We start from the raw sequence: 144,179 nt of genomic DNA on the forward strand, positions 1-144,179 counted from the left end.
AGAACTATTTACATATGAGGAATATTAAGTCTTTATATATATATATATATATATATATATATATATATATACACACACACATAAAAGTATGTATATATTAGATTGAATCATATGAAATTGCCAATATTTGATCGTGTTTGACCCACAAAAATGGCAATTTCTTACAGTTCCGCCTAATCATTCCATTAGTCATAATAACTGATATTTATTTAGTCCTTAATATGTACAAGGCACTGTGCTTTATTTACATGTATTAGCTCATTTAATTCTGACAACTACTTTACGAGGTAAATACTCTCATCTCCATTTCACAGACAAGAAAATTGAGGGACAGGGAGGTTAAATAACTTGCTGTAGTTCATGAAGCAGGTTGTCAGGCACGTGCAGGGGCCTTATCTGGACTGAAACTTGGTCTTTTTGACTCAAAAGCCTATTATCTTAACCACTGCCTTATATTGCCTTGCATTCTTATTCTTCCAGATGACTTTTAGAAACAGGTTCCTCAAAAAAATTCCTGGTGAAATTTTAGTTGGGATGACATTCAATGCATGGATTAGCACATGGGGAATTCATATCTTTACACTGTAGAGTCTTCCTATCTGAAAGCAAGCTACCGTTCTCCATTAATTCAAATATATTTTTACCTCCTTTGTAGAGCTTTATAGATTTATTCATGGGATTATTTAAAATGATAATTCCAAGGATTTACTTAAGGTTGTCCTTTGTGTTTTTTAACTTTATGCTGCTAGTATGATAGGATTTTTTCTTCCATTATATGATCTAAATGGTTATTATTTGTATATGGAAAAGCTTTGGTACATTACTTTTATAGTTATCCATTTTACTGAATTTTCTCTAAGAGTTTTTGAATCTGTTCCCTCATATCCATCACAAGATCACCATCCTCTCTCACCTGGATGACTAAATAATAATCTAACTGTCCTCCTTGCCTCCTAGCTTGCCCACCTAAAATCCACCCTGTTGCCATGGTGAGCTTTCAGAAGTACAAATCTCATGTCCCTGGGTTTAAACCTTTAGGTGGATCCATCCCCGCTGCCTTCAGGAGACATTTGTGCCCCCTCACAAGGTATTCAAGTCTCCTTGAGCCTTGCTACTCATTCACGTAGACCCAACATTCCAGCCAGACCCAGCACTCACATTTCTCATAACGCAGGGTGAACACCCATGCCTTAGCGTGTCCCGCGCCCTGCAGGTGCTACCCCTCCTCCCTCCGCTCAGCTCTTCTCCGAACTTTACTGGCTACGCCAGGTGGGTTCTCCGTGTCTTTGTCCCTGTCTTCACCTGGCACCGTTTATACACTCCAGTATGGCAATTACCATGGAGGCTTGTCGTTGATTCTCCGCACGGATTAATGGTTAAGATGGACGTCAGAACCAGACAGACCTAGGTTCACACCTGGTGCAACTGCTTGCTATTTATGTGACCTTGGGAAGGACACACGACCCCGTGTGGATACGAATGAACACTCCACAGAGCAGTTGTGAGGATTACTCAGGACAACGTGTGCAAAGTGCGTAGCCCCACGCCAGGCACGCAGGAGATATTCCGCACCTTTTCAAAGTGACAGTGCGGACGATGAGAAAAGGGTGGACTAACCAGACGGTGTGGGCTTCAGCGACAGGGGAGCTGCGAAGCAGGGTTCAGGGAAGCTCCACTCGGGAGCCGGGAGAGGGATAACTTATCTTTCTGCCCGGATGGATGAGGGCTGTGGGAAAATGAGCAGCCTCCACTAGAGGGTTGTTAGACAATGACATTTTTAGAGGTTGGAGTTTAAGTTAAGGCAAGAAAAGCTACAGAGGGAATGTTTACGGCTTCTACTGGGAGTTGCTTTTGATGCTGATGTTGTACCTGGGAACCGTCATTCCTCCTATGCCAGCACCAAGTTGGCCCAAGAGACTGAAGTAAAAATGGAATCGATGGTGGTGAGTTGCAGGAGGGAGGCCAGATGGCCAGCCACCGCACATGCCAGTCAAGGCTGGAGTGACAAAAGTCTTATTTCACTAGCTTCTCAGAGTTCTTTGAACCATGCAGAGGCCTGAAACTGCCTAAGGACTCCTTCTGAGTCAAGTATAGGAAATGGACCCCAAAGCCTTGCCTAACGGTACAATTTCCCTCCAACCCTCTATCTGATAACCTAGTTTCCAACCCCAGTAACTGAACCCCTCTAATTACTTTGAACCACTTCTCCGGGAAGAATCTGTTTGGCTTTGGTCACTTGGCAGCTGGCATGAGGAGAGGGTGGGGAAAGGGCTCCTCTCTCTTCTGTTACGGTCTGTGGCCCTCCCCGATGTACCCTTTGCCTCCATGTATCTTCTTGGAAGGGCCTTTCTGCGGGTATGGCTGGTATCTTAATTTTTGTGGAATATATACCCTGAAGCTGTGATGTCTAGAACCAGGGCAGGCCTGGATTGGGGTGTTGACCATTTTCTGGCTAATGGTTTCCCTTTTATTTGTGTAGCTTGAATCTCTGCTCTGGTAAGGGAAGACAAGAGGGGGAGAGGGAGAGAGAGAGAGAGAGAGAAAGAGAAAGAGAAAGAGAAAGAGAAGGGGAGGGAGGGAGAGGCGAAAAGAAACAATTTACTGTTTTTTTTAAGAGATCAGCCAGTGAAAATATAGATGATGGAGACAGATCTAGGTATAGGCCCAGCTTCACCACTTTTTAGGTCTGTGATGTGGGCCTGGTTATTTAATCTTTCTGAGCTTCAGTTCCTTCATCTTCATTAATTGGATGCTTATTTTATTCAAACAGATATTTTCTCTTTGTTATCCCTGTTACTTATTTATTTATTTTTCTTAGTGGAGTTACTGGGGATTGAACCCAGGACCTTATGCACGCCAAACACACGCTCTACCGCTGAGCTCTATTCTCCACCCCCCGTTATCCCAGTTATTAATTAAATGTTGAACCGCCTTGAGGAATGGAAACAAAAGCTGTACAGTGGTTTGACTTGTTGTATCTCATCATCAGCTGTCAGGATGATATACTACATATGGAAAATACCTAGAATTCTTTATCATCAAAATATGAATCATCACAGGGAGCAGGTAGTGCCTGCAGGTCCTGAAGCAGTCGCTATCTATTTTTAGTCCCTACATTAAAGGTTTTTCTTTCCCTCTCTTTTGTATGCATATATGTGATGAGTGGGGTTGTTGAAGGAACTGAGCTTGAGGATGGAAATGGGCTAAATCTCTTCCCTCTTTGTCATTTAAGAAAATGATTCAACTTTCCATTTTGGGAGTATTTAAGGGTCACCTTTAGCCAATTATGGCTCATTTTCTGTTTTTGTGTTATATTCTCAGACTTGAAAACCTATACAAAAGGGATCTCTTCTGTATGTTTTCTTCATGGTGGAAGTGACTAAAACTCACTAAACATAGAAGATCTTTGTGAGAGTGTCACTTAAAATTGGAAAAAGAATTCTTTTATAGAAAAACTCTTATAGGTAATAGTAATTCACTCCCTTCTAATAATGCCAGGAGGGTGAAACAATTATTTCAGATATTTAAAAAAATAGATGGGCTTAATTTTTTACATCCTGAATTGTTAACAAAAGAACAAAACTAGATATATTGCAGGAGGCAGACATGCACATGCACCTGGGACCAATTAAATATTTTTCCTTCATCTTAATCAGAACACTGGGGCTTTTCTCTTTCATAGTGGACCTACATTCCCCAAATTTGAGATTTTTAGATGCTATTTTTAACCAACCATTTTCACTGGGTTTATTTGAATCAGATTTAAATTTATTTGAGTCAAGTAAGAGACTCGATCTAATGGTAGTAGTAATGCCTCACATTTGGATTGATTTTACAAATTTCAGATGGCTCTAGTGTGTTATTTTATTGATCCTCACAGCAGATAACAGATAACAGTCTTGTAAGATAAGCCGGCCAGGCAGTATTATCTTCCCATTTTACAGGTGAGGAAACTGAATTTTACACAGTTCGGGATCACACATTAGCAACAGAGTCAGACTCAAACCCAGGTCGTCTGACTGCCTAACCCACTGCTCTTCCAAGTTCACTACCACCTACTACTTGATCATTCTTTGTTTCCTTTCTACTCCTTTGAAATGGCCTGAAGAACTGTACTAGTTTCTCATAGCTGCTGTAACGAAGTGTCACACACTTGATGGTTTACAACAAAAAAATTTTTTTCTCTCTTAGTTCTGGAAGTTAGAAATCCAAAATCAAGGGTGCAGCAGGGCTGTGCTCCCTCTAAAGGCTCTAGCGGTGAATACTTCCTTTCTTTGTCCTAGCTTTGGTGATTCCTGGCAATCCTTGGCCTCCCTTGGCTTCTAACTTCATCATTCCAGTCTCTGCCTCCATTGTCACATGACCTTCTCACTGTGTGTTTCTGTGTCTGTGTCCAGCTCTCTCTCTTCTCATAAGGCCATCAATGATACTGAGTGAGGGCCCACTCTACTCCAGTGTGACTTCCTCTGTATTAATTACATCTGCAACAATGCTATTGCCAAATAGGATCACTTTCTGAGATACTAGGGGTTAGGACTTCAACTCAATCTTTTGGGGAGACAATTTTTTTACATTATTTAAAAAATTTTGTTTTATTGAGTTATAGTCAGTTTACAATGTTGTGTCAATTTCCAGCGTAGAGCACAATTTTCCAGTTATATATGAACATACATATATTCATTGTCACATTGTTTTTCACCGTGAGCTACCACAAGATCTTGTATATATTTCCCTGTGCTATACAGTATAATCTTGTTTTTCTATTCTACATATGCCTGTCAGTATCTACAAATTTTGAACTTCCAGTCTATCCCTTCCCATCCCCCTCCCCCCTGGCAACTACAAGTTTGTATTCTATGTCTATGAGTCTGTTTCTGTTTTGTATTTTATGTTCATTTTTTTTTAGATTCCACATATGAGCAATCTCATATGGTATTTTTCTTTCTCTTTCTGGCTTATTTCACTTAGAATGACATTCTCCGGAATGTCATCCATGTTGCTGCAAATGGCGTTATGTTGTCTTTTTTTATGGCCAAATAGTATTCCATTGTATAAATATACCACCTCTTTCTTTATCCAATCATCTGTCAATGGATATTTAGGCCGTTTCCATGTCTTGGCTATTGTAAGTAGTGCTGCTATGAACATTGGGGTGCAGGTGTCATTTTGAAGTAGGGTTCCTTCTGGATACATGCCCAGGAGTGGGATTCCTGGGTCATACGGTAAGTCTATTCCTAGTATTTTGAGGAATCTTGGGGAGACACAATTTAACCCATAACCGATCCCTCCTCTTTGAGGGATACTGAAACCTTTTAGTTCTCAAGGGGAAAGGAGGTTACTAAGGTTGGATATTGTTGGGAAATGTCCTCAGGTATTTATTTGTGTGTTTTCATAATGTGGATCTGGAGATCACAAGAGCTGGATGGAGTTGGAGCCATGTTTGGATGTGATTCTCAGGAGCAGTTGCTTTTGGAGGGTGCTTGGAGAGATTCTGTAGTTAGAGAGGAGTCATCAGGAGGTACTTCCTTCCAATTTCAGCAGGCGTGTAAATTTAGCTTTGAGGGATGACCTGGATCAATGCTTTGTAGTGCAAATCTCCATTACATTAGTGGCAACAGGCCTCCAAATAAGTAGTGGGATTCCATGTAATGAACATTTATTGAGTAGTTACTCTGTGCAAGGCCCTTTGCTATGGTGGACACAGAAAGGAGAAAACCATGGCCCTTACCATCAGGGAATCTAGTCTAGTTGTTCAGTTAAAAAATACTGGCAACTCCCTGCGTGTCAGGAACTGTAAAGGCACCAGTGATGTAAAGGAGAAGGAGGGGAAGCGAGGGGAAGGGAAAACTTCCCAGGAGGTGCTCAATTTCTAGTGGCTGGAAGAAGGCAAGTAGGAAGCCATCTATCATTCAGTAAGTTCAGGGTGTGCAAGGACAGGAAAGGTGCACCTAACACAAACTGGGGCCTCAGGCAGGGCCATCACATCGATGTCTGAGGGACATCAGTCCAGAACTCGCATTGTGAGAGTTTCTACTCAGTACAGGTGGCAGGAGGAGATACCCATGGTGAGTTCACACTAGTCTGCAAATCAGACATCAGTTCCCCTTTCTCTAGGTGTGTGTGGCCTAGTGAATGGCAGATAGGAAGTCTGAATCTGATTCTGCTGGCAGGAAGGGGGCACAGCACTGATGATACTGTGGAGAGTAGTAAATTCAGAAAAATTGCCCTGGCAGCGATACAAAGGAGAATGGAGGGGGTGAGTGTGGAGGCAGGGGAGCCAGTTAGAGGCTTTTTCAAGGGGCTGGGGAGAGGGGAGTGCCATCATTTCCAGCCAGGCTAGTCGCTTGGTCTTCCCACGCCTGGTCTGGCCCTGCTACAACCCATTTCCCACCCAGCAGCTAAATGTACAGTTAAAAGCATCAGTCAAATCCCACAACTCCCTGCTTACTGCCTGTCAGTGGCTTCGTCTTGTCCCTTCACATGGCTAACCTTGGAGTTCAAGGGTTCGAAACGGCCCGGCCTCCCTCTTCAAATTCTTCCCATTTCACTCTTCCCTTTCACTTTCTCCTCTCCAGCCAAATGGCCTTCTTTTCAGTACTTGAAACACACAAAGCTCTTACCTGCTTTAAAACCTTAGCACTGGCCATTCCCTCTACTTGGAAAGCTTTCCCCCCAGATCTTATTATTCCTAATCTTCCAGATTTCAGATAAAATGTCATCTCCTTTCGGAGAGGTCTTCACTTGACCGCCTTCCCTAAAGCAGCCTCCGTACTGCCCTGTCTCCTCGTCCTTCATGCTGGACATTGTGGGTTTCCTACCTGGCATGAGCCCCCCCTTCCTTCTCAACGGGACGCCGCTTATGTTCATGTGTTCACCTCTGCCGCCTTCAGCCCCGAGTCTTAATTAAGGGAATGGGGCTGCTTCCTCTGCAGCTCATTGTCTTCCATGTGCCAGCGACTGGCCGAGGAGCAGGCATGAGAACCAACTCTGGACAATTCATCCCTTCACTCAACAGATACGTTCTGCACACTATTCTATGTCCTGGGGATACAGCAATGTACAAAACAAAGAAAAATACCTGCCTTCGTCAAGCCTACGTTTTAGTAGGGGGAACAGGCTGTTAGCGCCAAGACCTGGCCCCACACAACAAGCTGTAGGATCCAGTGCTGGGGCACCTCAAGCCAAACACCTAAGTGAGTGGGGACACATCCCCACCCATCAGCAGACAGGCTGCCTAAAGACTTCCTGAGCCCACAGCCACCTCGAGACACACCCATAGACATAGCCCTGCCCACCAGAGGGTCAGGATCCAGCCCTGCCCACCAGTGGGCAGGCACTGGCCCCTCCCACCAGGAAGCCTGCACAAGCCTCTAGAACAGCCTCACCCACTAGAGACCAGACACCAGAGGGAAGAAAACTATAATTCTGCAGCCTGCAGAACAAGTCTGCAAACGCAGGCCAGACCCTACTTCAGGAACAACTGGCCCCTGGCCCTTGGGTGACAAGAGGGGAGTGCACTGCCGGGACACGTAGGACGTCTCCTACAGAGGGTCACCTCTCCAAGGTTGAGAAACATAACTAACCTACCACATACATAAAAATACAAGTAGAAATTTAGACAAAATGAGACGGCAGAGAAATATGTTCCAGACAAAGGAACAAGATAAAATCCCCAAAGAACTAAGTGATATGGAGATAGGCAATCTACCAAAGAAAGAGTTCAGAGTAATGATCATAAAGATGATCAAAGCACTTGGGAGGAAAATGGATGCATAGAGCAAGAAGTTAGAAGTTTTTAACAAAGAGTTAGAAGATATAATGAACAACCAAACAGAGTTGAAGAATACAATAACTGAAATGAGAAATACACTAGAAGGAATCAAGAGTAGAATAAATGAGGCACAAGAACACACGAATAAGCTGGAAGACAGAGTAGTGGAAATCACTTCTGCAAAACAGAAAAAAAAAAAGAATGGAAAGAACTGAGGACAGTTTAAGAGACCTCTGGGATGACGTCAAGCACACAGATATTTGTACTATGGGGGTCCTAGAAGGTGAAGGGCGAAAGGGCCTGAGAAAATATTTGAAGAGCTAATAGCGGAAAACTTCCCTAACCTGGATAAGGCTTGAGTAGGAGTAGAGCCAGATTGTGTGGGAATTGCTGCTTTCATAGTCTGAGGGGGGCACTCTTTGCAAAAATACTGCAAAAATGAAAATACAAAATTGTTCATAAAACTGTATATTTCGAATTAGAAAATAAGTCACAAGTTAATGACTTTTATAAATCAGACCTCACGAATTCAGCAGAACAACTGCCTGGCAGACAACTGTGTTTTATTCCCCTGGATTTGGACTGAATATTCTTTGATCACCTCTTTTAATGACAATGATTATGGAATATTTTCTGTAGAAAGATAAACTAGTCCCTTCCTCAAATGTGATTAACATTTTATTTTTTATCATCAGTAATTTAGAAACAATAGTTTCAGCATCACAGCTTGATGTTAGTAACATCAAATCAATTTTTAGAATTGTCTAATCTGGGGGAAACTTCTAGCAAGTCTCTTCCATGAAAGAAAAGTTTTCAGGATTTTTTTTGTGCAGAGATTACTCTGAATTGATCAGATTCATGAACCAATTTGTGGAATACCTAGTAGTGGCAAATTGAGTTTTATATTTTCCTTGTCAATGTCATCATTTCATGGCAAATCAGAAAGAAATTTTAATTTCAATATTTTCCAATATGTTTATGTGATTCACTCCTCTTTGTGAAGTGGAATATCAAGCAATCCAAGGCTGTTCTTTGGATGTTTGTAGTTAATGATCATGCTGATGTGTGAGAACTTCCATTTCAATAGTTTGAATGAAAACCCAAAATTTTACATGTTTAATGGTTGGAAGAGTTTTCCATAGACTAGCTTGTAGCTCTGAATGTTTGAAACTTTGTTTCTTTTTGAATATCCACATCATTCTGGGGCTGAGGCTGGGCATGGCAGGACATATAATACTATGAAATGATTTCTGTTCAGCACTTTCATTTCATGATACAAGGTAAATCACCAACATGAGCAGTGGGAGTATTCCCAGAAGCCATTCCTACTCTGGAATGGCTAGGGACAAATTAAGTATGTGCTGAGGTAACTGAGAACATGTAAAAATATATTACTAGATCCATATTAAGTGTATCCACAACTCAACTGTCCCTTAGCTGGATCCCTAACATTCCCATGGCCATTCCATTGCCACCTGACATCAGGGGAAGTGTGACAGAAGAGATGCCAAAATAGAAGGAGACAGAGGCCTTAACTGAAAGTGGTTAAAATATCTTATCTTTGCAAATTTTACAATAACTTATGACCATGTGAACACATTGCTAGGCCTTTCCCAGAGCTTTGGAGGGAGTTGGCACCTATGAAAGACCTTCGTTGTCTTTAGCAGCATAATAACAGGGGAAGGGTGTCTCTCGTGCTCTTCCAGACGTGTTCCCATCTTTTGGTGATGCTTAGAACTGGGGCAGCATCTTGCACCCAGTCAGAGGATGAAGCCAATCTTAAGATGATGGATCCTTGATGGTATTGTTGAGCCATTAATGAACCACCCCTGGATCCTGTCTTACCTCTGGACTTGCTGTTCCATGAGATGATAAATTACTTTATTCTTTAAATCATTTTGAGTTGGCGTTTCTACCAGATATAGCTGAAAACATCCTGATTCACTCTGTTTATTTTCCTCTAAGCATTTATTATTCCCTAAAATTATCTTTTGAGTTTACTTGGGGTTTTTTGGGTTTGTTTTGGTATATCTAAATGTAAGTTACACAAGACTTTATCATGAGTGATGTGGTATCTACAAAACTCCAAACAGTGCTCAGCTCATGGTGGATGCTCAATGAATATTCGTGGAATTGGATGAATGGATGGAGTGCGGCATTAACAGTGAGTGAGGCTGGCAATGAATCTTCATTTTCAGTACATTCTACACTCCCAGCTCTGGACCCTCGCAGAAAGGAGCCCATGTTACTGAAGGTGTTCTCCTGGTATTTTGAGATTGCTATGCTGAGGCACTGTCATTGTAGATATTTCTCTGCTCCACTCCAACCAACCCATTGGTTTCATCCTGTCAACAAGGCAAGTCTGGGGACTGGATATGCAAACCTCAAAGTTGCACTGCTTTGTCTTATATGAGTACTAAATTATGGGCTGTCTAACAGTTAAAGAAGCTAGATTTCTTGGTGGCAAAAAGAAACAAATTTTCTTTGGAAAGTAACTTTTGGCTCTTAAGTGTGCTTTGTTCCTCACATCCCATCTGCCCACCACATTCTGACATTTCTCCAAAGAGAACATCATCTGTGTTTGCCCTCCTCTTTATTCCCCGAGGTAGCTCCTTTCCAGAGTTATCTAGTATCCCCAGCACTTTCAGAAATATCCTCCAACAGCCCACTCTCCATCTTTGGCCAGCTTCATCCTTAATTTCCTACATCAATGATTGCTTTCTAAAAAAGCCTTTTAGTGGCTCCCTGGACTTGGGGGTTAAGGCCACATTTGTTTCTGCTCAGCTTTAATAAAAGGTTATTTGATTACCTGGAGACAACGGCTGGGGTCTGTAGTAGTAGTGCTAGTGATGGCAGCCATTCTATTAGAGGATTAACAAGACATAGGACCATTCTGCAAATTAGAGAGTACCACCTAGATCTGGACCCATCTGTCTCTTTCTTCCTTCCTCCCTCCATCTCTACATCCCATGTCCATTTGTCTGTCTTTCTTTTTCTTTCTTTCTTTCTTTCTCTCTCTGTTCCTTCCTTCCTTCCTTCTTTCCTTCCTTCCTTCCTTCCTTCCTTCCTTCCTTCCTTCCTTCCTTCCTTTCTTCCTTCCTTGCTTTCTTTTTTCCTTCCATTCTTCCTTCCTTCTTTCCTCCTTTCCTTCCTTCCTTTCTCATTCACAATGTGTCAGACACTATGGTCAGAGTTGGGAATACAGAAAAGAATGACACAGTCCTTGCCCTCAAGGTGCTCACTGTCTAGTCGAGGAGGCAGACACATAAACTGTTGTTTACAGTGCAGTGTGATGAGAGTATGCATTCAGTTTTATGAAAGCCCTTAGAAGGGGCATCAAGTGCACTCCTAGTGACTCAAAGTGTTCAGAGAAGGTGACTCCTGTGGTCCTCTATCAAGGATGAGTACAAGTTAGCACAGTTTTGGTAGAGAATTGATGGAAGATATTCCAGGAAGAGAAAACAGCATGCACAAAGCAAGAAAGTACATGGCACGTTCAAGGAACTAACAAAATCATTGTGGCCAATTAAAGAGCTGGGGGAATAGGGTTGCTAGAGTGGTATTAGATGAAATCAAAGAGGTAAGAAAGAACCATAGCATTTATGACTCTAAGACAAATGAATAGACATTGATGGGTTTTCAGCAAGGAAGTGACATGGTCAGACTGGCATTTCAGAAATGTCACTATGGCTTCAGTGTAGAAAATGGATTGGAGAAGATTCTCACAATAAGGAGATTAGTTAGGAAGTTGGCACAGCAGCTTGGATCTTAGCAGTGGATGTGGGAAACACTGAACATATTTGGAATATATTTTGGAGGCATGGTTTATAGATATTGGTACTGATTGGTTGTTGACGGGTTGAAGGAGAGGGAGAAGTCAAAATAAGGATGAGCATAGGCAAAGATTTCTTAACAGAACACAAAAAGAACCTATAAAATGAGACATTATATATTGACTTCATTAATATTAAGAATTTCTATTCATTCAAAGATGCCATTCAGAAAGTGAAAAGGCAAGCAGTAGACTAGGAGAAGATATTCACTTACATATGTCTGTTGGATAACTCATGTCTAGGATATAAAAAGAAATTTTACACATCAAGAAGGAAAAGGCAGCCCAATTTAAAGTTTAGTTAAAGATTTGAAGAGTCATTTTACAAGAGGACTTCCAAATGGCTAATAAGCCATGAAAAGGTGATCAACATTATTAATCATTAGGGAAATGCACATTAAAACCATAGTGAGATACAACTACACACCTACCGGAATGACCAAAATTTAAAAGTCTGACAATATTACAGTGTTAGCAAGGATGTGGAACAATTAGCTGTCTCATATACTGCTGGTAGGAGTGTAAATTGGTACTAGCATTTTGGAAAATTGTTTGACAGCATCTGCTAAAGTTCAATAACCTATCTTGTGACTCAAAAGTTCCACTTCTGGGTATATACCTGAGATAAATGAATGGCTACGCTTACCAAAAATATGTTTAGAAATGTTAATGTCATTGTTATTCACAAAAGCCTCAACTGTTCACAGACAACCCAAAGGTCCATCAACAGTGGAATGGATAGTTCAATTTGGGTATAGTCGTACAATGTAACACAACTGAGTAATAAAAAGAACAAACTATTGATACAAGCAATGACGAGGATGATTCTCACAGATGTAATGTTTGTGAAAGACAGAAGAGTACCTGCAGTAGGAACTTACATTCATGTAAGCAGGCAGAACTAGTCAAAGGTGATAGAAGTCAGAGTAGTGGTTATCTTTGGATGCTAGTACTTATGGGAAGGGGCACTGGGGAGCCTTCTAGGTACTAAAAACATTCCGTATCTTGATACAGTTGGTGGTTACATGGGTGTGTACATATGTAAACATTCATCGAACTTTACACTTAACAGTGTTTTCACTTTACTGTATGTATATAATACCTCAGAAATAATGAAATAGGAGTAAAAGATGACTTTCAGACTTCTAATTAGAACAGCTGAATGGACGGTCCTGCCATTGGCTGAAGTGAGGAATATAAGTATAGTAACTGGGGCCAGCATAGGGGTTGCAGAGAGAGGATGAGCTCACATTTGGACATTCTGAGTTGTATGTGCCTGAACACCCCGAGATAGATCAGACTAAAACTTAGGAAAGAGCTCTAGACTGGATTCTTCAAATTAGTGGCTATTTTCTATACACAAGTGTATATTGTAGCCATAAAATAGGACAAAAGCACGGAGCCCAGAAGATTCACAATCATGAATGATCTTTGCTTTTAGAAGCATTTATGCAGAAAATAGGGTGGAATAATGAATAACACTGGTGAAAAATATTGAGGCTAGTTGATGAAGGGTCTTACATCTTAATCTGAAGAATTGGGAATTGATTCAAGGTGTAGTGGGAAACCATTACAGGTTCTTGAGCCTGAGAAGAATCTATTCAAAAGCTCCTTAAGATAGATTATTCCTGTTGCCTTAGATGTAAAAGATGTACAGGAACAGGCCGAGGCTGGAAAGGGAAAGGCCGATGAGGAGGCCAACTGTGGTCATTCAGGCTTGAGGTCAGAAGTGCTTGGCCGGAGGAGGGCCATTGCTAATGAAGAGGGGAGGACACAAGACCAAGAAATGGTGAGGCAATGATCAGCAGCACTGACAGGATGTGAGGGAAAAAGAAAACTAAAGTCTAGCTCCAGCTGAAGTAACGTGAGGCAGCAGCCTTCAGATCAGCACTTGAACCCGTTTCATAGTCATTGAGCGTATTTAATGAACTAACACATGTAAAGTGCTTAGCACAATGCCCGACACATGCCAAGTGTTCAATTAGCTTAGCTGCTATTATTCTGTCCACAGCTGCTCACTGCTGGAAGAATTCTTGTAACAAGGCAGGTCGGTTCTGCTTTAAATTCATCATTACCAACCTCAGGTGGGTCCTTAACACCGCTTACGCCTTCACTCGCCGTACGCACTGTTTCACATCTTTTCTCCCTTCCTCGAGGGCCTTGTCCCACTTCACCCTTTCATTCTTGATACGTGACCCAGCCTCTTGCATCGCAGGGAATATAGATACCAGCAGAAAATACTCCCCCAACAGTTCACTGCTCAGTCCAGTGATTGCATCTGACTCATCCTCTCCTCCACACCTGCTGTCACCATGGAGAGGTGTGCTATACCAAAAAGCTAGTACCCTAGAGAGTACTACTTCCTGCCTACTCTGGACCTTTATGAAATATGGGGGTCAACCCATTACCTTTCTCTTTAACCTCTTTGTCTGTAGAGCAGAGGAAGAAAATGCAAAGTCTCTCACTGCCTGGGTTCACACACTGGTTTTGCTACTTACTAGCTGTGAGATTCTGGGAAAATCTCTTAACCTCTTCGTGCCACCATGTCCTCAACTGTAAACTGTTCTCAGCTAACCACCTCACTGGGTTGCTTGTGAGCCTTCAATAAGACCATGCATGTAAAGTGCTTAGCCAGTGTCCAAGATGTGTGTTATCCATTACTTCTTGAATTTTTCTTCAGAATTTAAATATTCTCAAGTGTCTCCCATTTAAAAAAATATAAAAGCCCTGGACCCCCACATGCTCCTCCATAATACTGCTTCATTTATTTGTTGCAATATAATAAATGAATGAATAGTATGTGCATGTTGTATTTGCTTCCTCCCCTCCAATTCATTCTTCAAATCCTTCCAATCTTGTCAAGGTCACCAATGACTGGAATGTTGCAGGATCCAACAGACACTCTTCTATCCTCATCTTGTTTAACCTTTCAGCAGAAGTGGCTTTTGAGCATACCCTCATGCTTTACTGCCTCACTGCCTTTGGTTTCAGGGTCCCCCATGATCTTGGTTCTTCTCCTACCATTCTGGCAGATGCTGCACTTTTTTGTTGCCCAGTCTTCCTCTACCCAAACTTAGGTTCTCAAGGCTCTGTCCTAGCCCCTCCCATGACTTCAGTTATCATCTGCATTAGTCAGTATAGGCTGTGTTATGCTATGATCACAAATTAGTCCTGAACTCTCAGGGACTGAACACACAAAAATGGTTTATTTCTTACAAGCTTATCACACTCCCCTCTCCAACTTTTATCTCCTCCCTGGAGGAGAAAATCCAGTGAGTCACCAAGTTTCAAGTTATTTCAAATCCAAAATATTCCTTGAACCCCACCAATTCTCACAGAAGTGGTCATGTCATTCCCCTGCTCAAAACTATTGAAGATCTTCTCATTACTCTAAGGTAAATCCAGACCTTCTCCCATGACCCACAAGGCTGTGAGTGACCAACACACTGTGGTATTCTCAAGCTTTATCTCATATCTCACATGATCCTTCCCTGGTGCACTCTGCTCCTGTTGGTCACACGGGCGTTCCTTCAGTTCCTTGAACACACCAGAGACTCTTTCCTCTGGACCTTGTGTGTTGTTCCAAAAATACTCGTTTTTCCACCTCTGTTCGATTTAATTTCCATAGGCAGCATAGTGTCCTGGTGACAGGGGTAGGCTCTGCAGCTGCAGAGTCTAGAACTACCTAAATTTTCTATGCCTCAGTTTGTCCATTTACTCAATGAAGAAATCTGTCCCCTGATGTTGGGTCTTAACACCCAACTATGCTGGGCTGGGAGATTAAAAAGAACTTTTGAGTTTTAATGGGGAAGACATAAATAATTACAAAGCAATGTGATAAGTGTTAATAGATACACAGAGGAAGAGTGTGAACACAAAGAAAAAGCAACTAATTCCGTGGTGAAAGGTGGGGAGACAGGGAATGGAGATTGTTGAAGGTTTGCAGAAGCCAGAGGGACTCAGGCAAGGTGGAGCAAGAGAGAGGAGGCATTTTTAGAGATAAGGACCAGGCAGATGCCAAAGCACAGAGCAGCCTAGCACAGCATATGGGAATTTGTGGGTATTTCTGCATGTGGATGGGGACAGTTGTGAGATGAGATTGGACAGAATTTTGGACTTTATACAATAGATAATATGGAGCCATGGAAAGTTTCCAAATGATCTAATTTGTAATAAGGAAAACCCTTTAAAATATTTTTCCTAGGTAATCCTTGTAAAAAGCAAATCAGGTGAATCAGTTTTCTGTCTAAAATCTATTGGTGACTACTCCGTGCCCACAGAAGATGTCCAGACTCTTTACCAATGACCCATGCAAGGCCCATACTGCTCTGGTTCCTTTACACTTTACAGGCTCATCTCCAACTACCTCTCTACGTGCACTGACCTTGCCATCTTCACTAATTGTGTGTCGCACAACTTTCCTGTTCTCTCATCCCCTCATCTCTATAGAACTCTTTATTCTGCTCAGAGTACCCTACCATCACTTGTCCACGTTGCTCAGTTTAGGTGATACTAGGAGTTATTTGCTTGCTTTTTTTCCCTTCTCCCAAAGCACCCCAGACTAATTAAGAGAATGGGCTTTTGAAATTAGACCGTCATTTAAGCCCTGGGCTCTTCCACTCATGAAGGTGAGATCTTGTGCAAAATTTCAAGCTCTCTGAGACGCAGTTGCTTTATCTGTAAATTGAGTGTAATATGTACCTTACAGTATTGGGGAAGGATTGAATGAAATAATGTTCACAGAGCACCCACCACAGTTCCAGCATTCAGTAAACACTTAGTATGCAGTAGCTGTTACATTACAGAGTTCTGCAAAATTTATTACATTGTTTTTGTGATTTGTTTACCTGACTTCTCCCTTACTAGTTTGAGCTCCTTTAGGGTGGGAATTTTTGTTTTCTTTCTTGGTTTCTTTGTTTTCTTTCTTTCTTTCTCCATTAGTGTATTGTATTTTCAGTACTATATGTTGACTGCTTGGTGGCTGTGTAAAGAGGATGGCTCCATAAAGGGAGAGACCAACAACAGAAAGCAATAGTTATGTATTAGAATCCTTTGGAATCCCCCCCAAAAATGTTCTCAGGTACCTTCATTGAATCAGAATTTCTGGATCTCTGGTTGTCAGTCCAAGGGATGATGAAGACTTGAATTCAGGCAGCAGCTTTGGGGATAGGGAAAGAACAGATTGATTTTCAAGAAATTAAGAGAGAGAATTAATAGGACTTGTTGACTTGTGAATAGTTTTGGTGGAATGGACTAAGGTAAAGAATAGAAGAGGAGGAAGAACAGGTTTGGGGAGGAAAATGAGCGTGAACTAGAGGTGTGGACATCCCTATGGAGTGTTCACCAGGCAGGTGGAAATATAGGTCCAGCACTCAGGAGACAGGTGGAGTCAAGTATTAGATGTGTGTGAATGTTGAAAGGTCAAGTCAAATAAGGACTAAGAAGTCCACTGAATGGAACAGTTTGGGCATGTCTAGTTTGGTTTCAGGAGAGTCATAGGGAAAAATGGTTGGCTGGGAAGTAAGGAAATAGAAACAGGGAGCACACACTATTATTCTTCCAAGATATATGGAGAAGGGAAAACTAAAATATTTAATATATAAATGTAATCTGTCATCCTTGGACAGCATCTAACAAATGCTTTTTATTTTTAAGGATTATAAACTTCATTTAATCAGTTTAAGTTGAAAGGATTTATTGTAAGGTTTCAAAGTGATCTAAGAACAAGAACTGCTGTACAGTTGAGTCTCTGGACAGTAGGACCTAGAATGGTGTCAGGGACAGAGGCGGCACTCTTTGTCTCTACAGTCTCATAGACCACTGGCCTTTTGTCTTTGCATCTCCGTGTCCATCCTCCTCACTGCTGCTTACTCAGTGTGCCCAAGACCCCAAATGGCCATCTGACCACATGATTCTACTTGCTTTTCACCTTAGCTTTGCATAGTCTGCTGGCCCAGTGTCTCAATTCCCAAATCCCAAGAGAAGAATCTGAAATGCCCTCCTCATCTTTTCTTTTTAGATCATGTGTAGGTCTCTGGTTGGCCAATAAAAAGTTGTTTTCTGCTGGTATATGTCCACTGCTGGTTTGATCAACTGAGATTGGGAGTGGAGTGGGGTCATTTGATACTTAGGATTCCTTCTTTTAGGAATTGTGATACATGAAAGACATCTTTTACAGATCATTCTTCTAGAAATAAGCTTTACGGTGGCTCTGAAATAGTGATAATAGCTCTGATTAGGTTCATTTGATTCTAGCTAATTTTCTTACACTGTAGTGTTTTCTTCATACCTTCTGCATGCTCAGAGTCTATAGTCTTTTGAAAGTTTTGCTGGGTTATAATTTTGATTTGCTCAAGCCCCTCCTGTACTCTTACTTTACCTCATGACTGCACTGTGTTTCTATTTAGTACCAGTTTGTGTGGCTAGTTAGTCACTTCTTTTCATAGTTTGCAATTCAGAGGCCTAAGCATGGAGCTCAGCAGTAGTTCATTCTTCACATTGGGGTTTGTTTTGCTACTGAGCCATTTTATTGGTTGCTAGCTAGCTTGTAAATGGCTACTTTTGGGTCCAGGTGATCACATATGGTCAGTTGTCGATAGACATAGGGTCATACAACCTGGCTGTTTTGGATGAGGGGTCTCAACATGGGCTATGGTAGGGTATCATACTTTAGGATGGATCCATGGCCATTGCATGCACTATGATTGATTGACATATTTCATACAATAACATGAATAACTTAGTTACATAGATATCTGGTTAAGTGTTCCATGGGCCATAGCGGTAGCTGAAATTGAATAAAAACCACATTTTCTTCATCTCAATTTTTAATATCATGCTATGGCTAAGTTTTACGTAAGTAAAAAAGTTTTTCCAAAGTCTCAGTGATACTTTATTTGGACTTTATTAGCTAATTATCTAAATAATACTTGGAAAATGTTTTAAGAATTCCTGTCTTTATATAGTTCTATGCCAAAATAGACTGTAGTGAGGAATGGATTAAGAGGTAAATCATATAAGTTAGATCTCTGATAAGGAAGTATGGATTTATTTTGTTTGTCAAGACATTTTTCTGATATAACTTTATTGTATCTGTTTTCAACTTCTAAATATTTTAAGCAATGTTAAATATTTAAAAATAATAAAAGAATATATTTCTGGTTATGAAAATAAATCATGTACATCATGGAAATCTGAAAAGTTCAGAACAGGAAAATTGAGAAGAAACATAGGGCTTGTAGCATAGGGGGTAGTTTAACACTTTGGAATCAAGTAGAATCCCAGCTCTGTGCATTATTATATCTGTAATCTTAGCTAACAGTTTATGTTAATCTTAGCTTAACAACTTTAACCTTAGTTTTCCCCCTTGGCTAAATGGAAACAATCCCTTTCACTTTATTCAAAGAATTGTTTAATTCTTTGATTAAATAATATAATGTATATAAAGATCTTGATGTTGTACCTGTCATAGAGTTTGTATGTTAGCTATTATTATTGTTAAGAGAAAGAAATATTTCATTTAGCAGACTACACATAGACATTTCTTTAGTATAAAACTAAGGTGTTTTTTTTTTAATTCTTTTTTTTTATTGAAGTGTAGTTGATTTACAATGTTAGTTTCAGGTGTATAGCAAAGTGATTCAGTTATACATGTACATACATATATTTTTTTCTAGATTCTTTTCCACTACAGCTCATTATAAGAAATTGAATATAGTTCTCTGTGCTATACAGTAGGTTCTTGTTTATTTTATGTATTGTAATGTATATTTATTAATTCCAAACTCCTCATCTATCCCCGCTCCTTCCCCCACTGGTAACCACAGTTTGTTTTCTAGGTCCGTGAGTCTAAAACTCAGGTTTCTAGTGTGCATGATTTTCAAAGTACAAATGATTTAGGAGAAGATATTCTGAGCTTTACAGTAAGATTCATGCCTTAGGGTTATTCTGGTTTTGTTAAATTTTTGAGTATAAAGGCACCAGAGCAAGTAGAGAAATCACTGAATTTGGAATCAAAAAACTTGAGTTCAAGTTCTGAATTCTGCTATCAATGTCATCTTAGGCAAATCATGAACTTCTTTTGGCTTTACTTTCCTTGTCTGTCCAATGAGGGTACCATCTAGGTGATTTCTAAAGTGCTTTTCAGAGTGGAAAATATTAGTTGAAAATTATAAGTACCAGGATTTTGAGTCTGCAGATCATTTGCAACCCCAGAGTAGCATTTTAGGTGTTACTTAACAAATCCTGATCTCTTTTATCCTGTTTCCTAGCATCTTTGCTGAGAAGAAAGCAAGGATTCAGTGGTAAAATTTGATAGCTCATGCAAAGTGACTGTCACAGCACCTGCTACATAGTAGGCTTTAGAAGATAGTAGATCTCTTTTTCTGCTGAGTTCCTTCCCCCACCCCCTTTCCCCAATATAAAGCACTTTATGGTTATCTCAAATTCAAGTAAGTTACGTTTGTTGTAGTGGATAGATTTCCCCTCTTCAGGATGGAAACATGTTCTCTTAGTTGCTTGGAATCATGGCTCCCTCACCAAAGTTTATGTCACCTTCCTGGAAGCAGCCTATACTTCATTACTGGTTAATGTAGGGCATACAAAGATTCATCCTCTTGCCTCGATTAGAGACTAATATGAAGGGTCATTCTAGCTTCATGACTCTTAGTCGGACTAACTGAGGCTGCCGTTCCAACTGTGTTATTTGATCAATACTGTTCAGTTTCTCCCTTGGCCCAGTCATGCTCCCCATGTGCCTGCACATGTGTTCTTGAGAGCACTCCCCAATAAATGTTCTGCTTGCAGATTTTAGTCTCAGAATCTGTTTCCTTGGGAGCCTGAATTACGAGTCATTGGCTATTTGGATTGTCTTTCTCAGGGATTAATGTATCATAAAAGATGGTAATATTCAGGATGGATTTTAATTTTATGAATTTTGTTTGAAACTGATGTTTTACATATCTTTTATAAGAAGAATCCATAGCCAGTAGATTAGAATTTTTGTTAAAGATACTGGAGTATTACATGGTAGGACTTCAAGCACATTCTGGGATTTTGAACATGGCCCACAGATAGTCTGTTCAGGAAATTTTATCATTAGCACCTTTCCCAGTTCCTTCAAGTGATTTTTAGACTTGAAGAATGAAAAGTGGCAACTTCTTAGAACTAGACTGTGAATTCTTATTTTGATGTATTTCTGCATCTGTCTATCCATATTTATTGAATCAAAACACCCTATACTCTAAACTTGCTTAAAATATGTAGATCAATTCTAACTGTGTTAGATATTTTATTATATGTTTGATATTTAAAAATTGTTAGATATTAACAACTTTTATTCTTTTACTTAATATCAAGTTCATTGTATGATGTCTATAAACCCAATTTAGTTACTAGTAGCTTGTCTATAATTAGTTTTGTGTAGTCTCAGTGACTTGGCTGCCTTTTTTTTTTTCTGATTTAACTGCTTTGAGAGGTAAATTACTTCATGTAACTATTAGTAACCAATAACTAAGTTTGAGTTTTGAAAGTATCCATAAAAAAGCTAAGCATATATAGAGACTGGGAATATATTTGACTTTATATCTGTGTGCATGCTTTTAAGTTAGCCAGGTTAGGGCCCACATGAATCATGGAATATGAATTTTGGAGGCAGAAGGAACCATGATCTTGTTCTGTCCCTGTAATGTGTCATTGAAGAAGCTGAGATTAGAAAGATAAAGTGTCTTGATGGATATCAGAGAGATGGCCAAGAAACATTTGAGATAGCAGAGAGAATATTGAATTAGGACTTGGGAAACCTAAGTTTTAATTGCAACTCTCTCATTAATTAGATAGCATAGTGATGTCAGGTAAGCCAGTTATACCTTCTAGGGCTTCATTTCTTCATCTATGAAGTGTTACATTTAGAACATGATTTCTGAGATGTTTTCCAGGTTTTGAATTTTGAATCTAGGTCTTTTCTGAGAGAGGTGCACTTAATAATAATACATTTATCTACTATTTATAGTATATCGACCAAATGCCAGGTGCTGACTAAAACAGTTTACACATACTGTTTCATTTAATCCTCACAACAATTCTGTGAGGCTGACATTAACAGTTTCATTTTACAAATGGGAATTTGGGTCTTAGGTTAAATAAATTTATAAAGCTTCTAAGTGGGTAAACTGGAAGTTGATTTCAGGTCTGTGTGACTCCAACCACTATATTCTGAATCACTATTCCTAGATTTAGATGTACTTTTGTTTTTGGAACACTTGACAGGCCCTGCTGAAAATGAGAGCCAATTGCATTTAGATAAGTATATGCTTCTCGCCCCGTTCTCTGGCATAGTGTAGTGTGTCAGTAGGTTAAGCAGGAAAGACTTAGGATGCAGAAGTACATTGTGTGGTGGTGCTTGAGAAATTTTGGAGTGGGCTAGAATCAGGTACAACAGGGGGGATATAGCCTTTTAGAAGCCACTTAAAAGACAAATTGAATAGGGATGGTACTTAATTCAGCATTAATACTTTAATAACATAGATGGCTATTTGCATACTCACTGAAGTTGTAGATGGCTCTAAGTTAGGTGGAATTGCTCACATTTCAAAAAAATAGGAATTGTTTTCAGTTGAAAGCTGATATAAGTGAGTTAGGGTTGCATGTGGTATATTTTTAGGGAAGCTTACTATTGTATACGATTTTATGATGGATAGGAAAGCATTTGTAGAGTTATAATGGTAGGTCAAGGTCATCTTATGGAAAAGTCTGAGTAAGCCTTCTACATCAGGATTTGATATAGATTGGGATATATTGAGTTTTAAGAAGAAAGTGGAGAAATGAGAAGGAACTCAGGACAAAAAATAATTAGCAAAAATGAATTATGAGACAAGTTTAAAGGTGTTAGAGTTATAATGGAGATTAGAATGAAGAATATTAGTGGCTATTTTCAAGATTGAAGAGAGAGCAAGCAGGAAAGGACAAGAGACAAATTTTATATGAAGTTTGAAGCTGACAGGAGTTAGGGATTAGGAGTACAGAAGCTATAATATGAAAAGTAGAAGGTCCTTCCCCAGTAATCGTTGCTGATGGTTTCTTGTGTATTTTTCCACAATTTTTATGCATATGTCCATTAACATTATACAGTATAATAATACTCTTCGTATGAGTTGAGTTCTTTTTTCCACTTAATACAATTTGGAGCTCTTTCAGTATTAGCATTTTCAGAATTGTGTCTTATATTATTTGTTTATTTTTAATAACTACATTATACTTCGTTATATGGATTATCAAAATTTAATTATTTCCCTATTGAAGGACATTTCATTTGTTTCTAATCTTGCTATTATAAACAACACTGCAGTGAACATGCCTGTACACATAGATAGGTCTCCCTTTAATGAATTTGTCCGCTGCATAATTTCCTAGCAGTGAGCCAGAGAGTATGTACATTTTTTGTATATAGTTACACTCCCACAAATAATGTATGAGAGTGATGGTTTTCCAATACCCTTTCTACCAATGAGTATTGTCAAAGATTAAAAAAAAAAAACTTGGTTTTTCTCAAATACCCTGAAAACCACATTGACAGTTGTCATTTAGTCTTCTAATCTCTGGTTTAATTTAAAAAGTTAAAAAAGAAACAATGGAAGTAGAATAATGTAAATCTTGGAGTAGTTATATTAATTATTTTTAATGTTTGAAAACCATTGTGTGTAAATTAAACTCAGGTGGACACTTTTATTGTATCCTTACTAGGAATTGTGATGAATACTCACTCTGTATCGGGCTCCTGCCCTCAAAAAGGTTCCTTTTCTCTTTTGAGGAGAAGGTATGACATTATATCTACTGTATCTAATTGTATCTGTTGCTGCATGATAAACCATCCCCAAACTTTGGCTTTGGTTTAAAATCACTACCATTTTGTTTGCTTTAGATTCTGTAGATCAGCATTTTGGGCTAGGCTAAGCTGAGTGATTCTTCTGCTGGTCTCTCTTGGAGTTACTCATACAGCTGGAGATATCTGTGGTTTTGATTGGGATCATAGTCTACTGTGGCTTCACTCAGATTGCTGATTATATTCATTGAGCCACATATGTCCAAGGGTAGTATGGGCTTATATGGTGGCAGAAGAGTTTCCAGCAAGGAGTGAGCAAATCCCATTGTGCAAGCACTTCTCAGATCTTTGCTTTTATCTCATTTGCTACTCTGTCAATAGCCAAGGCAAGTCTGGCCAGCCCAGAGCCCATGTGGGAGAGGATTACACATAAAAATTACAAGGGCATTAAAACATAGGCACAGTTCATTGAGGGTCATTACTATAACAATCTACCAGCACTTTCTTCCTCCTTGTATTATGAGTAAGGGTTACAGGAGAAGTATAAATAAAAGATATAATAGTTTTAAGAACAGAAATATTTCTTATCTAAGGAAAGGTTGTATGATGTTACCAAAGTTGGAAAGACTGATTTCATCGACAGTTGCAAACTGTTGATTTTCTAGATTTTTAACTGACATTTTTCTGTATTAACTGACATTTTTCTGTAAAGAAGTTTTCAGTATCTTTCGGGGCTATTTGGTTGCTGTGAACTTCAGTGTATACTGGATGGGCAGGATAAACGCTTAATTCTTTTCCTTTAATTATGAATTTTCAGAGTAAGAGTTGATACACTACTCTAATAGTGATCAGTGAGGCTTGCTTATTTGTCTTTTGACTTTTTCTTTCTTCGAGAAAAGAGAACTCATGGATTTTTAACATATTTCACGAATTCATGGATTTATATATATTTAGTGGGTTTCAGTCATTTGAAGTCAGTGTGATTTTTTTTGATGTGCAGATTGTCCCAGCTGTGGCTAGTGGAAGTACCTTGAAGGTGACTTGTTATTTTGACTGGACCATAACAGTGTTTGATAGTCTCTTTGCTTTGTGGCATAACAACATGTCCCAGGTTTATCTTATAAAATTTCTCCTCCAGGCTGGAATAATCCATTTCTCCAAAGAGTCCTGGCTCTTTTAAATGGAGAATGCTGTTTAGATAGCGCTGTCTGGACATTTAGAGTGCTCATTGCTTCTCTGTTTTCATTGCTTTTAAGCTTTCAAGATTAGAACTAGGTTATATATACACATATACATATTGATAGATTTGAAAAGCAAAACAAGAGTTCAAATTTAAGATTATAAAATGCTTTTTCCTTATTTGAGTTTATATTTTTAAATTTTATACTGAATATCTTGGTTCTTAACATTAACACAATTTTCATAAATATATACATGAAATAGCTTTAAAATAACAATATTAATATTGTTAATAAGATTACTGAATATGAATTTTACTTTTTTTTTAAAGCAATTCTGTTTATCTTTATACTATTGCTCACTAAGGCTATATAGTCAAAACACTGTTCTTAAAACACTTGAAATAATTATTTTCTTTGTGTGGCTATACCACTAGCTTGAGATTCAGTTAGGTTTAAAATTTTTTAAAAAATTTAAAAATTGTGGCAACATAAAATTCAGCGTTTTTATTTTAAAGCATACAATTTAGTGGCATTATATACATTCATATTGTTATGCAACCATCACAACTATTTCCAGAATTTTTTAAAATCATTACCAAACTGAAATTCTGTATTATTAAACAATAACTCCTTATTCCCCTTACCCCTGGCCTCTGGCAACCACTATTTTATTTTTTGTCTTTATGAATTTGATTATTCTAGGACCTCATATTAGTGGAGTCACATATATTGGTCGTTTTGTGTCTGGCTTATATCATTTAGCTTAATACTTCCTAGGTATGTCCATGTTGTAGCATGATTAGAATTTCCTTCCTTTGAAAGGCTGAATAATAATCTATTGTATGTATATATCACATTTTGTTTATCCACATATCTATCAGTGGACATTTGGGTTGTTTCCACCTTTTTAGCTATTGTCAATAATGCTTCTATGAACAGTGATGTACAGATACCAATTTGTGTTTAGTTAGACTTTAGCTGAGGTTTTCAATAAATGAGGGTTATTAACTCAGCTAGAGAACATAGGAGGAAATGAACTTTTTCCCTAGGATGGTAGAACATTGAGATAAGTGGGTTTGATTTTGGATATGATTCATTTGAGGTGCTTTGGGAAATAAATTAGAAAGTAACTGGAATTGTGGTGTAGAGATAGAGTGCTAAATTAAGTCTTTTTTATAGTCTAGGTGAGAGATGATGACACCTTGAACTGAGTTAACGGCAAAGGAGATGGAGAAGGATAGATTCAAAATTAATGTAGATGATTGTCTATTCTACATTTTGAAATCCCAGTCTATCCCTTCCCACCCCCCACCCCCTTGGCAACCACAAGTTTGTATTCTATGTCTATGAGTCTGTTTCTGTTTTGTATTTATGATTTATTTGTTTGTTTGTTTTTAGGTTCCACATATAAGCGATCTCATACGGTATTTTTCTTTCTCTTTCTGGCTTACTTCACTTAGAATGAAATTCTCCAGGAGCATCCATGTTGCTGCAAATGGCATTATGTTGTCGGTTTTTATGGCTGAATAGTATTCCATTGTGTAAATATACCACATCTTCTTTATCCAGTCATCTGTTGATGGACATTTAGGCTCTTTCCATGTCTTGGCTATTGTAAATAGTGCTACTATGAACATTGGGGTGCAGGTGTCATTTTGAAATAGGGTTCCTTCTGGATATATGCCCAGGAGCAGGATTCTTGGGTCATATGGTAAGTCTATTCCTAGTCTTTTGAGGAATCTCCATACTGTTTTCCACAGTGGCTGTACCAAACTGCATTCCCACCAGCCTCTCCAGCATTTGTCATTTGTGGATTTTTGAATGATGGCCATTCTGACTGGTGTGAGGTGATACCTCATTGTAGTTTTGATTTGCATTTCTCTGATAATTAGTTATATTGAGCATTTTTTCATGTACCTATTGATCATTTGTATTTATTCCTTGGAGAATTGCTTGTTTAGGTCTTCTGCCCATTTTTGGATTGGGTTGTTTGTTTTTTTCTTATTAACTCGTATGAGCTGCTTATATGTTCTGGAGATCAAGCCTTTGTCGGTTTCATTTGCAAAAATTTTCTCCCATTCCATAGGTTGTCTTTTTGTTTTACTTATGATTTCCTTTGCTGTGCAGAAGCTTGTAAGTTTAATTAGGTCCCATTTGTTTATTCTTCTATTTCTATTGCTTGGGTAGACTGTTCTAGGAGAACGTTTTTGAGATGTATGTCAGATAATGTAGATGATTGAATTAACTTGGGATTGGATGTGACATTTAAGGAAGAGAATAGTTAAGGGTAATGCTTTGGATTTAGGCAAGATGAATATGTGATGTTTTTGTAATTTGAGATAGAGAATGCAGACAGGTAAAAGGTTTGTGGAAAAAGATAATGGATTTGGTTTTGAACAAAATGACTTAGGGGTGCTTCCAAGGCACTCTGGTAGAAATATTTAGCAGGACAGGAAAATATGAATTTGAAGTTCAGCAGAGATCTGGATTAGATTTAGCATTTTGTTTTTGTCTGCATTGGGGGTTATTAAAATTAAAGGAGTAAATGAGATCACTGAATAGTGTACAGTAAGCTAAGAGATTGAGCATGAAAACTCCCTGGGAAGCCATGGAATGCTTTCCATGACATAAAAACAGTATCATTTGCAAATATACTTCTCAGTTCATCTGAATGTGGTAAGGTCTTAGCTCTTAATAGTAGTAAAGAGGTAGTGAGGGCCCTAAGAAATCTTCGATTATTGTTTTTAGTGCAAGGATCAGGTAATGTATTTAAAGCACCCTTCTTAGGGTCTGCATATAGTAGGTGGCTTTTCACATTTTTTGAATTTGTGAAAATTTTCCTAATTGGTTTCTATGGTGGGCTGAGGGTGAAATAGTGTGACAAAATCAGTGCTGAAAGTTACATTTTATAAGAAATCCTAATAGATGTCTTTTAAGTCCCCAAGGTTTTGAGGTTATATGTCATTTAATTTCTAATACTTGTATCCTTTCCATTTTCAGAAATAATTTTGCTAAGCATAAGGTGTGTTTAGTAGCCTATAACAATTTTTTTCAAATATTTTTTTAAAAGTAATAATTCATTTTTTAGTCAAGTCACCTTTGTGTGTGTGTGTGTGGCAATTAATCTATTATTAACTCAGCTTTTGCCTGTTTGTCTTATTTCCAGTCTAGTTTCAGAGTGTTATGGGTTGTTTATTTGCTTAGTAAGCATTTACTATGTCTCTTTTGTGTACAAAGATTAGTTATCCTTTTAGTTAGTTTTAGTGCTTTGAAGCTAGGTAGAATTTAAAGATGAGGTTCTTTATTTCAGTAGCAATTAGGTTGTGAAACTGAGTTATTTTTCCAGTGAAATTCTTGTTCTCTTCCTGCTTGATCTTCTCTGGAGTAGAGTCATAAATAGTGGTAGGGGTGGGGAGATTATGTTGAGTTTGAAAGCTCTGACTCAGTATATCACCAGATATTAGAAAAACTTCTGTTCTTCATCTATAAAATAGTTGTTTTTTTATATGCTACTAGGCGTTTGTTTTGATTCTGGTCTTCTTTGCTATCAGATTTTCAGTCACAATTAGAAGACTTAGTTATTGGTTGCTTTGGATTAGAGCAGTGCAGTTATCATTTTCACAAGTTGATTGTTTAGATCAACTGAAATAGATCAAATATGCATTTCAAAGAAATTTCATGTTGTTAAAACTTGTATGATAGTGATACTTCCTTTCAAGGTATTGCATACAGTAAACAATGATAACATCCCCCCCGTGAAGTACTGTTTTTTCTTCAAAAACTTGCATGTGATTCTTTGAAAGCAGTTTTTGCAGATATTAATACTACTTTATGTTGATCTTATAGTTGTTGGTAGTAGGAATGTATTTTTATATTATCAACAACCTAGGGTAGCCAAATATATAGCAGGCACCTGTTCTTATTTGGTTGAAGTAAATACTTTGAATACCATATACATTTTTTTCCTCATACGGTATAAACTTTTTTCCTTATATTTTCAAATTTTGATCTGTTTGGTGGAGGCCACTAAGGAATAATGATGGGTGTTGGATAAATATAATCATCTAGATCTTTTTGCAAGCCCCAATTTTTTTACATTTAAAAAAGTCTGAAAATTAGAATAATATGACCATGCTAATAAAAAATTTTTGGGAGGAGGTAGGTGGGTGATTAACAAAATCATTAACACAAATCTCATCCTTTCAATAACATAGGGAAAAAATAGTAACAACAACAAAAATAACCCTAGCGTAAAATGCATCAATCTCCTATGACCTTTCGAACTCTGTTTATGTCTTTACATAATTGAAGTCATAATATTTGCAAATTTTGTACTTTTTACCTCTTGTACAAATTCAACATCATATCACATGTGTTGTAAATTTTCTCCACAACCTTCACTCTTGGCACTTTTAATTGTCAGGTTTGTTGAGTGTGTTTGTTAAAATTTTGTTAACCTATTCTTTGTTTTGAAGATAGTCCACTTAAGATTTTATTATGTAAGCTTGGGTGTGCAGCTTTATAATTTGACATATGTGTTTATTACAAAGTGGTCACCACCCCAGGTCTAGTTGCTGTCAATCACCATACAGTTGACCCTCTTTACCTATTTTCCCAACCTTCTTTACCTCTTGTAACTACTCATCTGTTCTCTGTATCTGAGTTTGTTTGTTTTTTTTAGGTTTCACATATGAGTGAAATCATGTAGTGTTTGTCTTTCTCCATCTGACTTATTTCATTTAGCATAGTCCATCATGCGCCAAGGTCCATCCATGTTATTGCAAATACTGCAGAATTTCATTTTTTATGGCTGACTAGTAGTCTAGTGTGTGTGTTTGTGTGTGTGTGTGTGTGTGTGTGTGTGTTTATCGCATCTTCTGTATCCATTCATCCATTGTTGGACACTTAGGTTGTTTTCATATCATGGCCATTGTAAGTAATGCTGTAATGAACATAGGGGTGCATATATCTTTATGAATTAGTGTTTCTGTATTTTTCAGATAAATACCCAGAAATGGAATAGCTGGGTCATATGGTAGTTCCATTCTTAATTTTTTGAGGACTCTCCATACTTTTTTTTCATAGTGGCTACACCAGTTTATAGTCAAATCACCAGTTTTCAGGGTTCCTTTGTCTCCACACCCTTTCCAACATTTGTTGTTTCTTGTCTTTTCTGACAGGTGTGAGGTGATATCTCATTATGGTTTTGATTTCCATTCATCTAATAATTAGTGATATTGAACATCTTTTCTTGTGCCTGTTGGCACATGTCTTTGGAAACATGTCTGTTCAGATCCTCTGCTCATTTTTTTAATTGAGTTGTTTTTTGGTTGTTGAGTTGTGAGTTCTTTGTATATTTGGATAATAACCCCTTATTGAGTATATAATTTGTAGATACATTCTTCCATTCAGTAGATTGCCTTTTTGTTTTGATGATAGTTTCCTTTGCTGTACAGAAGATTTTTAGTTTGATACAGTCCCATTTGTGTATTTTTGCTTTTATTTCCCTTACCTTTGGAGTCAGATCCACAGAAACTGATGTCAGTGAAGTTACTGCCCATGTTTTCTTCTAAAAATTTCATGGTTTCAGGTTTTACATTCAAATCTTTAATCCATTTTGAGTTGTTTCATTCTTTTGCACGTGGCTGTCCACATATGTGTGGGTTTACATTGCTGGGCTCTCAATTCTGTTTCATTGACCTGTGTGTCTGTTTTGGTGCCAGTGCCACACTGTTTTGATTACTGTAGCTTCATAGTATTGTTTGAAATCAGGGAGCATGACACCTCCACTGTTTTCTTCTTAATATTATTTTGACTATTTGGGGTCTTTCATGGTTCCATACAAATTTTAGAATTATTCTAGTTCTGTGAAATATGCCGTTAGAACTTCAATAGGGATTGCATTGAATCTGTAGATTGCTGTGGGAAGTATGGACAATTTAAGAATATTAATTCTTCCAATCAGTGACTGTGGAATATCTTTCCATTTGTATCTTCCTCAGTTTCATTCATCATTGTCTTTTGGTTTTTCACTGTACAGGTCTTTTACCTCTTTGGTTAAATTTATTCTTAGTTATTTTATTCTTTTTGATGTAATTGTAACTGGGGTTGTTTTGTTAGTTTCTCTCTGTGATATTTGCTATTGGTGTAGAAATGCTACAGATTTCTGTATGTTGAGTTTATATCCTGTGACTTCACTGAATTCATTTATTAGTGCTAACTGTGTGTATGTGTGTGTAGTCTTTCTGGTCTTCTATATATAGTATCATGTCATCTGCAAAAATAGTGATGGTTTTACTTCTATTTTTCAGATTTGGATGCTTTTTTCTTTCCTTATTTTATTTTTTATTAAATTAAATTAAATTTTATTTTATTTTACTTTGCCTACTTGCTTTGGCTAGGATTTCCAATGGTATGTTAAATAAAAGTGTCTATAGTGGGTATCCTTGTCTTATTTCCTGATCTTAGAGGAAATGCTTTCAGCTTTTCACTGTTGAGTGTGATATTAGCTGTGGATCTGTCCTATATGGCCTTTATTTTGTTGAGGTACATTTCCTCTATACCTACTTTGTTGAGAGTTTTTGTCATAGATGGATGTTGAATTTTGTCAAATGCTTTTTCTGCATCTATTGAGATAACAGTATAATTTTTATCCTTCATTTTGTTAATATGTATCATGTTGATTGCTTTGTGGATGTTGAATGATCTTTGCATCTTGGAATAAATCCTACTTGATTATAGTGCATGCTCCTTTTAATGTATTGTTAGATTCAGTTTGCTAATATTTTGTTGAAGATTTTTGCATCTATGTTCATCAAAGAAATTGGCCTGTAATTTTCTTTTTTGGTCTGATTTAGGTATCAGGTTAATGCTAGCTTCAGTGGGGGTGTGACCATTGGCGCTAACAGGTTGGATGGAGAATTCCAAAATGGTGCCAGCCAGCACTGGTATTAGCAAGGTAGCCTGAGATCACATAAATGGCTCCTGCCAGTGACTCAGTCCCTGGGGGTGTGCCAACTGGTTCCTGCCCCTCCAGCAGATGCTTCAAGGCTAGTAGGTGAGTCCCCTTTACCCATTGTTCATGCACTTTACAGCTTGGTGTTTTTGCACTGGTTTTCAGGTCAAATGAGTCTTTGTGCAAGTCCTTTAAGAGCAGATTTTCTATTCCCTATAGTTTTCTAGTTTTCCCAGGCATATTCCCCATTGGTTTTCAAACCCAGATGTTTTGGTTCTCATCTCTCGTGCAGGGTGTAGGCGTTGGGGTGCTTAATGTGATGCTTAAATCCCTTGCTTCTCAGGGGAAAGATCTATTCCTTTGTGATCCCTCCCAATTGTGGCTTGCTGTAGTTTTGGTTTTGTGACTGCCTCTCCTATCCATCTCATTGCTGTCCTTTTACCCTTTGCTGTGGAGGTTCTGTTCATTCAGTTTCCAGGTCCCTTTCTGGGAGAACTATTCCATAGGTAAGTGTATATTTGTTGTGTCTGTGGGTGGAGGTTCATTCAGGATCTTTTTACACCATCATCTTGAAACCTCCAAACTGTCTCTGACAATGGAATATTAAGTATTGGAGATAGATTGGTAATGGTTAGTATGGTGGTAGATGGATGGGTGACTAGATAATGTGTGGTGTGTTGATCTTTTTAGCTCCCCTCAAATAATTGTAGTTTAGTTGGTGTAGTAGAGAGCAATGCAAGAGGAATTAAAATTTTAGCATTTTGTTTCTGCTTCCTTTTTTTTTTTTAACAGTACAATTTTGAGAAATCTTTTAGCTGCTTTGTGATGTCTATTTTCTCTCTTTTCTTGTCTATAGAGATAACATTATCCCTGCCTCTCTCAGAGATGTCATTGTGATTAAATAAGATATACTGTGAAAGTGAGATGAGGATGATAAAGCACTATATACAAAAATAAACTTTATTAGTTTCAAAAAAACTAAAACTGAGAGAATCCAGGTAGAGATCTTGATAAAATATTAGGTACAGTTGGTCTCCAGTAAAGGATAGCTTCTACTACTGTTTGTTATTATTGAGAGGATGTCTACTTTTATGTATATGGCTAGCCTTGATTACTGTTTAGGTTATTAAATAGTTTATGAATATATTGTTAATATTTAATTTGATTTTCCCCCTTCTGCTTGTGTTTCAGACTCCTGGGAGAGTTGGCTCTCAAGGTTCTGATTTAGATTCATCAGCAGCTCCTGTAAACACTGTGGATGTCACTAATGAAAGCTCTTCAGAGGTATGAAAATAAAATTTTACAATAAAATTCAATATTTAAGGAAAAATAGCAAATATTTCAAGTAACAACTGGTAATATAAACTTTTGTAGAAAAAGTTCTCAGAAATCTTTCTTACAAATTGAAAAGCACCTTTTGAATCATATTTATGGATAGCTATTTGTGCTTAGTTGAGACTGAGAAAGTGTATATTAAGACCGAAAAATAGTAGTACCAATTTGTCTTTAATGTTAATGTCATCTCAACTTAATGAAGATTTTTAAATCTGTGAAGAATTACAGTTGATTAGTATCTAATTATGTTTGTACTGTCATGAACTACTAAGCTAATGAAAGATTAGATTAGCTATAAAGTTTATACATTATTTGTTGTCTTCATTTATGACTTTGTAAGAACTTTTATCTTTGATAACTTATTGAAAATTAATGGATAAAGTAAATAAGTCTAAAAAAACCCTCATTTTTCCAAAAGTCAGCCTTAGTAGTTGCTTTATTGTTATTATTAGTTTTAACAAACAATATATGATCATCACAGAAAAAGGAGGTAAGATGAGAGAAGAACATAAAAACCACCCATAATACTGCCCCTAAGAGATTGATACACTTGTGTTTCTGCTCTGACAGTTTTTGTCAGTTGTCCCTTTCTGAATCTAACTGTACTATCTACCCAGTCCCCTTTACTCTTCCCCACCTCTTGGTTGGTGAGTCTATTTTTGTGTTTGTTTCTGGGTATGTCTCTATCCATTCATCTTTCTGTTTTGTCTCTTTCTGGCCATCTGTCTTCATGTATATGTGTATTAACTGTAATAAGATCTAACAAGACTGTGAAAGTGAGAAGGAAAGTATCAGTTGAACTTTATATTATGAGCAAGTTTAAGGAAATACATTCAAGGAAAACATTCCAAACTGTGTTCATGATGTGATGAGCTCAGAGTGCTCAGTTGTAACCCTGGAAAGGAGTTTAGTAGTAATTGCTGACCTCATTCAGACCAAAAACAACAAAGAATCTCCAAAAGGTAGTGAGCAGTGGCTGGTAATCCTGCTGTGCTTTCTTATCAGGGTCCCTTTTCTGTTGTCTGTGATAGCCGTACTCTCTCTGTTATCCTTAAATCTTCCGTATGTCTTACCTTATTCTCACCTTCCTTTGGTCACCCTCTACATCATTGAGAAAATAGGAACCATTAGATGAATGTGCTCATTTTGTCACTAAAAGCTATACTTGCACCTCTGTTCTTTTTCTTACTTTTGTATGTGAAAGACAGGTCTCTTTTGCTATCAGACTTCAGTCATTTTGCTTTTGCTCTGGATTCCATTCTCTCTCATATTCTCAGCTTATCATCTTTCCCTCCTACGATTTTGATTTTTACCCATGCCACAAATTATTCCCATCAGCGTATAAATACTGCTTTAGAGGTGCCATTAACCTGAGACTCCCTTAAATTAAGTTTGGTGCTTGAAATTCTTCAGATTACTCACTAGCGTAAAATCCAACTACCCACCCAAGGGTTATTGGTGATTATGAATTCTCAGGAGATGTTGTTTTTTCCGTTAGCCCATGCTAAGGTACAGACTTGTTTAAGATGTTGGTCGATGTCTCTCCCCCTCCCTCAGTCTCTTTTTTTCTTAATCTTTCTCTCAGGTTATTTCCCTTTTACTCTGAAGTTGGCTTCCCACTTTGAACAAACTCTAGGTTTTAACATTGTTCCTTTAGCAGCCATCTAAATGAAATTTGAAATATGGCTTCCAGGATTTTAAAGAAATAGAAATAAAGCAATACCTTGCTTTAGTGCTCATTTTTCTCACATTTTATATATTATTATGTATAATAATATATATAACTATCTTAGTATAGGCTATTATAACAAAAGCACTGAGTAGCTTAAACAATAAACATTTATTTCTCACAGTTCTAGAGACTGGGATGTTCAAGATCAAAGATCGGCAGATTCTTTGTCTGATGGAGGCTTGCTTCTTGGTTTATAGATGGCTGTCCTCACATGGTAGAAGGGGTTTGAGAGCTCTCTGTGGTCTCTTTTATAAGGGTACTAATCTTACTCATGATGGCTCTACTCTAATGACTGAATTATCTCCCAAAGATCCCATCTCCTAGTACCATCGCATTGGGGATTAAGATTTCAACAAATGAATTTTGAGGGTAGATAAACATTCAGTCTATAACAAATATATAATACATATAATATATAATGTAATAAGTGATTTTTTATGTCAGTTGTTCTTGTCAGGGTAGTTGTTCAGACTATTTAGTATATCACATTGCAGAAGCAAATGTCTTTATTTACTCTTTAACCCTTTCCAGTCTGGTTTCCATCCTTAGTATTCACTGAAAGCACTCACTAATGACCACCATATTACCAAATCCAATCTTCATTTTTCTGCTCCTTTGGCTAGGGAGAGCAGCCTTTTCTTGTGGTGCTGTCCACTGGTAAGTGGTAAGGGTCCACTGAAGTTTCCAGGTTGCCGGCTTCTCTAGCACCTAGTTTAGAATATATGATGCAAAAGGAAAATGCAGAGTACTCACCACTGTCTCAGTCCTTGCCTTCTGAGCTCCTTAGCTGGTCTGCGTTTCTCTCTTTATCTGTCAAAATTGTCTTATGTTTGTTTTATATATAATGCCTAGGGATTTTAGCTGTGTTTAGCTGGAAAAATAAAGAAGGGTATCTATTCCATTTTATCTGGAACTGGAAACCTGACCATTTAAAAAACTGAATTATCTTTTTATTAATGAATTGTAAGATGACTTTATCTATTCTGAGTACAAGTCCTTTGTCAGTGTTTTGATTGCCTCCTATTCACCCCATTGCTAAGGGAAGCCCCTCCCTAGACTTATGGGGATGGCTCAACACATAATTAACCTGACACTCGATAAGTGAGATCAACAGCAGTTTATTATTCACATATACTCACAGCCCAGATGAGGAGGACACTGTGTGCCAAGTAGGGCCACACAAGGATTGCACTTGGGGAAGAAACGAACACTCAGGGGCTGTGAGAAGCAGTCATTATAGTATCAGGAAGGTGAGGTGTCTGCTTCCTACAGGAGATGTGATTGGCTTGTTTGAATAATTCCAGGGACTGGTAGGAAACTGAAACCTGCTGCTCAGGCTTAAGCAGGCCCTGTGCCTGCTCCCAGTGAAGAGGAGGGTTTTTGGGCTAGAGGACCTTATCTGCTGGAGCAGAGTAAGGAGGGGAGCTTGTAGTTAGATCATTGAAGCTCTTCCAGTTTCACCAGTTGTCAAAGCAGCATATAATATTGGGCCTTAATTTTAGGCCTTATACCACAATCAGAAATATGTGATGTGTATATTTTTTTACAATCTGGCTTGTTTTTCATTTTGTTAATGATGTCTTTCAAAGAGAAGAAGATTTAAATTTTGGTGAAGTGCAGTTTGTCATCTTTTTCTTTTATGGTTAGTGCTTTTTGGGTTCTACAAAATTTTTTGCCTACCCCAAGACTGCAAAACTTTCTCCTGACTAAAAAAATAAAACCCAAGCTACAAGGATACAGTGTACAACACAGGGAATGTAGCCAATATTTTATAGTAACTATAAATGGAGTATAACCTTTAAAAATTGTGAATCATACTGTACACCTGTAACATATAATATTGTACATCAACTATATTTTAGAAAAAAAGACTGAAGGATAAAAAAATCATTTTAGCATTTACATTTAAGTCTGTGGTTTCTTTTAAATTCTTATGTATGGTATGAGGTACTGGTTGAGTTTCATTTTTTCCACGTGAATATGGAAATCACATTTCCCCCCATATGCCTGTCAGGACCATTTGTTGAAAATGTTACCTTTCCCCATGGCATTAAATTTTTACTTTTGTGGTAAATCAGTCAACCTTATATATGTGGGTTTTTTTTTTTAATGTTCTTTGATCCAGGCATAATGAACTCCTAATTTTAAGGTGTTCCAAGTTTTTTCTTATCTTTGGACTTTTGAATATGCTGATCTCTATACCTTACTTGTTCTTGGCTTTTCATTTTTCTTGGTTAACATCTGGTTATCCTTCAAGTCTCATCGCAGATAATTACTTTTTTTCAGTAAACTTTCCTTGGCTCACATGTAGGATGGAGACTTCTTCCATGTTCTTCTATGGAAAAGTATTCCTTATCCTTTTGGTAATGACTATTATTATGAGATTCAGTTCTTGGTCAAATATTTATTATTGCCAGACACTGTTCTGAATGCTGAAGATATGGCAGTGAGTGAAATAGTAAAAAGTTTTTATCTTGGTGAAACCTATATTCTAGTGGGTAGAAACAGGCAAAAAACCCAAATCACACTAAAATTGTACAGAAGGAGGCAGTGTTATTTTGAAAAATAAAAGCAGGGAAGGGGGCACAGAAAGTATTTTGGGTGGGTGCGATTTCAAATAGGATTGTCAGGGAAGATGTTTCTAAGAAAGTGGATAGCTCAGAAAGAACTAAAGGAAGTGAGGAAATGAGTCATGTGAACTTCTGGAACAAGCATGTTGCAGGCATGTGGAACAAGTAGACAGTCTCCGAGGTGGGAGCATGCCTGGCGTGATGAAAAAGCCAGGAAGCTTTTGTGGCTCCAGCACAGTGAGTGTGAGGGGAGGCTGAGATAGTGAGGTAATGAGGCCCACCTCATAGGGCCATTTGGCTTTTGTAACAACTTAGGTGTTTTACTCTTGGTGAGATGGGAAGTCACTTGGGAGTTTTGTGCAGTGAAACGACAAAATTTATTTACGTTTTTGTAGGATACACTCTAGCTGCTCTGTGGAAAATAAAATTGTTAGTGGGGTAAGGGTAGAAGCAGAGAGACTGTTGGAAGTCTATTGCAGTGATCCATGTACACTGTGAGGGTGGTTTGGATCAAGCGATAACAGTAAAGGTCCTGAGATTCTGAATATATTTTGAAGGTAGTTTTAATAGGATTTTCTGATTAGTGGAGTGTAAAATGTGATTATTTTCTTTAGTAAATTTTTCAAGAACCCTGCAAGCTTATTGAGAGTAGGGACTTCATTTTATTTTACCATTGTGTTCTCAGCACGGTAGCATAATGACCTAGTAATCACACTCAGTAAATACTTTTTGAATGAATGATTGAATGATATGCGGATGCTTACAGTGAAGAAATGAGTAAAATGGTAGGCAGCATAAATATATTGTGGTAAAAATGCAACAGTGCATTCTTTTGAAAAATTATTGTGTAGTTTTAGTACTCGGGACTGTGGTTGCCTGGAAGACAGCATTTTCATCAGTAAAAAGAAAAAAAGTGAATTCATGTTCCTTACTTTCATCCCCTAGCTAGTCCCATTTAAGGGTTGTTAACAAAAGGAACAATGATATTAATGATAGCTAACATTTATTGAATGTTTTCTTTATATCAGATGCTGTGATAAGCACTTAGCATTTATTATTTCATTTAAATCTCATGCGACTCCCCCATATGAAGTAGGTGTTATTTTTACCTCCTTTAAGATGAAGAAATTGAAGGTCATACATGCTACTAAGAGTGGTATGAATCCAGGTTTCAAGCCCAGGACTGGCTTTTAACTGCTACCCTGCCTTGCTTCTCACTTTGGAACATTTGTTTGCAGTCTTCTTGCTTGCTATGTTCCTAAGTGATGTTAGAGACTCAAGGAACATCTTAGCCTCCCAGTTCTTAATGTTATCAGTGCCAATGATCTTTATTACCTCTTTTCTAGTTACTCAAGCCCATGGTAGTACCTTCCATCTTCTTATCAGGTAGAATAGTTTCATCTGAAATGTTAAATAAAATCGTATCTCTGCATTCTTTACCTTAACCGCTTGTCCTCGCAAAAACTTTTTCTCTCCTCACTACTTAACTTCTTTGGCCTTACTGAGTATTTCAGGTTTTTAATTTCTATTTTTTATTCTAGTCTCTCAGCCTTTCTTAGCTTCATTTCCTTTACTCTCTAACTGTACATCCAATGACAGTTAATATTTGTTTAGCACTTATAATGTCTCAGGCACTGTACTAAGCATTTTATATACTATACAATAACTCTAGAAGAACAGATACTAATATCAGCCCCATTTTATAGATGAGGAAATGATATTTAGCAAAATAAAGTGACTTTTAAAATTCATATAGTCAATATTGGTTGTGACTCAAAACCACATCTATTTTTGACACCAAACGCATAACATTATAAACTTTATAACCTATTGTCCTTCACCACTGTCTTCATTTAATTTACTTTCTCCTTGATCCTCTCAATTCCTCTATCCTCTTATCCTTTTACTGTTCCTGTCTGACAAAACCCCAAACCAAAGATAAGTGTAACATCTCACATTTAAAATATAGATATTGTTAGGTATAGGGATTTTGGGAAATTGTTTTTAAATGATTTTATTTGGCTCATAAAGTTAGAATAAAAGGTTACCTACTAGAAACCTACCTACTGGAACACATGGGTGTGGACAAGAAGAATCTTAGGCTAGTGGAATATGGTGAAGACTAAAAATTGCTTTCATCATAAGAATTTTTTTTTGTTGAGAATGTTATCTTACATAAAGGTATTTGTTAAAACTGCCAGTCATTTCTTGATCTAAAATAAAAACTAGTTTGCCAATAATGGCTCTCAGATAAGCAAGAACGAAGTATTATAAACAAAAAGAGTAGTTATATTCCAACTGAAGCAGCTGGTTACTATAATACTGAACCAGAGGAAACTTGTAGCATGAGGATGGAAACTAATTTTCAAAGTCCTACTTTGGATAGGTCTTTCACCTTTCGTGCAGTTACTGCTTAAAAATTTCCTTTCTATATACTAAAAAGAGATATACTAATTATTTTCCTGTTATGTCTGTTTTTACTGTCTATATTTTGTTTCATAAATAACTTTATGTATATCCTCCTAAAAGTTGTTATTTCACAGGGTTTCATCTGTCCATTATGTATGAAAAGATGTATAACTGCTATTGATTTGTCGGAGCATTACCAGAAAGTGCACGCTGAAAATGAGACAAGAGGACAGGAACTTCTTAATGACTCCAGTGTTACTGTGGGTCCTATATATTTTGTTTTAGCAGCTTGGTTATGGGTTGCTCAAAATAGCTTTGTTTTTCCTGGCCTTGGTGTTGCTTAATTTTTTATGCTACAAGGGAATATGGATTGCTTTAATTATGCATGCTTTAAAGAAGCTTCAATAAGGAAAAGAGGCTCTTGGGAAGTTGGCTTGGCTATTCTTTGTGAATCTGTAAACAAATATAAACATTTAAGTTAATATTTTTGCATAAATTTTGCCATGAAATTTGAAATATAAAGTGAGTTTTTTATTCAATAATTATATCTTTATTAGTTAATGTTTTATTGGTGAATATATTACAATGTTTTAGATTAATGCTTTACTCTTAAAGACGACTTTGCATGTGAACTGTCACTGTCTTTATTTGGGAAAATACACTGCATTAGAACCTGGGTCTACCACTGTTTCAACCTCTGTTTTGACTACCCAGACCTGATGGAAAGAATGAGGCATACTTACCATGAACTGTGGGTTACCCAAATGTTTCTCTGTAGTGTGTGGGGCATATCTAAGCATATCTAAGGCTAGAGGTGGGAACCAGTGAGGGGAATTGTTGCCAATTTTTAGGCTGGAAACAGTTTCTCAGATGATCCTGCTATGTCTCTTCCTTTGAAAATGACTACAGTATTCTATAACCAAATAGAGGCATAGATTTTAAAAAATTCTTCTATAAGTTTTATAAAAGAATGAAACTTTTTTTTAACCATGAAAGACAAAAAAATCACACTTACTTTTTCCTATGAGATAATGACATATAAGGAACACAATCTCACCAAACCTCCACTTATTTAAAACATTAATAGAGTACCTCTTATGTTCCAGGTATTTTGGTAGATAAAAGGGATAAAAAAAAAAAGGTAAATAAGATATGATCTCTATGCCAGGAAGTTTCTATGATACATATTTGCAAAAGAGTGCAATGTCTAATTCAACTTAAGGGAAACTGCAGAAAAACTTTGGTGGGGAACACTTAAACCAGACATTCTCTAGGGTGATGGGGGAACGGGTTCCTGTGGGAGGATACAGTTAAACTAGCTGAAGCAGTGTGAACAAAGATAGAGGCATAAAAGTCTTGGAACTCTGCTTAGCATTTTACCAGTTGTCTTTCTTCCAGAACATATGGGTCAGCTTTTCTTTATGGGCTAGCCAGAATCAAAAGTGACAACCTGTTCTCCCTGTCACTTAATAAGAACTTTCCTTTTACCTGAAAGGATACTTGGTACAACAGGGTATCATCAGTATCAAGTTAAGATAAGCTCTTAGCTACAGTGGATCTGAGAAAGGGTTGCAGATAACTGAAAGCTAAGAGTAAGGTATTTAATTGCTTTTAACCTGTGTGTGTGTGTGTGTGTAAGTTGGTGAGAAATTTGGAATGACTAAGGGAAATAAATGTAGCTAGCTATTTTGAGTATTTTATTATTTGGTGTTTTATGCTATCTAGCAACTTCAGTCCCCTTGACAATATTTTAGAAAAAATAGAGGAATCTCTTAATATCCAGAATTAGTATCACAAAGTCCCATTCATGGGACATCTCTCAGATATTCATTCTGAGCTTATTTTACTTTTATTTTAAATGAGTGATATAGTTTTAATAGACTCCCCCCCAGTATACCCTTCCCATTCATATGAGGCTAGCATTGCTAGAAATAGCACATGAATAATTTTTAGAAATGATTGTTGAAAGACAAAACAGGGTTTAGAAAAAACTGAAATGTGGTTACAGGAATTAAAGATGCTTGCCAGAATTAACAGAGTGGAAGATACTCATTCAGTGATTAATATTTATGCTGCTTAGACATTAAGCAAAGGTTTAATATCATCTATTTAAGAAGGTGAGAAAGTGCATATATGTACTTTAGGAAGATTTATTTTTATCAGAAATGTCCCCAAACTGAAGTTTTATTTAAACATCCATGAAAGCTCTAATCACATGGAAAATTTACGTAGGTGGAATATTTCTATAACTAAATATTTATTACTGAATTTCTAAAATTTCTCTTTAGGGATGAATCAGTTCATTCTGGAATATTAATCTGGTAATACTTAGAAGCTTTAAGAGGGTATGACATACCTTAATGTGATCACTAGCTTTTTGGCATACTTAGGTATCTAAAGCCAAAACCTGGAAGTAGAGACAATAGTCAAGAAGCCAAAGTTGTGAAGATTAAATAATGTAACGGGGTGTGGATTCCCTGAGGAACACTGTAATTTGCCTTCTAGTTACTAGAAGAAGCTGAGACGCAAAAGAGAGATGACAAGCTAAATATTATAGGGGTTTATGTGCTGTTGCACCAAAAGCATGTTAACTTGTGTGATACAGTAGTTACTGGGCAGAAGTTTACAAGAATGCCAAATAAAGCATAATATAGAGCAGTTATGAAACATGATGGTAGATAATAGGTGGCTTTAAAAAAAAGAGCATAACATCAGCTAGATTAACTCATAGATTGGGAGCATTCATTCATTCAGAAGACATCAAATTCAGCAGAGCATCAAATATCTGTGGATCCTGATGCGTTATTCTGATGTCCAAATGCACAGCCTCAGTACTACTGTCTTTGCTTATTTTAGGAGTTTCTTGGAGATCATTGCATTCATTCACCTATAGTGCCCCTGCCCTTCACTCTTGCTCTATAATCAGAACAGACCTCTGCTTCCTAAATGCAGCACGACTGTATTTCATACCATTTCCTTCATCTTTGTTCATGCTCCTCCATTTGCTTAGAATGACTTTATTTCTGACAAGTAAACTTCTATTTAGTCTCTTTCCTCCTACTTATTCTTTAGTACCTAATTCTAATGTCTCATATATACATATCTCTACATATATGTATATATACACATATACACAATATGTATGTGTATCTGTATTTTTTGTAAAGCATTAACTGCTACCACAGGCAAAGTTGGATACCTCTCCTCCTGTGTTCCTATAATCCTTTATATATACTTGTTACACCATTGTCTGGTAATGTTATGCTCAGTGAGCCTTGGTTTTGCCATATAATATGCACAAATGATAAGTAAGGGTATATTACTTGTGTAACAGCCAACAAAAGAGCACAAATTATTTATTTATTTTTAGTTTTTATGTATCCAGAGTTTTTATTAGTTAGCTCAATCTGTCCCTTGGAAGCTTTGTGATCTGCAAACTATTGAAGCTCTTCTGTCCCTGCCCCCCAAATTCTTCCCTGCTGGGTTTATTCATATTTCACTAAATAAATACACAGTATAGAAATACATGGTATGTTCAAAATACTACACTAGCCATTAGGGAAACATAGATTAAAATCTTTTTTTGTGTTGTGTGTCGCAGTGAATGTAGAAACTTGACACACTAATAATAATGCTGGAGGAAAATAGCAATATACATACAAAAGGATAAAAATGTGAGATACCATGGTGTGTTCAGAGAAGCATAGGTACTTCAGTATAGTTGAGCCATGTTGTATAGAGTAAGGAAGGGTGTCCAGATATCAGACTGGTTAGGTCATTCGGGTAATACACATGAAGGACCTTGTATACCATAACCATATAGTCATTCTGGGATTATTTGTAAGTTTTTATTATTTTACAGGACTATATATATATAGACTATATATATATTTTTTTAAGGTAATTCAAGAAACTTAATTTTTGAAGAGACAAATTACAGAAGTATAAATGGGGTATGGAGGAACCACAAGTTCTTAGAAGAGAAGTACAGGACTATATGTTAATTTAAAATTTTTATGTTAGTCTTCGGTTAGCATTACTGACTAGAATACTTCTCAACCATTGTAGATAACTCTGTGGTAATTATGAGTTATTTACATTACCTTTTTTCTCAATGATCAGAGTACTTCATGTTCTTAATTTTTTGGTTATCATTCCTTTGAAGTAGATTGGAGCAGGTATTATTTATGAAGAGGATTATCTACAGAGATGGAGGATATGAAGACAAATCTTCTCAACTAGACTTCGAGATTAGAATTGACTTTTCAGGATAAAACTCTCTTACCATTAATTTACTCAACCTAAAAGAAGGTTGTAAAGGTTTTCTTTATATCTTGTAAACTGCATGCAGGATAAGCAGTGACGTACCTTTGCGCAATACCAGAATTTGGACTTAACACCATAAATTAGAGTTTACTTAATGGTACCATTGGTGTGAATAATACATGTGACTGTATTTCATAACATACAAACGGTTATTCTGCAATACTAAAATACTATTTTGAAACCTTTCTCTATCTCTTTCTTAGGGTTTCATATGTCCCCAGTGTATGAAATCTCTTGGATCTGCTGATGAACTTTTCAAACACTATGAGGCAGTTCATGATGCTGGCAATGATTCAGGTCATGGAGGAGAAGCTCTTGCTCTGAAGCGGTACAGTATAATAGTTTTGAAGTGTAATGTAGTGAATGTGTGTGATACCATTGTTTCATTGTGAATACTTAGTTTTTGAAAATAGTGTTTTTATATTATTTAATTTAAATCTGTCTTCATTTATTGTGGCTTCCTCGTTTATCATTTTTTTTTCTTCCTCCTTTATTGTTATAACTTATTCTATCCTTGACCAATAACTATATCAGCATCTACAACATGGTTCAGAGGTTATGTTTTGAAAGAAGGTTGTGATTTATCAAAAGGTTAAATTATATTTAGCATACTCTGCTTAATAAAAAATGATATACTTTATTTAGAAGATTTTATAGTAAGTTATTAAAATAATTAATTTAGCCAAGAGTTAAATTTAATAATTATTTTTAAAAATTTCTTTTGTAATCACCAATATAATAACAAGCACACATACACATTCTGCTTCTTGGCAATTTTGCCTGACCATTTTAAAATTAAATCAAGCTAAAATATAATTACTTAGAAAGGCATTCAACAATATAACTTTCCTTTTCTTCTGCTATTGGTGAAAACTCTTTATCTTATATTCCCACTAAGGGAGAAATCTTGATTTTATTCTACTTGTAAAAAATTTGTTTCATGTTTTTCTTTAAAAAATGGCTCATAGTTGGTTATGACCACATTATGGTTGATAATAAAGAACTATAAAATATGGTTGTTTTAATTTGTTAAAATATGTGGGAAAACCAGTGCTTTTGGGATGTGTGAATCTTTCCTTTTCATGTGACTATTAATGCTCTTTAAGATTTTTGTGTATGAGTTAATAATTTTGGTACCATTCTTTTGTCATTTGTTAGGAAATAGATATAAAATATATATTTATATTAAATCATGTATAAGTGCCTTTATATTTAGTGTCAATTTAACAGAGCTGCTTTTTCATCTACGAATTAGTGCCTAGTACGTGAATTTTCATTCAGTCTACCCTTAACTTTTCATCCAATGTTTAGCTCACTGAAACCTGGTTTCTGCCCTACCATGCTCTGAAACTATTCCCTCAAAGCCCAACAGTTAAAAAAAAAAAAAAAAGGATTATTTTCAGTTTTTATCTTAGTAGACCTTTGTTTTGGTTACGTATTACTGTGTAACAATCCACTCAAAACCTAATGGTTTAAAACGTTAACAGTGTATTACTTCTCATGATTCTTTGATTTGACTGGGTGGTTCTGCTTTAAGTTATGTAGACTTGGGTTTTGAAAAGGCCAGAAGGGCCAAAATGGCCTCACATTCATGGCTGGGGGATATAACTGGATACTGGCTGGCAGCTCAGCTGGGGCTATATGTCAGGGGGCTCAGTTCTCCTTTATATGGACCTGTGTATGTGGCTGCTTTGACTTGCCCACAGGATAGCAGTTAGGTCCTAATAAAGAGCATTCCAAGAGGAAAGGAGCAGAAGCTGTCAGTCTTCTTAAGGTTTGGGTTCAGAAGTGTCAGAATGTCACTTCTGCCCTATTCTATTGGTTAAAGTAGCCATAAGACTGCTCAACGCCCGTTACGATTCAAGAGGCCAAGAAGTAAACTGTCTTTCAGTGAAGGGGTGGCTTTTACATATAAGAAGGGAAGAACTTGATGGCAGCCATCTTTGTAGACCATATGTCACAGTCTCTGCAAATTTGGTTTACTGGTTGTCTTTCGTTCTGCTCTTTTGAGACAACATACCATTGTTATCATTCTTTTTTGATCTGTTTAATGTATTCCTCTTCCTCTATATGTGTGATGATATCTACATCTATGACTTCCTCCTAAACTACATTCCCAACCTAGAATTATCTCCCAAGTTGCCTACTAGGTATCTTTTGATGTTCCAAAGGAACATCTCACTGTTGACATTTTGAAAACAGAGCTCATTATATTTCCTTCTAAACACTGATAGGCAAATTACTCTCACAAATTTGTTGAAGTGGCACTTTTTAAAAGATTAATTGGAATAACTAAGTTCACCCAATTAGAAACTGAATTGGATTATCTTCTTTGCAATTTGATTCAATTTAGTATGAGCCATTCAAGTATATTGTTATTAATTCCTTTCTTCATCATTTTAGTTTATACATGGATTTGGAAGATTAATAAAGAGTAGGGAAAACTTAAAACACACCCACAATTGTCCATATGCATGTAAAGACTAAGTCTTCTCCAGTTGGCTTGTGGTCTCTACAAATAGATATGTTCCTAGGGCCACTTGGGAGAGAGGGAGGGATGGGGACGCACGCACACGCACACACACACAACAGAGAAATGAAAATTAGTGAAAGTGTCAGATAAAGATAAATTTTAAGAGTCAACAAAAGACACAGGAATCTATTATCTAATTTTACTTCTGTATTCAGAGATTAAAGACTTTACCTCAGAGTTTATCTCCATCATGAAGTGCTTTTAGGTAGAAGTGATCACTGTCTTTATGCCTCTGCTTTTATTTCTATCATAGAACTGATGATCATCTATTGCTTTTACTTGTTTACATGTTTACTTCCCCCGTTAAACTGAACAGCTTGAGAGTCTGGAGTAGACAAATTCTGTGGAACAATGAGTTAATTCTTTACTTATGAATGAGTACAAAAAATAGAGGACTCAATTCTCCATCTTTTACATTTTTCTTTGTTGGCAATTTCCTTCCTTTCCTATCATTAACCATGTTTCACAGATGAAGCTGATCCTGTCCCTTTACTCTCTACCCCCACCCCCATCCTAGAGAATAATTCTTCCACCAGCATTGTCCTGTTATCTTTTACCTTTCTCATATGCTTGTGCTGTAGTGGACTTGGTCTTCCCCATCATTAGAACTGATCCTGTCCTCCTATTCCTTTTGTACTAGAATGAATTCATTTGAGTATTTTCAGTCTACTCATTTCAGTTATTGTGTCTTCTACCATGGCAGCATTGCAGTGGCATGGAGCAAGGAGGGTCCCTTTATCTGCTGTTTACAATCCAACAGGGGGAGATACATGTTTCTTATACCCCGAATAATAATCCCAAATGTGTTTTCTCATGGAATCTCTCCTGCATTAGGACTTCGGGTGGTCTCTCACTATTCTGTATCAGACTGACTCTTAGATGAAGGGAACAAAATGTGAAGTTTTGCCAGGAAATAGCATTTCAGACTCAAAGAACAGAAAGAAGCCAGTAATGCTGGAGCTAGATGAGTGAGGGGGAGAGTGGTAAGGCAGGGACTAGACTGTACAGATTTTATAGTCCTTATTAGTGAGTTTAGATGTTATACTAACTGCAATAGGAAGCCATGGATACTTCTTGCTGGTAAATTAATGGTATTTTGTTTCTGGCTCAGGCATTTGACAGTTCTATCATTTCCGTGATAAAATGTTCTTCCATTTATAAATAACATACTCTAGGAATACAATTATTCTCCTAAGGGATTTATATGTATATTCCACTATGCATAAAATGTACAGTAGTTTTTTTAAGAATTGAGAAAACTAGAATACTAATATACAGTCACTAGCCATGACTTGTTAAAGAACATTAACTATTAATTCCTGTTTTTCCCAATGTATGTTTAGAGATGACATAACACTACTTAGACAAGAGGTCCAAGACCTACAAGCTTCACTTAAGGTAAGAATAAAAATGATTTTACGTGTTTATTTTCAATGTTTCAGATAAAAAAGTCTTAAAATTTACTAATTAAAAGGCATTTTTTTCCTTTAGGAAGAAAAATGGTACTCAGAAGAATGAAAGAAAGAATTAGAAAAGTTTCAAGGGCTACAGCAGCAAGTAATTGCTTTTAAATACTTGAAGTGTGTTTTTAGTTGTTTATTTTCATTGCTGAAAATTAAGCATAATATTTTTTTGTAAGCAGGTGGCCTGATATGAATAACTTCCTAATTTGTTTCTATGTGTTTAATATCCTGCATGTATACCCGTTTTAATATTAATGAATGCAAATGAATATAACCAAAATATGGGAATCTAAGATATAACTCTTTAAAGGTGTTCCACTAAGAATCATTTACCTATGTGTTGGTTTTTTTTTATATCAGGCTACATTATTCTTATTTTCTGACAATATACCTAAATGTTTAAAAAGTATAAATAAGTTCAGACAACAGTGAAACTCTTCAAAGAATTGGTGACAAATTGGAAATCACTAAAATGTCTGTTAGGAGGGAAAGAACTATTAACTGCAGATAGTTTATATTAGTGGAGATCATTTGAAAGCATGGGAAAACTCTTGTATTAATGTTAGATTTTAAAAAACTCAATAAAAATTTTTATGTGTCCTTGTACACACACAGATACATATGCTATACAACTTTACAAAAAAAAAAATACATGAGGAAAAGAAAAGTCACTGTGGTAACAGAAGTGGTTATTTTTAGTGATTTCGTTTGATATCCTAGATTCTATATATATAAATATATATATATATTTCATAATCTTTATAGTTTAATATATTTTCTAAGGAAATGTCTTAATCCAATTACGAGTTTTACACTAAAATTATCTTGACTTTTATACGAAAATTACATAAAGAATCCTAGAATAATTTTACCTAATGCATATATAGTTTTCATTTATAAGAATAAAGTGGATACCCTTTGACAGTAGCTTTAATATTTTTATAAAGGAATTAATAATCCTTTTGCACATTATCTTAGCACATTGTGACTCTTAGTCTTTTTGCCTTTTTTATCTTTTCATCAAAAATCGTCATTTGGACTAGAGAAGAAAAACAAATGGATAAAAAGATGAGTCTTATTACTATTCAGCTTCTGTAATTGAGGATACATTAAAGAGGTTTTTAGTAATCTAAAATACTTATAGTTTACTTACTCATGTTTTATGTAGATGTTATTAAAAATCAGAAATGGGCTATATTGTTTTCTGTACCTGAAAACACAGAGGAAATTGTTTCCTCATTTGAGACAACTGTTTTACATTTAATACATTAAATACATCTTCCACAGTGCAATTGCCTTAATAAGAAATTTACCATTGGGGAAAGTGTATTTTAAATATTGATGATTATTAATAGTCAATATGCTTAAATCAATGTGTAGGAAAATAAAAAGTCAGATACACTGTGAGAAGCCTTATTAAACTCTTCTAGATATATATAATTTTTAGAATATGGAAATAATGACCAGGTGGTATATTATTTTATTCCTAATGCATGTGGTAAATTAAATCTTATGGAATATATTCTTTATTTCTGCTTCTTTTAAAGACAGTTTATTATCCTGAATTAAAAATTTATGTTTTAAAAGCCATTTTTTAGTAGTGATTGCTTCATGGCCTATTTTAGCTTATGAAAATTTTCAAATATTATAGGACTGAATCTTACCTGCTAACTTGAGTATTTGCTTTAGAATCTATATTTATAATTGTAATAATTTATCTTATTTATCTGTTATTGGATTTATGGAATTTAAGATGCCATCTATTGCAAGACCTAAAAATCTAATAATATGTTAAAATACAAAAAGTCTTAGAGGAACTGAGCTGTATTTAGATCTTTATGCCAGTCTGCTTAGTGTTAGCTTAGTGATCTTGAAGAATGTAAGCAGGCCAAAATTTAATTTTTGTCAAAATCTTGCTACTTACCTGACAGATTGTGGCTTTCAGAGATTTTTTTTTTCACATTGGCAATTGTAACAGCATTGTCTTTTCCTTTTAATGCATTTGTCTTTTGTTTTCATTGAGGAGTCTAAACCTGATGGATTAGTAGCTGATTCACCAGCAGGTAACTTTACTTGAAGCTATTGTTTTTTCCATTTTTATTTTTCATCTTTCTCATTCTTTCTTATTTCTTTTTCTCTGATGCCTGCTACGTGAATTTTGTTTTGTGGATACTTCATGGCTCTAAAACAGTGAAGATTAACAGTCATATTCTAGGCTGAGCAGCATGTTTGTTGCCTGTGAACTACATAATTTAATCAGTTAACGAAAATCTTAGTGTCTCCTTAGATCATTATATTCTGAAGTTATAAACAAACTTCTGGAATATTACATTAATATGGTTGTTTAGTGAAAATTTAAATCTATATTAAAGAGATGCACCCTTTTTCTCTTGAAATGAAGGAAAGATGAAACTAGCATCTTTGTAATGGACTTTAACTGGAGAAATGCTCAATGAATTAATCAGAATTATATTTTGAGGTTAGCTGTTGTATTTAATGTCCCTCTGATATCTCTTTTCTTTGTTAGAATGAAATAGTAGAAGTTTACTGCATATTTTAGTTGATTATTTTACATAAGGCCTTGCTTGTTCTTAAAACATTTCTAATTACATTTCATATTATAGTACATTTTATCAGAGGAGAGAATGTATTCCTTTTTGGTCAGTTGACAGATTTAGGACAATAACTGAAATATGAAATCAAAATAATCTTTAAACAAACATTTATGTCATTCGGGTGTGATGCTGAGTATTCCTTTCATTTGTTTTATATGTTTGTAAATTATGACTTTGACCTTAAATGAAACATATGCTTAATTCTTGAAATGTGAAGATACTCTGCTTGTAATTGGATAGTAGACTCATGTTGATTGTCTTTAATTACTACAATGATTAAAATATAAGTAATAACAATTAGGAAATGTAATTAATATTGTGTTTCAATAGCTACTGTACTTTTTTTGTAGAACTACAGTCTTTGGAACGACAATTAGAAGAAGCTCAAACAGAAAATTTTAATATTAAGCAAATGAAAGACTTATTTGAACAGAAAGCAGCCCAACTTGCCACTGAAATTGCAGGTAAAATGAATCGGAATTTTTTTTAGCCAATAAATCAGTCTCATTACCTTTTTACCATTGTATGTTTGAGAAATAAACATCGTATTTTAGTGTGATAAAGCATTTGTTAGACTTAATATGGTGATGATTAATGGAATTTAATGGTAAGAGAGTTGCTATAATGATAACAGAGTGCTCTATAAATTGCTTCATTTGTCCTCTCATCTCTGCCTTTCAAAAGACTCACTTTACAGAAGATGAATTTTCTTTTGGGGTATGCTTAAAGATTAACAAGTAACATTTTGAAGAAGTTAAATAATATAGAGTTAGTATTTGTTTATGCTATCAATTACATGTAATTTTTTCAACTACATGCTTTTGGGTAAAATATTATGTATGATTAAGTATACATTAAAATGCTAATTAGTAATTTAGTGTGTGGAATTTACGTAGACAAAGACATTTGATCATTTTAAATTTATCATTTAATGTAATTAGAAGCACAATTTTATTGTATATATTTATAGTTATCTAAGGAATGTGAATTTGAATTAGAGTGATATATATATAGATAGATACAGATATAGCTATGTACTGGAATATAATTTATAAAACTGTTCTTCTCTAAAGTTAATGTCATGAAACTAATATTTATATAACTATCCTTAGTTAGATATAAAGTCAAAATATGATGAAGAAAAGAGTCTTCGAGAAGCTGCTGAACAAAAAATGACACATCTGACAGACCAATTAGATAAAGAGGCGACTGTAATTCAAGATCTGAAGACTGAACTGGTAATTTAGAAACCATTATTAGACTATAAACCTTATTTGAAATTGAAAAATAAAATATGTACTCTGATGAAACTTTTTAGAAATACAGCTTGAGTAAAATGGAGGAAATAAATTCTCCATAGTTTTACCATCTACATATATGAATTTTAAAGTAAAAATTGAAGTTTACAATACATAATTTATGATGTTAACATTCTTATTGTTTCTGTCTTAATATTATCTGTCTTACTTAGTAGTTTTCATATCTGCATCTCTGATCTTACCGTCCTTTGAACTTTGTTTTGTAAATCCACCTACTTTTAGGATACTTTTCTAGCTTCGATTTCAGATTGGACAAGTGTAACATCAAGTCATCATATTTCCTCCATAACTATATTTCTGTCACTGGTACTACCCATTTTCAGCACTCTCCCCAGGCTTAACAACCTGGGATCTGTTCTTGCCTCCTTCCTGTCCTTTATTTAGTACTTAATAGATATATGAATAAATGAATCAACTATATTGAACCTGCAGCAGACTCTAATTATGCTTATATTTGCTCCTCCTTCATTTTATTACCAGTTTCCTAAGATAGAAAATGAAAGAATTTAGCATTTATCAAGTGATTGTTATTACCAGTGAGTGTACTTTGCGAAGGAAGGGAAAGCAATTAAAGCGCTGAAGACAACTGTGAATTTGCTAGTTTGCACGTTGAGTGGTAATACTATTAAATATGAGGCAGAGCGGGAAAAGGAGAGGACTGTTGAAGGGAAGACATTAGTGTTTGATGTTCGGAATCTAATAATTGACATTAAAGATTATTTTTATTTTGATTTCTTTGCAGTAAAATTATTTTAAAAATATGTTATTTTAGTTTCACTGTAATTTTTAATTGAAATGGAAATGTGTTGCTTCATAGCTTCAGAGACCTGGTATAGAAGATGTTGCTGTGCTAAAGAAAGAACTGGTCCAAGTTCAAATGCTAATGGATAACATGACCTTGGAACGTGAGAAAGAATCTGAAAAACTCAAAGATGAATGCAAAAAGTTACAAACAGAGTATGCTAACTCAGAGGTAATGAAGTTCACTGCACTTAAATGAGATTATTGTTAACTTGTTTAGTGTATACTGTTGAGTAAAGCCAGGATTTGAGATTTTTTTCTGAAGACCTATCAAACAGTATTTGCCTTTCTTTCATTTGGTCTGAGTAATATTTGTATATAGTCAGTATGGTTTGATAGTATTTTTTATTTTTGTTTTATGAAGCTAGAAACTTAGAGACGAATGTTTGCATTAAAGAGTATTATTCTATTTAACAAATGGTATATTGTGGAGAAATGATATTTAAAGTTAAATTTGCTCCAGGCTAGTTAATAAGTTTTAATTGAATTTACCTAAATTCAGTTTGGGTAAAGGAAGTGTGATTTAATTTTCTTCAATTGTATTACCAATATTTAGAAAAAAATATTCAAGAAAGGCTTATTTTCTAGTAGACTTGTTTTTTGTTTATCAATTATTGAATTATGTGGTTGAAAGGAGTCTTAAAAATCATCCAGTCTAACACTGCATCCAAGAATCCCCTTTATAGCATCTCTGGTAAGTGATCTACAACTCTTGCTGGGTGATACATTTCTTCATAAGTCAACCATTCCATTGAGTTGACATTTGTTTCCCTGTAATTTGCATGCACAGGTTCAGTTTTCAGCAATTACACAGAATAAATTGTTCTTTTTTTCCACATGAAATATTTGAAGACTATTCATATTTACTCTGAGTTTTCTGTCTTCCAAGATAAACATTCTCAGTTTCTTCTATTGCTCACGTGACTTTGGCCTGTAAATCCCTTATGTAATTATGTCAGTGTATGACAAGCTCTGGGATATGTAGTAAATATTTCTCTTAAAAATCCTAGCCTTTGTTCTTTTTTTACTGTATTATAGGAGATATTTTATTATAACTACTACTATGTGCAGTTCTTAAGCTCCCTTATGTGATGTGGATGTTTGTTTTTCATGTTTTCAGTTTAAAAAGTTAAGTTGTAGTGATATTTTAATTTGCATCTCTTAGAGTTTTTCAGCTTGTGATCTAAAAGCCACTCTATTCATAATTGGTAACATATTAATAAGCCAATGAAGTATAAATATTATAGATAACGTATGTCACTCTTTAGTTTACTTCCTCCTATATCTTATCAATGGGGGAATGGTAAAAGTTTATGGTATAACACATATAGGCATGTGAGAATTTATGATGCTTAACACTTCAGACTTCATGAACCTCAGGTGTAGATTTCCCAAAAGTGATCTTTGTAGCCCAGTGACATTTAATCTCACAACTTTTCAAACAATTTCAGGGAGTTCATGAATTTATCAAAGCCAGATGAAAGCTCCCAATGTATAATTAAGGAGAGTCTGAATCAAAGAATCTCATGAGGAAAAGCCTGATTCAAAATGCTAAAGTAGAAATACTTGAACATAGGTGAATCTAGTCATTTATTTCTGTGGTTCAATAAGAATTACTTTTAATTAAATCTGCCTGATTACTAGTATTTCTCAAATACTAGTAAAAAAAAGTTACACTCTTTTGATTAAAAAATTCCTTTAATGTTATTTGAAATTTCAAAATAAATGTAATAGGGTGACTAAAATTGAATCACAGTAATGGTAGTTTTAGAATACATCTATTTTAATGTGCAATCCTCTTTGACCTTTTCCAACTGAGAATTATGGAGTTATACATACACATCTTTTATAAGTAGAGTTTGACCAAAGAGAATAAACTTACATATTTTGGGAAAAATATATGTGGGAAAATATATCTAAGTAATATTTTACTTAAGGATTACTCTATATGGGACGGTGTAGTTCAGTGGTAGAGTGCATGCTTAGCATGCCTAAGATCCTGGGTTCAATCCTTAGGCCCTCCATTTAAATAAAAAAATAAACCTAATTACCCCCCGCAAAAGAATTACTCTAAGTTTAATATGGAGGATTTTTATAAATTTGTTTTTATTCATGTAGATTAAAATATGTTTATATATAATGAGAATAGGTCATTAGAGATGAGAAAGTTTTAACTAGACATAAAAGATTTGAGGTGAAAGGGTTTAGTATCTTCCCACATTGTCCACCTGTCAACATGGGTGATGAAACAATGATTTGTTTTAATTTAATTTTTTTTTTAAATATAGTCAGTTTACAGTGTGGTGTCAAAGTCTGGCATGATGTTCAGTCGTACACATACATACATATGTTCCTTTTCAAATTTTTCATTATAGGTTACTATAAGATACTGAATATAGTTCCCTGTGTTACACAGTATATATTTGTTTATCTATTTTATATGTAGTAGTTAGTATCTGCAAATCTCGAAATCTCAATTTATACCCCTTGGTAATCATAAGTTTGTTTTCTATGTCTCTGGATCTGTGTCTGTTTGGAAACAATGATTTATTTTTTTCTCTAGAAAAGATATTTCTGAGAAAGAAGAAAAGTGGCTTAGAAATCCATTCTTCACATTTTAATTTCTTTTAAGTTTTCCTAAAATGTATCTTTCCAAGTGTTTTGAAATAAATTTTAAAATACAGGGATTTGTTCTTTCAGGGTAATTGATTTAATATTTCATCATATTTTTAATAAAACAAGGATACTATTTACTTGCTGTTCAGTTAATAAATACATAGTGATCAAGACCTCAGATTATGCTGAAATATTTTGAATAGCTTTAGGAAATAGTAGCTTGAGAGTCAGAGCAGTATATTGTTATTAGAAACAAACTCTTTTTGAGCACTTAGGTTTTGGACACTATGCTAGGCACTTTAAATATGTGGTTTCATTTGTTTCTTTTATCCCTGTAAGTTAAGTATTAAGTTTGTTTTAACCATGTAAGTTAAGTACTAAGTTTGTTTTATGTGTAGGGAATTTGGGCTCATTGAAGTTAAATAACTCATTCAAGGCCATGTACCTAATATAAAGAAGGTAGCATTAGATCCCAGGTTGTATACAAAGCCCGTGTTCTTTTTGTATCATGTTATCTCCCATTTTAGGTGATCTGATGATTGCCTTGTAAGTAAATTTGTGCTATTAATCTTTACTTAATACTTATTATTATTACTTTTTAAATTTTGACATATTGTATTGAATATAGCTTAAATACCTTTGAGTTGTGTCTCATACCATTTCCATATGAAAAAAATTACCGTCTTAATCTTCCATCTCATTTATTTGTTTATAACTCTTTTAGCTTCTGCTTACTCTTTAAATATATGACATGTGTTTTATTAATTTATTAAAATTCCATTCTATTTATTCTTAGTTAAACATGCTAATAAATTATAGCACTGAAGGAACTTAATAGAAAAAATTTTTATTTTTTATTTTACTGCTTTAACTGAACCTAAATATTGACATCAGAAACAAAACACATTAAAATAATTAAAGAAGTGAAAAATGCAGTGGTTTATTTGATATTTCTAGTTTAGGCTGAAGATATATAATCTGGTGTACATTGTTAAATATGTTCCATTACTGTCATTGAAAATATACCTTATGCATTTGTAGACAGTTCATTTTTTTGGTCCAGATATTTTAAAAGGCATATAGAAAAATAACTCATTTTAAAGCATTTAAAAGGGCTTTATAAATAATTAGCTATTCTTTAGATCAGAAATTAAGGCTTTAAAGGTTCATAAAAGTATTATTTCCAAAAATCTGCATTTTTGAAAATATCAAAATGGTAATCAGCTTATTTGGTGTGGTCTTTAATGAAATGATTCTTTAAAAATTTTATTTCTATTCCAAATATACTCATTTGAGTCCTAATTTTTAAAGCTAAAAAGTTTAAAAAGATACGAAATAAGTAATATTACACTCATGCATAGTTATGAAAGAGCATTTGAATATCTTTTAAAAGTATGCTAGTGTAAGAGATCAGAGATTAGTAGTGTGTTTGGACTTTTTATCGTGTGTTCAATGTGTACTTTTGTCAGTCTTGTCTTCCACCTTTCATCTATCATTTTTTTTTTCTGCTTTCTAATGGAGATGCTTAAACTTGAGGTAATGTGTTTTTGGAAGGCTTTGAATAATAGTAATACTTCTAATATAGCACCTTCTTTCATCGTATGGCAAATTTTGTGTTTCAAGGCAATATAAGAACTTCAAAGATATACTCATTTTTGTTTTATTAACCAAGCAAACTTTTAACCATCTTTAAAATAATTATTTGCTAAGAGTAGTAGAATTTGAGGACAATAATTATAATCCTAAAGCACTAGCAGGATGTTTGCTTGAAATATCATTCTTTAATTCTTTTGTAATTTATAGTTTTCTAGTAAAATTTGATGTTAAATTCAATAACATGGCTTCAAGGGAATGCAGGCTATTTTATAGGATCTTATATACTGTTTTCATGGGAACAAATATTTGTTAACTTCTAGGATATAGAGTCACTCATCCCTTTAGTGAGTATTTTTTGAATGCCTGAGTGCCAGCAACTATTTTAGGTGTGGGGAGTACAAGAGTGAATTAAACAGAGTGCCTGCTCTCATAAAGCTTATCTTCCTTTAGCCAAATAATATGTAAGTAAACCAAATCATGATAGAAAGTCGGTTCATGCAAAGTGCTATAAAGAAAAACAAAGCAAGATACAGGCAGTAGTGGGGCTGGAAGTAATATGGGACAGTTTTAGAATGATCAAGGAAGATATCCTCAACGAGGTTACATGGGAAAGAATGAAGTAAGCAAATAGTATGGTGAGTAACTGGGAGCAGCATTCTCAGGAAGAGGGAATGCAAGTGTTACAGCCTCCGGGCACAGATGAGCTTCGCCTGTTAACTAGTAAGGAGTGTCAGTGTGGCTTGAATCTTCTTTGTTTGAATTTCACCATAGTGATAACTAAATAGTGAATGTATTTATTTTCTTTCAAAATTGTGTCTTTCTTCAATCTGTATTTTTTCTTAACTAGAAACATAATACATGATCATTGTAAAAAATTAAAATGACTCATATTGTGCAGTGGAGAAAGTGAAAGTTTCCTGTAATTCACTCCCGTTTCTCCTCTTCCCCACAACTAAAATGTACCTTTAGGTATATACTCTTCCCACATCTTTCTTTTTTCCCTCTTTGAGTAAATTAAATTTAAAAATATTCTTGCTTTTATATTTTTAAAAATATGAATTATAATTTAAAAAAATACATATTTAGTGTACAAAGGATACATTATAAAATTATGTATAAGAACATATCTAAAAGCTATAAAAATAACAAAATTGGGATATGTTTTCTTTGTTTAGTTTCTTCTGCATGTTGGAATTTATCAGCAAGATAGACATGTTACATCTTACAGACTTTAAAGTGGAATCAGGGTATTTTAATGAAATATACTCAAAATTTGCACTTTAGTACATACTGTTTATTATTTCTGTTTATTATGTGCGAGATACTCTAGTCATTCCTTTGATAGGATATTTACAAGTAGGGATTTAAATATAATTTCTTTTCTTGTGTGATAAGTAGGCATTTGTGTTACATGGTTAAAACATAGTAATTTGAAATAGCCAGGTTGTTTTAATGTTTTTATTAATATCCATAGTGTTGCTAATAGAAAATGATTCTGAGATTCAGAGTTGTTAGATACAGCAATTTGAAGTAAACTCTTAATACCTATAACCATGTGAAGGATGCATGACCATTTTAAGACAGGAGGTGTTAGGATATACTTTAAATTGAACACAGTTAAAAAGACATGAATATTTAAACATTCCCTTTTTTGAAATATATGATATATATATATATATATTTTTTTATACATATATTTTCCATAAAAGGTAAGGCCATGAACATATCTCAGACATGCTGCCATTCCCCAAAACATTTTCAAACCTCTTTTAGTTGACTTTAAACCAGTTGGGAAAACACTCAGAAAACTAGTTTCATTAATTTATGGTTATTAAATAAGATAAACCCAAGTGTTTGATCATTCAGTTCACCTACCTTGTTTACTAGTTTGTTTCTAAAACTTATATATTCATCCATTTATAGTGGATTTGGTTTTGTCACTAGTGAGAATCTTTAAAAAGAAAAAAGGTGCCATGCATTCTGGAAGGGTTTCCAAAAGAAATAGCAAAAGATCTTTTGGCATTATTTTTATAATAAATTAGTAGCCTTCTAAGGTTTCCCCCTTGAAGATGAAAGTACTCATTTGTAATATATAATATAGTAACTGCTGATGTATTTGTTAAAATTTTTAAAAAAGTTTACCATATTCATATTATAAAGTTTATTTACTAACAATGTAAACAATGAATTAGAAATACAAAGTTCTTTTCAGTTGTAGGAAAGCATACTTTAAAAACAGTACTTAGTCTCTGTAGTGGTTAAAACTTTCATGTATAGAAAGTTTGTATTTCCAAGATCTTTGCTTATCTTCCTCTTATAATATTTACTAAATGATCAAATCATTGTTTCAATAATAGACATTAATTTTATTTAAAAATGTTAAAATGTATTAAAGCAAATTCATGTCCAGCTATTATCCATGATCATAGTGTGATCCAGGTTAGTGAAACTACATATAATTTCTGTTTGATAACTTCTATAGACAGGTACTTTCAATTACAGTGAAAAAGATGATTCACCACCTTTAAAGGTGTTTCTGTGTTGGTTGTTTGCATTTAACGTGATTTTGAAGTAAAAAGAAAAGGCTATGCTATAGAAGTTGGGAGAAAACACAGGCATGACTTGCATATCCTTTTTAAATTCAGGATTAAAGTATAGAATTTAAAGCCAGTAAATTCAAGTTTGCAGTTTGGTGCTTACTTCAGACACATAAAATAGGATGTCAACTTTTCACTTACTGTATTATTAAATAAAGTTGTTCATTTTGGATAAATTTTAAAAATTAATTTTCAGTCAAAGAAGTTGTGGGGTGGCAGTAGAGGGTGGTAAGATAAAGAACCAAGTTGAAATTTCTAAGGATTATTTCAATTTAACAACAACAATGACAAAAATCTATGGAATCTTAAAACCTCTGGATGCTTTCATTTCCTTTTTCATTTTAGTTTGCTCTAATTTTTTCTTTTTTTTTTTTCTTTTTAGGCCACAGTAAGCCAGCTGAGAAGTGAACTTGCCAAACGCCCCCAGGAAGTTGCTGTATATGTGCAGGAACTACAGAAACTTTAAAGTTCAGTTAATGAATTAACACAAAAAAATCAGGTGAGAATTTAAAAACTATATATAATGGGAAAGTGATTTTGTATATCTTAAATTTTAATCTTGTGTATGTTATTTATACATTGGCACAGTACAGTGTGAGTTAAGTTTTTTGTTGTTGTTTTTTTTTTTTAATGTTACGTACATTCACACTGTTACGCAACCTGTCTCCAGAACTCTTTTCATCTTGGAAAACTAAAAGTATACTCATTAAACAGTATTAAACAATTCCCCATTCACTGTCTCCCCTGACCCAAACCTTTTTTACTTTCTATATCTATGAATTTACTATTCTAAGTAACTCATATGAGTGGAATCACAGTATTTGTTTTTTTGTGCCTGGTTTAGTTCACATGGGATAATGTCCTCAAGGTTCATCCATGTTGTAGCCTGTGTCAGATTCTCCTACCTTTTTAAGGATAAATAATATTACATTGTACATGTGTTATCATATTATCTATTCATCTGTTGATGGATACTTGGATTGCTTCCTTCTTTGGGCTATTGTGAATAGCACTGCTTTGAACATGGGTATACAAATATCTGTTTGAGACCCTGCTTTCAGTTCTTTTGGGTATATACCCAGAAGTGGAATTGCTGGATCAGATGGTAATTGTTTTCAATTTTTTGAGGATTTCACCGTACTGTTTTCTATAGTGGCTGTATCCTTTTAAATTCCTATCAGCAGTGTACAAGGATTCAACAGTTTCTCCATATCCTTGCCAAAATTTGTTATTTTCTGTGTTTATTTTTGTTTTTGTTTTTTTTATAGTAGCCATCTTAATGAGTGTTAAGGTGGTATCTCATCATGGTTGATTTGCATTTCCCTAGTGATTAGGTTGATGAGCATCTTTTCATATGCTTGTTGGCCATATAATTTTAGTTGGGTTGTTTGTGTTTTTGTTGAGTTGTAGGAGTCCTTTATATGCTTTCGATATTAATCCCTTATTGGATACATGATTTTGCAAATATTTTCTCTCATTCTTTAGGTTGCCTTTTCACTCTGTTCATTGTGTCTTTTTGTAAAGGAAAAACACTCCTGTGTGTCTCCTCTACTCTCAGTACTGTACCGCAACTTCACATCTGACATCAGATGTGTGGGTGTTCTGTATATCAACAATTCTGCGACACCAGCTGGGTGTCCGACAGTTTAACTCAATTCTTACACTATTTACCTGGAGCTGGCATCAGATTAAGGGTGCAGTCCCACCAGACTGTGCCTGAACACCCGTACCTTCCCCACACCCCAATTCAGACACCAGTTCAAAGTCCATCTTGTTACTTGTACTTCTGAGCAACTGGCTATAAATGGGAGGTTCCCAGGCCTCTGCCTCTGGTTCAATTAATTTGCTAGAGTGACTCACAGAACTTGGGAAAACATTTTACTTATTACATGACTGGTTTGTTATAAATGACTGTAACTCAAGAACAGCCAGATGGAAGAGATGCATAGGGCAAGATACGTGGGAAAGTATATGAAGCTTCCATGCTTTCTCTGGGAGCTCTCCACACGTTCATCAACCTGAAATCTCTCAAATTTCTTTCCTTCTTTACATAGGCACAGATGATCAAATCACTGGCCATTGGTGATTTAAATCAACCTTTAGCCCCCTCTTCTCTCCCTGGGGAGCAGGTAGGGCTAAAAGTTCAACCCTTCCTTCAAGTTTGGTGCCCCTAGCACCGGCCCCCATCCTTAGAGCTTTCTAAAGAATCACCTCATTATTAAAAACTCATAGGTGGCTGAAGGGGGCTTGTTATGAATAGCAAAGGATATCTTTATTGCTCTTATCACATAGGAAATTCCTAGGGTTTTAGGAGCCCAGTTCCAGAAATGGGGACCAGGACCAAATGTATATTTTACAGTATCGCACCTTGGATGCACAGAAGTTTTAGATCTAATCCAATTTGTCTGTTTTTACTTTTCTTGCCATGTTTTTGGTGTCATATCCAAGAAATCATTGCCAAATTTTGTCATGAAGCTTTTCACCTGTTTTCTTCTAATAGTTTTGTAATTTTAGATCTTTGATCCATTTTGGAAAATTTTTTTACAGCATAAGGTAAGGGTTCAGTTTCTTTCTTTTGTATTTGGATATCCAGTGTTCCTAGCACCAGTTGTTGAAAGGACTGTTCTTTTTTTCTATTGAATGGTCTTGGCACCCTTGTTGAAAATCATTTGACCATGTGTGAGTATTTATTTCTGGGTTCTCTATTCTTATTCTGTTGGTTTAGATGTCTTTTTAAATGTCAGTACCACATTGTTTTGACTACTGTAGCTTTCAATAAGTTTTGAAATCAGGAAGTGTGAGACCTCCAACTTTGTTCTTATTCTGTATTTTTTTTAATGTTAATATTTTCCACTTTGTTTCTTTAAAGATGAGCAACAGATAATATTTAGTTTGGAGGCAGGGCAGGCATGGTATTAATACTTTTTCCCCCCATGTCTTTACTTTTTTGTTGGTGGAATAATAGGGAGTTATTAAATCTTTTTACTCAAATGTATGGTGAATTTGTTGGCTTTGCTTTAAATAACTTGAACCTAGTATTCTGATGAAATATAACAAGGAAAAATCAAGACAGAAAGTAACATGGTAGAAGGGAAAAAGAGATGAGAATAATTGGTTGTAAATAGTAAGCTTCTTGTCACAGCCAGGTGAATGAACTTGGGAGCACATCCTCCAAGTCTTGTCAAGTTTTCAGAGACTATAGTTCTGGCCCATGGCTTACTATAGTCTAAGAGAAACCTTGAGGTGGAACCATCCAGCTAAGCTGTTTCTGAATTCCCTGACCCTCAGAAAATGTGTCAGATAATAGATAAAATTTTCAGCTCCTAAGTTTTGGGGTGTTTTTTGCTTGTGCCCTTGCACAGTATTTCTCAAACTTCTTGATCTCAAGACTGCTTTATATTCTCAAAAGTGTCATGAACCCCAAAGAACTTTTATTTATTTATTTTTTTGGTTGCATCTATGGACAGTTATGTCAGAAATTAAAATAAACTAAAAATATATGTTCATTATTTTATTTAGAAAACAGTAACCATTAGATATTAACATAAATAACAAAAATCCTATTAAAAATGTCTAATTTCCAATATAAAAAATAGTGGTGGTAGTTTACATTTTTTCAGTCCTCTTTAATGTCTAGCTAATACAGGACAGATGGATTCTTCTGTCTGCTTTTACCTTTAATCTGTTGTGATATGGTTGAAGTGTGCATAGAAAACTTAGTTTTACACAGATGTAGTTGGAAAAGGGAGGACTAAATAGCCTTTTCAGATAATTGTAGCTATTTTTATTTGATATTGTACTGAAATTAGATAAGGTATAGTTTCTCAAAAGTTAGTTGCAGTGTAGATTCTGAAACCATATCAATGCAGTTTTTGTACTTTGTAACACTGAAATTCATTCCTCTGTCTTGCCTTTTGAATAGACCTTTCCTATGCATGATTTTTATAACATAATGCATTAGTCATGTGAAAAATACTGGTTCACTGAGTTATGCAGATTTCCCAGATATTGAACAGTTCACTGTACAGTATAAAACAAGTCACATTTGTCAACATCACCATCAATCTCAGTACAGGCTTTAAGCATAAGGAAGTGTCAAGCTCATGGTGGTAGATACAAGTTTTCCAAAATTCTAAGCTTCATCTTGAAGCTTCAGTTTTATCATTGGCAACCAACGGGATCACTTCTATTCTTTGACATGACAGATTCTCTTCCTACCCAAGTCTGAATAATGATAGTTCGTCCATGATTCTTTCCAGTTGAAATAGCGTTTCAAGGAAAAAAGCAACTAGCTCAATTGCATAAATGCTTTTCTATGTGACAATTACATTATTCTTTGGTATGCAGCCAAAGTGATCCATATATACTTCCTATTTTTTCACACAGTTTTTCTTTTTTCTTGTTACAAATACTGCAGCTATGAACTTTCACCATAAATCTCATGCATTTGTGCAGGAATTAAATTGTTATGTACTCTCATGTGAAATTGCTGGGCTACTGGCTACATACATACTCATATTTACTAGGTGATCCCAAACTGTTTTCCAAAGTAATTATACTAGTTTACCATTTTCTATTTCTCCATCAACACTTGGTGCTGACGGATTTTTAAAATTTAATCTTTTTATGGCTGATAAAAACCTCCCTGCCTCCCTGTCCCTCCTTTTTTTCTCCTGTCAAACTCTATGTAGAAAACATCTACATACACTTTAGTTTTATCTTTGTCCCTCAATTTGATTTTTAATTTCTTTTGAGATTAGAGTTGACCTTCTGCCTCTTGGAAGATGGCCAGATGTGTACATGCAGCAGATGTTTATGATCAGTGTAGTTTGTTACGTATTTCTGAAACATCAAACCGTTAATATTTATGAAACAAATATCATATATATATATATATATATATATATATATATATATATATATATATTCACACATGCCTACATACGTGCACACACACTGTTAAAGGAAGTACTCTGTCTATTTTATGAGCACTACAGGGAATCAAGATGGTTTAGTGTGGTAAAAATGGAATTTTTTATTAGGGGATAAGAGGATTTTCTACTAATCTTAATAATCTTTACAGAAGTGTAATACTTGACAATTTTTTTTCAAAGTGTTTTCCTGCTTAGGATTTTTTTCACCAGTTAGAGCAGGAGCAAGCAGAGAGGTGCATCTATCTATCGCTCTCTCTCTCTTTTTTTTTTTTTTTTTGAATTTTTGCCTTCTGCCTCCCTCGCCACTCCTCACCCTTTGTCCTTGATAAATCATAATTGTTGACAGTGGTGATATCCAAGTGTTGTAAATTTGGAAATCTCTATGCTTGGTCTTTTGAAGGCTATTACATGAAATGCCTTGGCAGCTTTTGTAGGTCATAGGCAGCATCAGGGTGGATAGGTTACATTTTAAAATATAATGAATGGGAAAAATAGTTGCTTTTATGTTAATGTCAAGTTCTCAGCATTAAGCCAGTGTTTTTTAATTACTGACTTGGAAAACTTAAAAACGAGAGGAATATTGAGGGAGCCTCCTTCTTAGTTTCTAATAAGAATCATATTCTGACATTTAAACAATTCTGCAGCTTAGTTTAACTATTTCTGTATGATTCTGAACAAAATCATATGTTTATTTAAAGCTACTAATGTGATTAACATGGGTCACTGTAAGAGACTGACTGTTTTCTGGGTTACACCTCTTATCCATTTTCCATTCTTCGTTGCTCTCCACTTTCCAACGGTCCCAGTATTAAGGTGCTCATAGGCCAGAGCGAGAGCCAGATGTGGCAAGTAGTTGTATCGCTGTGTATTACCACTGTGTTGCCAAGTGGTATACTGACATGAACAGAATAGTACAGTGGTCAAAAGCCCATTTAAATCTCAGCTTTGCCACTAACTGGTTGTGACACACATACTCTTAAAGTGTGTTTCCTCTTCTGCTAAGAAGTACTGTTATATCCATTTGCCTCTTAGGATTGATGTGAGTATTGAATACATTAATAGATGTTAAAGTGCTTAGACTAGTGTCTGGCTTTTAGAAAGCACCTCAATGAATATTTGTTGTCACTGTTTTTATTTGGAAGTGTTGTGATGCCGAGTTGGATCAAGACCACGGTGGATGTTTTCCTATCTTACTGACTAGTAAATCAGGAAAGGCGTTTGTAGAAGACAACTTTATTTAGCTTAGTCTTTAGGGATGCTAAGGAGCATATCATGTGGCAGAGGGGTTAATGGCATTTCATTTTAGAGATAGATATATCTATAGAAGGCATGGGAACATGTAAGAGCACAAAATACAAGATGTTGGAGAGCTACAAATAGTTAATTTGTTCTTTCTCACAAAGCTGTTTTGAGGAACAAATGAGATCCCTGAAACTACTCTGTAAGCTCTCAAGCTATAAAAAATACCATTCTTTTTGCATTTCTTCTCATTACCTGACTAGTAACAAGTGGATAATAGAGCCTAATACAGGGAAATTGTCTCTGTAAGAAAATACGTTGAAAGAACAATTGGTGAGGAAATCAAAAGAGGACTGGACATTCAGAAGGAAAGACTTTTGCCTACTCAAATGATAATTGTTATAAACCAATCTTAACATTCATTTTATATTTTAAATTTGAATAGTATAAGTTTGGAGGAGCATGAATTGACTCACTGAGTGTCTGAATTGTGTTGTGGAAAGTTTATTGGACTTAGAATCATAATACGTGACTCTGCCACCTGGCCAAGTCATATCAAGCTTTTGACTTTAGCTTCTTCATCCATACAATGGGGATGATAATGTCTATCTCATTTTTTGTTGTAAGGATTGATATAGAGAAGAGAATGTGCAATTATTGATTTCCTTAATGGATTCTACTGCATTAAAAAATCAATCTTCAAAAACCATGTTTTCACTATACTTTTTGCTTCAGATTCTATGGGAAGATGATAATGAGAATGAAAAGTTTGTCATACTAAATTCAGTTAGCCTTTTGCATGTAAAAATTACATCATGTGAGTGTATTAGTTTCTTTTAAAAAGAAAGTAAGTGATTTAGGTTCTTTTAAAATTTAATTAGCTCTCATCTGTGCAGTAAAGCAGGAAGATTTTGATTAATTTTTTAGGCAAGTGAATTTTAAACAGTCAATGGTTGTTATGTATTTTTTGCTTCTTAAAGAGCGGAGCTGTCTGAGGGATTATGTGTAGAACTAGTGGGATTACTTGGTTACTTTAAGCCTATGGGGAAGAAGACTTACTACCTCATTACTAGCCTTAATTTTAGTAGCATTAAAAAAAATTATATCCCACCCAAGTTCTCAGTATTAGTGTGGTTGCATTCATAAAATTTAGTAACTTGGACTTTTCTTCAAAAAGATACAAGATATCTATAATGATCAACAAATAGATTTAGCTTACGAATTCTAAAATAAATGTTATCTTCTTAAAAGTAGAAAATTATGTCAAGAAAGATGTGGAGTTACTAACAAGACACAAATATTTATATAAAAAAAGAATTTTCCTAATATACAGATTGACTCAAAATTACTATTTTTTTCTCTAGTCTTTTGGCTCTGTCTCTTTTTTTCTGTTTCTGTTGGTTGGTCAAGACACATCTCTGCTAATTTTGCCCAGAATTTATGGTTGTTCTTTTTACTTTGTCTCCCATCTTCTCTTTGTTATATATATACTTATATCATCTTTCTGACATTGCTTTTTCTATAGTATATTCCTACTTGGTAATTTATATTAACGAACTTCTCAGACGGGTGTTCAAGAATCATTACTGCTGCCTGCCTTTCCCACTTTGGTACCTAGACTTATTACTCCCCTCGAGGTAATAAATAGCATTTGTTATTTTCCCTCATGCAACTTGTTTGTTCCTTTGTGACTTTATCTATTTATGTCTTCTTGTATAGAGCAGATAGCATGAGTCATGTCTACCTATTGCTTAACTCCTCTCACCACTTTACCAAGTTAAAAGTTTATTTTCATGTGATTTTTAACTTACTAGTTAGTCCCACTCAACTTTACTCATTTTATTTAAGACTATATACTCAAGAAATTTAACACAGCTTTTCTATTAATCCATTTTTGCCTATGCATTATGTTTCAACTTTGTTAGAAAAGTTTTTTGTTTTTTTGATATGCGTGTTTCATTTAGATTAGTCTGTTTAAAGGTCAGAGGCTTTGCTAGTCCTCCACTACATCTGTAGTATCCCCTTCTAGCACACTGCATATAAAAAGTGAGCATTATAAATGTCCATGATTGACTCATCAGGTGCTCACCGTGGCTTCTTATCCTGGCTATCTTTGTTACAGAATTGAGTTAAAATTCTGATCCATACCTTATGTGTACATATGATGACTTAAAAATGTTCAATATTAATTGTAACAACTCCACTAAGACCAGACTTTGACATTTGATTAGGCTGACTGATCCAGATCTTTGATTGGAGGTGTCAGTTTTTATACTTTATACTTGATAGTACTGAGTAAAATAACAAAACATGAGATAGGTTAGTGAAATTTTTAGATCACTGTTTTTACATACCTAGAAAGAACTCTGAATTACTCCTAAAAATAGTGTTTGTTAAGAAGAGCAAAAACTAGGAATCAGTAGAATCAGGCATACTACAGCAGTGAATGGTATTGTTATGCTAAAACTCTTACCAACTATGAAATTGTAAAGCCAGAAATCAGAATTGCTGAGGTATATTGTTATGTAAAACAATTTTTGATGATAGAGGAGTAGTTTTAATTTTTAACTCAAATGAGAGAATGTAAATATTTTGCATACCTTAAAGAGTCTAGTTAGTAGATTTTAGTGTTTTCATTTCATGTCAAAATTTTGTTAGTAGTTCTTATTACACTAGTACTAAGAGCTTAGTCAAGTGGACCAATAATAAAATCATAAGTTAGTATGTAATGATTTAATTCTTGGTTGGATATTTTCACTGTTTTTATATTGTAATAATGACTAAAATATTTAGTACGAAATGATACTGCTCTAAAGATTGTTTGAATAATTAAAATAATTGAAAGTATTAGGAAAAGAAATACATTGTTAAATTGATATTTCAGGACTTGACTGAAAAGTTGCAGAAGAAAGAACTGGACTATACTCAGTTAGAGGAGAAACACAATGAAGAATGTGTGAGTAAAAAGAATATACAAGCAAGCCTTCCTCAGAAAGACTTAGATTATCAACAGCTTCAGTCAAGGTTATCTGCATCTGAAACGTCTCTGCAGAGAATACAGGCAGAACTAGGTGAAAAGGGAGAAGCTACTCAAAAGCTCAAGGAAGAACTGTCAGAAGTGGAGACCAAGTACCAGCATCTTAAGGCAGAATTTAAACAAACTCTTAATGAATGTTCGTTCATCTAGCACAAAGGGAATGGGTTGCGTCCCGTCCCAAAAGTGGAGACCCCTTTCTTTGCGCTCCTGCACTCTGTCTGTCCCTGTCCCTCCTGGACACTCTGTGGAGTCCCATCCCTGAGGTGGGTGTCTCCATTTGTTTACCCGCTGCAATAAGTCCCTGTCCCTCCTGGACTGTCTGTGGTTTCCCATGCCTGAGGTGTGGTCTCCCCTTCATTGACCCCCTGAAGTCTGTCTGTCCCTGTTCTCTTTGACCCTCTGTGGAGTCCCGTCCCTGAGGGGGAGTCTCCCTTTCACTGCCCCCTGCTCTCTGTCTGTCCCTGTCCTACTGGACCCTCTGTGGGGTCCCGTCCCTGAGGTTGGGTGTCCCCTTCATTGCCCCCCTGCACTATGTCTGTCCTTTCACCTCTTGGACCCTCTGTGGGATCCCGTTCCTAAGGTAGGGGGTCTCCCTTTCATTTCCGCCCTGCACTGTATGTCCCTGTCCGTCCTAGACCCTCTGTGGGGTCCCTGAGGTGGGGTCTCCCCTTCATTTCCCCCTTGCACTCTGTCCCTGTCCCTCATGGACTGTCTGTAGATTCCCATCCCTGAGGTGGTGTCTCCCCTACTTTGTCCCCCTGAAGTCTGTCTGTCCCTGTCCTCCTGGAACACTGAGGGGTCCCATCCCTGATGCGGGGTCTCCTCTACATTGCCCCGCTGCACTCTGACTGTCCCAGTCCTCCTGGACCCTCTGTGGGGTCCCTGATGTGGCGTCTCCCCTTCATTTCCCCTGCTGCACTCTATCTGTCCCTGTCCCTCCTGGACCCTCTGCAGGGACCCAGAGTTGGGGTCTCCCCTTCGTTGCCCCCCTGCACTCTGTATATCCCTGTCCCTCCTGGACCCTCTGTGGGGTCCCATCCCTGAGTTTGGGGTCTCCCTTTCATTGCCCCCCTGCACTCTCTGTGTCCCTGTCCTCCTGGAACACTCAGGGGTCCCTTCCATGAGGTGGGATCTCCCCTTCATTGCCCCCCTGTTTCTGTCTGTGTCCCTCCTGGTCCTCTGTGGGGACCCATCCCTGAGGTGGGATCTCCCCTTCATTGCACCCCTGCACTCTGTCTGTCCCTGTCCCTCCTGGTCCCTCTGTGGGGTCCCAGAGGTGGGGTCTCCCCTTCTTTGCCCCACTGCACTCTGTCCGTGTCCTCCTCAACCTTCTGTGGGGTTCCCATCCCTGAGATGCGGTCTCCCCTTCATTGCCACCCTGCACTGTGTGTCCCTGTCCTCCTGAACCCTCTGTGGGGTCCCGTTCCTGAGGTGGGTGTCTCCCTTTCATTGCCCCCTTAAGCTCTGTCTGTCCATGTCCTCCTTAACCCTCTGTAGGTTCCCATCCCTGAGGTGGGGTCTCCCCTTTGTTGCCCCCCTGCACTCTGTCTATCCCTGTCCTCTTGGACCCTCTGTGGGGTCCCGTCTCTGAGGTGGGGTCTCCCCTTCGTTGCCCCCCTGCACTCTGTGTTTCCCTGTCCCTCCTCGACCCTCTGTGGCCTCCTCCGCTTCCTCAAATAGGTAGATAGTTAGATAGACAAAGTAACCCCCTCCTCCAACAGACAGAAAAATAAAAAGAAACACTAGCCTACTCCTATGCCTCATCTAGATAGATAGACAGATATATAGATAGAGAGAGTGAGAGATACATAGATAGGCAGGCAAGGAGAGTGACATGCTAGGTGCCTCCTCCTCCGTTAGATAAACAGACACACACATAGACTAGCCTCTCCCTTCCTCCAATAGATAGGCAGTCAGGCAGGCAGTCAGACAGACAGACACACTGACACACTAGAGGCGGGGTGCGTTCTGGGGACGGGGTCGGCATCACCGACAGGGGACACGGGTGCCCCTGACGAGCCAGAGGATTTTCTCCCATGTCCCTAGCGGCCTGGCCTGGGGGCAACCTCCGCTCCCCCAGGTTCACCGGACTGAAGCCTTTGAAGTCAGCCTGCTCCTGGGAGCGGGCGTGGTGCTGTCGGGGGAAGAGGTCGGCCACAGAGGCGGAGGAAGCCCAGCAGCAAAGGGGGATCCCTCGGCGAGTTGCTCTTTTTCTTCCCATCTACCCGTCTCCTGGCCTCGGGGCGGCCTCTGCTACCCCAGATTTAATTCTCCTTGTCAGCCAGGTACTGGGAGGCAGTCGAGGTGAGCTCAGGGGACAAGGACGTCGCGGGGAGCAGACTGCTTTGAGGGAGCCGATCAGTTTGCTCCCATCTCCAAAAGGGCCTGGCCTAGGGGCTGCCTCTCCTGCCCCAGGTTCCCGGTATGCATGTTTCCAAGTCAGCCTTCGCCTGGGAGGAGGGCTCGCGCTCATGGGCTGCCCACCGAGCCAGTGTACTTCCTCCCATGGTACTCAGTCACTAGTTCTCCCTATGCTTTATTTCTATTTTAAAATAACTTATTGAGGTATAAGTGATATTTAACAATGCACATATTTAAAGGGTACAGTTGGACAGCTTTTGACATAGGAATAGACTCGGAAAACCGTCACCACAATCAAGGTAATGAACACACGAATCGTCCCTAGCAGTCTCCTCATGCTCTCTTCCAGCCCACCCCTCCTGTCCCCACCACCTCATCCCCTGGCAATCACTGAGCTGTTTCTTGTTGCTATGCAATGGTTTACATTTCCTAAAAATAAACGGAATTACACACCGTATCTCTTTTTGTTTGGTTTCTTTCTCTTGATGAAATGTTTTCTGAAAGCAATTCTTGTTGTAGCCTATAATGTATTCCTTTTAAATTCCTGGATAATATTCTGTCTCAGAGTTTGTGCACTTACCTGTCGATGGACATTTGGATTGCTTCCAATTTGGGGTTATTACAAATAAAGCCACTATGCTTATTTGTGTAAAAGTTTTTCTATGGACATGTGTTTTCTATTGCCTTAGATAAATGCCAAAGAGTGGAATGACTGGGTGACAGAGTTTATATGTTCATACGGGTTCTAAGTTTAATTTTTAAGAAACTACCTAAGTGAGGTTCAAAACAAATGCTGTCATTGTACATCTGCACCAGCAACGTAAGAGGGTTCCAGCTGCTCCACATCCTTAACAGCACCTGATAGGGTCTTTTAAATTTTATCGTCTCTACTAGTGGTGTCTCATTGTAGTTTTAATTTTCATTTTCTAACTGACTGCTGATGTTGAGCTTTTCGTGTGCTCATTTGCCATCCATATGTCTTCTTTAGTGAAGTATCTGTTCACATCTTCTGTCCATTTTTATGGTTGGTTGTTTTCGCAGTAGTTTTTGTGAGCTCTTTATGTATTATGTACACTAGTCTGCTTTCTTTCTAAAACTAAGGACTATTTCAAATCTGGGGGAAATTACAGATAATACTATAAAAATCCTATACACTTGTCACACATATTGAATGCATGATAACATGTTCTTATATTTGCTTTGGGTTTTATTTTTTAAAATAAGATCTCACCGATAAGGGACATTGGAAGCCCTTTTCTTATCCCTCTCTAATTCTCTTCTCTTCCTCCTCAAAAGTAAACATTAATCTGAACTTGGTGTGTATCTATGGCTTTGTTCTTTTACTACGCACACGCACACGCACACGCACACACTCATGCAGACACTCACATACATACACCTAGAGTTAACAATGCGTTAATCATCCTTAAGCTTTCTTGCTTTTGGACTTTCTACTGGTGCAATCCTACTGTATATATTCTATGTGATTCCTTTTGTTTATATCATGTTGTTGAAATTTATCCACTTTGATTCAGGTAGCTATGGATCACTTGATTGCAGATTTCCATAATGATAACCAACATTTATTTTTCTTAGTAGTAACGATGGACATTTTGGTTATTTTCACATTTCTTGTGTTATCAACAGCACTGCCAGAACCTTCTGTGTATGCTTTCTGGAGCATGTTTGTCAGTGCTGCCCTAGAAACAGGGTGGATGGGTCAGAGAGCGTGCTCACGCTCCACTTTACCGGACTAGGTAACACCTAACTGCTTGAACAGATTTGCAATTTCACCAGCAGCGATGACAGTTTCTATTGATTCACATTCTCTCCAGTACTTGGTGTGGTCAGGCTTTATGTTTTTGCCGATCCGGGAGGTGTTGAGGTGGTATCTCAAGATCTCTTATTGACAATGTGTCCAACCTAGGTAAATCCTCTCCACTGTCTTCTGGATCCTGTTGCTACTATCAGTTCTTTTGTAGATGATCTGTTTCATTCCTTGAGATCCTATACAATCTTCTCTCTCCTTTTGCTGTTCTGCAGTGCCACTATGATATATCTATACGTGGAGAGGATTTTCTGAAGTTTATACTGAAAGTTCATTCAGCTTCCTGGATCTGAACATTGGTGTCCCTCAGTAATTCTGGAAAATTCTCAGCAACCAACTCGAAAAACATTCCTCCTCATCCTCCATTATTTCCTTTCAAACTCCAGTTAGACATATAATTGACCTGCTCACTTGAGAATCTGCATCTCATATATATATTTAATTTATTTAAATATGCTCAATTACAAAGTGCCAATTTCTGGTGTACAGCATAAAGTTTCAGTCATACATATATTCATTTTCCTATTCTTTCACATTATAGGTGATATAAGATATTGAATATGGTTTCCTGAGCTCTACAGAAGAAATTTCCTTTTTTTAGATAGTTAATTGTACACTGTACTTGTTTTTAACTTTTTTTAATTGCGTAATAGTCATTTTATAATGTTGTGTCAGATTCCAGTGTAGAGCACAGTTTTTCAGTTATACATGAACATACATAGATTCATTGTCACATATGTTTTTCACTGCGAGCTACCACAAGGTCTTGTGTATATTTTCCTGTGCTATTCAGTATAATCTTGTTTATCTATTCTACATTTTGAAATCCCAGTCTGTCCCTTCCCACCCCCTGCCCCCTTGGCAACCACAAGTTTGTATTCTTATGTCTATGAGTCTGTTTCTGGTTTGTATTTATGGTTTTTGGTTTTGTTTTTTTAGATTCCACACACGAACAATCTCACATGGTATTTTTCTTTCTCTTTCTGGCTTACTTCACTTAGAATGACATTCTCCAGAAACATCCATGTTGCTGCAAACGGTGTTAATGTTGTCATTTTTTGTGGCTGAATAGTATTCTATTGTATAAATATACCACCTCTTCTTTATCCAGTCATCTGCTGATGGACATTTAGGCTGTTTCTATGTCTTGGCTGTTGTAAATATTGCTGCTATGAACATTGGGGTGCAGGTGTCATTGTGAAGTAGGGTTCCTTCTGGATATATGCCCAGGAGCAGGATTCCTGGGTCATATGGTAAGTGTATTCCTACTCTTTTGAGGAATCTCCATAGTGTTTTCCACAATGGCCGCACCAAATTGCATTCCCAGAGATAGGTCATTTTTAAATTGGCAGTCTGAAAAATAATGGTGATTATACAGCAAATGCAGCTTCCTTTGAAACACTTTGTAGCATTCTCATGGAAACTTTTTATCTTTACTGTATCATTGTAAAGTAGGAAAGGGATGAGTAATTGGTGGTATCAAATGACCATTTCCTTAGTCTCAGTGAACTTGGCTGTTCTCACACACTTCAGCTGTCCTTTTTTAGTTTTATGTTTTTCCGTGGTTCTGGTCACTGTGATGGTCTATGTGAATCCTTTACAAGTTACAATTTTCATCATCTCAAAAGAGTGTCTTTATGTGTCAATGAAGCCATTTAGTAATAAATTTCTCATGAAGAATAATATTGATTTGACAATATAACTTGGGCATAAAATATTATTTGATTTTTTGAGGATTTGGAGTGCTTTTCCTAAATTTACGTTTTCTTTAAATGTTAAAATTAATGGGCCTCATAAGTCAATGTTATTTCTCTGACTTCAAAGAAGCTATTTATTCAGGCAAGAGAACACTTTGGTGGTACTCTGTATAATAGGAAGCACATCACTTCATTTGGTAGAGAGTGGTGAAGCTAGATGACACATCTCAATTAATAGAATGTAGTTTTTTATTATTCAATATGGCAGATTATGGAAAATGAAGAAAATTTTTCATTTGTTTTTTATTTCATTCATTATAATTTTAATACCAAAATCTGACTTTAAAGAGAATAAAATAAGAGGGAAAACTATGGTTCAATTCCATTTGTAAATGTAGATGCAAAACCCAAAATACTCTGAAATATTAACAAATCGAAATCAGCAGTGAGTTAAAAAAAAAATCTTGCTTGACAAAGTGGAATTTACTCCAAAAAAATGTAAAAATGATTCAACATGCTTTGCAAACTCATTACATAAGCACATTAAAGAACCATACAATTATATAAACAGATTTAAAATAACATTAAAGTTTTAGTCATTTGTTTCATAAGCTCTAAGTAAAAAGACTAGGAATACACTAACGTAACATAATGAAGGGTATTTATCAAAAATCTAGATGTCCAATTGTGAATTATTAAGCAACCAAAATGTGGAACAGGGCTTCAGTGCCCTCTATCATCATGATTAAATGACATGATTTTGGAAGTTCTAGCTAATGTAAAAAATAAGAAAGATGAAATAAGTTATACTAATGTTAGAACAGAAGGATTAAATTATCTATATTTTTAGGTGGTAGGGTTGCAGGCTTGGAAAATATCATAGACCAAATTTTAAAAAAAAATATTGAATAAAAAATAATTTTTCACACAAAATAAATAAAAATCAATAGCTTTAAAAATATCAATCAATAGAAATTAAATGGAAACCCACCCCACTTATAATAAAAATAAAAGCTAGAAAATAATAGAAATAAATTTAATAACAAAAATAAAAATAAATGAAAGCTAGAAAATAAATGGAATTGAATTTAATAATGAATTTAATAGAACACAAAGGAAGACCGCTAAACAGTCTTGTGGGAGGATGCAGAATGAGATGAGCTTAGAGATGTACAGCCTTTAGAACTTCCGGGTGAGTCTCTTGGCTATACCCTCTTGCATCACCTGCCTCCCTACAGGTGGTCAGATGCTGTACGGTGCCCTGGCCTCTTCCCACTCAGGACCACTTCCAGAGGAAGAAGAGAGCCCGTAACTTCTGGATGCTAACCTGATGAGCAAGACAGATCTTACCCCAAAGATGGCATGACTTTCCTCACATCCTTTTGGCCAGAATTGGGCCACATGCCTACTTTTGAACCAACCTTTGGAAAAAGATTAGACAAGTTAGCATGAGTCTGGAGTAGAGTGGAGTCAGCTTTCCATGAAGAACATGGCAGAACTTGTTTCTTGAAAAAGTCTGGAATTATGCTGGTAAGCACGAAGTGAAAAGGGACTAACGGTTGGGTGAATAACAGTTACTCAACTGGAAGAACAAAAAAAGACAGACCCCTACCTTGTTCCATGTAAATAAACCCCAGAAGGTTTAAATAGCTAACTGTAAAACACACCTGTAACAATATTAGTGGAAGACTGCAAAGAATATTCATCTAATCTTAGGACCAGGAAGGCCTTCGCAAGCAATTTAAAAAAACCACCCTCAAAGATCATAAAGGCAAATGGTGACAGATTCACTGTAGATGTTAAACATTTCTATATGGCAAAGAATATTAGAAACCATCAAATAAATGGTTGACAGGGTAAAACATTTCCAATATACATGGACAAAATTTAAGATTGCTCCTACACGAAGAACTTCCTCAGAAAGGGAGAAAACAAAGATCTAGTTGAAAAAAATGTCAAAAGGTATGACTAGGCAAGATAAAACACAAAAAGTGGCAAAAGATTAAAATCATCACTCTCACTAGTGTCAGGAAATTTTTAATTAAAGCAAAAAAAATCAAGTTTCTTAGCAAATTTTAACAATTAAAAAAATTGATAGGGTCCAAGATGTAAAAAAGATTAGAGAAGCTGGCACTCTGTAATTTTACTGACGGTCATGTCTATTGCTACACCTTTTAGGGGAAGCAATCTGGCAGTATCTGTTAAATTCTGTGATGTTAATATCTCATTTTTAACAATACATTTTATAAAAATTAAAAGCAATACACCAAAATATATGTCTAAAGATATTCTTGTACAGTTTTATAATAGCAAACCATAGGAAACCATTTGAATGTCCATCTATGGTGGAATTGCTGATGACACTATGGTACACACATGCTGTGGACAAGCATGTTGCTGCTAAAGGTGAAGGAGGTCTCACATGATGGTGAGAATGAAAGATGAATAAAGTAGAAGAAAGAGAAGCAACTGCAAGAAAGTGCTGACTGCAGCTTAATGGAGGGACAAAGCAGGGTGCTTATTATTTAATGGGATCTTCAGGCCGGCTGAACGCAAAACACTGTCTAGAACAGTCCATCAGAGGAAGGAAGAGAACTTATTTGCTGGCACTCTTATGTCTTGTCTCCCTTTATCAAAGTTCCCCTTGAAGGTCTGGCACACCCATACTTCTGAGTATGTCACCCTGGAGAAGCCAGACCCCAAGCATCAGCTGAGTGGATAAATGGTGATGGAGCAGGAGCCTCAGAGCCTGGTCAGGCCATGCCTGTGCACTGGAGATGCTGCAGCTCCCACCATCACAGCTGCCGAAACAGAACTTGGAGGGGCTGGGCCTTACCTCATGGAGGAGTGAGGCAAAGACAGCCTGGCCTTTGGATGTGACATGGTGGCAGCTGTAGCTGAAGCAGTGGTGGCAGCAGCTGGGGATGTCCATGACCAAGGGACCAAGGGACCAAGGTACTTGGAGTCAGGAATGAACGAATGTGTTCAATAAAATGTCTCTCATCAATTTGAGTAAACCACCATCCTGTAGCTGTTCAGACTGCCTCTGCTCCAGTCTGTCTGTTACCTCTGGACAGGAGACTGCATTCTCTGGTCTTCTACCTTCTCTTTTGCGTTTCCATCTGTTGGTGTCTTTGTGTTTTATTCAGAATCTTTTCTTTTAATCTGTATTCCTAGTCACATGGTTTCTCCTTGATTGTGTCTAAACTTCTGCCAAGTCCATTAATTGAGCTTTAATGTTAATAACTTTATTTCTCTTTTAGAATGTTCATTGTTTTTCTTTAAAATTTTCCAATATTCGGCTGGAAATTTCTACTTTTGTTCTTAATCTGCTGGAACATATTAAGAGTAGTTATTTTAAAATCTGTGACTCTAACTGGGTTTTAGACTGAGAAATTATTATTAATTTTATTAAATGTAATAATGGTCTGATAATTGGGTTGTTAGAATTATATACTAAAGTCTCTAGAGATGAAATGATTTTATGTTTAGAATTTGTTTGAAAATGCTCCCCAAAATATGTGTGTGTGTTTAATTGTTAAAGATGAATAATTTATACACGGGGGTTCATTATACTATTCTTTCTTTGATGTATGCTTAAAAATTTTCAAAATAAAAAAAGTTTTTAAAAAGTTTGATTCTGATGACTCCATTTTTGTGGGGAGTTCCTAAGAATTTGTTCTCTTTTCTCTTGCCTTTCTTGGCTTACATTCCTTTACTTTGGTCTCATGGGTATTTGGAATTTGCAGTTGCGGATCAAATGCTGTGTATGACAAGTAGTAGGAGTAATCTGAGGTCTAGTCTGCTGTTATCTTCCCCGAGGAAGGATTTGTGCTTTTTCTTGGCTGTCAGCTGGAATATTCACCACAATCCAGTTTTACACATGACTTGAAGCTGGGATTCAGTCCCTCTGAGAGATGAATAACATCTCTGTCACCCTTATTCCTAGGATGTAGCCCTTCGTGGCCCCCACCTGGAGTGTAGGTGGCCTGTGGCTCTCTCCTGCCCTTTGGCTGGTACTGGGCTCCAGGTTTTAGCTCCTCCACTGAAAGGCTGCCAGGGGCTCTTGCCCCCGCTTGTTCTCTCTTAACTGCCTTTTTTTTTTTTTTTTTTTGCAATTGGTAAACATCTCTGGGAAGACTGGGTTCACCACCCTTGTCCTTCCTTTAGCTCCCAAATCCTTCCTTGTTAATTCCTTGTTGGCTGGTTTTATCTTCCGTGCCTCCAGGCAAATTCTTTCTTTCTTTTTTAATATTTTCTCACTGTTCTAGCTGCTCTCATAGAAGACTGGGCTAACTTCTCCAGTTCACCGCTGCCATAGGCCATGTGTTTTCTCTCTTCGCTCCTCCTCCTTTGATGGGTCTCATTCTCATTTTTCTAATCTCTCCTGCTTAAGGTTCTTGAAGGCTGCCCGGAGGGGGCTCCTGGTTCCGTTTATGAATGGAACACTGCTCTAGTCATCCTCAGAGCTGTCGATGCCAACAAAGCTCTTTGTGGCCCAACCATATGAATCCAGAGTGTTTGCGCTTCTTTTGCACAAAGACCATGAATCCCCTGCTAGGCATGGGTAGCTGAATTGACTGCACTTGAAGACAGAGGATGTGGCTGCCTGTGCTGGGGTTCCTTGTGTTGAGGGGCCTGACTGAGAACCCTGAACTCAACCCAGAACACTGAGGGAGTGGACTGCTCTTCACGGGTAACTCTCTCCGGCACAAATCACATTTCTTTCAGGAGCAAGTTTTTTGGATGCCTTGAAGGGATGTTGCATGAATTAAGAGTATTTCAAACTTCCTCGCAGATGTAGAACTTCTGGGATTCAAAGAAAAAGAAAGGGCAGGGAAGAGGGAGGCCAGGGGAAGGGGCTATTTGCCCACTTACTGTCCTCGGAAGCATCAGCAGATCCAGGGCTGAGACATCCAGTGGCTCCCTGAAGGGTGACCACAGCTCCTGCTACCTGGGCCTGGAAGGGTTTATCAGGCACGAACACCTAGGAAGGAGGGTGGGCTGCAGAGTTTTCCGGTTGTGCTTTTGGCCTGAAGCATGGCTGGTCTTGAACTAAACATGCTTTTTTTTTTTTTTTAACCCTTTATTGAGAGAGAAGCTCATTTACAAAAAAAATAAATTAAAATTAAAACTAAAATTGGAAAAAGTTAGCATAACCCCATCCAGGCACCACACAGGGGTATGTGAAGCCCAGTTAAATAACGGAAGCCCCGTAGCATTCTGTCTTCATCCCTAATCCCCACCACTGCACCCACCTCACCCCCAACATTGATGATGTGTGTGCTGTGCTGAGCTTCAATGTGCAGGCACCTCTCACAGTGTTTTACATGAATTAATTAATTTAATCTCAAAACAATCTCTCTCATCTCTATTTTATAGATGGGGAAACTAAGACAAAAATTAATAACTTCTCCAGCAAGTGATGGAAGTGGGATTCAAACCCAGGCCATTTGGTTCCAGAGTCTGTGCATTTTTGCTAACCTCTCCTGGGCCTGAGCTCAGAGCCACCCTGCGGCTGTGCCCCATCCTCACTGCTGGCAGTCCTGTGCCTTGAGGCAGAGGAATCAGGGCCGTGCCCCAGACTGATGCCTCCTTTAGAAGCAGTTGTCCACTTGGGGTGCCCCTCACCTGTCTCTGCTTCTGAGTTGAGTCTCATGTAATCTGGCTGCCACAGACAAGTCACCTCAAATCTCAGAGACCTAGAGTTTTTCCAGGTTTGCAACCACAATGGTTATGGGGTAGGATTTCTTAAAAAGCTTCAGCTAAGTAGATTTCTGATTCATACAGATTACTTTATTGCTCTGCTCTGGTTCTGGCTGATAACAGGAAATGCCTCTGTAAGGTCTGTTTCCACCGGCTTTATCCTTACTCTCAGTAGAGGCAGAACTCCAAATGGTGCCAACTCAAACAATTCCATTGTGTTTGCTTTGAGCACTGAAACACAACACACAGATTTTCATCACTCGCAGTCATACATAAGTAGGTAAAGAAATCACGCAAGAAGTCTGTGTTAAATACATCACAGTTCTTTCACTGAACAAATGAAAAGGGCATGATCCTTTCATGATCAGGTGAGTGGTGAATTTCCTGCAGGTGGTCTGGGTAGAAATGTCAGGAGGCCTTATCAACCCCTACCTCAGAGACAAGATGAGAATGACCACAGTGACCAGTGGCAGGGCCAAGCTGTGACCAAGGTGTCTGGGCCACAGGTCTCCGGGAGATCACATTGGCCGTGGTGTCCATGAAGTACATGGACACCATGGTGAGCAGCCCTTGAGTCAACCCTCTGGAGCCTGGGGTGAGGATGCCTGAGGAAGGGTCTTGAATGAGGAGCTGACTGAGTCCCTTGACCTCAGACCCTGAGAAGCTACTCCAAGAACACACTGTGGCTTTTCCCCTCTCCCTTCCTGCACATGACCAGAAGCCATTAACCAGGGTGGCTGTGCCCAGGAGAAAGGGAGGCCCAGCTTGTCAGGGAGCAACTGATGTGGTCTCCGAGCTGATGAGTCTACTCCAGGACTGGGACTTAATGGAAGGTGGGAAGGTCAGGGGATAAATGGAATTTCAACCCATGTCCATTTCCCAGGAGATCCAGTGGCTCTGGAAACCCATCCTGTGTTCACTTTCCTAGCTCCTGAATGTACAGTTAGGGTAAAGTTTTCATCATGATAAGTGAAGTATAACCTTTAAAAACTGTGAATCACTATGGTACACACCTGAAACTTACAGAATGTTATGTCTACTGTGCCTCAATTATTTAGAAAAAAGAGACATACTCAATGATTGGCTGCATCCTCCACCTTGGTTCCCTCACTGAGGGACAGAGGGCCTCTCTGCCAGAAATAATCAAGTGGAGCGACCTGGAACCACCCTCTGGGTAAAACCAAAGTCATCACAGCACCTCTGGGAGAACCACAGTGCTGCAAGGTGCAGCGGTGGGGGGGGGGCTCCACATCCTCTCTTGTTTATTGACCCATCAGAGGACAGAGACTTCTTGGAGAATAACAGTAAAGTTATTATAAATCAATTCTAACTGGCGTTATTCATCATGATGTGGTCTCTTTACTGGAGAAAAAGCACCATAGCCCTTGGTGCCTGGTACGTACCTTCCATTCTGGCTAATGCTTCTCCTTTATTCAAATACATAAAAGCAGCAGAAATAACATGCTTTCATTAGGCAGGAAAGCAACTCTCCCTCACTGTCTCAGGGCCATTTCACTGGAAAACTAAAAACTACCCTTTCAAAACTCCCTTGCAATGAGGATTCTGGGGGTAAGTTAAGTTCTATTGAGATTCATTAGAGCAAGTTTTGGCCTAGTATGGCCCACGGGCCAAATCTGGTGGGCCTTCTGTTTTTGTGGACAGGACCATAGAATATTAATTCATTTGCAAATTATCCATGCTGCTTTGGCACTATAATGTCCTGGTTGGGTAGCTGTGAGAGAGACTCTACTGTCCAGAGAGCCAAAAATATTTCCTAATTCTTTCCAGGAAAGGTTAGCAGACCCTTAGTCTAGAGAAGGATTGGCAAGGCAAGGTTGAGGCTGGGTGCCCTTCCTGTGGGTTCTGTCTCTGTTGCTTTCTCCTCCAAGTGTGTCCCCAGTGTCCATCCTCTGATTTCCTGAGCATGAGGAAAGTCCCACCTTGATGTTTTTGGGCACAGCCCCAATGGCTCTGAACTTTGCCTAGTGTGGCTCCAGCAATGAACTCAGAGACAGTAATTCCCCAACTGGGCTGGTCCTTATTGTTCCAAAAGTCATTCCAAGAACCCCAGCCTAAAACCTGTTCCTTCAATAGTTTTTAAAACACTGAATTCTGAGTATTAAACCTTCTCTTAATCAAGTACCTAGAACTTTTTTGGTTTCCTAAGCTGAACACTGATGGCTACATACTTGCATCAGTTATGGGCAATTAAACCAACACATGGTTCTTCATTTGTATCAGCCAGTTATGATATATAACGTAAGTGTGTGTGTGTATAGATTTAGAGACAAAGACATCACAGGTTTTTGATTTAATAAATTAAAAGGCAAAGACTAACCGTATCTCACATTCCAAACAAGTTAGGCGGAAACCACCCCCCCGGCAGTAGATTGGAAATTTCAAGAGGCCCAGCTTTGCTGGTCTCCGCAGGGCTGGCCACAGACGGTTTGGTTCTGCCACGGCCTGAGCTCCCCATTTCCCAGGTATGGAAAGGTCCCTGAAGAGACACCTTCCTGCCTTTTTGCTGTGTGCTCCATCTAATCACCACAGCCTGTTGCACAAGAGTGGAGGTGGGTGAATAGGGACAATGCTCTGTTATGCAACTCAGCTTCTTCATTAGCTCCCCTCTGATGAGATGAAGGCTTGGTGCACTTAATTAGGAGATTTCAGGCCTGAAGGAACGTTGGCTCCACACAGAAAAGAGCTGGTGGTGACAAGCTGGAAGTCAGTCAGGGCCAGATAACATCATGGCTTCCAGCATAGGTAGACCATCAGTTATACCCTTTATGAAGATGATCTCAGTTTGTTTTCACATTACCCTGGTGCATGGCTAGGGTTGGGCTGCACCCCAGAACCAAGGCACAGTCTCCTGGTGCTCTGCAGAATCTCCAGTGCAGCCAAGCTGTGCTCTCCAATTTGAGTCAGAGGACAGATGCCCTGTTCCCCAAGCCCTACCTTGCTCAATCATTTGGTGATGGACGGAGAAATTTCAGAAGCTTGGGGACACATTTATTCAATTATTGTGCAAAAAATATAAAGCTCAAGAGTTTAAGTTTCTTTGTTTTTCTTCCCTTTCTTTCTCTTTCATCCTATATTCCCATTCAATCTCCAACTTTCCTTCACAGCTTTAGGGGAGAAATGAACAAATTCCTCAAAGGTCATCACTAGAATAAGAAAAAAAAAAAAAGACTAGTTCCTGGAAATAGGAATGGCAGTTTGACCCTAGTTCATCAGCACAGAATATCTAAACCAAATTCCAGTGCTTCCACTTTGAAAAACATAATAGTAATGTACTCTGTGCTGACTTGGAAATGAAATCTGTATTTAGCATATTCCAGAAAAGAGATTCTGGAAGAGACTCTTGCCCACCTGGGACACATCCGGGCCTCTGACCAGACACGGCTTTCAAGAGAGAGAAAAAAGTGAGAGGAAGACTCCAAACGCCTGTCGTGGTCGGAAGGTAACTGACACACAAGGGCAGCGCGATGGCAGCCACCTTCCCTGTGATTTCCCTGCATGTCACAAGCAGAGCTACAAAGTGAAAGCCTTTCCCCAAGGAACAGGGAGGGGACCCGGGAAGCCCTGAAAGTGGAGGAAGCCGCAGACGGGCAGTATGAGAACCACTGTTCCTAAACAGTCCACCGTCATTTCTCTCGCGGTCTCTGCGAGAGCTTTCTGGCTGTTTGAATTTTTAATTTTCATAAGGTGCTTTCAAACAGAAGGCCAGAGGGCCAGTAGGGCAGAATAAACATTAAACATTTCGCTTTGTTTGGCACACTGTGTGTAAAATGTCACATCTTGTACTTGGCTTTTAAGATGTAATTATCCAGCTGGTTTCCCAGAGACGCTGTCTCAATCCAGGTAACGTTATGCAAACTCATGGTTGTGAACAGGAACTGAACTCTTTTGAGGATGAGGTTTTCGTTCAGTTCAGAGAATCTGAAAACACGTTTGTTTGGTTTCCTTGTGCTACTCTGGCATGGATGGTAACTGCCCTGTGTAGAAAATGCAAATTGTTCAGACTGGTTGGTTGGAATGGCTCCAGCCCTGCCTCCTGCTGCTCAGGGAAGGCGAAAAGAAACTGGGGTGTAGAGCTTTCTGGATTCACTTATTCACAAACATTTACTGGGTGCCTACTGTGGGCAGGGCAAACTCCAAAGTCTAGTGTTTCCTTGGTTTTTGTTGCAGGAAAAGCGCTGCGGTCACCCTCCACACTGACCCGCCTTGGTCATGCCACTCCATCGGGCACGATGGGAAGAGCGTGCTGTACACTACGGTTTTCTATGAAACTCCACCCGTGGAGCTTGGATTCCCAAGGGGAGGAAGGATGCCACAGGGGCATGGGATGAGGGTGTCAGTGTTCCCACCCCCATTTTATGGAGGGAGGGGTCACTGGATGGGAAGCAACTGGCTTAGCTACTCCTGGCCCACCAGTCCATCCAGTAAGGTAACAAGTCACACAAATAATAAGCAACTGAACACCTGCAAATATTCCTTCTTTCATTTGTTTTGTACACATACACGACACACACGTGCCCCACTCACACATACCTAACAGACACCAACAGCCATTGCACATGCACACATGCCACATACACAGCAAGAATTACGACTAAATGAACTGCTTTTCTTTATACTCCCTCCAACAGATATGAAGGTAAATGTGATGTTTTAAAAAACACTCTGGAACTAAATTGGTAAAGGACAGTTCAGTTCTGCACAAAATCCGCTGGTAAGACACTACACGTGATGTCATTTTTTAAGGAAATCCTGAAACTGTTTTCTTTCAAAACATGATCCAAATAAACATGGAATGTTTATCACAGAGTCTGAGAGATTTCAGTTCATTATGATGTTCTAGGAAGATTCAGCTTGACCACTGCTTTAATTTTGTGCATGCTTTTACAGCATTCCTTTCATCCCTCCCTCTTCCTCCTCCTCACTCCTCCTCCCCGTCCCTTTCTTAGTTCGCATGTACCTCTCTGGTGGTGGGTTTACCCAAAGCCCTTGTTTGGGGGCTGGGCAGACTGCATCTGGTAAAGATGATCACACCATTGTCTATGCCATCCTACAAGCTCCCCTGACAATGCAGTGCTGACTTCCTCCCCCGGGAGCTGAGGTGGAATACCGCCCCTTAAACCCAGGGGGACACTTGTATGTGCCTCGACCAAGAGATGCAGGCAAATTGGCACTGTAGGACTTTCTTGGCTGGGCCATAAAAGTAGTATGGCTTCTTCCGAGCTTCTCTGGGGTGCTTGTCCTTGGATAGCAGCCACCTTGCCAGGAGAAATCCAAGCCATATGGAGAGGTCACATGTAGGCGTTCCAGCCAGGAGCCAACAGCCAGCACAAACTGCCAGATTTATGAAGGATGGCCTTTAGGTGGTCCTGCCCCACTTCACATCCCCTACAGAGTCCAGACGCCATGGGGCAGAGACCAACCACCCTGCTGCTCTCTGTCCAATTTGTGACCTACAGGACCAGGAAAGGTAACGAATGACTGTTGCTGTAAACCATGACATTTCTCAGTGTTTCTTAGGTGCCAACAGACAACTAATATAGGGGCCTCTGGACCCCAGCCCAGGGAATGAGCTGCATTGGTGGTAAATCTCTGAGATCATGGAGTGCATGCCCAGCCCTATTCCCAGTTTCCCCTTTTATAAACATATCTTTTTATACCCCTTCACTGTCCTATGATGAAATTCACACATAACACATCTTGTGTAGATATGTGCTGTACGTGTATAAGTATGCATCTTCACATGGATATACTTAAGTATCTAGCCACAGTGAAACCCAGCAGAACCTTGTGGGGCCCTCTCGGGTACAAACGTCCTTCCATGTCCCCCATTTCTTGTTTTCAGGAAAAAGTTTAAGCCTCCTAGAGTTTCCTTGGATTCTGAATGGCAGATTCAAACAGTTACTAACTAGAGGAGCGAGGGGATGCAGAAACACAGAAAAGGCAGCCAAGAAACAGTAGTGCAGCGATGGGGCAAGGTCCTACTTCCTCCTCAAGGGGTACGAGATCGCATAACAACCTGATGCAGGTCTCTGAGTTCTTCTGTGGGGACTACGGCCCCACCCAGGTAGAGGACAGGAACCTCATGCTGAGCATAAGCACATGGACCCTAGACTGGCTGTAACCAGAAGGCTGATGACTGAGATTCCTGGACCACCACCCTATTACCTCCCCACCAACCAATCAGAGGAAGCACACGTAGCCTGCAGACCTCTCCCCAAATTTTGCCTATAAAACTTCCCCTAAAACCATCAGGGAGTTCAAGTCTTTAAAGCATGAGCCACCCCATTCTCCTTGCATGGCCCTGCAATAAAACTTCCTCTGCTCCAAGCTCTGATGTGTCAGTTTGTTTGGCCTCACTGTGCATCGGGCACACAAGCTTGGGTTCAACAGTAACAGTATGGAGAATTAAAAAGAAAATAATTCCTAATAAAATACCACGAGTTTCAATCTAAGGTTGTTTCTTCTACAAAGCAGAATATGTGCTCGTAAAATTCACTATGTGATGGAATTTTGTATGTAGTAACTGCTTATGGGGAAAGTAAGGGTAGCAATAGAATATTCAACATCTGTGTGACCTTATAATTAACTCATTACACAATAAGTGAGGAACCTTACTGAAATAGTGCTGCAGTGTGAAGCATCTTAAATTCTTCATAAATAAAGGAATACAAAACAGTTTGCCATTTACCTTGACAAGCACGTGAGGTTTGGTGGGTGGGTGTGGCTTTTGGAGAAAGGGGCTTTGGAAGGGCCATGTCATTCACAGGATGAAATGTCACCGTTCTAGGGTGGGTGGCCATGGCTCATCCTCTTTCTGTGTCTTCTCGCTGGCTCAAAGCCAAAATTCTATTGCACTCAGCATTAGAGCTGTCCCCTTCCATTCACTGCAAGTGATTTCTGGTCACACTTAGCGGAGCTGATTACCATAGTATCATTATTTTGTGTTCCTTATCTCACTTTATCTTATTGTATTTTATTTTTGCTCTCAGTGCCGTTTTCCTCTTGCTGTACAACGTGGATTCCTGTGGGTGTGATTCTCTTGCAATAACACGTATCTCCGTGTCTTACCAAATGTTTTATTACTTCAAGCTTCTCCTCCTCAATATTCAAGGCTGTCCTTTATCATTCATACTTGGGTTCTTATAGCCAAAATGCTTTCTCGTGTTTGAGTTTCTGTCATGGATACTTCTATCATGAAATTCTGATGCTCGGGGACCGGCATCACACATACTTGACAGGTGTGGCCCACGGGTGATGGGGCTTGAGGTGTGAGCTCTCAGAAGGCAACGGCTTTGAGCTGGGTAGAGGGCACACATCACCTACACCTCTTGGTGTATAGCTGCACAGAGCTAACCCACCTCATGGAAAGTGGCTTTTTTTTTTTGGTTTTGTTTTTATCAGGTGGTCTTATTCTCCAATTTATCTGTTGGGTACTGTGATGGGTGGCCATAAATTATTGGCCACCCCCTTAGAGCTCATTTCCCTTCCCCTGGAATCTGGGCTGGGCCTGAGATTTCTCTGAGCCATTGAGTGCTTGGTGTTCTGGTTCTGCCAAGGCTGGGCTATTCCAGGCTTAGGACGTTGTGTCTTCAAGTCCACCCACAGCTCTGGGAGATGCCCAGGCACCAGGGTATGTGGAGGGTAACAAGGCCCTCCTGCCCACATAAAGCTAAGCTACCCGCTGACCAGTCACTGCTGCTCCATGCACCACCCGAGGTGCCCCAGCTCGGTCAGGCCTCCAGCATCTACAGTCAACAGCACTCTGCAGGTAGGAAAAGCCACACTGCTCATTCCAGTCCACTTGCAGAACTGTGATCAACGATAAACAGTTTTTGTTGTTTGAAAAGGTACTATTTTTTAGGATGGTTTGCTGCATAGAAATGGAAAACTGAAGCAGCATGTGAACAAATTCACTCCTTAACAACATGCATCATGGCCAAAGACACGGGGCGACCTCACTCCAAGACAAGGAGGTGACAGAGATCTTTGTACCCACTTACAGTGAACAAGGCTGGATTTGAGAGAAGAAAGCCAATATTCAGCTGAAAATTTTTGTCTCTATAATTGGCACTTTGAAATAACCACCCCTTCCTCACGGAACCACTCTGGATGCCCCGCCCACAGATGCAAACTCACGATGCAGGTGCTGCTCCTGGGACTCAAACACCACATGAGGTTTTGTCATTAGGAATGCGATTTTCTAAAACAATGAACCATGCCTGGCAAAGTTCCAGACAAAATAAGAGAAAAATCTCCTCTTAATTTACACCATAGATACATTCTTGGAAATGTCAGTGTTTTCATCCTGTGTAATAATATCCCTTGTATTTACGTGTAAAGATTTAGATGAAAGGTTCAGATAATTATAAATGGATTTCTCCATCTGTGTGAACATCTGAGTGGGCATTCAAACTTCATGTGAGAGCAGGAGAAGTTAGTTACTTTGTGGGGTGATCAGCATCCCTATTCTCTTCCTACCAAATGCCAGAGGCAGCCCTCAGTTATCATGACAACCAAGCCAACCCAGAGTCTTACTCTGTGAGGGCTGAATTACCACACTGCACTGATTGGGAAGGAGTGGAATCAGGAAAATTGGAACAGGGATGTATGAACAGAGGCAATTAAACTGGGGGCCTCAAGTCCCTAAAGGCCACCATATCTTCTTGGAAAGTTGTGTAGGAAAGAGTTAAACATAGAAAGGTCTGCTTGCAAGGCTGACCCTCAGTTGACTCCAAGGGAACTTGGACTTTGGAAGGGATCCCCTCTTTCCTTAAATGATGAAAGTCTCTCAATGTTCCTAGCCTGTTTGTGCAAACAATGGGATTTATGTAAGACCTGTTTTCCTTCTGGGACTCTGACATTTTGTTATGTGCTAGACAGAAGGTGGTTTGATGGGCAGCCCCCAGTAAAAAGCCCTGGGCACTGAGCCTCCGATTCCCTGGGAGACAGCATTCCCACGTGTCCTCATGGTTCGTCGGTGGAGGAGTTGAGTGCATCCTGTGTGACTTCACAGGGAGGGGGCTCTCAGAGGCCTGTGCACGGTTTCCTCCAGACTTTCTCCATGTGTCTTTTTCCTTGGTTGGTTTTGATTCCCATCCCTCTGAGGCAGTCACAGCACTGGGCACAGCTGACATGTCTAGTCCTGGGAGGTGAACTGGGCGTGGTCGTGGGGAGCCCTGGCACAATGGTAGAAGGAGCCCTTCTCCCCGCTGAAGAGGTTAGTTCCCCTTTGCCTGAAGACTTGCAGTGGGCCTTCCCCTGGACAGGGCCTGAAGGTACTGCTGATTGTCCTCAGGACCCACCCCCATCGCCACTCTCTGCTTCTGGACCTATAACTGAACTCAAGTCCCAGCAGGCCCTAATGGGTGAGGTGCAAAGTTTACCCACAGAGAGGTGTGGTCTGCTTCTGGAAAACTGGTGACTTCCCTATTTTGTATCTACAGAATCCTTGGGAATACGTGTAGGAGTGGATCTTAAGGGGGTGGTATCAAGGTGGAAGGAATATCAGGCTGGCTGAGCCTGAATGTATTGATACAGCCTCTTTAAGATGAGATTCTGGATTCACTGTCTCAGCTTGATGCGTTAGAAGGGACCCCTCCAGTTTGTCTGGCTGAAATATGGGTGTTAGAGATTCTTCCAGTAAAGACACAGGAGCATCACAGAAAAAGCCTGAGTCACTGTGAACAGATTATTGGTAAAAACCTGGTCTTAAAGGATATTACTGCTGAGGGCAAGGAAGGAAGTGAGGAAGTTGGAGTCTGGAGGAAGGCACACACTTGTTATAACATGGCAGGAAGTTCAGTGACATTGAGCCCTGCAGTTAATGGAAAACAGAACTCACAAGCAATGAACTTGAAGACACAGTTAAGGAGATTTCCAAGCAAAGGGTTGGAGGTGTTGCTTGGTGTCTTATTACTGCTTAGAGTAAAATGTGATAGAAGAGAGGTGAATTGAAGGAAGAAGACTTGACGGTTTGGAAAACTCAGCCTCTGCAGATAACGGATGATCCTAAAAGACAGAAATGGATGCCCAAACCATGGCATGGAGAAAAGGCTGATTATGTGACTACCACTCTGCTGAAATCCTGAAAGTTCTTAAAAGTACAGAAGTTTTTAGCCACATAAATGACTCTTCTAAGAGATTAAGAAGATCTGGTTTGACTGATAAGGTCAAGAGGGCCTGGGGAAACTTAAGAACATTTTTCCTCAGCCCTCTCAGCAGAGGCCAAAGCTAGAGAAGGAATTATTTGGAAAACATTGGTGGATATATCTTAAGTGAAACTCAGTGAAAATATGCTCAAGGCCTACAAGTGTCTCAAAAACTAAGTTATAGCAGCAGAAACACTGCCACCTTGAACTGAATGGAACATAGATGGTATAAATTGGCAGAAAAGTTGGGACTGGGCAAAACACCAGGGGTTGTTTCACTTGTTTATTGTTGTATAACAAGCAACCTCAAGACTTAATGACTTACAAGACATGGAAGCAATCTAAATGTCCATTGATAGGTGACTGGATAAAGATAATGTAGTATATTTATACAATGGAATACTACTCAGTCATAAAAAAGAATAAAACAGTACCATTAGCAGCAACATGAATATCGTTATTCTAAATGAAGTAAGCTAGAAAGAGAAAGAGGTATCGCTTATATGTGGAATCTAAAAAAAAAATAGAAGATGCCAACAAACTCATCTACAACATAGAAACAGACTCACAGACATGGTAAATGATCTTATGGTTACTGGGGGAAAGAAGGTGGGAAAGGATAAGTTTGGGAGTTTGAGATTTGCCAATGATAACCATAATAGATAAAAATAGATAAAAGCCAAATCTCTTCTGTATAGCACAGGGAACTATTTTAAGTATCTTGTAATAACCTTTAATGAAAAAGAATATGAAAACAAATACACATATGTATGTGCATGACTGGGACACTGTGCTGTACACCAGAAATGGACACACTGTAACTGACTATACTTCAGTTAAAAAAAACTTAATGGCTTAAACTCATGATGGGTCTGAAATTTGGAGTGGTTTTGACTGGGATGGTTCACCTCTACTCCACCTGGCTGGGGCTGGAAGACTCATTTGCAAGATGCTTCTTCCTTCCACATCTAGTCACTTAGTACTGCTCTTTGCCACCTAAGTGTCCCTGCTCCCCCTCCATGTGACAGCTCAACCCTCAGGGCCTCTCGGTGGAGTTTGGACTCCTCAGAGCATGGCGGTCTCAGGATAGCCCTATTTCTTCCATGGTGGGTGGCTTCCAGGGAGCAGGAAGCAGAAGCCGCCAGGCCAGCTAAGGACCTTTCTGCTATATTCTACTGGGCTAAGCAGTCTGAAAGCTGGTCTGACCATTCCTTTGAGGAGAACTTGAGAACTGGAGAATATTTTTGGAGTCACATTTGGAAAATACAGTCTACTGTGGAGTCCCCTGAGAAAAATTCTCTTTTCAGTAGTAGGAGTATACTCAGGTTTTGGGAATTTGGTAATGTGGTTAAAATATGAAATAACTTGAGTAGTAGCTCAGACACATGAGATTTTCCATTCTATAAACACACACAGAATCAGGGTGGTAATAGGGAGTGTGGACATATCCACAAGGGCTTTGTGCAACAAACCAAAAGAGGCATCCTTGACTGCAACAACTAGTGGAATAATCCCCTGCCAGCCACCTGAGTATCCGGTCACCCATCAGGCTGGGGAGTTGCTGGAAATGTTCCAAAAGACCTCTGGTGCTGTGTTTCCACAGGCAGAGGTGGGAAGGAAGCAGATAATGACAACTGATCCCTCACTTTATTTTACCGATGAGCACGTTTATGGATTTATGGTCATGCCATGGCTATTTACATTACCCAGAGCAACTCCCATAAGTGGAGAAGATTCTTTGAAATCCCTGCACCTCTTATCACAGTGACTATCATGTTATATCCCATCCAATGTCTTTCTTTTTTTTGCACATAAGGACTGATGATTTGTAAAGTGTCCTGATAAACCAAAGGGATACTCATTCATTCTGAGAAAGACTATCATGTCTCTTTGTTGTGCCAACACGCACATCAGCTACCAGCAGTTGTGTGATATGGCACCGTACTTGGTTCTACTCAATCCAGATAGTTTACATTTGCTCCCTGCCAGGAAACGTGGGCTAGTATTATTTGCTACCAGAAGCCCCATGAAAGTTTCCATATTAAGTATTACCTTATATATTAATTATTAATAAATCAAATAGAACATATGTTTATACCATAAATCAACTCCAACTTGAACTGATTTTAAAATATACACTAGATCAGCGGTCATCTGATGTCATGATTTGTTACACTTTTTATGACAGGGATTTTTGGGAGCCAAATTTTTGAGCCTCTTGGGTCTATGAAATAGGTCATCTTTTATTAGGTTCTGTGATCATAAACAGTCTGATGGCTCATGGAATTAATAAGAGTGGACTGAGTAAAAATAGCCTACATAAACAGGAAGAAGGAAGCTGATAGAAATGTCCTGGACCTCACAGAAAGACCTGTTCCAGTGGCTACAGCTGAATAACAAACACTCCAGACTTAGTGGCTTGAAACACCAACAATACTTTATTTTGATCATGAAGCTGCTTCCTGGGGGAAGCCAAGCCAGGACAGTCATCATTGGAGAATCATGCAGATAACCAATTAAATGTGTCCTGGAGCATTCAGTAAACTCAGCAGTAGGATAAAAGCATCGATAGAGACAGGGCCATGAGGAAGACACTCAGCCAGCAATTACCACATACCTTAGATTTTCACATTCATATTCAATTTTTCTTGTAAGAGCACCTATGTTTACAAGGCTGTGGCTTCCATTTTGACAGCTCAGAAATTGATCACCGTATTCTATCTGGGTTCTTGAATGGAATGAGTGGAGATCTTGACCTCTGCCCCAAACAGCACAATGATATAGCATCTATGAGGCCAAGGGTCTGCTGCTGGAGATGTTTGGAGAAGTGTGTGTGTGCGTGCGTGCATGCCTGCCTGCCTGCCTGCCTGTGTACAATTCTGTCCAGAGAACTCAAGCTTGGAAATGACCCTAATTTGGTGAGGTCAATAAATTCATGCAATACTAAACCACAGAATAATTGGGTATGTTGGGAGAAAGTTGATTCTGATATCAAGAAGCATGTCATGAAATCGAAAATCCTCAAAGAAACATTAGTGTAAAGAAAAAAAAAATTTTTTAAGAGCACGAAAACAAATGAGGCAGGAAATGTAGGAGGCTGATAATGGGTTAAGAGGGTGCGTGAAATAAGAAAGCATGTGTCCAGGGTCAAACCCAAATTACAGGTGATGACTCTGCTGCCCTCCCTAGTCTTTACTTCTGTCTTCCCAGTACGGGTTTATAAAAATGAATCCCTGTTAACAAAGTCAAACAAAAATTAAATTGTTGATTATCATCATCTTCTACCCTAAAGCAATTTAAGATAGACGGCCCTCTAAGTCATGTTGTAACTGAAGAAGAAACGCAGCCGGGCTTTGGACTTGCAGAGCGAGCCTTGGCAGCCAGGGCAATGAGTGGAGGGGATAATTGTTTTCTACACATTCAGACAGAAATCATGTGCTTGTGAATCCACCGTGAAAAGCAGGGAAGGGAAGTCATTTGCTCAACGCGAGTGTGTGAATCACTGCCCAGGACAAGGCCAGACCAGACCCGGGCACCCGTGTAGATCTTTATAGAAAACCACACTGAAGGAAAAGTCAGTGGTTTCACCCATTAAGGAGGGGAGCTAACAGCAGCAGGGACTGGTGTGCACGTGTCAGCAAAGCAGACCTGAGTTATGAGCTGTCCCAAGGGCATCTTAGTACCAGAAGATCTTTGATTATTTGTCCAGCATGTATTTAGCTCTCTGAGGGGAAGGCAAAGGAAGGGTCCTCTGCTGGCACCCTCAGTTCCTCCTCCTATGATATCCAGAACAATTCTGCTCGGCTTGAGACTTGCATCCACCTTCAAGCTCCACATTCTCACTGTTGGTTCCTCTACACACTCACCACTCCCACCCCAGGAGCTGCTGAGAACAGCCCCCTTACAAACAAATGCCCTCTGCCCTTCCTAAGAGGACCTGTGGCAATCCTGTTCTCCCCATCTCTTCATCTTGGATGATGCTTTGGCACCTGATTGGTACCCAAGAAAGTTCTCTGAATGCCCAAGCTAATAGACAATGATATAAGACTTAAACTTACTGGGGAGTGTATAGCTCAGGGGTAGAGTGCATGCTTAACATGCATGAGGTTGTGGGTTCAATCCCTAGTACCTTCATTACAAATAAATATAAAATACCTAATTACCTCCCCCCTAAAAAATTTTAAAAATGAAAATAAATAAACTTAGTAAGGACCTCATGGGTCCAGTTGGGATGTATTTTCTGCTGATAGAAGACAGCAATGAATAAAATAGATTCTAGAATCCTCATGAAAATGAGATGTGTGTAAGAAAGATGATAAATGCCGGAGATGCTGTGGAGAAAAGGGAACCCTCCTATACAGCTGGTGGGAATGCAGTTTGGTGCAGCCACTGTGGGAAACAGGAGGGAGATTCTTCAAAAGACTAGGAACAGACTTACCGTATGACCCAGGAATCCCACTCCTGGGCATATGTCCAAAAGGAACCCTACTTCAAAAAGACACCTGCACCCCAATGTTCATAGCAGCAATATTTACAATAGCCCAGACGTAGAAACAGCCTAAATGTCCATTGGCAGATGACTGGATAAAGAAGATGTGGTATATTTATACAATGGAATACTATTCAGCCATAAAAACGACAACATAATGCCATTTGCAACAACATGGATGTCCCTGGAGAATGTCATTCTAAGCGAAATAAGCCAGGAAGAGAAGGAAAAATACCATATGAGATTGTTCATATGTGGAATCTAAAAAAAACCAAAATGAAGATAAATACAAAACAGAAACAGACTCATAGACATAGAATACAAACTTGTGGTTGCCAGTGGGGAGGGGAGTGGAAAGGGACAGAATGGGATTTCAAAATTTGTACATACTGACAGGCATATGTAGAATAGATAAACAAGATTATGCTGTATAGCACAGGGAAATATAAACAAGATCTTATGGTAGCTCACGGCAAAAAAAAAAAAAATGTGACAATGAATATATGTATGTCCATGTATAACTGAAAAATTGTGCTCTACACTGGAATTTGACACAACATTGTAAAATGACTATAACTCAATAAAAAAAAGTTTAAAAAAATGGATTTGGGGGATAAGTGAATCACTGTATAATTCTAAAGCATTTAAGGCCATGAGACTCAGAGCCATGGTGTGGGAGGAGTTTGATGATGATATTTTGTTTATGCACTTTTATTTTAACTCTACAATACTACAGCAGCAATTAAAGATATAACAAGAGAGAATGGATGATATTTGGTGACCAAGAGGCTCAGTTACCCCGAAATATTTACTTTTTCTGGGTTTCATTGGTACCCGTTGGTACCAGAATTTCCTGCTTTGGCTCTTGAAGGTTTCAGGTACATTACACGAGAGGGTCCACTTGAAATTATCATCTGTCATCAGTGTGGAAGCATGAAAATAATTTCCCCTGAGTAGCGGGTGGAGGGTGGCTCAGGGAAGGGTAGAGAAAGCGAGAGGCTGGGAAGAGGGAGGGAGGTGCCCGCAGCCCTGGGGAACTTGCAGAAAGACTGAGCACTGGGCGTGGGGCACAGGCACTCAGCCTGTTGTGTGGAGAGTGAAGGCGAAATAATGGGAGGAGGAGAGAGTTGTTAAGTGGAAAGAAAGGTGGGGAGGGATGGGGAGGAGTCCAGCCCAGACACACTGTTAATGTTTTAAAACACCTGGAGTGGTGCATTGGAGAGACCCCTGCATGGAAGGACAGGGTAAGAGGGCTGGGAGAAGAGTTGGTCTAGTTCAGCCAAGGGGTCATCACATACTTGTGTCACCTGCCTGCACATTGGGTGTCAGTAGCACCGTGTGCTGAATGTGAAGTATAAGAAATTGTAAGGATGCATTCTTATTCTTGAAAATTTTGTCCACAGTCAATACTATTTAATATAGTTGCTTTTGTTGCCCAGAGTAGCCAAGGTTCTAGGAATAAATGTATATGCATATGTGTGTGTATGTGAAGATGGTGGGTGGTATGTTGGTGACATACCAGGGTGAACTTGACTTTACAATACCAAGGGGCAACCTTGCCAGCCGAACACCCCTGTGATCGCAACTCCATTTGGACATGGGGCCATGCCAACCAGGGATGTGAGAGTGTCTTTAGTGTGTCCCTCTGGGAGGCCCGTGCCTCCACAGGGGTCCTACCTGTGCCGTGTCATCTTAGGGGTGCAGAGGAAATATGGAGAGGTTTTGGACCCAATCCTTGCTCTGTGGCCGAGAGGCCTGGGGCAGTGGTGGGACACCCCAAGCCTCAGATTTCTCTTCTGTCAAGTGGAGGTAACGGTGTCCCCTCTGCAGGGTCCTGGTGTCCCCTCTGCAGGGTCCTGGTGGGCCACAGGTATGACTTACCAATTATGCCCACCATGTTGGGGGTGCTTCGTGACTGTAAGCCAGGGGAGGCTGATAATTCCTTTGCTTTCTCATCCTTCATTTCTAGTTTTCAAGCAATTAAAGGGGCCAAGATTTTATTTATAAATGTTACAAATAATTTGTAATTATTAGGATTCAAGAGTCACAGGAAAGATGAACCTTCCTAAACTGAGTTTCCCTTTTAAAACGCACACACACACACATTTTGTCAGACAAGTAGCACGTTCCCAGCGTAAAGATCCAAGCAGTAGAAAAGGAAATAGAGTGAAAGCCCAGCTCTCAAAAACGCAGTCTTCAAGGTCTTCCCCTCTGCACTGATAAACATACTCAGACCATCTTTTCCCATCAGTTTTGAATCATCTAATACATACTATTTATGACTCTCTTTTTTAAAGTATACTTTGGAGATGGTTTTCTATGTTAGTCTGCACCCTCTCCCTTAGGGTTTTAGGGAGCTAAATAATATTCTATCGTATTGAAAAACTATGTTTAATTTAACCTTTTTTCCTCTTGAGAACATTTTAGTTATTTTCAATTTTGTAATATCACAGTGTTAGTGTCTCAGTATTTTTGCAGATACACAACACTAGATACCAGGTGTGGGACTGCAGGTCAGTGGAGATGCCCTTTTGTCATGCTGGATTTATTGATTTATTCTCCAGCAAACAATGTGTGAGAGTGCCTCAAATTTTTGCCAAGAATGTCTATTTTCAATGTGAAACACTTTGTCAATTGGTGGCCTTTTATTTGCAATGTTTTGTTGATGAGTGGGACTGAACATTTACGACAATGCTTCCTTTCTTTTGTATTTCTCTTCTTCTTTTCTGTGACCTTGTTCATTTCATTTGCTGACTTTTCTGGGAGTTATCTTACTGTTACTGATTTGTAAGAGTTTAAAAAATATCTAAGGACATTATGCTTTTTCTGTCAATTTACCTTATATTCTTTATTTTTATGTTTTATAATTGTGCAGATGGTTTTACATTTTCTCTGGTTAAATTAATTAATTTTTCCACTTATGACTTCTTGCTTTTATACTTTTCTTAGGAAATTCTCTTCCATGTTATATTTATTTTTTCTTTTGTTTTCAAATTTGTATCTATCCATTTTGAGGGCTGTTAAAATGCCCTTTTATTTAAACACATTTATCTTACATACATCAGTCTCCTTCCGGACTTTCAAATTCTATCCTTCTGATTTGCCTTTTCTGTTTCAAAACCCACTCTTTTAATTATTATAACTGTATAATGCGCTTTCATATCTGGTAGGGCAAGTCCCCCTTCTCAGAGATTTCTGCTTGGCTATGGTTATAATTATTCCTCCCATTAATATTTTAGAATTAGCTTGCCCAATTCTATTTAAAAGCTGGTTATGAGGTAGCCCAAGTATTTATTCACTGCTGAATGAATAACCACACTATGGCTCATTCACACGAGATGTCAGGCAGAAGTAAAAAAAAAAAAAAAAATTGAACTACAGATATACACGACCACTTGGCTGAATCTCAAAATAATTACACTGAGTGAAAGAAGTTAGACACAGAAGAGCACATACTGTAAGATTCCATGTATATAACTTCTAGAAGAGGCAAAACTGACCCACAGTGAAAAAACAGAGACAGTGCTTGCATCTCAGTGGGAGTGGGGATCAATTGGCAGGTGTTTGGGAGAACTTTTGGGGATGATGTTACTATTTCATGCTTAATATCAGTTTCTGTTACACATCTGTTTCCATTCCAAACCTTAGGAAATGCTCTCTTAAGATTTGGGCATTTAATTGTGTGGGAAATTTTCTTTAAAAAACTGTAAAATATGATTGACTCTAGCTGATGATATGTCCATGAAATGTTTAGGGTGAAATGTAATGGCATCTGCAAATTTGATATGCATTAAAAAGGACAGATTGATGGGCTGATGGAGGAATGGGTAGATGGACAGTTGGTGATAAAGCAAATATGGTAAAATGTTAAGAGGAGTTGAGGTGGTGCATATATGGATGTTTGCTATAAATTTTTTAGAAGTAAATCTATGCCAATTCATTTTAGTCTCAATTTCATTAATCTCATGAACGAATATCAAACTTTTGTCTTTGATGGTCCCTGTTCACATTCCCAACTTCATCTCAAATCCCTCTTACTTTTGTCTATTATGTTCAACTTATATTGACCTTTGCTTCATTTATACGATCTCTCTATTCAGTTCCTTGAACATGTGAAAAAAATTTCTCACCTCAGGAATTTGCACAGACTGTTCCCTATACTGGAACATTTTTTCCATTACTCTTTCCTTGACTGGCTTCTTATCAAATTCCAAGACTCAGTTTATATGTCATTTTATCTGAGATTCCTTCCTTGGCCGCTCTGTATAAGTCAGTTACCCAACTGTCCTCTAAAGTTGCACCCAGTTTCTCTAGCACTCATCATAATTTACAATTATATATTTGATTTTCTTATTGTCAGTCTCCATCACTAAACTATTAAGTTCTAAAACTGCAGGAAGGAACTATATGTCTGTTTTACTTATCAATATATACTTGGCTAATGGCAGGCATGCAATAAAAGTCTGTTGAATAAACGAAGAGAACCTTGGCTCAGTAAACACACGTCCAAATATTCCTACTGAAGTTATACCTACTGAGTACTTATTTCTATTTGGTAAAGGGAGGGGAGGAAACCGAGTAAGAACAAAGGTTAAAGCTCTTATGAATGCCCCTCTCCTAGTGGATCACATAGGTAGCAATCAATAATTTTGTCATATTGGTGTCCTTGTTCATAAATTCACAGATTTGATAGCTAGATCATAAAAGGAAAAACTTCAGCGTACCAAGCAGACAGGTGGTTATTAGCTTATAAGATATATGTCCAGGCAAAGAGGTTAGTATTAAGGAAAAATGAGTACAGAAGTGGTTTCTACTGTTAAATGTAGTTACAGTATCTAAGGGAGATGAGCACCCGCCATTCCTCTAAACTAGACAGGTGTGGGGTGCTGCCGAGTACTATGTACGCAGGGGACTTCAAAGCTGGGTACAACGTAGACGTTAAAGCAACAATGTGTCACATAAAAATAGGTAATAAATTAGATATCAATTAATCAATTATATGCAGTTTCCCCATCCAGAATTAAACATGTCAAACGAAAGTCAGCAAACTAGATAAGTAGTAGGGCTAACATACTGCATCTTATTGACTATGTTCAATTCTGCATTGTTTATTATATATCAAAAATCTATCAAATACTATAGAAATTCTAAGTAAAAAAACTAGTAATTCATAAAACTATTATCCCATTTTCATACTAAAACAAATGCACAAGCACTTCAAATTTACTTGCTGTTAATTTCTGTAAATCTTACTAACTTCTAGACTCAAAAGGCAAAAGCTTTCATGTTATTGCTGTTATACGCATAGCTTTTCTTAATTAAAAAATGACAAGGCATCAATAAACTGGGCTTCAAGTTAGAGAAATGTAATTTAATAGTTCTCTGGGGATTAACACATGGCTTCAAAACAACTTACAACTCTGCTTTTTCTACCATCCGGATGAGCCGACTCTCTTCAAACTGAACTATGCCTCCAGCCTGCAGCAGTTCTAAAAGGACCCTAATATTTAAAATAAACCAGTAAGAATACTTGCAATCTACTTTTATTTACTAGCTCTTTAAGAATCCATTTAGCCACACAAACCGTATCTTTTTTTGGTCTTATAACTTGCTGATTTTTCAGCGTGTCTTTCACGTACACAAGGGATTGTTAGACCGCCATTATAAAGTGATCATATTGTATTTAAGTCTGGTAAAAAGATACAACAGTTCTATTTTTCCAACATGGAGGGAATGCCAGTGTTTGCAAACAAAGCCTTATTAGAACATCTAATTGACCCTCCCCACTAAGCTAAAAATGTCCATACATATTCTTTCAAGAAGCAAATTTTTGTCTAATGCTTTTACGGCTTATGATTCTTCAAAATCTGTGGCCTACAGGTAGTGTCCATGTTCACATGTTAATTTTTCTACCTAAACATGGGGTTTCTCCTACTACAGCATATGCACAACCGCCAAAGGGCCAAACAACCGCAATGTGCACCAGTGGTTAAATGGATAAACCAGATAAGGTATAGAAACATCATGGGGTATTATTCATACTTAAAAGGGAATGAAATTCTGACATACTCTACACATTGATATATCTTAAAACCATTATGCTAAGTGAAATAAATGAGTCACTAAAGCACAAATGCTGTACGATTCCACTTATATGAGGCACACAAAGTAGTCAAATTCACAGAGACAGAAAGTTACGTGATAGTTACCAGGGGGTTGGGAAGTGGGTAACTGGGGAGTTACAGCTTAATGGGTACAGTTTCAGTTTGGGAAGATAATGTTCTGGAGATGGAGGTGGTGATGGCTGAACAACAATGAGAATATATTTCATGAGAACTGTACACTAAAAATGCTTCAAATGACAAATTTTATGATATATATATTTGACCACAATAAAAAAATGAACAAAAATATTGGGATTCTTATAATTAATCTTTATCACACCAAGTAGCTGCATTTAAAAGGTGACCAGGATTTTGAGATTGAGACATCAATATTTTTAAATCAACCTCAAAATATAATAGAATCACTACATTGTCCTTAGAGTAGCATGAGAAAGCTCTCTCCTGTATTTAAGTTCAAGATCCAGAGTAACACAACCCTTCTCAGAACCCAGGAAAACATTTAACAAACTATTTTTCAAACATAGATAATTTGATTACTTTCAAGTGAAAAAAATTTTAAAGACATAAAAGAAATAAAACCTCCCAACTTTACACTTCAGAACCCTAACTTAATCCACTCTGAGTACTGTAATGTACCGTCGCGGGGAGCAAGGCTGCGGTGAGCCCGCCTGCTGGAAGCCTATCCCCACGCCGCTGCTGAGGCCGTCTTAACCAGCTGCCTGCAGCCCACTGCTGCCTTTTCAGGGACTTTGTACGCCAGCTGTCAAATGCAGGCATTGATAAAGATCAAATTATATAAACTTACACAAATAAATTAAGTTAATAAGAAAGATAATTAATACCTGAAGCCAGTCCTCCCTCTTTATTGTCCTGCATTTGACTGTGCGCGCTCTCAAGGTCCGTGACTGCGCCGTATCTGTGCTGGAAGCACCGCGTAAGAGGTGGTGCGCATCTCTTCCCCACTCCACGCGCACTGTGATGGCGCAGCGGTAGATCACGATCAGCTGTGGTGGGAGTCCTAATGCCATGGAAACTAGCAAATGCTGTAAATCAGGGCTTGTGACATTTTTAAAGGGTTGTAAAACAAATAAAGAACATGTGACAGAGACCATATTTGGCCCATAAAGCCTAAAATATTTACTCTCTGGCCCTTTATAGAAAAAGTGTCCCTATTCCTGGTTAAGAAATTAACAGGGATAGTAAGACAATCAAACTCAAAAGTGTGCATGTCGGAGTCATTACTTTTAAATAGCACAAAAAAAATTAAGGAATTTTTTTCCCAATATTCAAAAGCTGTTACACGATTCAGCAAAGAAGTCCCGTGACTGATGAATGAGGGAAATTGGGACATGATTTCACCGGTGCACTTTCATCTCATTCACTTACAAAAATGAACGTATCACCCAACATCCATATCAGAACGAACCAGTTGTCAAACTTTTATTAGCAAACCACTAGAAAATATTCAAATAAACCGCGTGAACAAATTCTGACACATAACAAACAGTACAAGAGAAAGTGCAGGATTAGAAATCAAAGAACTGGGTTCTCATCTTAGCTGTGACCTGGAGCAATTTACTGCATTGGTTTTCTTTCTACATTTCTAAAATCGGTGTGGGAAAACCCCCAGATAATCCCAAAGAGGATTCCCAACAACAGATTATTACTGTACTATGATTACTTTTAAAGGTCTGGCATCTACATTTAGGCTTGGTTTTAACTTGTTTTATTCAGTTAGTTACATGAAGCTTTTATCATGTTTTACCATGCATAACATGCTTCACTTTTCCTGCCGATAGAAAAAATTGGGGCACAACGAGGGCTCCATCTTACTATTTGCATTCAATGTAATTAAAGAGACAATCAAAATTTTCGCAGCTGTTCTCTTCCCTAAGACAGTCTGCAGCTGTCAGGGAGCCACAGGTGTGCAGAGAAAGGGCTCACTGTTGCTATTCTGTGTTCTTTACCTGAGTCTCATCCTCCCAGCCAGGCACTATTACCACAAAGAATCAGCACAGCTCTCAAAATGCTTAATTTTTGTAGCTTAATTATCTGACAGTTTCAATTTGAAAGAGACTGGCTCTTTCAGTGCTCAGAGTTAGTGGGTAAGCTTTTAAGAAATCCTACTCCCTGAAAAGACCCTCAAGAAGGGGCATAAGTAGAAAGAAGTGGTAATTTTTCACAAAACTACAATAAATCATCCTAAAAGGTATATGGAATCACAAAAGACCCAGAATTACCGAAGAATTACTGGAGAAAAAGAACGAAGCTGGAGGAATAACTCCCAGACTTCAGACAATACTACAGAGCTACAATCAAAACAGCACATATATGACATAGTAAGAAAAAACAAACAAACCAATCCAAAAATGGGCAGAAGACTTAAGCAATTCTCCAATGAAGACATACAAGTGGCCAATAGGCACATGATAAAATGCCCAATATCACTAATTATCAGAAAAATGCAAATCAAAACTACAATGAGATATCACCTCACGCCAGTCAGAAAGGCCATCATTCAAAAGTTCACAAATGACCAATGCTGGAGAGGCTGTGGAGAAAAGGGAACCCTCCTACACTGCTGGTGGGAATGCAGGTGGGTGCAGCCACTGTGGAAAACAGTATGGACATTCCTCAAAAGACTAGGAATAGACTTACCGTATGACCCAGTAATCCCACTCCTGGGCATATATCCAGAAGGAACCCTACTTCAAAATGACACCTGCATCCCAATGTTCATAGCAGCACTATCTACAATAGCCAAGACATGAAAACAGCCTAAATGTCCATCAACAGATGACTGGATAAAGAAGAGGTTGTATATTTATACAATGGAATACTACTCTGCCATAAAAAAGGATACAATAATGCCATTTGCAGCAACATGGTTTGACTTAGAGATTGTTATACTAAGTGAAGTGAGCCAGAAACAGGAAGAAAAATTTCATATGATATCACTCATTTGTGCAATCTAAAAAAAAGACACTATGAACTCATCTACAAAATAGAAATATACTTGCAGACTTCGTAAACAATCTTATGGTTACCAGGGAAAGGGGGTGAGAAAGGATAAATTTGGGAGTTTGAGATTTACAAATGCTAGCCACTGTACGTAAAAATAGATTTTAAATATAGTGGCTTCTGTATAGCATAGAAATCTATGTTCAGTATCTGGTCATAACCTCTAAAGGAAAAGCGGCTACAGCCACCAACTGACGGAAACAAGATCAGAAAGGAGAGCTGTTACCCTAGAGCCCAGTCCTCCTAAAGTCCCTGTCTGCCGCTGACGCTGCCCCCTGACCGCACTGCGCCCTCCTCCCAGGAGCAGACTGCCATGAAGACGTGGGTCCTGCGAGGCAGAGGCGGAGGCTGCTCCCAGGATAGGCCTGGGGGAAGATGGGAGCAAGTCCACCTGCTCCCCCTGGGGCAGCACCCCTCCCCGCAGCCGCCCCCCCGAACACGCTGCGCCTGTCTCCCGGGAGCCCACTGACCTGGAAACAAGTGTCCTGCGAACCTGGGGCAGCGGCGAGAAGAGGGGAGCTGCCCCTAGTGAACTGATCAATTTCTCCCCATCATCCCCGCGGCAGGGCCTGGGGTCGGCCTCTGCTGCCCCAGGTTCGTGGGACGCAGGTGACAGGTCAGCCTGCTCCCGGGAGGCGTGCGCCATGGGGTCAGAGGCGGCGGCAGCGGCGGGTTTAGGGATCTGCCTATGAGAGCCTGTGGATTTGCTTCTACCTCCCCCGCAGCCTGCCCTAGGCTCGTCCTGTGCTACTCCAGGTTCTCGGGACTCCAGGTCATCCGGCTCCTGGAAGGCGGGCGCTGTGCCGTCAGGGGGCTGCAAAAGCGATGGCGGGATTGGGGCTGCCCTGAGCGGGCGCGGGGATTTGCTCCCCTTTCCCGCTGTCGCTGCCGCGGCCCCCGCACACTGGCCGCACCGCGCCCGCCTTCCAGGAGCAGACTGACCTGTCACCTGCGTCCCGCGAACCTGGGGCAACAGAGGCCGCACCCAGGACAGGACGCAGGGGAGATGGGAGCAAACCCACAGGATCACAGAGGCAGACCCCTCTCCCCGCCGCCGCCTCTGATGCCGCGGGCGCCGCACCCTGACGGCATCGCGTCTGCCTCCCAGGGGCAGGCTGACAGCCAGACGGCTTGCACGGGGCAGCCCCCATCCCACCGCGGCGCCACCTGCGGCCCCGTGACCACACGCATCCGCCTCCCAAGAGCAGGCCATGGCCTGAAGGCCGGTCGGAGCTGCTCCCTGGCCGTCCAGCGCCCTCCCATCTCCTGGAGCTGCACCCGCTTTCTCAAACCCGGGTATACCCGGCAGGGAAGACACGGAGTTCAGGGACTACCAATGTGGGGGAGGGGCACCGCGAACCAGGGCGGCGCCCGGCACCCGCCTCAGGGCCCTAAGGAGCTGCGCGGCCCTGGCCTCACCCGCCGGCTCCCCGACCTGCGCCCCCTTACCTGCCCGGCGACGGCAGCAGAGGCGACGGCAAGCGGCGGCGCAGACCCCAGGCCGCGTTCCTCCTCAGGGACCTGGTCCAGGAGCACCTGGCTCCCGCCCAGCTTCCACACGCTCTGGGCGGGTTCCGGCGTCTGCGTCCCTCCTCCTCCCGCCCGCAGCGCGGACGCTCGGGCTGGGGCTCCTGCTGTGCTGGGCCCGGCGACTGGGGGCGGCGGGGCGGCGGGGCGGCGGGGCGGCGGGGCGGCGGGGCGGGCCCACCCCACGACCGCCCTGCAAGGTCTCCATCCCGCCACTGACTGGTCCTGGCACCCAACCAGCACCACCGCCGGCGCGGGCCAGGCAACACCCCCAGCCCCTCTCCCAATGCTCGCCTCCCCTTCCCACCCCGTTGCTGTCCCTGTAGCCCCAGCCAGGCCCGGTCTCTGACAGGACCTCCAAAATGGGGCTCCTCCTCACACCGAGATCCCCGCCCTCACACTGCTCACCCCTCTTGCCTCACCGCAGGACCCCCACCGCAACATCCCGAAATGGTCCGCCTCAGCCCTCAGCCGGGTCAGTTCCACTCAGAGCGGCCCCTCACTGCTCAGCCTGTCCCCCCTCACTCCAAGTGCACCACTACCCCCAGCTGACCTCCTCACCCATCACCCCGTGGTTGGGGCGGGAAAGTCTGGGCTCCGGTCTCCATGGCAACTGCCAGGAGCAGGGGATCTGGCCTAGTGTCTGGCCACACAGCTAGTGTCCAAGGCTACAGGCTGCGGCGGGTCGGGCTGGAGGCGGTTCCAATTCCTGCACTCTGCTCTGTGCCTCGTCTGAGCCAGCGGGTCAGGGTCGTTCAGGGCTGCCCGCCACTGGCCTGTGGGCCATCCGTTGTTGATATCCCTGATGGTGATTGGGCCCCCTAGGGTGGAGGCGCTGGGCTTGCGGACCCGTGGGGGGGGTGCAGCTGAGCTTGCGGCATGGACAAGCAGGTGGGTGGGCTGTGTGCATGGCCTGGGCTCAGCCCAGTGGTTACAGGGACCCTGTCAATTAGCGCCAGGGCAGAAGAAGAGGGACTGGAGCTTTGAAAGTGTCCACATTAGGAAGCCAAGGCTGGAGAGCAAAGCAGGCAGCTGTGCTGGCCAGGCCACCTTGGAGCCTGCCATGACACTGGTCCTTTGCATACAGGGAGACTGACCATTGACCAGCCAATGAGACGTTTCATACCCCCCAACCTTGGTATACTTTACAGGCAATTGAAGGTACTTTAAGAGGTAATTTTAATCACCAGTAATTATTACTTTCTCTGTGGGAGAGCAGGTCCACAGTCATGGTGAACCTGGCAGGGCTCCTGCCTGAACCCCAGCCTGGGCAGAGGAGGACCTGCCCAGAAACATCCTCTTACCTCTCACCAAAAGGCACTGTAGTAGAGAAGAACAAATCTGACTCCATTAGATCTGTTTCTTTTCCTTTAAACCTGTGCCCTGTTTTCTAGGCTGTCTTGCCAGCTCTGCACTTTGTGTAAAACAATGTTGCCTTTAGCCTGAAATGTACCAGAGAGCCTATTCTCAGTGCTCTGACCTTTAAGGATAGTGACACTTCTGCACTCCTATAAAAATAACAAGTTGCAGAATAGAAAATAACCTTTGCTTTGTTGGAGGTTTTACAGGGGCACCGGGACCTGACCCACCTGGGCCTCATTTTGAGAAACTCTGCCTGAGTTTTTTTTTATTTTGTCCTTAGCTACACACTAGAGTGTTCATGATAAAAACGTTTTGCAAAGGGGGAGACAGCGAGTTACTATCTTATCTACAACTTTAAATAAATTTTGAATGAATGACATTTTCAAGTTAGATATCTTCTCAAAAAAAAATCAATTTTCTATCCATAATGTTACAACTGATGGGCATTTTTCTGTGATGAGGTTTTAACCATTATTCAGAGTGGCTTTTTGTTTTTAAATCTTTTTTTAACTAATAACATTTTCTGTGTATTTTAATTTACTTCAGTATTTTAAACAGAATTGCATTACAAATATGTTTTTAATTGTATTGTTTTTTGTAGTCTTTATGTGCCATTGCCAATTATTTTTATATTACATAGAAGTTTTCTCAAATTAGTCGCCAGGGGACTAAGGCAGTTGACAGTCAGAATGGTTGGAATTGTGTTCTAAGAAAAATTTCTTTTGCATAAGCATGTATGTAGTCAGGGCATTTTGTGTGTATGCAGCCTGAAGTGGGTATCGGGTATTATGCGTGTTTAGTACCTGTATATTTACTTTTTAATTTTTTTATTTTGATTTTTGTCATGTAGACTACTGTCTTGTTATAATGTATAATGTAATCTTGTCTTGGTATAATGTAATCTGTATTTGTGTACCTTTTTTTAACTTTAAAATCTTTGAATGAAATGTTTAATACTCATTAGAAAAAAATCCAAAACCTTTTCACCGACCCTTCAGGGAAAACTGCCACTTCAGGAAGGTGCCCTACGTTACAGCACAGCCCCTGCACACCTGCTCCCGGCCCCCCACACAGCAGCTTGAAGTGTAAATGTGGAGAGCAAATGGTGCCCTTTGGAGTCAGGTCAGCCAGGGCCTGACTCCCAGGGATGCTATTTATTCTGCCTCTAAAGTGGGGGTAATCATGCCCACAGTTTGTGATCGCTGTGGGGAAAGTGTCTGGCATCACACTCAGCACGTAGCAAGAGCTCAGTATCACCATCACCCGTCACTGTCGTATTATTGGTCGGCATTGTTCATTACTCTTCCTCCTTATAAACAATGGAATAAATCACGAGAACGCTAGTTTCTCTATGAAGTTGGGTTTCCTAAAATCCCTTTGAGAGGCTGTGCAATTAAACTCAGTGAATGAAAAGCTTCAGCTTCAGAGATTCTTTTCTGCTCTTACACTTTTCCATGTTGGTGTTGGGAAATTTTTTTCCACTCTTAACTCTGTTTTTTTTTTCTATCATCAGCATACTTCTACCCTCCTCTTTTGCCCACGTTTCCTTCTCCCTCCCCTCCCCCTGCATATTCACGTTTGTCGCAGGGATCTCTAGGAGGCTCACTCAGGGGCTGTGCTTTGGGGTGAACTCAGCGGTGAGAACTGGGGCCTGCGGCAGCCCCAGCGAGGACAAGCCGCACTCAGCAGGAGCAGAGCTCAGGAGCCCCACACCGAGTCCAAGGACGTGACTCTGCCCTTCAGCGGGGGCAGCGGATCCCCACGAGATCAGCTTTGGATTTGGAGCTCACTGCCTCGGTGGGTTCTCGGGAACCAGCACAAAGTTTCAGCTCCTACACTCCCCGAGGAAGGGGTTTCAGAAGCTTCCGTGGGTGCGGTCATCACAGTGAGTCTCTGCTGCTTGACCTGCTCAAACAACCCTGTTTACAGATTTTCCTCCTAATCATTGTTTGGGGGAAGAAAAAGGCACTACTTTAATGTAACTGATTGTCAGACTCCTAGACTTAACTTGATTGCTGGCTATGATCACAAAGGATCAATTCTTTTCTTTTGAAAAGAATGTTTTTCACACATACTGAGTAGAAAATGTAAACACTCATGTGCCTTCATTGACCTGAATTGTTTGTGAGAAATAAAGAATGTAAGAAAAAAGTCAGTGTAGGAATTTTTTTTATTTTAAAAGTAAAAAGGCGTTTCCAGAAGACATCTCATATTGACTTCATAATTTTAGTGGGGGAGAGTCCTTCAACCCCATACCACTCAGCTTCAATTTTTAGAAACCCCAGTAGGCAGGGCCAGGAACTTATAAACTAGGTCCTACTTGCCTGCAGTGCCCTGGGGGTGGGTGCCTCGGCTCAAATAATGTGTTCCTGCTCTTCTTCTGAGAAGTGGAAATAACATAGCTTCAGCTTACTCCATAGGTTTGCAGGGGAGGTCAAATCACACAATGCGGAGACTTCTCAAAGGAGTAGGTGAGGATGTTTGGGGAGGTTATGGGGGGCTTTGCCTCCGGCGTTGGTCTGGTTTTAGTTATGCTATTTATTTGGAAGTTTAAAGCATCATTAAGGGAGCTCATAAATTGTGCCATTTGTCACAGTGGGGCATGGTTTGAGAAACTCAGTTGGAGTATGTGCTTTGTATAAATGTTCTTATGCCAAAAGCATTGTAAGCATTCTCTTAAATGAGTAAAACTAATTTTTTTGCAGTAATCAAACAGAAGTTCAAATATAGTTTATTAACTAAAGTAAAGAAACAGTTAAGTAAATGTTTTAAGATTTTGTTTGGACGAAAAAGGCTTTCTGGGTTCCCTGAGTTAAACCAAGAGCTCCCTCAGATTCCTGCTGATTTAGACTGTCAGTGTAAATGACCCTATTGACCTGTAACCTGGGTGGCTTGGGGTGGTCTGGGGTGAGGGGGTGAGTACACTGTGGGTAAGAGGGCAGAGGGCTCATTACTGGAGCAGGGAGGACGCACTTGTGAAAGGGAGTTAAGGAGTCATGGGCCTGGGGAGGGAAGAACCTGCAACCCTTGTTCTCCAGAACATTTGCTCATGATTAGCTCTCACCTTTGAGGACCCACATCCCCACCCCCTCAGACCCACGTTCCCATCCTCTCAGACCCAGGTTATCGCTTTGCTTATTTTGGTTGAATATATAGTGTTATTTGCCCCAGTCCTGTACCTCTTCAGGAGAGACTCAACTGAAGGAGAACCTGAGAAGACATGAAAGGCTCTCTCCTCCATCGTACTGCCTGTCCACGCCAGACCATCCCCCTGTCCATGCCAGACCCTCTCCATCCACGCCAGACCCTCCCCATCCACACCAGACCCTCCCCCTGGGCTTTGTGTCCAGTTTCTCATCCAAGGACGGTCTGTGGGGCAGCCATTACATTCCAGCACCTGTGTGGGCTTGGGGACCACAGAACTGACCAGAGCAAATGAAGCTTACAATTTGCTGGGAGATACAATCAGTTATAAAGCTAATTTTAAATAGAGTGTGACAGATTTTTTGGGCCTCAAGACAAGAGGAAAGACATTGTGTTTCCCCGTTTCACCTGAGCTGTCAGAGCCACGGGGGCTCCCACCTGCTCATTCCCCCCACGCTGCTCCCAGCCCTCACCCCAGCCCTCTCTCCCATGCACTTAGCACAGCTGAGACTAGGGGATGAACAGCTGCTAAGCCCATAAGTGTTGTCCAAGATGACTTCAGAAGTCACGTCCATAAGTGACCGTGGGAGACCAGATTCTCTGCCAAATTGCCCGTTCCTCAGTCACAGCCTCGACTCTGTCAGACCTGTGTTGTTTATTAATCACTTACTTAATATTTGGCAAGACTCAGTTTTCCTGATGAACTTGGACACAGCCATCGTGAGATCATCTGACATCTTTTCTTCTCCCTCTGCAACAGTTTTGAGATGCTGTCCCCTCCTTAGCTTGTGGGTGATGCCTCTAAGTGTCGCCGAGGTCTCACGCCATCTGCTTCTTTTAGCATCATCAGAGAACGGGGAGGACTGTGTGATCGTGTTCAACTCGGACACACGTTCGGGCGCGACAGGTCCTGCAGCTTCTCTGCAGTGGGAACCTCTGTGTGAATTTCCCAGCCAAGTGACCTTTCCGCTTTTTAGCACTTGTTCTCAATTAAGGAGCCACAATTACTTTTTAACCGCCCAGTTCCTGGAATTAGCCTATTGATTTGTACATGCAAGAGGCAGCAGCGCTCCAGAGAGACGTGTGCTGCACAAGCTGAGGCCGGACAAGCCCGCCCGGCACGAGACAGAAGAGACCTGGTGATTTTTTGAACACAAAGTATCTTCCAGCTCGAAGGACTGAATTCACCACGTCCCCTGCAGGGCTGCGGTCAGCACCTCACGAGCCACCTCCCGTCACTAGGGTGTTGGCATCTTAGGGCCTAGAGGTTTACTGTGAGCATACTATACTTTCACTTTAATCCATATCTAGAAATTTTTAAGACCCATAAGAATGAGGCTAGAAGGGTGGAATTTCAGATACCAAGCCAGACAATGCACCTGGTGAGTAATCTGACTTCTGCCATCAGTTCTTGGGCACAAGACAGGTGGCCACTCCCCTCTACAAAGAGCAGCTAAAGTCATTTATGGAGCCTCATGGCGCTGAGGGAGTCATGATAGGGTCTGGCAAAATCAGCCCTAATTGCCCTCAAATGTGCAGGTACATTACTCAGCCAAATGGAGTTAAGGTGATGAGCGAGAGCAGCACGTAACAGAAAGGTGCTCCTGGTGACTGCTGCAAAGGAGAGTCATGTGACAGCTGGGGCACTGCCCTAGAATCCAGCAGGAAGTGAGAAGGTCTGTGGAGGTCGCAGGTTGTAAGCAGTGATGGAAGATGGCACCGTTATGGTCATGACTTGGTTCCACAACCTGATTCTTCTGAAATCTTAGAATCAGGGTCACTCTTAACTAATACCAAAGCACAGGAAGCTTCTCTGGGCTGCTTCTGCTTTCTGGAGACCCACACCCTCATTCCTTGGCCTCTCAGCTATCTTTCAATCAATCTATTAAAATGGAAGTTGATAAATAGCGTATTATCCCTCCTTAGAGTTCGTGGATTTGAAATATAAATTTCTGAACAGAAAGTATCTTACACTTTGAAGGACTGAATTCACAACAATCTATAATGACATAATTTCAGAATGTGTGTCAGTAGCAGATACATTTGGAGGAGGGCTGGGGACGATTTCTGAGACACACTTCAGTCAGTGCCCTCACCGCGTACAGACTTCACCACGGACATAGCAGAAGCCCTTCAAAAGAGGCCAACTTGCTAGGAAACACAAGACTCTGTGACAAAGAAATGCGGACTGTGGGTACCTGATCCTCCCAAAGTCACCCACAGCCGCTGTGAACACCTAAATTCACACCCCAAGGTATCTCAGTATCTGGACCTTAAGGAGGGAGAAGGCATAACAGGAGGAAAGGTCCGAAGAATGGAAAGTTTACGATCATCAAAAAAATTTTTCTCTCATTGAGGGAGATTTGCCTTTATATTGTTTGAGATTTTATAAAATATAGTATTCACCTGTTATTTGTATGCTTAAAAGTAAATAATTAATGAAAAAAAGATAACACAGCTGAGGGCTGATCTTCTATTTGCACATAAGCATATAAATCAAAAATATGCTTATAAATAATATATATGAAATATGTATGGTTTTCAGTTTCAGCATTTCTTAGATTAGCAATGCATACTCCAGTGAATATGAAAATGCTAGTTTACTATACTTGAATTTTTCTTACTAGTTATTTACAAATCATAATCCATTACACGTTTTGAAATTTAATTTCTAATTCTCAATTTGCCTTCATGCTTACTTAAATATCAGGAAGGAATTTCCAAAATTGATAAAAATCCCCTAAAAAAAATTAAAGGCCCTTCAAATTTTTTCTTTTAACCAGTTTGAATTAGGCTTTCAGGGTTGAGATATATTTGTTCCTTGGATGACATTACCACTTGTGGTCCCAGTGAAATGGCAGTCAGTCTGGGCCCTGCTTTGACTGAAGCTTTGGCCTGAGAGTGGAAGACCTTAGAGGTGAGAGACATACCCATCAACACAGCTACACGGAATTACACAGCCTAACGCTGCAATAACCGCTGTTTAAAAACGAAACTTTAGATTTACTCCTAGGTATTGTATTACTCTGGGTGCTATTTTAAAGGGGATTGATCCTTTACTTTCTTTATCTATTGATTCATCATTAGTGTAAAGAAATGCAACTGATTTTTGAACGTTAATTTTGTAACCTGCTACCTTGCTGAATTCTTCCATCAGCTCTGGTAGTTATTGTGTGGACCTTTTAGGGTTTTCTATATATAGTAACATGTCACCGGCATATAGTGACACTTTTACCTCTTCTTTTCCAATTTGGATCCCTTTTATTTCTCTCTCTTGCCTGATTGCTGTGGCTACGACTTCCAGGACTATGTTGAATAGGAGTGGTGACAGTGGGCAGCCTTGTCTTGTCCCAGGTTTTAGTGGGAAGCTTTTGAGTTTTTCACCTTAACGTTAAGTGCTATGCTGGCTGTAGGTTTGTCATATATAGCGTTTATTATGTTGAGGTATTTTCCCTCTATACTCACTTTGGTGAGAGTTTTTATCATAAATGGGTGTTGAACTTTATCAAATGCCTTTTCTGCATCTATTGAGATGATCATGTGGCTTTTGTCCTTTCTCTTGTTGATGTGATGTATCACATTGATTGATTTGCATATGTTGAACCACCCCTGTGTCCCTGGGATGAACCCCACTTGGTCATGAAGTATAATCTTTCTTATGTGCTGTTGGATTCTATTTCCTAATATTTTGGTAAGGAATTTTGCATTTGTGTTCATCAGTGATGTTGGTCTGTAATTCTCTTTTTTGGTGGTGTCTTTGCCTGGTTTTGGTATCAGGGTGATGGTGGCTTCATAGAATGAGTTTGGGGGTATTCCCTCCTTTTCAATCTTCTGGAAGAGTTTGAGAAGGACTGGTATGAGTTCTTCTTTGTATGTTTGGTAGAATTCCCCGGTGAAGCCATCCGGTCCTGGACTTTTGTTTGCAGGGAAGTTTTTTATTCCTAATTCAATTTCATTTCTAGCGATTCATTTGTTCAAGTGTCACTTTCTTCTTGGTTCAGTCTTGGTGGACTGTATGTTTCCAGAAACTTGTCCATCTCCTTTAGGTTGTCCATTTTGTTTCCATATAGTTGTTCAAAATATTCTCATATGATATTCTGTATTTCTATGTTATTGGTTGTAATTTCTCCATTTTCATTTCTTATTTTGCTTATTTGTGCTCTCTCTTTTCTCTTCTTTGTGAGCTTGGCCAGAAGTTTGTCGATTTTACTTACTCTTTCAAAAAGCCAGCTCTTGGTTTGATTGTTTTTTTCTATATTTTTTAAAATCTGTATTTTACTTATTTCCTCCCTGATCTTTATCATTTCCTTCCTTCTGCTGCCTTTTGGGGATTTTTTGCTCTTTTTTTTCTAATTCTTTTAGCTGGTGGATTAGATTGTTTATTTGAGGTTGGTGGGGTTTTTTTTTTTGTTGTTTTGTTTTGAGGAAGGCCCGTATTGCTATAAACTTCCCTCTTAGCACTGCCTTTGCTGCATCCCATAAATTTTGTGTGGTTGTGTTTTCATTGTCATTTGTCTCAAGGTATTTTTTAATTTCAACATTGATTTCATCATTGACCCACTGGATTTTTAGTAGCATGTTGCTTAATCGTTATGCTGTCATTATTTCTCCTTTGTTTTTCTGTAGTTGATTCCTGGTTTCATGGCATTGTGGTCAGAAAAGATGCTTGAGATAGTTTCTATCTTCTTAAATTTGTTGAGGCTTCTTTTGTGCCCAAGTACATGATCAATCCTAGAAAATGTTCCATGTGCACTTGAAAAGAATGTTTATCCTATTTTGGGGGGGTGTAAAGTTCTGAAAATATCCACCAAGTCTGATTTTTCTATTGTATCATATAATTTCTCTGTTACCTTATTTATTTTCTGTCTGGAAGATCTGTCTAGTGATGTTAATGTGGTGCTAACTCTCCGACAATGATTGCATTCCCATCAATTTCCCCCTTTATCTTTGTTAGTAATTGTTTTATGTACTTAGGGGTTCCTATATTGGGTGCATATATATTAATGAGTGTAATATCCTCATCTTTTATTAATCCTTTAATCATTATAAAACGTCCTTCTTTATATTTCTTTATGGCCTTTGTTTTAAAGTCTAGTTTGTCTGAAATCAGTAATGCTACTCCTGCTTTCTTGTCATTTCCATTTGCATGGAATATCCTTTTCCATCCTCTCTCTCTCTCTAGCTATGTGTGTCCTTCTCCTTAAAGTGGGTCTCTTGTATGCAGCATATTGAAGGTTCTTGCTTTATTATACAGTCTGCCACTCTATGTCTTTTGATTGGAGCATTTAGTCCATTGACATTTACAGTAATTAGTGATAGGTGTGTGTTTATTGCCATTTTGAACTAATTTTTGCAGTTGATTTGGTATTTCCTCTTTGTTCCTTTCTTCTTCCTTTTGTGGTTTGGTAATTTTCCTTTGTATTATCATGGATTTTATTTAGTTTTTGTGACTCCCTTGTAAGGTTTTGGCTTGTAGTTACCGTTTTTTTGTAAGTCTGTTAACCCATTAGTATAACTGTTTGTATTAAACAGATAGTAGTATAAGCTCAAACCCATCCTACTGAGAACAAAATATTTTAAAAAGAAGAAAAAAACTCTGTATTTTCTTGCTTCCCTCTCCCACACCTAATGATTTAGATGTCTTCATTTACAATTTCGTGTTTATTCTATTTGTAATTCATGGTAGTTATCAACTTTCCAGTTACAGTTGTCTCATTTCTGTAGCATCCTGCTTCTTCTCTGTTTAGAGTAGACCTTCCAATATTTCTTTCAGCTTGGGTTTAGTGTTGCTAAACTCTTCTAGGTTTTGCTTGTCTGTGAAATTCTTTATCTCTCCTTCTATTCTAAAGGATAACTTTGCTGGATAAAGTATCCTAGGCTGCTTTTTTTTTTTTTTCATTCAGGACTTTGAGTGTGTCTTGCCACTCCCTTCTGGCTTGTAGTGTTTGTGTAGAGAAATCAGCTGAGAGCCTTATGGGGGTTCCCTTGTAACTCACTCTTTTTCTCTTTATGACATAAGATTTTGAATGCTTTTTTCCCTAGAAGGCGTTTCATGTACAGCATATATGTGAGCTGATACTGGTTGTGGTATTTTAATGGGAAAGAATTTCCCTGCTGTTGTAGTTTAGAGGGAGGGAGGACAGTGACCCCTCCTGCTGTGTGGGTCACAGAAATGACTAGAGAACAGGAGGTGGCCCACCTGTGTGCCCGATCTGTCTTTTTGAATACTTTCCCTGGAGTACAGCCACGTCTGTTTGTCATTGTCAATGACTGCTTTTGTACTATGGACAGCAGAAATGTGCAGTGGTTGCCTCAGAGGGAGACCATGTAGACAGTGGAACTGGGAATCTTTGTACCTGGCCCTTTTCAGAAAATCCATGCCAGTCTCTGCTGCAGAATATGGGGAGCTTTCAGATAACCCAGAGATGCATGGAGGCAAGGAGGGAGGCTTGGTGGTCTGAGGAGTTGATGTGAGCATCTGCTGGCGGCTACATGCAGGAATACTTTAGCCTTCACCTTCAGCATTTGACAGGACGTATGAATCACGGAGAGAGAAAGAGAAAGAGAAAGAGAGAGAGAGAGAGAGAAAGGAGACACTAGATTATGAAATTACCAAATTATGAGTCGACAGGCAAATCATTTCCTCATGAGCCTAAGTCAGCTTTGAATGTGCAGCTTGAGAAAAACTTGGCTCAGAGGTGACTAAAAGGTCCTTAAAGGGATGCGTGAACCAGGCCAGCAAGTGCTGAGCAAGTCCAGTGAACTCCCCACCCTCACTCCCTGGGCGGGGCACCTCCCCAGGGATCTACACTGGGCTGGACCTACTCCCTGAGCCCCCGGCCTGAGGCATGTGGCTGTGGCGGTCGGTGCGGGGTGTCCAGCTCATCTCAGGCATTGCTCCAGACATCTGGGCAGGCTCGGTGGGAAGGCAGTGGAGGAGATGGGTCAGCAGGGCTCCGCCTGAGTCAGGGCCTCTCTGCCTCCTGGCTTGGTGGGGTCCTGGGGTGGCGTGGCTGGGGGGAGAGGAGAAGGAACCTTGGCTGCAGAGAAGGCATGTTGGGGAGCACACCTTTCCCAGGAAATCCCCCAAACACCTGTGAGGTGTCCCTAGACAGTAGCTCCCAAATCCAAAAGCAGCTTTGTTTTCATATTTTAGAGCCGAGAAAGGGCTTTTCAGGCCTGTGATTAAACAGTGAGCAGACAGGGAGCTTCATGGGATTGAAGTGTCTAAATATCACCTACTCTTGCCCGATGCCTCCCAGCTCGGTCCCTTTGTGTCTCATGGGCCCAGGCCCTGCTTGTCCCCGCTGCCCTGCCTGGTCATGGACTTCACCCTATGGTAAATATTGGGATGGGTGGCTTTCTTTTTAAGACATTCAGATGGTAAAGTACAGCCTCTGAGCGCAGTTACCAAGTGTGAACGTCTTCCCCAGGCTGCCAGCTCACTGGTCAGAGCCTGCAGCTGTGAGCCTGAATGGTGGGCCCTGCAGGACTGGGTCCCCACAGCTTGGGACCCTGTTTCTGGAACTGCCTGAGAAAGATCTTTGAGCAACACAAACTTTACTTGGCAAGATCAGACTCCAGGCTGCGCAGCCACAGGGGTGAGGGCAGGCGGTCGTGGTGACAACCTGAGCTGGGGCACTGAGTGTCCACCCGCTGTGTCCACACCCCTTTCCTCCCTGTCATCTGTTTCTCCATTGTTTCCAGACTGCTGAATCCTCAACTGTCCACGTCGGGCTGACCACTCACCAGGTGGGCCTTATCCTTGAATCCCAGGGACTGCTCGATTGCCGCCCCAAAGCCCACAATTTAAGTTCAGAACCTTTATCAAGAGGGTCTACAAAGCACTGGCTATTCTGTGCCAACTTGCTAATGCACAGAAGGAAGAAAATTCAGGATGTGGAGAGAGCTCTCCCCAAAAGCTTCCTCTGTGAGATGGACACCTGCCACAGCCAGTCACCCCTCCTCATCCCCCCGGGATCCCTCTGAAGAGGTGCACAAACCAGCATGTCTCTGGGGAGGAAGAGCCCATGTTGGGCCCTGTGCTGGGCATTTGACAAGTCCTGGGCATCTTGCTTGATCCTCCAATCATACCCATTTTACAGATGAAGAAATAGGCACAGAGAGGTTGGGGAAATTGGCCAATGCCACACAGCGGCGAATGGATAGCACAGAAGCCACAAGAGGCTGGACAGACCCAGCAGGGCAAGCATGGCGTCCTGTGCAGACAGGCCGCTGGCTCCTGCCCAAGGGCTGTGAGGTAACAGGAAGGCGCCCAGCCTGACCAGAGGGGCCAAGCTGGGTGACATGGGTGGGCAAGACCAGGATGACGTTGACAAGACCCTGCTCGTGACCCCTCCCCGACTGTAACCGCCCCCTCTCCAGCTTGCACTTCCACTAAAGCTACCAGCCACCCCGAGGAGGCCGGGCCAGGCAGCTGGGGGACAGAACCCGCCTGCTGGGCCAGCGCACCTGCAGTGTGGGCAGAGGAGCGATGTGGCCGGCCCCGAGGGCTGTGATGGGCGGGGTGCACCCCAGTCTTCTCGAGCTGAGTCACACGCTGGCCCCAGGAAGCCTGGCCACATGACCTCCAGAATGAGGCGATTTGGACTTGCTGTTGAATGTGAGCCAAGTCACTGCTGCTTCTGGAAGCAGAAGGGAGCTGAGCTTAACTGAGCATCCCCTCCCAAGAAGGGGCACCACCTCTGGGGCACATCCTGGGTCAGCGGGGGTGGTGCCCTGATGTCACACGAAGGGCGGGGCATCACCTGCAGATGCTGCGTGGGGAAACGGCTTGGCCCTGTCTTGTGGGTGCATTTGTGAGACAACTTCTCTGAGGATCTTAGGCTGAGGAAGAGATCGTAACAGGCTCAGATAGACCCAGAAACCCCCCACACGCTCAGATACACACACACGCACCTCAAGACACACCACAATCAAACACTCACAGACACTCAACAGCACTACACGAGCCTTCAGCCTGGTGGACAGCCTGAAGCCCAACAGCCCCAGGCAGACCTGCGACCCCAGGACTAGGGGAAGAAATGGCAGGAACCACCCAGTACAAGGCCCTGCAGGGCCCATGCTGACTGCCCACCTCAGCCCCTGCCTCACCTAGTCCTGCCTTACCCTGGGCCTGCCCTTTCCTGGACTTGCCTTCACATGGTCCTGCCCTCTCCTGGGCCTGCCCTCTCCTGAGCCTTCCCTCACCTAGGCCTGCCCTCTCCTGGGCCTGCCCTCACGTTGGCCTTCACTATCCCGATCTGCCCTCTCCTTAGCCTGCCCTCGGCTGGGCCTGCCCGTTTCTGGGTCTGCACACACCTGGGCCTGCCCTCTCCTGGTCCTGCCAAAAGCTCCAAAGTGCTGGGTTTTATTCCCTCTGCTTAAAAGTTAATGAGATGCAGAGAAATGTGGTTTAGAATACTACATCAATTTTAATCATGCACATATAATATAAAAATATTTTCCTTTAATAAACAGTGTCAATATCTTGAAGGGAAGTAACTAAAATGTGAGGCAAACAGCCCAGCAGGTAAATGTTTACTTTTCATCTTGTAGATCAGACACTTTTTCTTCATCATCTCCACATGTTCTTCACGTGCTTTCGAAACCAGATCTTGACTTAGACTTGACTTGTCCATTAAGCCTACAAGAGTCTGTAGGACTTAGATTCAAGTTCAATAGCAGCTGGAAAGAAAGTGAAAGAATTAGATTCTTAAAATACTTCATAGGTAACTAAATGTCAGTTTATTTTTTAAGAAAAGCTGAGACTTTTCTAAGTTTTAAGAAGAATGAAAAATACCTATATACGATTACAACACAAAACCCAAGATTACTACTCTAGACTTTGCCCAGGGCTGCATGTTGAATTAACTGCTCCTGTGGCTAAGGATCAGAGCGCCTGGTTTTCTCACTCTTCATTCACTTACTCAGCAACCATGTGCTAAGGCACTGTGACAAGCACTGGAACCACAAGATGAAGATGACAGAGACCACCCTGAAAGATCTTGTACTGTAAACAGGAGAAACAGATGAACAGGCAGTTTCGGTACAGAGACATAAATGCCATGACAGGTATAAAAGAGGGCAGAGTTGGAACACTCAGAAGGGACGTCCAGCTTTGTGTCAATATTGTCCCCTCTTTGGTGGCCGTGATGTGTAAGCAGATACCTGAAGGAGGAGGAGAAAGTGTGGGAGGGAGAGGCAGGAAGGGCGCCCGTGGAGCTGGGCGCAGTCTGACCAGCCGCTGGAGCACAGGGGCAGAGCAGGGGAGTAAAGAGATATGGCTGAAGACTTTGGCAAGAGCCAAATCGATGTGGGTGTTTTTCTTCCAAGCTAAGGAATTTGGAATTTTTCCTGAGGGCAAAATGTTAACCAGTGACAAAGTGAATGACAGGAAATTAATTGTCATCCACCAGGGGACAGGTACATGAACTGTGATTGCTTGAGTCTGGGTTTTTTGCCTCAGTCACTACCAGAAACTCGAGAAGCTGACGACCTCCATGCTTTCTGAGAACAGGTCTGTGCACAGGTGACAGGCCCATGGGGACAGCAGGAGAGGAAGGGCACAGCCAAAAACATAGAAAACAGACTTCTTGAGATTTTTTTAAAGCTATGGATCACGAGGAATAAATGAGGAATCAGTGTATTTATCATTATGAATGAAATTAAGCTTTGACAGTTTTCATTAGCTATGTGTAAGGAAAAAATTTAACATAGTATGTTATTCAAACAATAGAAACAGGTGCCATTTACTGTTTACAGTGTAGATCAGAAATCAATGTCTAAATTAAATTCAGAAATGTTGGCAACATACCTTCTTTTAATTCTCTAGCTATATTATTCCCCAACTTCTTCCGCATCTGAAATAAGTCAAATATGATTTTTAATGTTTAAATTAACAAGAAACATTATCATAGGAATGAGAGCTAGCTTATGAAATGTGGCCTTTAAATAATAATTTTAGAGACTTGACCTAACTTGGGGGTTGCTTAAATAGAAAAACAATCACAGGAATAAAATAAATTCATACTTACTTTCATTTTAGATAATAGAGAACATATATCTGTAAGGTTATTTAGATTCCCCTGATGGAAAGCACAGTAAACACTGCCCTGTTGGATACACATAATCTAAGAGGGCGATGACTGATCTTATTAGCACAAACGTTTAAACAATTCAAGTCATGTTCTACTGAGAGATAAGTGTGTGTGAAAGCCGTCCTTCACCTAGCTTGTTGGGAACACAAAGTTTCTTTTCACTTGAAAACACCAATCCATATATATATATGGGGAGGTACTAGCTACAACTCTGTTTTACAGTGAAAACTGCAGGAATTTCAAACCGGCACTAGGAAACAGACTGAGAAAGCACAGTTAATGTTTCTCCTGCAACCCGTTCCCTTGGTGCTAGATGAACGAACGTCTCTCCACATGCTCAGTTCTGAGAGATAAGTGTGTGTGAAAGCCGTCCTTCACCTAGCTTGTTGGGAACACAAAGTAACTTTTCAGTTGCAAACTCAACTCCATACATATATATGGGTATGTACAAGCTCCAACTCAGTTTTACGGTGAAAACTGCAGGAACATCAAACCGGCAATAAGAAACAGACTGAGAAACCAGAGTAAAAGTTTCTCTTGCAGACCGTTCCCTTGGTGCTAGGTGAACGAACGTCTACCCACATGCTCAGATCTGAGAGATAATTGTGTGTGAAAGCCGTCCTTCACCTAGCTTGTGGGGAAAACAGTTTCTTTTCAGTTGCAATCTCCACTCCATACATATATAAGGGGAGGTACTAGCTCCAACTCGGTTTTACAGTGAAAACTGCAGGAACTTCAAACCGGCACTAGGAAACAGACTGAGAAACCAGAGTAAAAGTTTCTCCTGCAACCCGTTCCCTTGGTGCTAGATGAACGAACGTCTCTCCACATTTTCAGTTCTGAGAGATAAGTGTGTGTGAAAACCGTCCTTCACCAAGCTTGTTGGGAACACAAAGTTCTTTTCACTTGAAAACTCCACTCCATAAATATATATGGGGAGGTACTAGCTCCAAAACTGTTTTACAGTGAAATCTGCAGGAATTTCAAACCGGCACTAAGAAACAGAGTGAGAAACCAGAGTATAATTTTCCACTGCAACCCGTTCCCTTGGTTCTAGGTGAACGAACGTCTCTCCACATGCTCAGTTCTGAGAGATAAGTGTGTGTGAAAGCCGTCCTTCACCTAGCTTGTTGGGAACACAAAGTAACTTTTCAGTTGGAAACACAAATCCATATATATATATGGGTATGTACAAGCTCCAACTCTGTTTTACTGTGAAAATTGCAGGAACATAAAACCGGCATTAGGAAACAGACTGAGAAACCAGAGTAAAAGTTTCACCTGCAACCATTTCCCTTAGTGCTAGATGAAAGAACGTCTCTCCACATGCTCAGTTCTCAGAGATAAGTGTGTGTGAAAGCCGTCCTTCACCTAGCTTGTTGGGAACACAAAGTTTCTTTTCAGTTGCAAACTCCTCTCCATACATATATATGGGGAGGTACTAGCTCCAAATCGGTTTAACAGTGAAAAGTGCAGGAAGTTCAAACGGGCAGCAGGAAACAGATTGAGAAACCAGAGTAAAAGTTTCGCCTTCTACCCGTTCCCTTGGTGCTAGATGAACGAACGTCTCTCCACATTTTCAGTTCAGAAAGTTAAATGTGTGTGAAAGCCGTGATTCACTTAGCTTGTTGGGAACACAAAGTTTCTTTTCAGCTGCAAACTCCACTCCATACATATATATGGGGAGGTACTAGCTCCAACTCTGTTTTACATTGTAAACTGCAGGAATTTCAAACCGGCACTAGGAAACAGACTGAGAAACCAGAGTAAAAGTTTCTCCTGCAAGCCGTTCTCTTTGTGCAAGATGAACGAACATCTCTCCACATGCTCAGTTCTGAGAGATATGTGTGTGTGAAAGCCGTCCTTCACCCAGCTTGTTGGGGACACAATGTTTATTTTCAGTTGCAAAATCCACTCCATACTTATATATTGGTAGGTACTAGGTCCAACTCGGTTTTACAGAGAAAACTGCAGGAACTTCAAACCGGCACTACGAAAAAGACTGAGAACCAGAGTAAAAGTTACTCCTGCAACCCGTTCCCTTGGTGCTAGATGAACGAACGTCTCTCCCCATGCTCAGTTCTGAGAGATAAGTGTGTGTGAAAGCCGTCCTTCACCAAGCTTGTTGGGAACACAAAATTTCTTTTCATTTGAAAACTCCACTCCATAAATATATATGGGGAGGTACTAGATCCAAATATGTTTTACAGTGAAAACTGCTGGAATTTCATCCCGGCACTAGGAAACAGACAGAGAAACCACAGTTAATGTTTCTCCTGCAAACCTTTCCCTTAGTGCTAGATGAACGAAAGTCTCTCCACATGCTCAGATCTGAGAGATAATTTTGTGTGAAAGCCGTCCTTCACCTTGCTTGTTGGGAACACAGTTTCTTTTCAGTTGCAATCTCCACTCCATACATATATATGGGGAGGTACTAGCTCCAACTCGGTTTACAGTGAAAATTGCAGGAACTTCAAATCGGCACTAGGAAACAGACTGTGAAACCAGAGTAATAGTTTCACCTGCAACCCGTTCCCTTGGTGCTAGATGAACGAACGTCTCTCCACATTTTCAGTTCTGAGAGAAAAGTGTGTGTGAAAACCGTCCTTCACCAAGCTTGTTGGGAACACAAAGTTCTTTTCAGTTGAAAACTGCACTCCATAAATATATATGGGAAGTACTAGCTCCAAAACTGTTTTACAGTCTAATCTGCAGGAATTTAAAACCGGCACTAAGAAACAGACTGAGAGACCAGAGTATAATTTTCCCCTGCAAACCGTTCCCTTGGTTCTAGGAGAACGAACGTCTCTCCACATGCTCAGTTCTGAGAGATAAGTGTGTGTGAATGCCGTCTTTCTCCAAGCTTGTTGGGAACACAAAGTATCTTTACACTTGCAAACTCAACTCCATACATATATATGGGGAGGTAAAAGCTCCAACTCGGTTTTACAGTGAATACTGCAAGAAATTCTAACCGGCACTGGGAAACAGACTGAGAAACCAGAGTAAAATTTCTCCTTCAAACCTTTGCCTTGATGCTAGGTGAACGAACGTCTCTGCACATGCTCAGTTCTGAGAAATAAGTGTGTGTGAAAGCCTTCCTTCACCTAGCTTGTTGGGAATACAAAGTTTCTTTTCAGTTGCAAACTCCTCTCCATATATTTATATGGGGTAGTACAGCTCCACCACAGTTTTACAGTGAAAAATGCAGGAACTTCAAACTGGCACTAGGAAACAGACTGAGAAATCAGTGTAAAAGTTTTTCCTGCAACACGTTCACTTGGTGCTAGATGAACGAACGTCTCTCCACATGCTCAGTTCTTTGAGATAAGTGTGTGTGAAAGCTGTCTTTCACCTAGCTTGTTGGGAACTCAAAGTTTCTTTTCAGTTGCAAACTCCACTCCATACATATATATGGGGAGGTACTAGCTCCAACTCGGTTTTACAGTGAAAACTGCAGGAACTTCAAACCGGCACTAGGAAACAGACTGAGAAACCAGAGTAATAATTTCCCCTGCAACCCGTTCCCTTGGTGCTAGATGAACGAACGTCTCTCCCCATGCTCAGTTCTGAGAGATAAGTGTGTTTGAAAGCCGTCCTTCACCAAGCTTGTTGGGAACACAAAATTTCTTTTCACTTGAAAACACCACTCCATAAATATATATGGGTAGGTACTAGCTCCAAATATGTTTTACAGTGAAAACTGCTGGAATTTCATCCCGGCACTAGGAAACAGACAGAGAAACCACAGTTAATGTTTCTCCTGCAAACCGTTCCCTTAGTGCTAGATGAACGAAAGTCTCTCCACATGCTCCGTTCTGAGAGATAAGTGTGTGTGATAGCCGTCCTTCACCTTGCTTGTTGGGAACACAAAGTTTCTTTTCAGTTGCTAATTTCAGTCCATACATATATATGGGGAGGTACTAGCTCCACTCGGATTTACAGTGAAATCTGCAGGAACTTTAAACCGGCACTAGGAAACAGACTGAGAAACCAGAGTAAAAGTTTCACCTGCAAACATTCCCTTGGTGCTGGATGAACGAACGTCTATCCACATGCTCAGATCTGAGAGATAAATTTGTGTGAAAGCCGTCCTACACCTTGCTTGTTGGGAACACAGTTTCTTTTCAGTTGCAATCTCCACCCATACATATATATGGGGAGGTACTAGCTCCAACTCTGTTTACAGTGAAAACTGCAGGAACTTCAAATCGGCACTAGGAAACAGACTGTGAAACCAGAGTAATAGTTTCACCTGCCACCCTTTCCCTTAATGCTAGATGAAAGAACGTCTCTCCACATGCTCAGTTCTCAGAGATAAGTGTGTGTGAAAGCCGTAATTCACCTAGCTTGTTGGGAACACAAAGTTTCTTTTCAGCTGCAAACTCCACTCCATACATATATATGGGGAGGTACTAGCTCCAACTCTGTTTTACATTGTAAACTGCAGGAATTTCAAACCGGCACTAGGAAACAGACTGAGAAACCAGAGTAAAAGTTTCTCCTGCAAGCCGTTCTCTTTGTGCAAGATGAACGAACATCTCTCCACATGCTCAGTTCTGAGAGATAGGTGTGTGTGAAAGCCGTCCTTCACCTAGCTTGTTGGGGACACAATGTTTATTTTCATTTGCAAAATCCACTCCATACTTATATATTGGTAGGTACTAGGTCCAACTCGGTTTTACAGAGAAAACTGCAGGAACTTCAAACCGGCACTACGAAAAAGACTGAGAACCAGAGTAAAAGTTACTCCTGCAACCCGTTCCCTTGGTGCTAGATGAACGAACGTCTCTCCCCATGCTCAGTTCTGAGAGATAAGTGTGTGTGAAAGCCGTCCTTCACCAAGCTTGTTGGGAACACAAAATTTCTTTTCACTTGAAAACTCCACTCCATAAATATATATGGGGAGGTACTAGCTCTAAATATGTTTTACAGTGAAAACTGCTGGAATTTCATCCCGGCACTAGGAAACAGACAGAGAAACCACAGTTAATGTTTCTCCTGCAAACCGTTCCCTTAGTGCTAGATGAACGAAAGTCTCTCCACATGCTCCGTTCTGAGAGATAAGTGTGTGTGATAGCCGTCCTTAACATTGCTTGTTGGGAACACAAAGTTTCTTTTCAGTTGCTAACTCCAGTCCATAAATATATATGGGGAGGTACTAGCTCCACTCGGATTTACAGTGAAATCTGCAGGAACTTCAAACCGGCACTAGGAAACAGACTGAGAAACCAGAGTAATAGTTTCACCTGCAAACCGTTCCCTTGGTGCTGGATGAACGAACGTCTATCCACATGCTCAGAACTGAGAGATAATTTTGTGTGAAAGCCGTCTTTCACCTTGCTTGTTGGGAACACAGTTTCTTTTCAGTTGCAATCTCCACTCCATACATATATATGGGGAGGTACTAGCTCCAACTCTGTTTACAGTGAAAACTGCAGGAACTTCAAATCGGCACTAGGAAACAGACTGTGAAACCAGAGTAATAGTTTCACCTGCCACCCTTTCCCTTAATGCTAGATGAAAGAACGTCTCTCCACATGATCAGTTCTCAGAGATAAGTGTGTGTGAAAACCGTAATTCACCTAGCTTGTTGGGAACACAAAGTTTCTTTTCACTTGCAAACTCCACTGCATACATATATATGGGGAGGTACTAGCTCCAACTCGGTTTTACAGTGAAAACTGCAGGAACTTCAAACCCGCACTAGGAAACAGACTGAGAAACCAGAGTAAAAGTTTCTCCTGCAACCCGTTCCCTTGGTGCTAGATGAACGAACGTCTCTCCACATTTTCAGTTCTGAGAGAAAAGTGTGTGTGAAAACCGTCCTTCACCAAGCTTGTTGGGAACACAAAGTTCTTTTCAGTTGAAAACTCCACTCCATAAATATATATGGGAAGTACTAGCTCCAAAACTGTTTTACAGTCTAATCTGCAGGAATTTAAAACCGGCACTAAGAAACAGACTGAGAGACCAGAGTATAATTTTCCCCTGCAAACCGTTCCCTTGGTTCTAGGAGAACGAACGTCTCTCCACATGCTCAGTTCTGAGAGATAAGTGTGTGTGAATGCCGTCTTTCTCCAAGCTTGTTGGGAACACAAAGTATCTTTACACTTGCAAACTCAACTCCATACATATATATGGGGAGGTAAAAGCTCCAACTCGGTTTTACAGTGAATACTGCAAGAAATTCTAACCGGCACTGGGAAACAGACTGAGAAACCAGAGTAAAATTTCTCCTTCAAACCTTTGCCTTGATGCTAGGTGAACGAACGTCTCTGCACATGCTCAGTTCTGAGAAATAAGTGTGTGTGAAAGCCTTCCTTCACCTAGCTTGTTGGGAATACAAAGTTTCTTTTCAGTTGCAAACTCCTCTCCATATATTTATATGGGGTAGTACAGCTCCACCACAGTTTTACAGTGAAAAATGCAGGAACTTCAAACTGGCACTAGGAAACAGACTGAGAAATCAGTGTAAAAGTTTTTCCTGCAACACGTTCACTTGGTGCTAGATGAACGAACGTCTCTCCACATGCTCAGTTCTTTGAGATAAGTGTGTGTGAAAGCTGTCTTTCACCTAGCTTGTTGGGAACTCAAAGTTTCTTTTCAGTTGCAAACTCCACTCCATACATATATATGGGGAGGTACTAGCTCCAACTCGGTTTTACAGTGAAAACTGCAGGAACTTCAAACCGGCACTAGGAAACAGACTGAGAAACCAGAGTAATAATTTCCCCTGCAACCCGTTCCCTTGGTGCTAGATGAACGAACGTCTCTCCCCATGCTCAGTTCTGAGAGATAAGTGTGTTTGAAAGCCGTACTTCACCAAGCTTGTTGGGAACACAAAATTTCTTTTCACTTGAAAACTCCACTCCATAAATATATATGGGTAGGTACTAGCTCCAAATATGTTTTACAGTGAAAACTGCTGGAATTTCATCCCGGCACTAGGAAACAGACAGAGAAACCACAGTTAATGTTTCTCCTGCAAACCGTTCCCTTAGTGCTAGATGAACGAAAGTCTCTCCACATGCTCCGTTCTGAGAGATAAGTGTGTGTGATAGCCGTCCTTCACCTTGCTTGTTGGGAACACAAAGTTTCTTTTCAGTTGCTAATTTCAGTCCATACATATATATGGGGAGGTACTAGCTCCACTCGGATTTACAGTGAAATCTGCAGGAACTTTAAACCGGCACTAGGAAACAGACTGAGAAACCAGAGTAAAAGTTTCACCTGCAAACCGTTCCCTTGGTGCTGGATGAACGAACGTCTATCCACATGCTCAGATCTGAGAGATAATTTTGTGTGAAAGCCGTCCTACACCTTGCTTGTTGGGAACACAGTTTCTTTTCAGTTGCAATCTCCACCCATACATATATATGGGGAGGTACTAGCTCCAACTCGGTTTACAGTGAAAACTGCAGGAACTTCAAATCGGCACTAGGAAACAGACTGTGAAACCAGAGTAATAGTTTCACCTGCCACCCTTTCCCTTAATGCTAGATGAAAGAACGTCTCTCCACATGCTCAGTTCTCAGAGATAAGTGTGTGTGAAAGCCGTAATTCACCTAGCTTGTTGGGAACACAAAGTTTCATTTCACTTGCAAACTCAACTGCATAAATATATATGGGGATGTACTAGCTCCAACTCGGTTTTACAGTGAAAACTGCAGGAACTTCAAACCGGCACTAGGAAACAGACTGAGAAACCAGAGTAAAAGTTTCTCCTGCAACCCGTTCCCTTGGTGCTATATGAACGAAAGTCTCTCCACATTTTTAGTTCTGAGAGATAAGTGTGTGTGAAAACCGTCCTTCACCAAGCTTGTTGGGAACACAAAGTTCTTTTCAGTTGAAAACTCCACTCCGTAAATATATATGGGGAAGTACTAGCTCCAAAACTGTTTTACAGTCTAATCTGCAGGAATTTCAAACCGGCACTAAGAAACAGACTGAGAAACCAGAGTATAATTTTCCCCTGAAAACCGTTCCCTTGGTTCTAGGTGAACGAACGTCTCTCCACATGCTCAGTACTGAGAGATAAGTGTGTGTGAAAGCCGTACTTCTCCTAGCTTGTTGGGAACACAAAGTAACTTTTCAGTTGGAAACTCAAATCCATATATATATATGGGTATGTACAAGCTCCAACTCTGTTTTACAGTGAAAACTGCAGGAACTTCAAACCGGCACTAGGAAACAGACTGAGAAACCAAAGTGAAAGTTTCCCTTGCAACCCGTTTCCTTGGTGCTAGGTAAACGAACGTCTCTCCACATGCTCAGTACTGAGAGATAAGTGTGTGTGAAAGCTGTCCTTCACCAAGGTTGTTGGGAACACAAAGTTTCTTTTCAATTGCAAACTCCACTCCATACATATATATGGGGAGTTATTAGCTTCAACTCGTTTTTACAGTGAAAAGTGCAGGAACTTCAAACTGGCACTAGGAAACAGACTGAGAAACCGGAGTAAATATTTCTCCTTCAACACGTTTCTTTGTGCTATGTGAACGAACTTCTATCCACATGCTCAGATCTGAGAGATAATTGTGTGTGAAAGCCTTCCTTCATTTTGCTTGTTGGAAACACAAATTATCTTTTCACTTGCAAACTCCTATCCATACATATATATTGGGAGGTTCTAGCTCCAACTCGGTTTTACAGTGAAAAGTGCAGGAACTTCAAACCGGCACTACGAAACAGACTGAGAAACCAAAGTAAAAGTTTCTCCTGCAACCCGTTCCCTTGGTGCTTAATGAACGAACGTCTCTCCACATGCTAAGTTCTGAGAGATAAGTGTGTGTGAAAGCCGTCCTTCACCTAGCTTTTTGGGAACACAAAATTTCTTTTCACTTGCCACCTCCACTTTATACATATATATGGGGAGGTACTAGCTCCAACTCAGTTTTTCAGTGTAAACTGCAGGAAATTCAAACCGGCACTAGGAAACAGACTGAGACCCCGGAGTTAATGTTTCTCCTTCAATCCATTCCCTTTCTGCTAGATGAAAAAAAGTCTCTCCACATGCTCAGTTCTGAGAGAGATGTGTGTGTGAATGCCGTCTTTCACCAAGCTTGTTGGGAACACAAAGTATCTTTACACTTGCAAACTCAACTCCATACATATATATGGGGAGGTAAAAGCTCCAACTCGGTTTTACAGTGAAAACTGCAAGAAATTCTAACCGGCACTGGGAAAAAGACTGAGAAACCAGAGTAAAATTTCTCCTTCAAACCTTTGCCTTGGTGCTAGGTGAACGAACGTCTCTGCACATGCTCAGTTCTGAGAAATAAGTGTGTGTGAAAGCCTTCCTTCACCTAGCTTGTTGGGAATACAAAGTTTCTTTTCAGTTGCAAACTCCTCTCCATACATTTATATGGGGTAGTACAGCTCCACCACTGTTTTACAGTGAAAAATGCAGGAACTTCAAACTGGCACTAGGAAACAGACTGAGAAATCAGTGTAAAATTTTTTCCTGCAACACGTTCCCTTGGTGCTAGATGAACGAACGTCTCTCCACATGCTCAGTTCTGAGAGATAAGTGTGTGTGAAAGCTGTCTTTCACCTAGCTTGTTGGGAACACAAAGTTTCTTTTCAGTTGCAAACTCCACTCCATACATATATATGGGGAGGTACTAGCTCCAACTCGGTTTTACAGTGAAAACTGCAGGAACTTCAAACCGGCACTAGGAAACAGACTGAGAAACCAGAGTAAAAGTTATTCCAGCAACCCGTACCCTTAGTGCTAGATGAACGAACGTCTCTCCACATGCTCAGTTCTGAGAGATAAGTGTGTGTGAAATCCTTCCTTCACTTTGCATGTTGGGAAAACAAAGATTTTTTTCAATTGCAAACTCCACTCAATACGTATATATGGGTAGGTACTAGGTCCAACTCTGTTTCACAGTGAAAAATGCAGGAACTTCAAACCGGCACTAGGAAACAGACTGAGAAACCAGAGTAAAAGTTATTCCAGCAACCCGTACCCTTAGTGCTAGATGAACGAACGTCTCTCCACATGCTCAGTTCTGAGAGATAAGTGTGTGTGAAAGCCGTCCTTCACCTAGCTTGTTGGGAACACAAAGTTTCTTTTCAGTTGCAAACACCACTCCATACATATGTATGGGGAGTTACAAGCTCCAACACGGTTTTACAGTGAAAACTGAAGGAACTTCAAAATGGCACTAGGAAACAGACTGAGAAACCGGAGTAAATATTTCTCCTTCAACCCGTTCCCTTTTTGCTAGATGAAGAAAAGTCTCTCCACATGCTCAGTTCTGAGAGGTAAGTGTGTGTGAAAGCCGTCCTTTACCAAGCTTGTTGGGAACACAAAGTATCTTTACACTTGCAAACTCCACTCCATACATATATATGGGGAGGTACATGCTCCAACTCGGTTTTACAGTGAAAACTGCAAGAACTTCAAACCGGCACTAGGAAACAGACTGAGAAACCAGAGTAAAAGTTTCCCCTGCAAAATTTTCCCTTGGTACTAGTTGACCGAACTTCTCTTCACATGCTCAGTTCTGAGAGATAAGTGTGTTTGAAAGCCTTCCTTCACCTAGCTTGTTGGGAACACAAAGTTTCTTTTCAGTTGCAAACTCCTCTCCATACATATATATGGGGTGGTACTAGCTCCAACTCGGTTTTACAGTGAAAACTGCAGGAACTTAAAACTGGCACTAGGAAACAGACTGAGAAAACAGAGTAAAAGTTTCTCCTTCAACCCATTCCCTTGGTGCTAGATGAAAGAACGTCTCTCCACATTTTCATTTCTGAGAGGTAAGTGTGTGTGAACTCTGGGTTACACCTAGCTTGTTGGGAATACAAAGATTCTTTTCAGTTGCAAACTCCACTCCATACATATATATGGGGAGGTACTAGCTCCAACTCGGTTTTACAATGAAAACTGCAGGAACTTCAAACCGGCACTAGGAAACAGTCTGAGAAACCAGAGTAACAGTTTCTCCTGCAACCAGTTCCCTTGTTCCTAGATGAACGAAATTCTCTCCATATGCTCAGTTCTGAAAGATAAGTGTGTGTGAAAGCCGTCCTTCAACTATCTTGTTTGGAACACAAAGATTCTTTTCGGTTGCAAACTCCACTCCATACATTTATATGGGGAGGTACTAGCTCCAAATCAGATTTACAGTGAAAACTGCAGGAACTTCAAACCGGCACTTGGAAACAGACTGAGAAACCAGAGTAAAAGTTTCTCCTGCAACCCTTTCCCTTGGTGCTAGATGAACGAACGTCTCTCCACATGCTAAGTTCTGAGAGATAAGTGTGTGTGAAAGCCGTCCTTCACCTAGCTTGTTGGGAACACTAAGTTTCTTTTCACTTGCAAACTCCAATCCATACATATATATGGGGAGGTACAAGCTCCAACTCGGTTTTAAAGTGAAAACTGCAGGAACTTCAAACCGGCACTATGAAACAGACTGAGAAACCAGAGTGAAAGTTTCTCTTGCAACCCGTTCCCTTGGTGCTAGATGAACGAACGTCTCTCCACATGCTAAGTTCTGAGAGATAAGTGTGTGTGAAATCCGTCCTTCACTAGGCATGTTGGGAAAACAAAGATTTTTTTCAATTGCAAACTCCACTCCATACATATATATGGGGAGGTACTAGGTGCAAATCTGTTTTACAGCGAAAAATGCAGGAACTTCAAACTTTCACTAGGAAACAGACTGAGAAACCAGAGTAAAATTTTCTCCTGCAACCCGTTCACTTGGTGCTAGATGAACGAACGTCTCTCCACATGCTCAGTTCTGAGAGATATGTGTGTGTGAAAGCTGTCCTTCACCAAGCTTGTTGGGAACACAAAGTTTCTTTTCACTTGCAAACTCCACTCCATACATATATATGGGGAGTTAATAGCTCCAACTCGGTTTTACAGTGAAAACTGCAGGAACTTAAAACAGGCACTAGGAAAAAGACTGAGAAACCAGAGTAAAAGTTTCCCGTGCAAACTTTTCCCTTGGTAATAGTTGAACGAACGTCTCTGCACATGCTCAGTTCTGAGAGATAAGTGTGTTTGAAAGCCTTCCTTCACCTAGCTTGTTGGGATCACAAAGTTTCTTTTCAGTTGCAAACTCAACTCCATACATATATATGGTGAGGTACATGCTCCAACTCGGTTTTACAGTGAAAACTGCAGGAACTTCAAACCGGCACTAGGAAACAGACTGAGAAACCAGAGTAAAGGTTTCTCCTGCAACCCGTTCCCTTGGTGGTAGATGAACGAACGTCTCTCCACATGCTCAGTTCTGAGAGATAAGTGTGTGTGAAAGCCGTCCTTTACCAAGCTTGTTGGGAACACAAAGTATCTTTACACTTGCAAACTCAACTCCATACATATATATGGTGAGGTACATGCTCCAACTCGGTTTTACAGTGAAAACTGCAAGAACTTCAAACCGGAACTAGTAAACAGACTGAGAAACCAGCGTAAAAGTTTCACCTGCAAACGTTCCCTTGGTGCTGGATGAACGAACGTCTATCCACATGCTCAGATCTGAGAGATAAATTTGTGTGAAAGCCGTCCTACACCTTGCTTGTTGGGAACACAGTTTCTTTTCATTTGCAATCTCCACCCATACATATATATGGGGAGGTACTAGCTCCAACTCTGTTTACAGTGAAAACTGCAGGAACTTCAAATCGGCACTAGGAAACAGACTGTGAAACCAGAGTAATAGTTTCACCTGCCACCCTTTCCCTTAATGCTAGATGAAAGAACGTCTCTCCACATGCTCAGTTCTCAGAGATAATTGTGTGTGAAAGCCGTAATTCACCTAGCTTGTTGGGAACACAAAGTTTCTTTTCAGTTGCAAACTCCACTCCATACATATATATGGGGAGGTACTAGCTCCAACTCTGTTTTACATTGTAAACTGCAGGAATTTCAAACCGGCACTAGGAAACAGACTGAGAAACCAGAGTAAAAGTTTCTCCTGCAAGCCGTTCTCTTTGTGCAAGATGAACGAACATCTCTCCACATGCTCAGTTCTGAGAGATAGGTGTGTGTGAAAGCCGTCCTTCACCTAGCTTGTTGGGGACACAATGTTTATTTTCATTTGCAAAATCCACTCCATACTTATATATTGGTAGGTACTAGGTCCAACTCGGTTTTACAGAGAAAACTGCAGGAACTTCAAACCGGCACTACGAAAAAGACTGAGAACCAGAGTAAAAGTTACTCCTGCAACCCGTTCCCTTGGTGCTAGATGAATGAACGTCTCTCCCCATGCTCAGTTCTGAGAGATAAGTGTGTGTGAAAGCCGTCCTTCACCAAGCTTGTTGGGAACACAAAATTTCTTTTCACTTGAAAACTCCACTCCATAAATATATATGGGGAGGTACTAGCTCTAAATATGTTTTACAGTGAAAACTGCTGGAATTTCATCCCGGCACTAGGAAACAGACAGAGAAACCACAGTTAATGTTTCTCCTGCAAACCGTTCCCTTAGTGCTAGATGAACGAAAGTCTCTCCACATGCTCCGTTCTGAGAGATAAGTGTGTGTGATAGCCGTCCTTAACATTGCTTGTTGGGAACACAAAGTTTCTTTTCAGTTGCTAACTCCAGTCCATAAATATATATGGGGAGGTACTAGCTCCACTCGGATTTACAGTGAAATCTGCAGGAACTTCAAACCGGCACTAGGAAACAGACTGAGAAACCAGAGTAATAGTTTCACCTGCAAACCGTTCCCTTGGTGCTGGATGAACGAACGTCTATCCACATGCTCAGAACTGAGAGATAATTTTGTGTGAAAGCCGTCTTTCACCTTGCTTGTTGGGAACACAGTTTCTTTTCAGTTGCAATCTCCACTCCATACATATATATGGGGAGGTACTAGCTCCAACTCTGTTTACAGTGAAAACTGCAGGAACTTCAAATCGGCACTAGGAAACAGACTGTGAAACCAGAGTAATAGTTTCACCTGCCACCCTTTCCCTTAATGCTAGATGAAAGAACGTCTCTCCACATGATCAGTTCTCAGAGATAAGTGTGTGTGAAAACCGTAATTCACCTAGCTTGTTGGGAACACAAAGTTTCTTTTCACTTGCAAACTCCACTGCATACATATATATGGGGAGGTACTAGCTCCAACTCGGTTTTACAGTGAAAACTGCAGGAACTTCAAACCCGCACTAGGAAACAGACTGAGAAACCAGAGTAAAAGTTTCTCCTGCAACCCGTTCCCTTGGTGCTAGATGAACGAACGTCTCTCCACATTTTCAGTTCTGAGAGAAAAGTGTGTGTGAAAACCGTCCTTCACCAAGCTTGTTGGGAACACAAAGTTCTTTTCAGTTGAAAACTCCACTCCATAAATATATATGGGAAGTACTAGCTCCAAAACTGTTTTACAGTCTAATCTGCAGGAATTTAAAACCGGCACTAAGAAACAGACTGAGAGACCAGAGTATAATTTTCCCCTGCAAACCGTTCCCTTGGTTCTAGGAGAACGAACGTCTCTCCACATGCTCAGTTCTGAGAGATAAGTGTGTGTGAATGCCGTCTTTCTCCAAGCTTGTTGGGAACACAAAGTATCTTTACACTTGCAAACTCAACTCCATACATATATATGGGGAGGTAAAAGCTCCAACTCGGTTTTACAGTGAATACTGCAAGAAATTCTAACCGGCACTGGGAAACAGACTGAGAAACCAGAGTAAAATTTCTCCTTCAAACCTTTGCCTTGATGCTAGGTGAACGAACGTCTCTGCACATGCTCAGTTCTGAGAAATAAGTGTGTGTGAAAGCCTTCCTTCACCTAGCTTGTTGGGAATACAAAGTTTCTTTTCAGTTGCAAACTCCTCTCCATATATTTATATGGGGTAGTACAGCTCCACCACAGTTTTACAGTGAAAAATGCAGGAACTTCAAACTGGCACTAGGAAACAGACTGAGAAATCAGTGTAAAAGTTTTTCCTGCAACACGTTCACTTGGTGCTAGATGAACGAACGTCTCTCCACATGCTCAGTTCTTTGAGATAAGTGTGTGTGAAAGCTGTCTTTCACCTAGCTTGTTGGGAACTCAAAGTTTCTTTTCAGTTGCAAACTCCACTCCATACATATATATGGGGAGGTACTAGCTCCAACTCGGTTTTACAGTGAAAACTGCAGGAACTTCAAACCGGCACTAGGAAACAGACTGAGAAACCAGAGTAATAATTTCCCCTGCAACCCGTTCCCTTGGTGCTAGATGAACGAACGTCTCTCCCCATGCTCAGTTCTGAGAGATAAGTGTGTTTGAAAGCCGTACTTCACCAAGCTTGTTGGGAACACAAAATTTCTTTTCACTTGAAAACTCCACTCCATAAATATATATGGGTAGGTACTAGCTCCAAATATGTTTTACAGTGAAAACTGCTGGAATTTCATCCCGGCACTAGGAAACAGACAGAGAAACCACAGTTAATGTTTCTCCTGCAAACCGTTCCCTTAGTGCTAGATGAACGAAAGTCTCTCCACATGCTCCGTTCTGAGAGATAAGTGTGTGTGATAGCCGTCCTTCACCTTGCTTGTTGGGAACACAAAGTTTCTTTTCAGTTGCTAATTTCAGTCCATACATATATATGGGGAGGTACTAGCTCCACTCGGATTTACAGTGAAATCTGCAGGAACTTTAAACCGGCACTAGGAAACAGACTGAGAAACCAGAGTAAAAGTTTCACCTGCAAACCGTTCCCTTGGTGCTGGATGAACGAACGTCTATCCACATGCTCAGATCTGAGAGATAATTTTGTGTGAAAGCCGTCCTACACCTTGCTTGTTGGGAACACAGTTTCTTTTCAGTTGCAATCTCCACCCATACATATATATGGGGAGGTACTAGCTCCAACTCGGTTTACAGTGAAAACTGCAGGAACTTCAAATCGGCACTAGGAAACAGACTGTGAAACCAGAGTAATAGTTTCACCTGCCACCCTTTCCCTTAATGCTAGATGAAAGAACGTCTCTCCACATGCTCAGTTCTCAGAGATAAGTGTGTGTGAAAGCCGTAATTCACCTAGCTTGTTGGGAACACAAAGTTTCATTTCACTTGCAAACTCAACTGCATAAATATATATGGGGATGTACTAGCTCCAACTCGGTTTTACAGTGAAAACTGCAGGAACTTCAAACCGGCACTAGGAAACAGACTGAGAAACCAGAGTAAAAGTTTCTCCTGCAACCCGTTCCCTTGGTGCTATATGAACGAAAGTCTCTCCACATTTTTAGTTCTGAGAGATAAGTGTGTGTGAAAACCGTCCTTCACCAAGCTTGTTGGGAACACAAAGTTCTTTTCAGTTGAAAACTCCACTCCGTAAATATATATGGGGAAGTACTAGCTCCAAAACTGTTTTACAGTCTAATCTGCAGGAATTTCAAACCGGCACTAAGAAACAGACTGAGAAACCAGAGTATAATTTTCCCCTGAAAACCGTTCCCTTGGTTCTAGGTGAACGAACGTCTCTCCACATGCTCAGTACTGAGAGATAAGTGTGTGTGAAAGCCGTACTTCTCCTAGCTTGTTGGGAACACAAAGTAACTTTTCAGTTGGAAACTCAAATCCATATATATATATGGGTATGTACAAGCTCCAACTCTGTTTTACAGTGAAAACTGCAGGAACTTCAAACCGGCACTAGGAAACAGACTGAGAAACCAAAGTGAAAGTTTCCCTTGCAACCCGTTTCCTTGGTGCTAGGTAAACGAACGTCTCTCCACATGCTCAGTACTGAGAGATAAGTGTGTGTGAAAGCTGTCCTTCACCAAGGTTGTTGGGAACACAAAGTTTCTTTTCACTTGCAAACTCCACTCCATACATATATATGGGGAGTTATTAGCTTCAACTCGTTTTTACAGTGAAAACTGCAGGAACTTCAAACTGGCACTAGGAAACAGACTGAGAAACCGGAGTAAATATTTCTCCTTCAACACGTTTCTTTGTGCTATGTGAACGAACTTCTATCCACATGCTCAGATCTGAGAGATAATTGTGTGTGAAAGCCTTCCTTCATTTTGCTTGTTGGAAACACAAATTATCTTTTCACTTGCAAACTCCTATCCATACATATATATTGGGAGGTTCTAGCTCCAACTCGGTTTTACAGTGAAAAGTGCAGGAACTTCAAACCGGCACTACGAAACAGACTGAGAAACCAGAGTAAAAGTTTCTCCTGCAACCCGTTCCCTTGGTGCTTAATGAACGAACGTCTCTCCACATGCTAAGTTCTGAGAGATAAGTGTGTGTGAAAGCCGTCCTTCACCTAGCTTTTTGGGAACACAAAATTTCTTTTCACTTGCCACCTCCACTTTATACATATATATGGGGAGGTACTAGCTCCAACTCAGTTTTTCAGTGTAAACTGCAGGAAATTCAAACCGGCACTAGGAAACAGACTGAGACCCCGGAGTTAATGTTTCTCCTTCAATCCATTCCCTTTCTGCTAGATGAAAAAAAGTCTCTCCACATGCTCAGTTCTGAGAGAGATGTGTGTGTGAATGCCGTCTTTCACCAAGCTTGTTGGGAACACAAAGTATCTTTACACTTGCAAACTCAACTCCATACATATATATGGGGAGGTAAAAGCTCCAACTCGGTTTTACAGTGAAAACTGCAAGAAATTCTAACCGGCACTGGGAAACAGACTGAGAAACCAGAGTAAAATTTCTCCTTCAAACCTTTGCCTTGGTGCTAGGTGAACGAACGTCTCTGCACATGCTCAGTTCTGAGAAATAAGTGTGTGTGAAAGCCTTCCTTCACCTAGCTTGTTGGGAATACAAAGTTTCTTTTCAGTTGCAAACTCCTCTCCATACATTTATATGGGGTAGTACAGCTCCACCACTGTTTTACAGTGAAAAATGCAGGAACTTCAAACTGGCACTAGGAAACAGACTGAGAAATCAGTGTAAAATTTTTTCCTGCAACACGTTCCCTTGGTGCTAGATGAACGAACGTCTCTCCACATGCTCAGTTCTGAGAGATAAGTGTGTGTGAAAGCTGTCTTTCACCTAGCTTGTTGGGAACACAAAGTTTCTTTTCAGTTGCAAACTCCACTCCATACATATATATGGGGAGGTACTAGCTCCAACTCGGTTTTACAGTGAAAACTGCAGGAACTTCAAACCGGCACTAGGAAACAGACTGAGAAACCAGAGTAAAAGTTATTCCAGCAACCCGTACCCTTAGTGCTAGATGAACGAACGTCTCTCCACATGCTCAGTTCTGAGAGATAAGTGTGTGTGAAATCCTTCCTTCACTTTGCATGTTGGGAAAACAAAGATTTTTTTCAATTGCAAACTCCACTCAATACATATATATGGGTAGGTACTAGGTCCAACTCTGTTTCACAGTGAAAAATGCAGGAACTTCAAACCGGCACTAGGAAACAGACTGAGAAACCAGAGTAAAAGTTATTCCAGCAACCCGTACCCTTAGTGCTAGATGAACGAACGTCTCTCCACATGCTCAGTTCTGAGAGATAAGTGTGTGTGAAAGCCGTACTTCTCCTAGCTTGTTGGGAACACAAAGTAACTTTTCAGTTGGAAACTCAAATCCATATATATATATGGGTATGTACAAGCTCCAACTCTGTTTTACAGTGAAAACTGCAGGAACTTCAAACCGGCACTAGGAAACAGACTGAGAAACCAAAGTGAAAGTTTCCCTTGCAACCCGTTTCCTTGGTGCTAGGTAAACGAACGTCTCTCCACATGCTCAGTACTGAGAGATAAGTGTGTGTGAAAGCTGTCCTTCACCAAGGTTGTTGGGAACACAAAGTTTCTTTTCACTTGCAAACTCCACTCCATACATATATATGGGGAGTTATTAGCTTCAACTCGTTTTTACAGTGAAAACTGCAGGAACTTCAAACTGGCACTAGGAAACAGACTGAGAAACCGGAGTAAATATTTCTCCTTCAACACGTTTCTTTGTGCTATGTGAACGAACTTCTATCCACATGCTCAGATCTGAGAGATAATTGTGTGTGAAAGCCTTCCTTCATTTTGCTTGTTGGAAACACAAATTATCTTTTCACTTGCAAACTCCTATCCATACATATATATTGGGAGGTTCTAGCTCCAACTCGGTTTTACAGTGAAAAGTGCAGGAACTTCAAACCGGCACTACGAAACAGACTGAGAAACCAGAGTAAAAGTTTCTCCTGCAACCCGTTCCCTTGGTGCTTAATGAACGAACGTCTCTCCACATGCTAAGTTCTGAGAGATAAGTGTGTGTGAAAGCCGTCCTTCACCTAGCTTTTTGGGAACACAAAATTTCTTTTCACTTGCCACCTCCACTTTATACATATATATGGGGAGGTACTAGCTCCAACTCAGTTTTTCAGTGTAAACTGCAGGAAATTCAAACCGGCACTAGGAAACAGACTGAGACCCCGGAGTTAATGTTTCTCCTTCAATCCATTCCCTTTCTGCTAGATGAAAAAAAGTCTCTCCACATGCTCAGTTCTGAGAGAGATGTGTGTGTGAATGCCGTCTTTCACCAAGCTTGTTGGGAACACAAAGTATCTTTACACTTGCAAACTCAACTCCATACATATATATGGGGAGGTAAAAGCTCCAACTCGGTTTTACAGTGAAAACTGCAAGAAATTCTAACCGGCACTGGGAAACAGACTGAGAAACCAGAGTAAAATTTCTCCTTCAAACCTTTGCCTTGGTGCTAGGTGAACGAACGTCTCTGCACATGCTCAGTTCTGAGAAATAAGTGTGTGTGAAAGCCTTCCTTCACCTAGCTTGTTGGGAATACAAAGTTTCTTTTCAGTTGCAAACTCCTCTCCATACATTTATATGGGGTAGTACAGCTCCACCACTGTTTTACAGTGAAAAATGCAGGAACTTCAAACTGGCACTAGGAAACAGACTGAGAAATCAGTGTAAAATTTTTTCCTGCAACACGTTCCCTTGGTGCTAGATGAACGAACGTCTCTCCACATGCTCAGTTCTGAGAGATAAGTGTGTGTGAAAGCTGTCTTTCACCTAGCTTGTTGGGAACACAAAGTTTCTTTTCAGTTGCAAACTCCACTCCATACATATATATGGGGAGGTACTAGCTCCAACTCGGTTTTACAGTGAAAACTGCAGGAACTTCAAACCGGCACTAGGAAACAGACTGAGAAACCAGAGTAAAAGTTATTCCAGCAACCCGTACCCTTAGTGCTAGATGAACGAACGTCTCTCCACATGCTCAGTTCTGAGAGATAAGTGTGTGTGAAATCCTTCCTTCACTTTGCATGTTGGGAAAACAAAGATTTTTTTCAATTGCAAACTCCACTCAATACATATATATGGGTAGGTACTAGGTCCAACTCTGTTTCACAGTGAAAAATGCAGGAACTTCAAACCGGCACTAGGAAACAGACTGAGAAACCAGAGTAAAAGTTATTCCAGCAACCCGTACCCTTAGTGCTAGATGAACGAACGTCTCTCCACATGCTCAGTTCTGAGAGATAAGTGTGTGTGAAAGCCGTCCTTCACCTAGCTTGTTGGGAACACAAAGTTTCTTTTCAGTTGCAAACACCACTCCATACATATGTATGGGGAGTTACAAGCTCCAACACGGTTTTACAGTGAAAACTGAAGGAACTTCAAAATGGCACTAGGAAACAGACTGAGAAACCGGAGTAAATATTTCTCCTTCAACCCGTTCCCTTTTTGCTAGATGAAGAAAAGTCTCTCCACATGCTCAGTTCTGAGAGGTAAGTGTGTGTGAAAGCCGTCCTTTACCAAGCTTGTTGGGAACACAAAGTATCTTTACACTTGCAAACTCCACTCCATACATATATATGGGGAGGTACATGCTCCAACTCGGTTTTACAGTGAAAACTGCAAGAACTTCAAACCGGCACTAGGAAACAGACTGAGAAACCAGAGTAAAAGTTTCCCCTGCAAAATTTTCCCTTGGTACTAGTTGACCGAACTTCTCTTCACATGCTCAGTTCTGAGAGATAAGTGTGTTTGAAAGCCTTCCTTCATCTAGCTTGTTGGGAACACAAAGTTTCTTTTCAGTTGCAAACTCCTCTCCATACATATATATGGGGTGGTACTAGCTCCAACTCGGTTTTACAGTGAAAACTGCAGGAACTTAAAACTGGCACTAGGAAACAGACTGAGAAAACAGAGTAAAAGTTTCTCCTTCAACCCATTCCCTTGGTGCTAGATGAAAGAACGTCTCTCCACATTTTCATTTCTGAGAGGTAAGTGTGTGTGAACTCTGGGTTACACCTAGCTTGTTGGGAATACAAAGATTCTTTTCAGTTGCAAACTCCACTCCATACATATATATGGGGAGGTACTAGCTCCAACTCGGTTTTACAATGAAAACTGCAGGAACTTCAAACCGGCACTAGGAAACAGTCTGAGAAACCAGAGTAACAGTTTCTCCTGCAACCAGTTCCCTTGTTCCTAGATGAACGAAATTCTCTCCATATGCTCAGTTCTGAAAGATAAGTGTGTGTGAAAGCCGTCCTTCAACTATCTTGTTTGGAACACAAAGATTCTTTTCGGTTGCAAACTCCACTCCATACATTTATATGGGGAGGTACTAGCTCCAAATCAGATTTACAGTGAAAACTGCAGGAACTTCAAACCGGCACTTGGAAACAGACTGAGAAACCAGAGTAAAAGTTTCTCCTGCAACCCTTTCCCTTGGTGCTAGATGAACGAACGTCTCTCCACATGCTAAGTTCTGAGAGATAAGTGTGTGTGAAAGCCGTCCTTCACCTAGCTTGTTGGGAACACTAAGTTTCTTTTCACTTGCAAACTCCAATCCATACATATATATGGGGAGGTACAAGCTCCAACTCGGTTTTAAAGTGAAAACTGCAGGAACTTCAAACCGGCACTATGAAACAGACTGAGAAACCAGAGTGAAAGTTTCTCTTGCAACCCGTTCCCTTGGTGCTAGATGAACGAACGTCTCTCCACATGCTAAGTTCTGAGAGATAAGTGTGTGTGAAATCCGTCCTTCACTAGGCATGTTGGGAAAACAAAGATTTTTTTCAATTGCAAACTCCACTCCATACATATATATGGGGAGGTACTAGGTGCAAATCTGTTTTACAGCGAAAAATGCAGGAACTTCAAACTTTCACTAGGAAACAGACTGAGAAACCAGAGTAAAATTTTCTCCTGCAACCCGTTCACTTGGTGCTAGATGAACGAACGTCTCTCCACATGCTCAGTTCTGAGAGATATGTGTGTGTGAAAGCTGTCCTTCACCAAGCTTGTTGGGAACACAAAGTTTCTTTTCACTTGCAAACTCCACTCCATACATATATATGGGGAGTTAATAGCTCCAACTCGGTTTTACAGTGAAAACTGCAGGAACTTAAAACAGGCACTAGGAAAAAGACTGAGAAACCAGAGTAAAAGTTTCCCGTGCAAACTTTTCCCTTGGTAATAGTTGAACGAACGTCTCTGCACATGCTCAGTTCTGAGAGATAAGTGTGTTTGAAAGCCTTCCTTCACCTAGCTTGTTGGGATCACAAAGTTTCTTTTCAGTTGCAAACTCAACTCCATACATATATATGGTGAGGTACATGCTCCAACTCGGTTTTACAGTGAAAACTGCAGGAACTTCAAACCGGCACTAGGAAACAGACTGAGAAACCAGAGTAAAGGTTTCTCCTGCAACCCGTTCCCTTGGTGGTAGATGAACGAACGTCTCTCCACATGCTCAGTTCTGAGAGATAAGTGTGTGTGAAAGCCGTCCTTTACCAAGCTTGTTGGGAACACAAAGTATCTTTACACTTGCAAACTCAACTCCATACATATATATGGTGAGGTACATGCTCCAACTCGGTTTTACAGTGAAAACTGCAAGAACTTCAAACCGGAACTAGTAAACAGACTGAGAAACCAGCGTAAAAGTTTCTCCTGCAAACTTTTCCCTTGGTACTAGTTGAACGAACGTCTCTGCACATGCTCAGTTCTGAGAGATAAGTGTGTTTGAAAGCCTTCCT

General features: G+C 39.7%; 1 protein-coding gene across 1 annotated transcript; it reads left to right on the forward strand.

The window, feature by feature from the left end:
* Nucleotides 1-5,987: 5,987 nt before the first annotated feature.
* Nucleotides 5,988-68,829, forward strand: LOC141575686 (early endosome antigen 1-like). The gene is given in 11 exon segments (XM_074355549.1): nucleotides 5,988-6,065; nucleotides 32,749-32,841; nucleotides 44,133-44,257; nucleotides 47,806-47,860; nucleotides 47,954-48,019; nucleotides 49,949-49,988; nucleotides 50,891-51,004; nucleotides 51,657-51,778; nucleotides 52,677-52,832; nucleotides 59,852-59,968; nucleotides 68,527-68,829. Coding segments are annotated over 11 exon segments (1,269 nt in total).
* The last annotated feature ends 75,350 nt before the right edge of the window (nucleotides 68,830-144,179 follow it).

The sequence above is a fragment of the Camelus bactrianus genome, chromosome 31 (genome assembly GCF_048773025.1).
Source record: "Camelus bactrianus isolate YW-2024 breed Bactrian camel chromosome 31, ASM4877302v1, whole genome shotgun sequence".
NCBI classification, from domain to species: domain Eukaryota; kingdom Metazoa; phylum Chordata; class Mammalia; order Artiodactyla; family Camelidae; genus Camelus; species Camelus bactrianus.